Raw genomic sequence first — 109,281 nt, 5'->3', positions numbered from 1 at the left:
GATCTTGATTAGTCTACTGTCAAATTTGTATGAAACAATAAAAGACCACAAACGGTTAAGTCGACAATGAAAAGGAAGAGTTATGAGAGGGACTTTGCCCGTTCCAAAACTGAAACTTCCTACAAAGCATTGTGAAAAACAAAACAAACAGAAACCCCAGGGGTAGTAGTAGTGCTAGAACCGACAGACCAATGGAACAGAATACAAACTCAGAGATAGACATATATATGTCAGAATTTGATATATAGTAAATGTGGCTCACTAAAAAGAAAAACAAATTGGATCCCTAACATCCAAAACAGTATAAACTCTAGATGGATCAAAAGGTCCTAAATGTGAAAAAGTAAAACTAAAAAGCTGCTCAAAAGAAAATATAGGAGAATATCTGTGTGGTGCAGAGATGGAAAAGGACCTATAGAAAATTTCAAAATCACAAACCAGAAGGTAAAAAAATAGTCATGATGATGACACCAAAATTAAGGATCTCTATTTAATGAAGTTTACCAAGGAAAAATGAATAGGCAGATCATAGGATGGGAGAAGGTATTTGCAATGTTCAAATCTGATAAGGGACTGACATTATTTTTAAAAAATTCTTGCCAGTCAACAAGAAAAAGACAAGTCTGATAAAAAACAAGAAGGGAATTTACAAGAGGAGAGACAAAGAGCTAACAAGTGCTTGAAGGGCTGCTCCAAGTGAGAAGTAATCAGAGAAAATAGTAGTAAGATACCACTTTTCACCTATTACATTGACAAATATTAGAAAGTCAGACAATCTCTCATTTATTTGATTAAACTCATATAGTCCATTCTGGCTAAAACTGAAAAGACACCACCCGAATGTCAGGAGCGTGCAGCGGAATAGAAACTCTCATACCCAGCTGATGGGAACGTAAAATGCTCCGGAAAACATTTAGGCAGTTTCGTGAAATGTTACACATGCACCCACCATATATCCAGCCAGTATTTGGGCAACACTTCTAGGAGTTTCCCAAGAAAAATGAAAGCACATGTCCATACAAAGTCTCCAACGTGACTGTTCTTGGCAGCTGCATTTGTCATCAGAAACTTGGAAACTACCCAAATGTTTATCAACAGGTGAATGCATAAACAAACTGTGGCATAGTCATAAGATGGAATAATACTACTCAGCAATAAAAAGATATGAACTCCTGATAAATGCAACAACAGAAGAATCTCAAAATAATTATGCTCCCTGAAAGAAGCTAAACAAAAAGAAAAGAGTACATTCGGTATGATTCCATTTACATAAAGTTCTAGGAAATGCAAACTAGTTTATGATGACAGAAAGCAGATCCGTGGTTGCCTAGGGGAGGGGGGCAGGGTCGGAGGGAGGGATCACAAAGCGGGACCGGGAAACTTTGGGGGATGATGGATATGTTCATTATCTGGATTGTGGTAAGGGTTTCACGGATGGATACATACCTATATTAAAACTGATCAAACTTCAAATATGTGCAATTTATGGTATGATCATTATACCTCAATAAAATGGTTTCAAAAACAAAACAGAACTATGCAATGCAATCCATTTTAAGCCCTATATGAGTACTATATTATTTGCCCTCATGAAAACCCTAAGATGTAGATACTATTATTATCTCCCTTCTCATTTTACAGCTGGGGTAAAGCAGGCACAAAGAGCTTAGGTAACTTGCCCAAGGGTACAAAGCTAGTAAGTGACAGAGCCGGGGCTCCAACTCTGACAGTTGGGGCCCAGAGATCATGCTCTTAACTCTTCCTTCCCTGGGTGGAGGCTGACTGCTGGAGAGGAGGTTGTGGTGGTGGAACTAACAAGTGCTTGAAGGGCTGCTCTAAGTCAGAAGTAATCCGAGAAAACGGTAGTAAGATATCGCTTTTCACCTATTATACTGACAAATATTAGAAAGACAGCCATTCTAAAGAGCAATCTGTCTGTACTTAGTCAAATTACGTATACCCACACCCTGTGACTCAGCAATTGTGCACCCAGAGATATAAATATAGATATAGATATAGACATAGACACAGACGTAGACATAGAAAGAGCTCCAAAGAAGCTTTACATACATATAAAAATATTTTAAAATTTTTATATTATAAATAAATAAATATATATACACACACATATTCATGAAGTGGACTGATATTATGCAGCAATAGATTTGATAATCATACAACACGGGTAGATTTTAAAAGCATAGTGCTTGCTGAAAATAAGTGAGAGCTGAATGAGATCTATAACAAGAAGCTATTTACGTGAATTAAAAAAAAATTGCAAACAGATTGTGAAAACTCAGTGGTTCCCACTCCCTTTATACACTGTTTGGACAGATGCATAGAAAAATGAGGACAAAAAGTAAATGAATAATAGGGAGGGATTGGGGGTACGGGATGTTTGGGGGGTTCTTTTTTACTTTAATTCTTATTCTTTTTTGTGTGTGGTAATGAAAATGTTCAAAAACTGATTGTGGTGATGAAAGCACAACTTTATAATAGTACTGTGAACAACTGATTGTACACCATGGATGATTGTATGGTATGTGAATATATCTCAAGCAAAAAAAATTAACATCAAATCCATTGGAATGATGGCCTATTGAGAGAAGACAAACGAGAAATAGGTGTGGTGATAAAAGAGCATGATTTAAAAAATCAAATGAGAGAGGAGATTTTCACAGATCGATGAAGATAAGGCACCAAGAACTGTGTCATTAATTCAGTCCTCTGCACCTGATACCCAAATATATAAACAAAATACAGTGACGGGACAGAGGGAGTAGATAGTATTGCCCAAGCTCTCCCCACAAGCTGGAAGCAAAGAGGACGTGGGGAGCAGGAGCTGGAGACAGAAAGCAGAAATATCCTGGCTTTCTCCTGTGCTCCAATATCTTACCTGCCATGAGCTAAACCAAGTCAGGAGACAGGGGACACAGGCACTTGAAAAACAAAAGCCTGCAGGGATCAGCTCCCCATGATAAAGGGCAGAATTGAGGAAGGGCTACAATTGGTTCTGAGATCAAAAGGGCCAAGCACATCTATCGAAGATTAACACACGCAAGTATACACAATAGCTCCAGTGCAGAGCTCCCACTTCTGCCAATCTTCTGTCAATCAACCTCCTAGCCCACCTTCCTGCCATTTTTTCTTTCTTCCTCCCGTCTTTCTCTTTATTCTACTTCCTCATCATTTTCTCCACATTTTTTTAAACTACCTTCTCCCCTATATGAAGGGGGTTCTCCTTCATTCCACTTTCCCTGGGGTTCAAACCCCTAGAAGAGTCCCTAAGCAGCATCGGAAAAAGCATTTGAATGAGAGCAGTGATGGGCCGTGCTCCCACGTGGCAGGACAGACCCCAGCCCTGCATTCCACCCAGGACACTGGCTTTCCTCTGCCCCAACCCGGGTTTCCCTCCTACGCCATGTTTTTCTCTGGGTACCTTCCTCTGCTCTTTCCCCTCTTCCTTCCCCTTATGATATGAAAATACCAGACTTTGGGGTCTCGTTGTCTTTGAAGCCATAGATCAGTCCCTTCATCTGGAAGCCACCTAACCGCCTTGGCTTCCAGGGCCTCAGCATTCCTGCTTCCCCTTACCTCTCTGATTCCATCCTTTGTGGCTCCTCTCTTCTGTTCCTAAATGATCGGTTGGTTCTCCCTAAACTTCACACCTTCATCCTTTATCGGCATTCCTTTAGACAGGTCAGTAGAGCCATCAGCTGAGTGACTCCCTCCCCTTGCGCCCCAGTCTGTACCCTCAGCCATAAGTAGCAAACCCTGATTTCATTCATCACTCAACAAACATTTACTGAGTTCCCATCCCTAGACCAGGTGCTGGGGATACAGAGGTCAACAAGATGACCTTCTGCTCTTGAGGTCTTCTCCAGAGAGAAGAAGAAATGGTGACCCAAGGAAAGCTCCACAGAGGGGGTGAGCTGTTTTTTTTCTTGAAGGATGAAAAGGAATTCTCTAGCATTCCAGACCGTGGTGTTAGTAAAGCCCAGGCAGCCAGGGGCGAAACAGCACAGAGTTCTGGATATAAGAAGGACTTAGATATTCGAACACAAGGGGAAAGGAGAGAAGGGAAGGCAGCAGAGCTGGGTGTGGCAGGGGTAGGGAGGAAAGGCAAGTTTTGTTCATTCTGACAAGGTTTCAACTTGACAGTGAGGGCAATAGAGAGTCCAGTCAGTGCAGTTTTCAACAGGAGAGTGACGGGTCAGACTTAAAATCTCTCTCTCTCTCTCTCTCTCTCTCTCTATATATATATATATATATATATGATACATGGTACCCTAGCTTCCCTGTAAGGGAAAAAAAGTAGCAGGCAGTCCAATCAGGAAGAGGCAAGCCAGGACTGACACCGCAGCACTACAAGTGCAGAAAATCAGATGAATGCAAGAATTTCGGAAGTCAAAATGCCAGTGTTGGCAACTAAGTGGATAAAAGGGGGTGCAGGAGAGGAAGAATCAAAGCTGACTTCCAGGATTCTGATAGGGGTGACTGGGCAGCTAATGGAACCATTCATTGGGAGGAGAAAGTTAGAAGGAGCAGGTTTGGACCTGTTGATCATGCGAGGGCCCCATCCGGGAGGTAGCTGAACACCCAGATCTGGAGCTCCAGGGAGAGGCCTGGGTTGGTGTAACTGAAGCCTTAGGCGAGGGCGAAGAGGGAGGCACGGGGGTGGGGGTGGGGCGGCCAGGGACCACCTCTGCCCGCTCCGCTGCGGATCCTCGCTCTACCTCCAGGGGGCACTAGCGCCCCGTGCTTCCGTGGCCCGTTTTCCGAGCGCGAGATCTCTGCACCCTGGGTGACCTGCTTCTCTCCTCTTCTACTTGGGCAGGATGTAGGTGCGGATCCAAGACAGGAGCGACCTCCAGGGAGCGTGTCCAAGTCATCCACGCGGTCAGCACATGAGTGGTGGCTCAGGGACCTCAGGGCAGGTGGCTGATCCGTGCGGTCACCTGTCTCTCGCGGACCGCCCCCAGGGGCCTTCGGGGGTGGGGGACATGGGTTGTAGGGAGGGGCCGGACAGGCAGTGCCCGGAGCAAGGATGCATGGGAAGACTGGACCCCCGAACCCGACCCCGGCCAGGGGACCCGCTAAGAAAGGAATTTTCTGGCCCCCGGGGTCAGCCCCGCGTGGGAAGCGTGTCACGGGCCCTTTAAGTCTCCATCTCCCTGCCCTCCCCCCGCCCGGGACAGGCCAGGACACCCGGGACCTGACATTTGGCGGCTCCCAACGTGGGTTCTAAAAATAGCCGCTCCGGGTTACTCGAGGACATTGCTCTGCACCCACCCCGCGAGCCGCCCCCGCGTGCTCTGTCTCGTGCAGTCTGGATTCCCTCCCGGGCCCGTCCCCTCCTCCCGGGCGCCGCGGTCCGGACTCGCCGCGACGGACTCCAAGTGACTTTTCTTTAGTGCCTGACACCGACTGGTGGGCGGAGCCTTTACACTAGAGGAGGCGGGGCCTCGGAAGCCAGCCAATTGTCGGTGACAAGGGCGGGGCCTCCCTGCCCTGGGCGGGGCCAGACCCCCGGGGGCGTGTCTCGCGGCCACGCTGCCTGGGATTCCGCCCAGAGACCTCGGCCCAGACACGCAGCCCAAGGCTCGGCGCGGGGCGTGGTCTGTTGGGGGAGTGCGGGCTCCTGGCCAATGGGTGCTGTGAAGGGCGTGACCCGCGGTGGGGGGGACCCGGGGGAGTCTGCTGGGGCTCCTCGGTCTGTTCCTCCAGCCTGCCTCCGCCAGATCCCCGGGAGCCACGCTGCTCTCTGGCTCCCTGGCTTGTGGCTGTGGGTCCTGCCAGGCCCGCCCTCCGCACATCTCTCCGGGACCCCCGTGGCCCCCGCTTTCTGCCCGCCAAGCCGGGGCCACAGACCCGCCCCCCAGTCGCCTCGCACTCGTCTATTGCAGCCCCTGGGCCACCAAATCCTAGGACAAGATGCCGTCGGGCTTCCAACAGATCGGCTCCGAGGTTGGTAGGGTTCAGCACACGGGGACAGAGCGGAGGCGCGGGACCCGCTTTTCCCGGCCCGGCGTCGCGGTCGGGGTCAGCTTGGGGGCTGCCTACTTCCACCTGGGCTGGACGACCCGTGATTGTCCGATTCCAGTCCTGCCACAAGGCGGAGTGGGTCTGGGGGATCGTTCCGGGGAGCGGGCCTCAAGGAGATTCTAGGATCCCAGAGTTCGCCCCTTTCCCTGGTACGCGCGTTGCGCCAGAACCGGTGACGCTCTGCCCTCGATCCAGCGTGGGAAAGCAGAGCCAGGCGGGTCTTGACCTCAAGGAGCTGTCCATCTGTCCCTACTCCGCGGGCAGTTGTTCGAGGACCGGAGGCTCTCCGTGGGCCCCCACCCCTACTCCTGGCCGCCCTCCCGGACACTGAACTTTCCCTTGGCCCCACGGCTGGTGGATGGGCAGAGGGGAGTGTCAGTCCCCCCTCCCCCAGCTCAGGTTTCCGCTTGGAGACAGTCTGTGCCGCCAGCGAGCGGCCACCACCGCCACCGCCCCGCATGCAACTTTCCCGCCCCCCCTGCCCTGGGCATGGCTCTTTCTTCTGCAAAACTCTGGCATGTTCCCGCCCCCCCCCCCACACACACACACACACTTCGTAGGCGCTGGCGGGGAGGTGAGGGAAACGGGTGGAGACAGAGAGGGCCAACCCCAAGGGCCATAGGCGGGGAGGGAACACCGCCGTGTCCTTTTTGGAGTTGCCCTTGGGGGGCGGGCTGAGGGCCTCCTGGAGCAGGCGGAGATTGCCCCATGGCTGGATGGGGGGCCGGCGGTGTGGCCAGGAGCCCACGCTGATAATTCCCTTGTCAGTTTAGAGAGCCAGCACGATCAGGGATACTGTTTCCTCTTGACTCTGACTTTCACTACATTTTCTCTGACCCATGGGCGAGGCAGGCAACACCATCCCCAGCTCATAGAAGAGGAAACACGGGTTCAGAGTGGGGCAGTGACTTACCCAAGGTCACACCAATCTGAAGTCGGGACTCCTAAGGTCAAGCCTGTCTCAAGGTCACAGAGGAATTTTGAAACCATAGGGTGTCCTCGAACATTTCCCTGCCTCCTGGACTCAAACCCCCTGCTTCTCCCCCAAGCCCCGTCACTCCCGGCGTCTGTCTGCTCCTGTTTATATTGAGCCCTTTGTGTGATTCCTAATATGGCCCAGTTTCCCGCACCCTGCGTGTTGGACGGAACCCAGCAGCTTAGGGCTGCGGCTGGGCCCGGGCCTCTGGAGGCAAGGCCAGAGACCAGGAGCCTGGGAGACAAGCCACCTCTCTGCTTCTGCCTGCCCAGGATGGAGAACCCCCCCAGCAGCGAGTGACTGGAACCCTGGTCCTCGCCGTCTTCTCTGCAGTGCTTGGCTCCCTGCAGTTTGGCTACAACATCGGGGTCATCAATGCCCCACAGAAGGTGAGGGGCCTGCAGCTGGCGGGGTAGGGTTGCTGGAGCGGGGAGGGCAGGCTCTGCAGGGAATCACTCCTATGCTGTCCCCCCAGGTGATCGAACAGAGCTACAACGAGACATGGCTGGGGAGGCAGGGGCCCGAGGGACCCGGCTCCATCCCGCCAGGCACCCTCACCACCCTCTGGGCTCTCTCTGTGGCCATCTTTTCCGTGGGTGGCATGATCTCCTCCTTCCTCATTGGCAGCATCTCTCAGTGGCTGGGAAGGTACGGGGTCAGGGGGCAGGGGTGGGGGACCGGGAGGGAGGCCCGGCATGGGCATCCTAACCCTCTCGGCCCCTCTCTGTCCACCTGCCAGGAAGAAGGCCATGCTGGTCAACAACGCCCTGGCGGTGCTGGGGGGCACCCTCATGGGCCTGGCCAAGTTTGCCGCCTCCTACGAGATGCTCATTCTCGGGCGGTTCCTCATTGGCGCCTACTCAGGTACCCACCGGCCCCACCGCCCTGCCCCGTGCCCTGCCCTCCTTTGCCTCCCCTGGGCTGCCCCCAGCCCTCTCGTCTTCCCTTTGCCCAGGGCTGACATCGGGGCTGGTGCCCATGTATGTGGGGGAGATTGCCCCCACTCACCTGCGCGGTGCCTTGGGGACGCTCAACCAACTGGCCATCGTCATCGGCATTCTGATCGCCCAGGTGACCGGGCCCGATCTCCCCTGTGGAGGCTCCTGGGAGGAGAGTGGGGGGCCTCTGGGATAAGGCTGGGGGGCTGAGTGGCCTGCCCTCCTTCTCCCACTCAGGTGTTAGGCTTGGAGTCCATGCTGGGCACTGCTGCCCTGTGGCCGCTGCTCTTGGGCGTCACCGTGCTGCCCGCCTTCCTGCAGCTGGCCCTGCTGCCCTTCTGCCCGGAAAGCCCGCGCTACCTCTACATCATCCGGAACCGGGAGGCGCATGCCAGGAAGAGTGAGCATGCCCCCTGCAGTCCAGCCCAGGGCCATGCCTGCACCCCACGCCCCCAGCACCTGCCCTCCTCCCACCCCACCCAGGCCTGACCCTCCCCACCCTGCCACCCACCCCAGGTCTGAAGCGCCTGACGGGCTGGGCCGATGTGTCCGGAGCCCTGGCTGAGCTGAAGGAGGAGAAGCGGATGCTGGAGCGGGAGCGGCCACTGTCCCTCCTCCAGCTCCTGGGCAGCCATGCCCACCGGCAGCCCCTGGTTATTGCAGTTGTGCTGCAGCTGAGCCAGCAGCTGTCGGGCATCAATGCTGTACGTGTGGCGGCTCCCAGCAAGGGCCGGGGCCCGGGAGGGGAGAGAGAGGGCATGAGCAGGGGGACTCGGGCTCAGTCCGGCTTGGCGTGGCTGGAGGAGAGGAGGGGACATCCCTGCCTCCCTCCCTTTCCTTCTTCCCCAGGTTTTCTATTATTCGACCAGCATATTTGAGGCGGCAGGGGTGGGGCAGCCCGTCTATGCCACCATAGGAGCTGGCGCGGTCAACACTGTGTTCACCTTGGTCTCGGTAACTGCTCGCCTCGGGAAAGCGTCCCCCGCCACCACTGGCTTCACATCCTTCGGGGGGGTCCCAACGGCCCTCCTCTTGGTTGCCCCCTACTCACCCAATCCCAGCCACTTCCTCTGCTCTTCAGGACCCCCTGCCAAGCCCTGACTCTCCCCACAGGTGTTCTTGGTGGAGCGGGCCGGGCGCCGGACCCTCCACCTCCTGGGCCTGGCGGGAATGTGTGGCTGCGCCATCTTGATGACTGTGGCTCTGCTTCTGCTGGTGAGGCCTGGGGGTGGGGAGGGGGCCTGCGGCTCAGCCCTTGGGCGCTGCCCCAGGAGGCCGTGTGGCAGCCGAGAGCAGCCCGTGTGCCAGGAAGCTGCAGCACAACTCAGGCAAACCAGAGGGAGAGCCCCCATCCCACCACAGGAGCAATAAATCTTCAGGACCCAGCTTTAGGGCCAAGGGAGAATCAACCACCCTAAGAGCTGAGAGAGCACAGTGTACCCCCTGCCCAGAATCTGCTCAGGGTAGCCAGGAAAAGGGACAAGTTCAAGGAACTGTGCTAACCAAGGGCGGCAGTCACCACCCCCCAAGCTGCTGGAAGAGTGAGGTTTCCCCTCTCCCCTGGGCTGGGGGCAAAGGGAGATCCAGGAGCGCCTGAACTGAATCCTGCGCCCACCCTGCCTGGCCCCCAGGAGCGGGTTCCGGCCATGAGCTACGTCTCCATTGTGGCCATCTTTGGCTTCGTGGCTTTCTTCGAGATTGGCCCTGGCCCCATCCCCTGGTTCATCGTGGCCGAGCTCTTCGGCCAAGGGCCCCGCCCAGCTGCCATGGCTGTGGCCAGTTTCTCCAACTGGACGTGCAACTTCATCATTGGCATGGGCTTCCAGTACGTTGCGGTAGGTTCCCTGTCCCTGGGCCGGAGAGGGGCAACTTGCTGCTGGCTCATTGGTTTTCTCATCAGGGACACCCCACACCCCACACACAGACTATTGGCCTGTGGCCCCCTTTGGTGGACCACCTGGGCCCTGAAGGCCACCTGGTCTGGCAACATCCATGGGGGAGGTTGGAGCTGTACTAGATCAGATCGCAGAGTGGTGTCTCCAAAGCAAACTAGTGGCATCACTTATTTAGACCAGGAATGGTATTATAAACCTGGTAATTAATACAATGAATGGCTGGGAATCTACTCTGAGCCCTGTGACCCCGGGTGGGAAAGAGGGCAAACAACTGAGGGAGAGTGGGTTTCAAGGAACCCTCCTTTCTTCTCTGTAAGTTCTCATTCCTCATCCTCCCCATTATGCCCCACCCAGGAGCCACCTGCTTTCTGCAGTAACCCCTGAGCTCCCTAGGAGGATTTTTATCCTTAATTTGCCTGAGGCCAACCCCACCCCACCCCCCTCTGTCAACACTTCTTTCTCCACCTGTCCCAGGAGGCTATGGGTCCCTACGTCTTCCTCCTGTTTGCGATTCTCCTGCTTGGCTTCTTCATCTTCACCTTCTTAAAAGTGCCCGAGACCCGAGGCCGGACGTTTGACCAGATCTCGGCTGCCTTCCGCCGGATACCCTCTCTTTTAGATCAGGAGGTGAAGCCCAGCACGGAACTTGAGTACTTAGGGCCCGATGAGAACGACTGAGGGCCCAGGCCAGGCGGAGAGCCACCCTCTCCAGCCCCACGGAGACCCCCTCCTTTCCTCTGCAGCACTTTAACCCTCTTCTTCCCCGTTACTTCCGGGGTGGAGAAAACCCCTCCAGCGTGGTAGGATTGGGAAGCTGGAGGGAAGGATGGTCTGAGCACCCCGTCATTCCCCTTGTGTGACTCCCTTGGATTATTTAGCTGTTGTGGTTCAGCTGTGGCCAACAGGGCAGGCCACTGTCCCCTCTCCTCCCCCCACCCTCCGTGGCCCGTCCCCTTTCTGCCACCCCCACCCAGCCTCGGCTCCAGAGTGCTTTCATCCCCTGCCAGAGAAGGGGCATTGGAAGGCGGGGAGGGTCCAGGACGGACCCTCTCAGTGAAGCAGAGGGCATGAAAGGAGACAGGAAATCAAATTTCCTGCCACCTTGGACTCCTCCCAGCTTCCGGCACTTTCTCTGAAGGGGGGGTCTCCGTCTCGACCCCTCCAGGGCAGAGGACGCGCCCTCCCGGGTCCAACTTCCTCTGGCTTGCTGGGGGCCCTCCAGGGTGAGAGGGAACACACGAGGGTGTCAGGTGCGGAGAGGAAGGGACGGCAGGCTCCTGCCCCTGCCTCGGGACTCTGGGCCCCACGTGGGCTGCCGAGCCGGGGCGCCAGCTCTCGCCTCCCCTCCCACCCCGGAAGGAGGCTGGAGCCACAGGCCTTTGACCAACCAAGGGGCAGAGGGGATGTTGAAAAGCTGCCTAACAAACACTAAGCTGGGAGGAGCCTTAGGATATTTTTGTATATGTTTGAGAAAAGGAGTAGAGAGAAGAAACCAAAGATCTGTTATATTATTACATGTGTATGTGTGTGTGTGTGTGTATGTGTATATATATATGTATATATATAAAGTCACTATGTGAAGATGCGCGTCCTGTCCTGGAGGCACCCGATGGGCCGAGACACAGACCCTAACGTCCCCCGGGCCCTGCCTGGGATGAGTGCCTGGGCTGCTGTCACTCATGCCTCCACTGACAGCTCTAGTTGACGCTTTTATTAATAATCGTAATAGCAGCTTCCAGTGCCAGGCACTGCCCTTGGCATGTTACAAATGCTCCCTCTGCCCAGTAGGTGTTACAGACGGGGAAAGTCTGCACAGCTAGAAAGCTTCACGCAAGGCCTCCAGGCCAGCCTGCCCGCTGCCCCACACGTCCCTCTTCCCACCCGCAGTGCATTACCCGCAGTTCTCGGAACAGAAGCGAGGCAGAGACTGAGACAAGAAGAAAGCCTGTTTTTGTTTTTACTGGAGGCTCAGGTGGCACATGACAGTTCATAAAATGGCTTCAGATGTGGGGGGTAGAGGGAAAATAAAAAATAAACTGGGGTGGGAAAGCAAAACAACCAGGAGGAGGTAAGTGCGGGCTGGTTCCTTCTCAGCCTGATTTAGGGGAGGGAGTTGGCGCCTCTGAACAATAAGGATGGATTTCTTCCTTCAACTCTTGGTAGGGGAGAGAAAAAAAAGAAGAAAAGCAAAAAGCTGTTGCTTTGGCCCAACTGAGCCTCAAGGAAAAGGGGGGAAAGCCGGTGTTCTGATGTCATGAATTCTGGGAAAGGGGGAGGGGGTGATGGGTAGGGTACAGGTTAGGTGGAAAAACTGGCAGAAACCTGAGAGAGAAAAAAAGAAATGGACAAATTATGAAAAGAGCAATTTATCCCGCCCAGGCCCCTGTCTTCTCGGCCACCTGCCTTGGCCTGCCCAGGGCTGCCACTCACCAGATGACAGCTCTGGGTGTCCTTTGAGTTGGAATCACTCCAGGATGGTGGTGGTGGGGTCCCCACTGTTGATGGGGGCTGAGGTCTGAGGAACAGCGGTGGCCAACTGAGACCCTCGTTCCTCAGGGCCCCCACCTCTAACCTTCTCCCTCCTTTTCTCTTCCCATTCCCACAGTCCCTTCCCACTCCTCCCCAACCCTCCCCTGTTCACATCCACAAGCTGGTGCTGTGGCTGCAAGTTGAGCTGAGGGGCAGGAGTCAAGGGGTGACATGAGGGGGAGTCTGTGGGGGGGTGATGGGGTGTCCCAGTGGGTGGAGGTGCCTGCCAGGAGTGGCCTGACTACACTGGCTCTGTGGTGTCAGTCTGCACGGAAGAAAGTGGGGGCACTGGGGTGGGGGCAGGGCCTGGAAACGGAAGGAGCAAAGGGACGGAGGAAGAAGGGAAGGGATAAAAAGCAAAGGATGGAAAGAAGAAAGGGGGCACATTTGGCCCCAGCCTTTTCTTTCATCCCACCCCCACAGAGTTAGCCTGAGTCCCCACCTCAGGGGCTGTGGGTTGCCGGGGTACAGGGGGCTGCTGCCGTCGCCGCTGGAAGTAGGGGCGGTTTCGTGGGCGCTGGGGCTCAGGCCGGGAACCATCAGTGGGGCCTTGACTGGGCTTGGTCTCGCCGTCCCCACCTTCTGTGGTAGGCTGCTGGGGTGGCCGGGGGCGGAAAGGCCTAGGGAGAGAAGCAAGGCCCCTGAGGGAGCCAGGGGGACCCGGCCAGGCTGTCTCCCTCCCTCCACGTCCTCCCCCAGCAGAGATGCACAGGTCTGGCTTCCCCAACCCTCCCTCCGGGAATGAGGGTGCTTCCCTCTGGGTGCCCCAGCAGGGATCCCTCAACCACCCAGCCCTCCTCACCACCAGCTTCAGGCTTCTTCTAGAACCTACCTCCTTCCTGCCCCTCCCATCCCCTTCCTCCTGGGACCAATACTGGATGATGGAGGGGGAGCGAGCCACAAAAAGACAGTGTTACCTTCGGTACCTGGGCCGGAATCTAGGTGGGGGGACCCGCTCATCTCCCTGCAGCTGGTCCCCCTCCAGCGGGGCTGTCTCTTTGGGTTCCACCCCATCCGTGCCCTGGGAACATACACAGCCCGGGTGAGCTGCGGAAGCAGCAGTCCCCCAGGACGCAGGCACCCACAGCCCTTCCCGACCTTTGGATCTGCTTCCTTTGGGAAGACCCCATGGGTTCCCCACTGGCCAACTCCCACTCCTTTTCCAGGGCTTGGGTCGCTCATGCCCACATTCCTGCTTTCCCTCACCTCTACGGGCTGCTGCTGATTGGGGGGCCGAGGGCCTCGCACAAATCGCCGTCGGTAGAAGAAGGGCGGTGGGCGCCGTCGTCTGGGCCGCTGCCCGGATTCCTCGGCCCGCTCGCCTTCGCTGCCTGGTTCCGCCCCACCCAAGGGAGCCTCTGCCACCATGGGTGGCGGGGCAGCCGGGCGAGGCCGGGGGATGAATCGGCGGAACCGACGGCGATTGGGGGCATAGCGGCTGCCCTTCACCGGCACGCCCCCGGGCCCAGTCACATTAGCAGCTTCTGCACCCTGGCGAGGAGGAGGTGGAGAGGGAGTGGTCAGAACTTGCTCCGACCCCAAAGGCACATTTGCAAACCTGCTTGAATCATTAAAGTCTTCCACTTCCTCCTGCTAAACTCTCTCCAGCTTTCCTTTAGCTCCTGTAACTTTTACTTCTTTCTCCCCTCCCCCAGGGGGGCAATGGAGTATGTTTGCACCCCTCTGGGAAGAGGCAACATCTGCAGCTTGTCCTTTGGAAAAAAGCTGCTGCCAGGTTAAGGCTGGGGGTGGGGGCAGGGGTGGAGAGAGGGCTGGCAGTATGACATGCGTCCCTCTGTCCATCTCTCACCACAGAGGGCTGGCTGCGAGGTGAGTGTCTGGGGACAGGGCCCTGTATCGAGAACAGAGATGGAAGTGCTTGGTGAACAACAGAAGAAAAACCCAGATATTAATGTTGACAGACACACTCTTTAGGAGTCCCCTTGGAGCAGCCCTAGTGTTCGGGAAGATGACGTGGGTCAGAACGCAGGCCCGTTCCCACGGCCCGGGGCTAAAAGGCTAGAAGCCAGAGGAAAAGCTGGCCCCAGAAGGGCCAGGGCCTGGCTGACCTCCAGGCCACCCGCCCGCAACACCCCACAGAAGCTCCCAAACCTTCTCTCCTTCCACGACATCAAACTCCACAGTCTCCCCATCTCCAACGCTGCGCAGAAACTTCCTGGGGTTGTTTCTTTTAATAGCTGTCTGGTTGGGGGAAAGGCCATGAGAAAAGTGAGGGCAGCAAGACTGGAGTTTCCCCCCTGTTGGATCCACCACCCCATTTCATTCTTTTCAACCCTTTAGTTGGGGTGGGGGCTGGGGCTGGAGGGAGGAGGTGGCGGCCAAAGTTTAGTCAGGGAAAAGCCGTGAACTGGGGGCTTTGGGAACGACAGTGCATTGTGCCACTGTCCTTAGAACACACTCCCTCCCCGCTCTATCCTTCAGGGATTTTGAATAGGGAGGCAAGACCTATGAACTCAAAAGCAGAGCAAAAAGCAGAGACAGCCGTTAAGTTGCAAAGTGGGTAAAATGTCTTTCTTACCTCAATCCCACTGAGAGCTCTTTGCACCAAAGCAGTGGTTCTCAAACTCTGTGGCGCATCAGAATCACCTGGAGAGCTCGTTAAAACCGACTGCTGGGCCCCATCCCCAAGGCTGACTCAGTAGGTCTGGGCTGGGGCCTGAGAACTCAGATGTCAGGTGATGCTGATGCAGGGCCCACAGTTGGAGAATCCCTGCACTCAAGGATCTCTCGCCTGGGTCCTTTCCCTCGGAAAATTACCCATGATTCATTCCCGTTGGGTTACCAGGTCCCAGCGTGTAGTGAGCAGGCCAGGCCCACAGGGTGACACATGCACTTCTTAAAGACTCTCAGTCACCCACTATAAATGGGGCTAGTGGTGGCTAATACAGGCCCCCTATGCAGTCGGGGAGGGGACCTATTTCCCGGTGGGCCTGCTGTTGTGATGTAAAAGCTGGAGAAACAGGGTGAAGCTGCTAAGGATTGTGGCAAGCAAAGGCCTTGGGAGAGGGGGCCATTCCTCTCCTCAGAAAAGTAGCCTGGCTCTTACCTGGTGAACAAAGACATCCTCCTTGGTGTCGTTCCTGTGGGACAGGATGGGTCATTAAGGGGGTGACCTTGGTAAGGTGCCCACCCCCACTGAAGCCTCCCTGGCTGCCCATTCCTAAGACCAGTGGACCCTCCCTCTCCAGTATTCCACGGCTACTTGGGGGTTGGCAGGGCCAGGGAGTGAGTGGCGAGGCCTGGCAAGGCCTCCAGGAGCTGGTCTACAGAGAAGTACATCTAAAACCTCAGGGGAAAACCTGGACTTCATGAAGAAAGGGTGGAGGAAGAAGGCAAAGGCACCTTGGAGGAGCTGGGGCAGCCCTCTCCCTGCTGAGTGCTCCACCCTCTACCCCAGGGGCACCTTAGAACCCGGTGGTTCTGGGTGTATCTGTCCTTGGCCCTCACCTCCTCCTCCTGACACCCCTTGTGGTTGGAAAATTCCACTCTGTCTCCTTCCTTCTACACTCAAGGAGGGAGAAAAGAGGGGCAGGGGCTAGAGGTGCAGAACAAGTCTGAGAAGGGGGCAGGAGCCAGGAAGTTGTTCCAAAGAGCCACAAAACCTTGATCTCACCCTCACTCTGGAAGAGAGCCCCTGATCAGGCCCTCTCTCAACCACCAAGGGACCAAGGGTGAGGAGGAAGAACATAGTTGTCCGTCCTCTATCACCACCTTGCCTGTTGCCTGGGTTCACCCTAGAACCTCAATGTGTGTGGGGGGATAGGGGGTGCGGGGGGTGGGGGGATGAGAGGTAGAGAGGGTTTCCTTCAGCACCTTCCAGGAGGCCTCAGTTTCCAGAATTAGAGAGGGACCCTTCCCCAGAACAAGTGTTCTGGCTTTAAAGCACTTGGATCTGCACAAAGGTCAGCCTGCTAAGAGGGCACAGTTACGGCCTCCCTGGAGGGCTGGGCTGGGCAGGGTGCCTGGGCTGGGGAAGGGCCCACTGGGGGAGACCTGGCTCAGCTCAGACTCCACTGCTATCAACTCTACCCAAGCTAGGAGGCAGTAGGGCTCCCCAACTGCAGGAAAGTAGCAGCCTTTCCTTCCCAGCCTGGGTCCCACCAGGTGGGGGACTTAAATGAGTCAACAGCTCTTTAAGGGAGAGGAGTTGTGAGAGCACTACCCGTGTGCCCTTAACAACAGGAAATCAGTGCATATCCATGCCGGGAGCCCTGAGGCTGCAAAGAGCACCCTACATTCTGCCCCCAATGCCTGGCAAACTAAAACTAATGAGGCAATTCCAGAAGGTGACAGAGAAGCTGGGAGGGTCAGAGCTAGGTTTGTCAAGTTCCTGGATCCTTAACCCTCTGCTGCCCTTGAAGAGGTAGACGAGGCCTCATCTTGCCACTGAGCACACATCTGTGCTGCGGTTAAAGGCTTTCAATCAGCGTCAGCTGGACACTGCTGGGGGCAACCATGTGCCTCCCAGGGGTAGAAAGGAGGTTGGGAAGTTGTCCAGTCCCAGAGGCCAGCTTGAAAGACACACATTCCACCCTCTCCCTGGACTCCTCGGATACCTGTTGATGAATCCGTAACCATTCCGGACGTTGAACCATTTGACAGTGCCCAGGACTTGGATTGCTGCCAGGCAGAGATGCAGTGGGGACAGTAAGACGGGGGAAGAGATGGAGTTGGCCTCAGTTTTCACTCAGACATTTAACCTACCTCCCTGTTACCTAGTCAGCTGAACTTCAAGCCAACCAGGTTTCACCCAGCAGCTACAAGGCATTCCTACCCCCTACTTCCACCAAAGGGAAGTGCCCACACCAGGGGGCTCAGGCTTTCAAAACCCTTCCAACTCTAAGGCATGTTGCCCACATCCTACAAACCCAGGCCCTTCACTAGAACTTGGTACTCACCTGGTCCCCGAAGTCCCACCCTCCGGTCATGACCCAGCCCTCCCAGTCTAAATGTTCCTGGTGCACCTGCTTCCCGGGCTCAGCGATGGACCCAGGACTAACCCAGGGGCGTGGCCAGGCCCTGAGACTTCATCCTCTCCCCAGGCCCCGCCCCCCTCCCAACGAAGGCACTGCCGGATTTCCCGCGGGGGAACCACTCTGCTGGGTCTGCGGCCCCGGGTCCAGCTGGTCCTTTTGGGCCTCCGACCCCCGCTGGATCCCCTCGGCCCTCCCCCAGCCCACCCGACCCCTCAGAGCCGCCCTGGCGCGCGCCTTCCCCTCACCCAGCACCGGCTTGTCCGCCTGACTCCGGGCCGGGGGCGCGGGGGTCCCCGAGGCCGCCGTTGCCGGATTGCCAGGGTTGCGGGGGCCCGGCGCCGAGGGGGTCCCAGTAGCGGGGCCCGAGGCGGCTCCGCCCCCGCCGCCGCCCGCCCCGCCGCCTGCTTTCTGCGGCTCCCCTGCAGGCACCGGTACCACCACTGCTACCACCCCTGCCGCCGTCGCGGGCACGGTCGCCGCGGGGGCCGCTGTCGCCACCGCTGCCGCCTCCACCTCGCTCATCCCGCCGGGCCCAGTACCGGCCCCCGCCGCCACCTCCTCCTCCTCCTCCGCCGCCGCCGCCGCCACCGCCACCGCCCCGGCCCCTCCCCCCCGGCTCGCGAACCCGCCGCCCGGCTCGGTCCTCGCGCCCCGAGCCTCGCCCGCACGCCGGCAGCTGGCCCTGAGCCCAGGCCAATCGCAGCCCGCCGCCGCGGCGCGCGCAGGCCCCGCCTCCCGGCCACAGGCCAATCCTAGCCGAGCAGCCCCCCAGCCCGCACGCCGACCCCGCCTCCCGGACTTCGCACCCCGTCGGAGGCCCCCGTCCGCTTCTCCGTAAGTACACCTGGGCTCCGCCCCGAGACCGCCACGTGACCTCTGCTCGCCCAACCCATTGGCCGACGGCCCCTTTCCCCTCCCCCGTCCGCCCCTTTTCACCGGCCGCGGGAAATCAAACGGGCTGGTCGCGCCCCAACCGCCACCTGGCCTCTGCGCGAAGGGCGGGGCCGGGGGGGGGGGGCTCCACGGTTGCCCATGGCGACCCAGGTGGGCGGGGGGAGCCAGCAGTCTCAGTTCCGGTATTGAGCGGTACCGCGGGTGTGGATACGACTTCCGCCCTCCAGGCCCACCTTGCTCGCACGCTGCCTGGTGTGGACACCGTCTCAGCCCGCGAGCACCTTGGGTGTCCTCTTCCGAGAGGACGTCCCCTCACAGCCCGGGGCTGCGGTATCCTCCCGCTGGGTCGGCTGCACATTGCGGCCAAACGAGTTTCACAGCTCATATTACCCTCACAAGCCAGAGTCCCTCACTTTTGTTTTGTTTTTGAGGCAAAATTTACATAAAGTGAAATGAGCAGATCTCCAGAGTTCGACTCGCGGAGTTCTGATAAGTTTGCCCATCCAGGTAACCAACGCACTAATGGAGGGATTTTTTCGTCGCCCCAGGACGTTCCCTAGAGCCCCTTCCAGGCAGCCCCAGCCTCCGCCTCCCCAGACCACCGCTGTTCTGATTTCTCCCTCCATAGATGAATTTCTGGGTCTCCAGCTAGGCGGCCTCCCTCTCCCCGCACCCCGCCTTCGCCCCCTGCCACCTCCCTCCGCCTTCTTTCTCCAACAGGCCAGGTCCACCTGGAGGCCTTTGCACGCCGCCGCATCTCTTAGGGGGGCTCTTTCTCCTTCAAGTACCAGCTTACGGATCACTCCACCATCACATCATCCTTTTACTTTTCTCATGGCATTTTTGAGCACCTGAAGTTATTCTGCTCATTTGCTTACTATTCCCCCCACTCCCTAGACTGTAAACTCCAAAACCGTAAGAACCTGGTAATTATGCCTGACGCCTGAAATAACGCAGACGCTCAATATTTATTGAATAAGTGAACGGTCCCCATGCCACAGACAGGAAGACCAGTGAGACTCTTGCCCAGGTCTCTAGGGAGCCGGAGAGGGCCGGCCTGAAAGCCACAAACTCCCTCCCAGAATAACACAGCTCCAGCTGACGCTCCTTCCCCAGGCCGCCTCCCCGGTCCCGGGATGGACGCAGCCCGGGGCTGCGCGTATTTTTAGCTGGGACGGAGCGGCCCGGGCAGCACACCTGCCACCACGCGCCGCTCGGCCTACGTGCGCTGCTCCCGTCCTGCTGTCCTCCTCGGGCCGCACGTCCCAGCCCCCGCCGGGCCCCGCCGCCGCGGTCGCCCCCTCTCCCGGTCCCGGCGCGCCCTCTGCCGGCCGCCCCCGGGACCGGCCTCCCCGCGCTCCCTCCTCCAGCTCCCCGGCCCTTGGCAAGTTGAGAATTCTGTTTCCCAGGGCTTTGGGCACCCAAAGTGGCCAAAAAGGCGCAGAGATGAGGAAACATCTAAATGTCAGCTGAGGCCGTGAAGGATGCAGAGATGAGCTCAAGGAGAGCGAGCTGCTTGAGACCCGGGCTCTGCCCTCCAGAGGCTCACCTGGGGGGAAGGCAAGAAATGTACCCCACAGGGAGACCCCCGGCGACGAAAGAGTGGCGGAAGGTACAGAGCGAGCTCAGGAGGGGGCTGACCAACTCTGAGGTCAGAGGGTGAGATGAGAGGAGGCACACAGGAGGGGAGGCTGAGCCCTTTTTGCAGCAAGATTAAGACCATGTCAGGAGACCATGGTGAGGGCTGCAGGGGGGAGGTTCCAGGCAGGTGTCAGGGAGGCAGGAAACAGCACCGGGTCAGGCAGGGTCACCCTCTCTAGCCCCATGGATAAGAATGAGCAGATGCCACAGAGAGATTGCAATTCACTGCCTTGTTCAGTTGAAGATCTTGCATGTGTAATTTTCTGGTTATTTAAATATTTCTTTTAGATACTATAGATAACAAGGGCCCCGGTATTCTAATGCAAAGGCTTTCTGCATTCACTGCCACTCCCTTTCCATTTGTTCCTGCCCAGCTGAAGTCCCCTCTCACCTGTCTGTCTTATTCATTATTTAAAAAAAGAGAAAACAATTCCTGCTTCCTTAACTATTACCCTATGCATCTCTATTCAACATCAGACTTTCTGAAAGCCGTCTTTACTGCCTCCACTTCCTCATCTTTCCTGCACACCCTAGCAGACCAAATCTGGTCTCTGTCCCCAAAGCTGAGAAGGCCTCAGCAGTGGCTCCCCAGCCTTTCCTAAGGGAAGCAATCAGCAGATAGTTCTTGGTCCTCTTTCTCCTCCGCTGAGTGAAATGTCCCTGCCGCAGCCTCCATCACCCAACACCGTCCCTGTCCCCTCCTGCCTTTTCCTCCGCCTGTGTCTCCAGCCCTGAGGCCCTCCCACACTCCGCCGGACTGGGACTCGGACTTGGAGCCAGGTGCTTTCCAGCCACTGGCTCCCCAGGCTTCTCAATCATCAAGTCCAACTGAGCTGCTCCTTCTCCTCCTTTCCCACTCCCCCTCCTCGCTGAGTTTTGTCCTCACCACTTTTCCACAGGCACCCTTTGGAACCCTAGCTCTAGCAGTGCCCACTCCTTACTGGTGGAACCGTCTCCTCTGGATGCCCAGGCTTAGCAGAGCAAAGGTGAAGACTTGCAGTTTCGAAATGAGATAAGATTTGGAAGATTTAAAAGATGGTGTCACCCCTGCCACCTAGTACCAGTTACTCCCAGCAGCTTTCCCCTCCAGCTCTCCTTGCCTCCAGCTGTCTTGTTGCAGCCCAAAAAGAGCTGCTCCTAATACCTGCTCTCTTGTTTCTTGCAATTCCTCTCAACTGCTGCAGAGAATGTTCCCTACCCACGGCCTCCATCCTCTCCTCTCCTGTTCCCTCCTTCACTGACGGCACTTACCTCTGTCCTCGCCTCTTTGCAGGCTCTGCAAGCACTCTGCCAAATCCCTCTACCTCCTCATCCTCTTTGCTGCGCCTGATATCGTAACTCACCACCTTGTTCCCTTGAAACCTCTCCCTCACCTCAGTTTTTCCGTAGTAGTAATGGCAGTAACAGTTGGCGTTTATTGAACACTCACTATGCACCATGCACTCTGCACTTTAGATATATTAGGTTATTTAGCTCCAACAACAACCCTAGCAGATGGATGCTATTTACTTATCTCCATTTTACAGATAAGGAAACTGAGGTGTAGAAGAGTTAATGTTCCATTTTGCTAATATTAACAGTTTGCAAGACACCAAAAATGAATTGGCTTTTATAAGGGGGTTTATTTGGTTAAAATTTACCATCTTAAGGCCAGAAAGTGTCCAAGGCAAGGCATCAACAATAGGGTACCTTCATGTAGAAAGGCCACTGGCGCCCGGAAAACCTCTGTTAGCTGGGAAGGCAAGTGGCTGGCGTCTGCTTCCTCCTAGGATGTGTTTCAAAATGGTGTTCTCCAAAATGTGAGCTTCAGCTTTCCAAGGCTGTCTTCAAAATGTCTGTCTCGGCTGCAGCAGAAAGCTCCTTCTGTCTGACCTCTTACATAGGGCTCTAGTGAACTAATCAAGGGTCACACTGAATGGGCAGGGCCACACTGCCACGGAAATTATCTAATCAGAGTCATCACCTACAGTTGGGTGGGTCACATCTCCATGGAGACAACCTAATCCAAAAGTTCCAACCTAATCAACACTAATACATCTGCCCCCACAAGATTGCATTAAAGAACATGGCATTTTGGGGGGACATAATACATCCAAACCAGCACATTCCACCCCCTGGACTCCTAAATGACATGATCTTTCTATATACAATATACATTCATCCCATCACAATACCACAGAAACTTAAATCTTTTCAGTAACAATAGTTAAGTACAAGATCCCATCAAAATCAGTTACAGGCATGGTCTATCCTAAGGCAAAAATCGCCTCTGGCTGTGGACCTGTGAAACTTAGAACAAATTATCTGTTTCCAATTTACAGTCATAGGATAAACACTCCCATTGCCATAAGGAGAAACTGAAAGGAAAACATGATTTAAGGGACCAAAACAGTTCCTAAAACCCGCAGGACAAATTCCATTAGATTTCAAAGTCTAAGAGTCATTCACAGAATGATGTTGTATCCTCAGGGCTTGAGAGAGCCAGAGTCCTGCACTTTCCAAAGGCTTACGCTGCAGCCCTTTTCTCTCCAAACACTGGGGTGAGTGCTCCAACATATCCACACACTGGGGAGACCACCTTCTCAGCCCCACCCTCCTCAGACATAGGGGCGTCACCCAGACTCTGCCTCCCCAGAGCAAAGGCTTTCTCCTCTCCAAACAGTGGGGTGGTGGCCAGGCTCTCTCCAGTCCCCAGGGAATGTGCTCCACCCTCTCTGGGGCCTGGGGTGGCAACACTCTTCCTGAGCATTGAGGCGGAAGGCCCACCCTTAGCCTCTGGGGCAAACACCCTCTCCGCATGCGTGGGCCACTCCCCTCTCCCAGCCTGAGACTTCTTGACTCTAGACCTCAATCTCCATTGCTCTGTCTTTGAAGAAAATTTTTCTTCAATTTGTTCCCTTTCCATTCCCTCCAGTCCAGACCAGCAGTGGTTCCGTACATATAGATCTTGCAAAAAATTCGTTGGCTTGGCATGAAGCATACATGGGTCAAAACTGTCAGACAATAGGACTTTCCACAGATCCTTTCTGGATAACTCCATCTCCAATCTTGGCTTGTACTGAAATGGCAGTTGGGTTCCATGTTTGGTCAAATCTCAACGTGAGGCTCTAACTTCTGGGTTCTCACTTTCTGGAAGCCCAGAATTTCCCAGATGATCAATTTCTGGTTTCTTTGTATCCAAGAGTTCATTTCTCAGCTTATCTCTGTCCTGTCGCATTTTTCTATATGTTGCAAGCAGAAGCCAGGCTATATCCTCCACATGTAGTCTGCAGATCTCCTCAGCTAAGTATCCCAGCTCGTCACTTTCAAATTCTGCCTTCCATCTGGCACAAGGACACAATTTTGCCAAATTCTCTGCCACTTTAAAACAAGGATTCGCTTCCTTCCAGTTGGCAATGACAAATGCATCATTTCTGCTCAAGGCCTCATCAGAAGTATCTTTAGAGTCCATATTTCCACAAACAATCTCTTGAAAGAAATCTAGGCCTTTTCTATCAAGCTCCTCACAATTCTTCCAGAATCATCCCCTTATCCATTTACAAAGCCACTCCAACGTGTTTAGTATTTGCAAGCTCAGCCGTACCCCACTTTTCTGGTTCCAAAATCTGTTCCAGTTTGCTAGCGCTGCTCTTTTGCAGAACACCAGAAATGGATTGGCTTTTATAAAGGGAGTTTATTTGGTTACATAGTTGCAGTCTTAAGGCCATAAAGTGTCCAAGGTAAGGCATCAACAAAGGGTACCTTCACTGGAGAAAGGCCATTTGCATCTGGAAAACCTCTGTTAGCTAGGAAGGAATGTGGCTAGTGTCTGCTGATCCTGGGTTGTGTTCAGCTCCTCTCTCAGCTCCTGTGCATTCTTCCAAATATTGCTCTTGGGACATTTTGTTCTCTTTTAGCTTCTCTGGAGCAAACTCTGGGCTATCATAAGTCTGCTTTCAATGGCCGTCTCCAAAATGTCTCTCTCAGATGCTCTCCAAAATGTCACTCACAGCTGCTCTGAGGTCCCTCTGTTTGCCAGCTCTTTTTATAGGTCTCCAGTGATTTAATTCAGACCCACCCTGAATGGGTGGGGTAACACCTCAGTGGAAATTATCCAATCAAAGGTCTTGCCCACAGTTGATTGAGTCACATCTCCATGGAAATAATCAATAGGTTCCAACTTAGTCAACACTAATAGGTCTGCCCCCACAAGATTGCATCAAAGAACATGGTATTTTGGGAAACATAACACATCCAAACTGGCTCAGTTAAGTAAATGGCCTAAAGTCACAAGCCAAGTGGGAACAAGCCAAGCTGGGATTCAAAGGCAGATCAGCTTGACTCTGGAGCCCATGTTCTAACTCACCAGCCTCCTTCCACCATGCTGGAACTATAGTTTTCCATCCTCCACAGCAATCCGTTGACCCCATATCCCCTCTAGATCTTTCTATATGTCTGGCTTTTCCTTCTGAACTACATTTCTTTTTTTTTTTTTTTTTAATTCAGTTTTATTGAAATACATTCACACATCATACAATCATCCATGATATGCAATCCACTGTCCACAGTATGATAACATAGTTATGCGTTCATCACCACAATCTATCTCTGAACATTTTCCTTACATCAGAAAGAACCAGAACAAGAATAAAAAATAAAAGTGAAAAAAAAAAACACCCAAATCATCCCCCCATCCCACCCCATTTGTCCTTTAGTTTTATCCCCATTCCTCCACTCATCCATACACTAGATAAAGGGGGTGTGATCCACAAGGTCCTCAAAATCACACTGTCACCCCTTGTAATCTACATTATTATATAATTGTCTTCAGGAATCCAGGCTGCTGGGTTGGAGTTTGGTAGTGTCAGGTATTTACTTCTAGCTATTCCAATACATTAAAGCCTAAGAGGTGTTATCTATATAGTGCATAAGAATGTCCACCAGAGTGACCTCTCGACTCCATTTGGAATCTCTCAGCCACTGAAACCATTTTGTCTCATTTTGCATCCCCCTTTTGGTCAAGAAGATACTCTCAGTCCCACGATGCCGGGTCTACATTCATCCCCGGGAGTCATACTCTGCGTTGCCAGGGAGATTTACACCCCTGGGAGTCGGGTCCCACGTAGGGGGGAGGGCAGCGAGTTCACCTGTCGAGATGGCTCAGTTAGAGAGAGAGAGGGCCACATCTGAGCAACAAAGAGGTACTCAGGGGGAGACTCTTAGGCACCATTACATACAACTTTAGACTCTCCTTTGTGGTAATGAGCTTCATAAGGGCAAGGTCCCATGCTCAAGGGCTCAGCACATCAAACCACCACGCTAGGGGATCAGCATCTCAAAGTTTAGAGATAGGCCTTACAATTCAGGGATAGAGTTAACTGCTGCAAGAGCTTACAATCTAGGTACTATTACAATTATTGTGTCCACGTTAGGCTATGTTCTAAGATTCAATTCTGAGTTTACACATTGTAGTTAGTCCATATTGGTGAGGCATCATTGCTCTCACCATGTTTTCTCCAACACTTTTACTCCTATATATATATTTTCCTACAATTTTATAGACTTATATTCACATACCATACATTTATCCACAGTGTACAATCAGTTGTTCATGGTATCATCATAAAGTTGTACATTTATCACTACAATCAGCATTTGAACATACTGATTACTACAAGAAAAAAAATTTTTTTTTTTAGCAATAAGAAAAAATGTTAAAAAGAAAAATAACGTATCATACAATACAATATACTACTAAGGACAGCAAATAACACCACTACCAAGAATCCCATATTACTCCCCTATATCCCTTTCTCATATAAATTTAGCAATGGCATATTGCCTTTGTTACATTTAATGGAGGTATATTACAATGTTACTGTTGACCATAGACTCCAGTTTGCTTTGATTATGTTTTTTCCTGAATACCATCCCTTTTTCAAATTTCTACATGGTTGACATTCATTTGCTTTCCCACATGCAAAAACATTTTTATATTTGTATATTTAGTGAACTACATTTCTTAAAAGACTGTCTGCCATTACCCAAGCTTGGCTTCTTCCCTGGGCCCCGGCTTTCAGAAGAGAGGCTGACCCCTGCTGTACTACCTACTTCAGTGGACATGTTTGTGCCTCTGTTCCTTGGCCTCTACGTGGCAGATGTAACCGGAGACTATTTCCTTCTCAGCCTTCTTCCTGGGCTTCTTGACCTTTTGCTTGTCTCCTCCCAAAAGTTAGTATCTGCAGGATCTGTCCTCAGCCCTCTCATCTTCTGACTCTATAACCTCTCCCTTGGGGAGCCCATCCACTCCCCCTGTTTCAGATGCAGCCCAGACACAGATGACTTCCAAATCTACACCCCGAGCCCAGACCACCCCCTAAGCTCCAGAACCGTGGTGGCCAACTGCCAACTGAATGTCCTTGGTAAAGTGCCTGCTGCCTTGGTAAAGGGCACTGTCATCTCTGGATGCAGAGACCTTGAATCTCCCTTGACACCTGTCCCTCCTCCCTCACCTCCCCTTGGTCCTGTCTGTTTTAGGTCCTGCCCTCCATTTATTTCTTCCTGCCCCGCTGCCCCTACCTGGGTCACACCCTCAGCGTCTCTCCCCTGCAATACTGCAATAGCCTCCTGCCTGCCTCGTCTCCCCACCTCCAGGATTGCCCCCCCACCCCAGGACATTTTCCATGAGGCACTCCAAAGCAAAGAGACTTCCCGCTCATACAGTACTAGCGCCCTGCTTTGTGTTCACTAGAGTTTTTATCTGTACTCAATGTTACCTTGTTCATTTCTTTAAGAGCTCATATTCGTAAGCCTGGAGTCTCGTCTGTCTTGTTCACTGCTGTACTCCCACTATCCAAAACTGTGCCAGGCACCTGGAAGGTGATCAGTAAATATGTCTGAATCAATGAAGGCCACGAGAAAGATCTTTCCAAAATTCATTTTTTTCTTGCGATACTCGGGTGCCTTAAATATATGCATTTCCTATGACCCAGTAATTCCCTATGACCCAAAGCGATTCTTTTACAGGTCCATAAGGAGACGTGCATGAGGAAGAGAAGGTGGGAAGTTGGAAACAGCTATCCTTTGTCTATCCTTTGCTGGAGCATGGTGGATAAAATGTGGCGGGTGAACACCGTGGAGCATTGCGCAGCAAAGAGATGCAACAGGTTAGATGACTTGTGGCGGCACGGATGGATCTTAAAAACATAGTGCCTAGAGAAAAAGCATAAGAAACACAATGATATATTTACAACAATATCATTTACATTAAAAAGACCCATTCTCACAAGCAACAGTTCATATCTCATCAGAATATACGAAATAAAAAATATATATAATATCATAATCGACTATGGAGGGGAAGGAGTAGAAATGGGATAAGGGGTTAAAAAACGGAAAAAATTCATTAGTTAAGGAAATTTATGAATGAATGGATGGATGAATGAATGAAATGCTCTCGGGCTGAAAACCCTTCAGTGCCTCCTTCTCGCTGAAGATTCATAGGTAAAATCCAAGCCTCTTAGCTTTAAAAGCCCAAGATGGAGACTTCTCTCTTCCCTTGCCACCCTACCGGCCCAGACCCCAAGCACTCCCTCCTGCCGGTTCTCCCTGATGCTGGCCTGCACTCTCCACCAGCTACTTACGGCTATTTACACTTAATTAAAATGCAACAAAATTAAAAACTCAGTTCTTCAGTCACACTAACCACATTTCAAGGGCTCAACAGCCACATGTGGCTAGTGGACACGTATTAGCACAAAGAACATTTCTGCCAGGACAGAAAGTTCTAGCACCGCTATACAACCATCTCTTTAAATCTCAATCATACTAAATCCGGTTCTCAAAGTTCCAGTAAGTGCCTCTTTCAGCGACATTCACTGAGTCCTTTTCTGTGACTCTCTGGTGAGGGAGGCCAGGGAACCAGGAACTAAAATGGTCTGTCAAATGTGTAATTCTGTGAGTCTTCTTCTGAAAATATTTCTGGTAATTTACAGTGACATATGAATATTCATATATTTATTCAGTGAACATTTACTGGGGATATAGGAGTGGATAAGACACCCATATAAGATCCCTGCCCTCACAAAGCTGACATTTAGCAAAGAAGACAGTGAAATAAGTAAACAGGTACACAAGCCATGGAGGAAATGCACAGGTTCATGCAGTAGAGAGTAGAGAGGGATGGGGGGTGATTTAGAAGTAGGCTGTCAGGAAGACACTCCTGAGAAGTGGTCTATTTATATTGCGACTGGAAGGACTAGAAGAAGGCAGTCAAATAAAGTGATGAGGGAAGTGCGATGAAATGGCTACAGCCAAAGTCCTGAGTTAGAAAAGGTTTTCTCCTACTGGAGGGAAAAAGTTCAGTGTGGTTGGTTTCTAGAGAGGAGTGTGGAGGGAGGTGAGATTACTGAGTTAGGCAGGGCCAGGTCAACCAAAACCCGGGAGTCTGGATTTTATTCCAAGAGTGACGGGAAGTCTTTGAAGGGTTTCAAAAGGGGAGTAAGTGATATGGCCTGATTTCTGTTTTTAAAATAATCACTCAACTGCCAAGTGGAGAGGAAGGTGGAGAGAAGCAAAGGTGTGGTGGCAGTGAGCCTGGAGAGAAGCAGACTGATTTGAAGTAGGTTTTGGAAATCGAGTGGTGGACAGGATGTGGGGGTGACAGAGAAGAAATCAAGGAACCTACGTTTTTAGCTCAAGCAGACTTGGTGGATAATGATGCTGTTTATTTCAATGACAAACCTTAGAGGAAGAACAAAATCAGGAACTTGGTTTTGGGCTTCTTCTTTGGAATATCCAAGTGGAGAACTCAAGAGGGCAGTTGGACGTGAGTCTGCAACTCAGGAAAAAAGTCAGGGCTGGAGTTTGGACGTGTGGAGCTGTGAGCACGGGTGGTATGTATGCGTGTGTTATATATGTATGTATGTATAATTTTCATTGTGGTGACATATATGCAACACGGCATTTCCCATTTTAACTACTTTCAGGTATACTATTTACACAGATGGTATTTAAAGCGCTAGGATTAGGTGAGCTCTCTATGAAGTAAGTGTTGGTCTTTTTTCTCATAGATGGGGAAACTGAGTCCCAGCAAAGCCAAGTGCTCCTAAGGTTAAATAACAGAGAGGGACCCAGAAATGGGGAAGGCGTGAATGTGTATGGGAGGACAGGAGGCCCGCCAGGGATCTATGGAGGGAAACGGCTGGCATAGACAGGTTGGAGCTAGGCCTAGAATCCAGGCTAAAATTTGTCCTAAATTGGGTGGCTCCAGAATGACTGTCTAAAGCCCTTTGCTGGGTTCTTCTTGGATGAACTGAATCATTCCAGGGGACTGATTTGGGCAGGCTCTGGCAGGCCGTGAGGTGGGGGGAAGTCTCTCTGGGCAGGCAGGTCTTTGGGGCCTCTCAGATCAACCCCAACATTGCCAGCTCAATCGGAGGAGCCCAGGTACCCTCTAAGATGGACCGCTCTGTGACCTGCATGCTTGACTTGACGGGCTTCTCCCTTTGGGTTGGCCAGGAGGCAGATTCCATTGTCTCTGAATAGCCAGGAGGTTTGGGCCCCATGCAGGGGAAGTGCTCTTTCTTGTCCAAGTTCACCTCCAAGCTGGTTTCCCCTTCGTGGAGACTAGGATTTAGTGAGTTCCACTTATCTTTGGGCTGTGCAGCCCCCTTTTACTTCAAAAGGCAAACTGAAAACACCAGTGCCAAGGAGAATCATGTTGTCTAGGCTACACGGACCCTGCTGAGGAGGAGAAGGGGTAGCCCAGGAGGAAGGATGTGAGATCTTGGGCCTTTGATCTGATCTGCAGGACAATGTGGCCCCTGAAACATGCCTGAGCGTATTCTTTAACTGCTAACTCACATTTCACTGTTCACAACACTCTTCCTTCTTGCTTCCCTCCAAGCATCTGGCAGTTTCTCCTGCTAGGATTGCTCTCCCATCATTTGTTCTGTAAACATCCAGGGCCATGTGTTAGGTTCTGTGGTGGGTGCTGAGGATACAAAGACCCGGCACTCATGGAGCTCCTGGCCTGGGAGGGGAGACAGACAAGTGTGTCTGCAGGGCAATGCCGAGTGGAGGTGATCACAGGGGCTGTGAGACAGAGAGGATGCCATCCAAGCCACTCTGGGAGTGTCAAGGAGGGGGTCCAGGGGAAGGTGAAGCCACATCCCAGTTCTGAAAGGCACACAGGAGTCAGCCAAGTGCAGAGGGGGCAGACAGGAATGGGATGAGGAGTGACCAAGTGATTGTGGGCAGGTGCCAGGGCTCGGGGCTTCGGCTAGGGTTGGAGAAGAGTACAGTCAGATCCTCAATCTGGCCCAGTTGTGGAGACCTCAACCAGCCCTTTGGACCATTCCTCTCTGGATGCAGATTTCATCTGCCCCTCACCTCCCTTTTATACCTAAGATATTCTTTTCATGGGTTTAGACAAGCTGAGAAGGATAGAAACCCAACTAATGTTTCTTTATCCTTCCTCCACAGAATGCCAGACACTCCCTCACCCTGCTGAAGGCCAATCCTCCTTCAGGTTCCTCAGCTCTGGGGTCACCCCCACCCCCACCCCCCTGCCAGAAGACCTTCCTTCCAGGCTTTCAGCCTGGGTCTCCCCATGTTGGTGCCTCCCTCAGCCCCCACAGTCCCTGCAGTGGACCTTGTCCCTCTGTCCTGCAGTTGCCTGGCTACCTCTTAGTGTCCTCTGCTAGCCCCAGAGCTTGGCACCCAGCAAGCCTCAGATACCACCTGGAGGATGAATGAATGAACAAATGAATGAACACAGTGCACACTCCACAGCCACTTGTTGACTGGCTCATTGAGGCTCCTTCCCCTAGAAATTGGGTCCAACATTATGTTTTTGTTTTTTTGTTTTTTTGTTTTTTAAATTATCTGCTTCTGTGGGCAGGGATCACGGTGCTAAGCTCTCCACTCTTGTATCCTAAGTCGCTGGTACTTTTAATAGACTCTCAGTAAATACTCACTGAATGAATGAATGAATCAGTGGCCGCAGACAAGGTTTGTTTCTGCTATGATCTTAGCAGCCAGATGCTCAGAGCAGGTCTAGGCCCGCCATCCCCCCTCCCCCCAAAAACGGGTTCCCTGTTTGCCCATTCTCAAGGTTTGCCAGCCCTAGAGGGTGGAAGGAATAATAGTTTCTGTCCAGACCCCCTGATAGAGACAAATTATCCCTGTGAAATATTTGTACCACAGAGAACTCCCCACACCACTCCACTCCACCTAGAAATTCCTTCTAGCAGCTGACTAATTTATCCTCCCATACAACGCAAAATATGTTCAGGATATTTTATTAAAAAGGCATAGAAAAACATTAATAGCAGTTGCCTCTGGGTGTTATGTTTATGCTAATGTTTTATTAGTTTCTGTATTTTCCAAAATATTCAAGGCTTTGGATTCCAAACTCAGATCTTTAGTCGCTTATCGTGTTCCACAGTTCTGTTGTCCACCTTGCTTACGGGGATAAGCAAGGCAGCCGTGAATGTAGTATTGGAAACTTAGAAGCTGGAGGTTCTGGAATACTACAAAGTTTAAGGAAAAGAAGTTTCTTCCATAGGACGAGGGCCAGGGAAATAAACTCCAGGAGATAGCTTCTTTCCAGCTTCCTGGTCATCTTCTCTGATTTAGAATGCCAGTGGATTCTAACATACTGCACTAAGGGTGCTTGCAGACAATTCTTTTGAAGACTGCAGAGCGCAGCTGGGAACGTAAAGAAATGCTCTATAAGCCTTTTTATTTAGGATTCAGGAGCGGAACAGGTTCTACCTAACCGAGAGGCTTAAACAAGATGGTGGCTGGGACAGGGCCGCTCTGTCTTTCCGGGTGAAACTCGATGGCAGAGCAGAGGCGTACAGCTCAGAGAAGTGAAGCTGAGACGCGCGGGAACCCGGCCACTAGCGCGCTAGCGAGAGTGGACCGGAGAGAAGGCTCTTGCGCATGTGTGGAACTCGAGGCTATTGGTTTCCAGACAAGGGGCCCAACCCATAGCACAAGTTTTCGGAAACGTGTGATTCGCTTAAGTCGCGTTAAAGCTGAAGTGGGACGTCCCCTAAGACACATGCGTAGAACAGACCAGCAATATTGTGGCGTGGTCTTTTCAACGTCTGGCGTACAGACGACGTCTGAGGTGGAAGGGGCGTTTAGGATTCCCAAAACGCATGCGCTCTGAAACCCAGGCGTTTCCTCCGGAGGGTGTGTAGCGCAGGGCTTCTTCTTGCGCAGGCGCAAGGCATCCCCGGTAGGGATAGTGGTCTGTCAGGAAGAGCGAAGAGGAGGATGAAGGGATTAAAAAAAACCGGGTACGCATGCGCGTTGCTGACCGGTTGGAAGGGCTCAGGATTTGGGAGGGGCGGGGTCACGTCTGCGCGTCATTGGATGGGTAGGTGGGAGGGAGGGTGGAGCTCGGACAGGGTTCTGCGCGTGCGCAGTGCGGGGGTGGAGGGCGGAGGAGAAAGATAGCACGCTTGCGCGGCTGTCATAGGGCTGCTTGGTTGGTCAGTGGGGAGTCGGCGCCTGCGTAGTAAGACCCGTGTGCAGCAGCGGCGGCGGCGGTAGAGGCGGCGGCGGCAGGCTCCGAGGCAGCGGTTGGGCTCGTCGCGAGCGGACGGGGTCGAGCCAGTGCGTTCGCGCGAGGTGAGAGCGGGCAGGACGCGCGTGCGCGGAATCTTGGTTTGGGCCTGGGAGGAGAGATGGAACTGCGCGGGGTCGGGGAGGGGGCAGAGGGGAGCGGCGGCCACTGCCGCATGGGGTTCGGTCGGGGAGCAGCGCGAGGTGCGGGGAGGCGCGCGCGCGCGCTTCCCGGTTGGCGCTCGGAGTGGCGGTTGGGGCCTGCCGGGTGACGTTGGAGCGACGCAGGGCGGGGGACGGCCAGCCGCGAGGCCGCCACGCGGGAGAGGCCGCCGGGCGGCCACGCCGGGGCAAGGGCCGGGGCCGGATCGGCCCGTCGGGGCAGGGGTACCTGGGCGCTTGAGAACTGGGCGCCGCGCGGCCACGTGAGGTGGGGGAGGGGGCGACTTGGTGATAGGGTTTGTGGGGGGGGGTGGCGGCCGGTGGGGGGAGGGGAAGCGGCTTGGCTCCGGCCCCGGCGCGGCCTTTGAGGATGGGGCGGCCGCGGCACCGGAAGTGACCCCCGGGGAGGCTGCCCTCCGGGTCGTAGGCCGCATGGCCGAACTTGGACCGGGGCCGCATGGCAGCTCGGGGACCCCTTCCCCTCCCCCCAGGTCCCGGCCACCGGAAGCCCAGGGAGGCCACATGGTGGGCGGGAGCCGGCAACCCCCAGCGCAACGAGGGCTGGGCCTCGCGGGCACCTAAAGGAGCCTGGAATTTTGGGGAGTGAGAGTCCGAGGCTCAGGTCCTCACCACCCCAGAGTCCGCTGCGGGCATATGTTAGCGCTCCCCGACTTCATGGAGCCCTGGAGGCTTTCCTCCTAAATCTCATGGGAAGTGAGACTGCCGGCCAGGTGTAAAGTGGACTCATGCGAGCTGGGAGGCTGAAGAAATGGGGAGACTGAGGGGGATTGGATGGGAGCCCAACAATTCTCGGCCCGTGTCCACAGCGCCTGAAAGTCCGGGGCAGATGAGTTAGCCACCTTCATAGACGCTCTTCAGTTTGTCACTGTCTTCCCCGTTACGCTTGGTTTGGGAGTTTCTAGGTTTTAGAGTCCTTAACTCTACCAGCCTAGTATAATTTCTGCTACTCACTACTACCAACCGTTTGCTTTCATTTTATTGTCATTCACCCCCCACTCCTCCACTTTCTCCTGACTGTACAGGCCGAGCCTGAAAAGCCGACAGAACCGATGCATCCTGGGAAAAGTGGGAGGGTTCTTGAGAGGTTGGGTGCCTGGGTTCCTTTCGGGAACCGAGATCGAGGTGTTTGGCAGGAGAATCAGTTAGGAAACACTTTCCTTTCTCCCCCTCCTCTGCATCTGCAAGTGCATGTTGGGGAGGCGGGAATCCCCCAAAGAAGCATTGTGGTTTCCTGTACCAATGACTGGCTTGTGTGTGGATTGTGGGGGGGGCAACAGACGGGTGGGGCCTTGTCCTTCGGTCTCCACCCTACCCCGCCCCCCCCACATTAGCCCCGCCCTTTTGCTGGCTCATAGCTGTTCACCTAATTATAGCCCTGGGTATTTTGTGTGTGGGGGGAGAGGGGTGGGTGGTTTCAGTGGCAAGAAAGACCCGAGTCCTTCCTCTCCCAGGAATTAGACCTTTGTCCATCCCTGAGCCTTCCTATCCCAAGCCACTACCTTAGCTTTCAATGGGGGCGGGGGGCAGAATCCAGCTACAGCCTTCTTGCACATACATAATTCCTAGGTATTTGTGATCCTAGTGGGTGTTTATTCCAGGAACTTCGACCTTATCGTAGGTGGGTAAGGCACTAAAGGGAAGGGGAAAATGAAGCAGTGTTTTCAGAAAGGAGTGGGATAGAGTGGATGTCCTGTTCCCCTCCAGCCTCACTGACCTCAGTTTTCTTCTTGACTCCAGTTGGAATTGAAGCCTCTTAAGATGGCAGATGATTTGGACTTCGAGACAGGAGATGCAGGGGCCTCAGCCACCTTCCCAATGCAGTGCTCAGCATTACGTAAGAATGGCTTTGTGGTGCTCAAAGGCCGGCCATGTAAGATCGTCGAGATGTCAACTTCCAAGACTGGCAAGCATGGCCACGCCAAGGTTAGAATTTCATTTTTCCACATCCTGCCTTCCCCAAACCCCGGTTAATCCATGGGGCTCCCAGGAGCATGTCACCGTCAGCGCTGGCCCTCTGTCTTCCTTTGGCGCTTTTCCACCTGCCCAGTTCCTGTTGTTGAGCACTCAGCCCTTGAACATAATCAGGCCACTGCACCTGCCCCCCAGGTCTTCAGCTTCTTCCATGCATTACCCCTCTGTGCTCCTGTTGTTTGGTAATCCCTCCCCTTTGCCATCTTTATACTAGTCTCCAACTTCTCTTGGCTCTTTTTGCCTCTTTCCTTTTCAGTCTGTGTAGGTGCCTTTTGTTTCCATTACTTTCCCAGGGTTTCTTCGGTCCTAACAGAATGCGGCCTTTCCCTGTTCCTGTGTACCTCTGAGCCTCCAGGTCCAGCTTTCCCTTTGGGTCTCTGATGGGGTATTACACTGCCTCTACCTGTCCTCTCTCCTTGAGTTCCTTGAGCTTTTTCCTTGCTTTCTTGGTTCCATAGTATTCTTGCTAGAGCTTCCCTTATCACCTCAGGCTTTTCCTCTTTTCCTCAAAAGTTCAACCTGGTTCCTCCTTATTGGGTATCTTTGTGGATTTGTTCCCTTTGCACTGTTTTTTCATTTTCTGCTGACTTAGTGTTCATCCTGGGGTGCCCCTGATGTCTAGGTCCTTCTCTGCTCTTTCTGGTTTCATCTCTTCCTGAAGGCATAGTTTTTATTCCTGGTCTTCCCTAGTCCTTTTTTCCTTTTCAGCTTTCTTCCTTCCTGTTTTTCAGCTCCTTGCTTTTTATCTTCCTCATTTCCCAAGTTCTCAACCCTTCCTTACACACCTGTCCAGAAAATTCTTTGCTTTTACCTAGACTCCTCTCACTTCCCTTGAGTCTTGGCATTTTGCCTGTCAGTGTCTTGTTAATTGAAGGTAACTGACTTCTTCCAAGCCTGCCCAGAATTTCCTTTGTCGAACATCCCAATCTCTGGTGGTTTCATTGCCTCAGGGTTTTTTTGGTGGGGTTTTTGTTTTGTTTTGTTTTGTTTTGTTTGGTGTTTTTAGTCCTTCCCTGAGCTGATTGATTCAATTCCAGCTCCCCTAACCTTTGCCCTAACAATCTAGTCTGAGCTTCCTCACCAGCCACAGACATCTTGTTGAGCCCTTGCCTTCCCCATCCTAGAGTTTGGTTGGGTTTCTTTTTTGATGTAATCCACACATACAGGTGCATCTGGTTGGTATCGACATCTTTACTGGGAAGAAATATGAAGATATTTGCCCATCAACTCATAATATGGATGTCCCCAACATCAAAAGGAATGATTTCCAGGTATGTAGATGGTCTGGGGGAGGCTGGTTTGTGGGGGGATATGACTGACCAGAGGAATTTGTGCTGGGAGAAAGGAGGGAAGTGGTTGGAGGAGACAGCATTTGTATTAGCAGTTTGCTCTTGACCCTCAACCTACTTGGGCCAACCTTTCGCTTCCTACTCTATCTGCCCTCAGCTGATTGGCATCCAGGATGGGTATCTATCACTGCTCCAGGATAGCGGGGAGGTGCGGGAGGACCTTCGTCTGCCTGAGGGAGACCTCGGCAAGGAGATTGAACAGAAGTACGACTGCGGAGAAGAGATCCTGGTACGGTGCCCCCCCTTCCCCCTCTCCTTTGTGCCTAGTTTTGCTGTTTGTGCTTTTCTCCGAACTTGGGCAGCTCCTGAGTAGCCTTCTTGCTCCCACAGATCACGGTGCTGTCAGCTATGACAGAGGAGGCAGCTGTTGCAATCAAGGCCATGGCAAAATAACTGGCTCCCAGGTGAGTGTGACAGTTTCCTGGCCACCCCACCAGCACCGCCCCCCATTTTGTTGCCCCCATTAAAGAGTTGTGCTCACGGTAATTGTTTCAGGCTTACTCTGCCCCCAGCCTGGTCCTCTTGTCCCCGTCCTGTGTTGAAGGTGCTGTCCTGTCTTACCTGGTTTCTCTCGTCCCCAGGGTGGCGGTGGTGGCAGCAGTGATCCTGGAGCCTGCAGAGGCCCCCTCCCCCAGCCTGGCCCAGCTCTGGCCCGGCCCTTGGCTGGATTTCCTCCTACACGATTTATTTGACGTTTTATTTTGGTTTTTCTCTCTCCCCATCCCTGCCCCCCCAATCTGTCGGGGATGCCCTGCCCTTCACCCTGCTCCCTTGGCCAGGAGTGAGCCATGGTGAAGCTGCCCCCCTCTTCACCCCCCCGCACTACAGCCCTGGTGGGGGAGAGGGGGCGGGTACTGCTTGTGGTTTAGGTTTGGTTTTGTTTTTTTCTTTTTCTTTTTGTTTTTTTTTTTAAATTCAATTTGGAATCAGAAAGCTGTGGATTCTAGCAAATGGTCCTTGTACCCTTCTACTTATCCCTGGTCTGGTCCCCTGTCTCCAAAGCCCTTTACCCCAAGCACCACCCCCACAGACTGGGGACCAGCCCCCTCCCCTGCCTATGTCTCTCCCCAAACCCCTTTAGATAGGGAAGAGGAGGAGAGGGGAGGGGACTGCCCCCTCCTCAGGCATCTGGGAGGGCCCTGCCTCCATGGGCTTCACCCTTTCCTGCGGGCTCTCTCCCCGACACATTTGTTAAAATCAAACCTGAATAAAAACTACAAGTTTAATATGAAGCTCCCAACTCAGCTGTTTCTTCAGGGGTTTGAAGCCAATGGGTGTTTGCTGAGTGGAATGTATATTCAGAAGCCAGAAAAAATTTACTCTGCCCTGAGTTAATTACAACCTGCTGTCCCACTGATGTGCCCTGGGCTGGATCTGCCAGACCCCAACCCCCAAAGCAGCCCTGATCTATTCCAGACAGTTGAGTTGGAGGCAACACAAACAGCAACAGCCAGGGGCAGTGGCAGGTAGATTTTATTGGCCTGGGATACATGGGGGGGCTGAGGATGAAGACAGTCTGATGGTCACTTGTGGTAGAACCGTGGGTTCTGGCTGTGCTGGATGAAGGGGAGCCGGGGGCCAGGCTGGCTGGTTGCTGCAAAGCCCGACTGGTGGTGGTGATTAAATGAGAATTTTTGTCAGTGTATATTCTCTCCCTTCCACTTTTAAACCTTTCCTGATACACATCCACTCCCCCGAGGAGAAAGGGAAAGCCAGGGGGTGTGGGTCTCCCATCTGACCACATTCTGTTCTCCTGGTTGGGTAGGGATTCTGACAGTTAGGTCTGACCACCGTCCTCACCTTTCCGGCTGGCTGCATCTGCACAGGGAGCTGGGGGGAGGCAAGGAGTCCAGGGGCTGGGTGGAGAGCCTGGGGGTGCATGGGGCGCAGGGAGGACTGCAAGAGAACAGAGTCCGGACCTGAGCAGCCTGAGGTCCCCTTGGCATAGCCGTTTCCCTGACCTTCTACAGTTCCACACTTACTGAGTCAGAGAAGCCAGTCTGCTGATTAGCATGTTCCATCTGTTTTTGCAAGGATAGGGCCCCACCAGGCTGGAGGAACCCTAGATGGGGAAGGAGAGTGAGGACAGGACAGAGAAGAAGGGAGGACCCCCGGAGCAAAGGCCTCCTGCATGAGGTGTTCTCACCTGTCTGGGTGGGCTGAAAGTGGCCGTGCACGGCATAGGGCTGTGGCTGTGGCTGAGACAGGTACTGCACTGCAGGAAACGCTGAAGGTGCTGAGAAGGGCAAGAGGCATGGGCGGTAGAACCTCCCTTAATCCTGTTTGTGACACTCCTCCCGCTCCCTCTCCACCACTCACCTCTGAGCTGCTGACTGGGACTGTAGGCCGGCTGTGTGGGCCCATAGTGAGGTGGGGGCTGAGCAGTCCCATAGGCACCCCCTGGGCTGCCTTGGAATTGCCCATGCTCTGGGGTCCCTGCAAAAGCAGCTGCTGAGCCCACGTAGTGCCGAGTCTAAGGAGAGGATGAGAACTCAGTGCCTGTAATAAACTTGACAGCAAAACCTCAATGACTTGTGCCTAACTCCAGATACACCACTGTATGGTAACTGCTTGGTACACTAGTGACTTAACACCAGGAACAAGAATGCTGAGGCCTGGATAGAAAATGCAGTAGTGAAAAGCAACGGGCTAGACACCCAATCCTACTCTCACCGTAAGCACTTGGGGTCCAAACATCTGTTTTGCTCTGTCAGCTGCCATGAGAGTGCCTGGGCGGTTGTGTCCTCCAGGGCTCCCTAGAAAGGGAGAGGCTTCATGAGACTGAAATGGCAGGCAACAGCTCTAGGAGGGCCCATCCTGCTACACGGTTTCCTCTGTCCTCACCCTGCATGCTGAGGAGGTGAGTTCCCGTGTGAACCGTCAGGCTCTGCTGGTACGCAGCTGATGTCAGAGTGGTGAGGTCGCTGGAGTGAAAGGAAGGCAGGTCAGAGTCAAGGACAGTTGCTGATCCTTTGTTACCTGACACCATTTCCACTTGTTCCCCAGTTTTACTTTTAGCTCTCCAATCCCACCTCTGCTCTTTTCGTCTCCGTTTTTCTTCCTCATGTAAAACTTTCTTGAGTTGCAGAAAAAGCTGGTGCTTCTCTTCCTGTAGGGCCAAAAGCTTTTCCTGCAACTTCAGAATCTGGAAGGGAAGGGTAGAAGTGAAGGCAAGACAGATGGGAAGAAATCAAAGCTGGCCTAGATCAAGAGACAGCTTACTTGTTCCTTGGTCTCCTCTAGTGACATTCTCTCTTCCATCTCCTTTTTCTTCCTCCTCTCTTGCTCTTCTTTCATCTTCTGTTCCATCATCTTGTCCACCTCTTCTTCCTCTAGAAAAAGAGACAGAATAGAGAAGCGGTAAAGTGGTTAAGATAGTAGAAACACATTGAAAGGCAGCAAAAACCAGTTATCCTGATGCTCCTGTAGGTCTTTGCTAATGGCTCTTTCCTTCCCGAGGGGACCGGCTTCCCCATCACTGCAACAGGGGAGAAGGAAAGGGAAGGCGTCACAGGTGCTCTCCAAGGTCCTTCCCAGCTCAAGGGTTCTGGACCTTAGGCCAGGCCTCCCGCCACGACAATGCGGCTGTCCCACCCCTTCGCTAGCCTTGGCTGCCGGCGCATCGGTCTGCCCGTGGGTGGCGGTCAGCCCCGGGCCGTATGTCCGCCGGCTTTGGTTCCAGCTCACCCTGCCGCTTGCGCTCCCGCTCCATCATGATGTGCCGGTGCAGAGCCCTGGCCATGGCGTTGGAAAGCTTGGGACGCTCCAGAAGTGCGGGCATGGTGCCGCCGAGGTCGCTCGGGCCGTGGGCGCCCGCCTCTGTCACTGAATGCCAGACCTCGGCCTGGGCCTGCGGGGAGGCGGGCGTTCAGGAAGGCCCGCACCCGGCCGAGGCGGAAGACTGCGCGCCGCCCCGGTCACGTGTCCCCGCCGCCCGCCACCCGGCCGGCTGCCACCACCCCCCGCACGCGCGCCAGCGGGACGTCCCGCCTCGGGGATCTCCGTCTCTCCTCGCCAGACCCGGGCGCCGGCCCCTCCCTACCCGCCTTCCCCACGCTGTCTCCGCGACCTTCTGCGCTCCTCGGCCCTGCCGTCACATCCGGCGACGAGGCCTAGTTCTTCCGGGGTCAAGCAAGCGCCGTCCCCGCTGGTTGGGCGGAAAGGGAAAGGCGGAAACGCGGCGTGACAGGTGCTGGTAGCGTCCAAACGCCGCGCGCGGAACCGGCGATCACGGGCTACCGGGCCCCAGGGTCGGGCCTGGGCCTGCCGGACGGAGCCCTTGACTTTCCAGGGCCGCGTGCCGGGGCTGGCGCACGGGGGCAGCCCCAGGGGAGAGGCTCCCCGGAGGGACACGAGCGAGTGAGGCCGAGGCCGAGGCTCTGAGACGGTGTTTATTGGCTCCTTAGAAATCAGTCAGTAACAGCTGTACAGAGGGCCCCCGTCGTCCCTCGCGCCCGCCCTTCCCCCTCCCCCCGATGGCCCCCGGAAAAGCAGCTTCATGTGGGGCACAGGGAGAGACTCCTCTGGGATTCACAGTAACCAGAAAAAAACAAAACAAAAACAAAAACGGAAATAAATTAAGGGGGGGGGGTAAGAGGGAATCGTGTTCCCCAAGTCAGTGCATGAAGAGGGGTCCCCAGGGCCTGGGGTTGGCTCCCCACAAGCTCCCTCACAGCAGAGGGAGCGTCCTGGGCCCCTGCACATGGAGGTATCCTCCACTTCTAAATCCAAGAGCTTGCACACATGCTCTTGCACATCTGCCATGACAGCCCCTGGGCGCGCCACGGGTCACTGGAATGAGGTGGAGGCAGTGGTCACCCGGAATCCATGGGCCCAGGGCCCAACTGTGCTTGTCGTGGTGGGGTCTCGCCCCTCACTCCACCCGTACCAGCAGGGCATAGAGGAGTGTGGCCCCCTTCTCCTTGGTTACCCACTCGAGTTCAGCTGGACTGAAGTGAGGATCGGGAGGCTCTCTGAGGGCAGCAGTCGGGGGACCAGGGGTGTAGGAGCCAGGGCGCACACACACCTGGAACGCAACTTGGGCCTGGTGCGTCCGCTGGGATTTGGGGTCCCGGAATCTGTCAGGCAAGAAGCAGAGCCAGAGGAGTGAGGCCTCTGGCCCCGTCACCTCCTCGCCCTTGCTTATTCTGCTCTGCTATGCTGGCCTTGCCGTTCTGGGTAACACTCCCCCACCTCAGGGCCTGCGCTGGGTAACACTCCCCCACCTCAGGGCCTGCGCCAGAGCTTCTCTTCCCACTTGAAATGCTCCTCCCGATACTTTCTCAGCTAAGTGCTCCACTTTTTCCTTCAAGCCAGTGCTCAAATCCCTCCTTCTCAATGAGGCTTACCCTGACTTACCCTATTTAATACTTCCTCCAACCCTACTGCCTACTGACCTCACCCACTCCACTCTACTTTTTCTTTTTTTTTCCACAGTACTGATGTTCTTTAAAAATATTAAGTACTTATTGTGCATAAACACATTCGAGAGAGAGAGCACACAGTTCCACAAGAGAAGGGTTCCTTTTTTGTTCAGAGGAAGCACCATAAGTGCTATTTGTTCAATGAATGAATGGAGAAAAGGCTGAGGTGGAGACTGAGGACTAGCAAGCTGAGGTAAGGGCAAATCATGGAAACCCGAGTGGCCCTGGGGCGTCTTGGTCTGACCCCGTGGCAATCCCTCCCCTGCCCTCTCGTGTACTCACTGCACTTTGGATGCCAAGGTCTCAGCCCCAGCATATTGAAGGGAGGGGGAAAGCAGCACTGGAGGGGGCTGCTCCTCCCGAGGAGGCGCGCAGTTCTCTCCAGGCTCCGGGAACCCTACCCCGGGCTCCCCCTTCAAGGGCCGGCAGCTCAGGATGGAGGCAGTGCCTGTGAGGACAGCTAGGTCAGGGCTGCCCTCTTCATTCCTCCCACGTCCCCGAGGCCCAGCCTGCCCTGCCTCCCCTGCTCTACAGTACCTGCTCCCAGCTCCCCTCGGTCCAGCACCCTGCGTACGGCTGCCACGTTGCTCCCGTGGTACGCCATGTGCCACTTCTTGGTTAGCGTCCCAGCCTCCAGGCGGGGATTTGCCCTAGGACGTGGACAGATGGGACAGGGCTCCCCTGGGTCATTCCCTAGACAGGAAGTTGTCTCAGTCCTTCCATGCACCCTCTGGGGACCCCACCTGCATGTACCTGAGGTTGAACCTGCACCACCCGAAGGGCAGGGCATACTCCCGGGGGGGCTCTCCTCGGCGCCTATGGGCCTCATCCCCTCGCAGCTTCCGGCAAGATTCACAGTAGCACAGGCTATGCTTGGGCGGAGGCATGAAATAATCCTCTGTGGGAGAGCGAGTGGCAGGCTCGGTGCCGCAGCTCCTGGGCACACTGCCTCTTTCCGACTGGTCTCCAGGGCTCTGGGATTGGCCCTGGACTGGCCCTGGGGTGAGGCAGGTTCCAGGAAGGATTGGGTACTCACCCGGAAGCAGCAGCAGCTCTTGGAAACGGGAGCAAAGGGCATGGTACTCGCAGCTCTTCAGGGGGCTGGCAGCTGGCGGCGGACCCCAGCACACACTCTCTTTGATACCTACGGGAGCAGAGATGGAGGTCACGGGAGCTGGGGCTGGAAGTACGGGGAGAGGGTAGGAGCCTGGTCCCTGCAGGCTGCCTCACCATCCACCATGTCAGCTTTCTCCATGTCCCCTTGGGTTCCAGCACCCTTGCCACTGGCAGCTCCTGGTTCAGGACTCACGATCGTCACCTGCAGGGGAGCGGGTGGTTACCCAGAGCCTGGTCAGCCCCCAGGGCCTGCTGATTCCTTTCTCAGACCACAAACACTCCCCTTTACTTCGCCATCCCCAGCTCTCAATCGCTCACCCGCTCACACTGCCCATAGAGGTCCACGAGCGCATGGCAGGGCTGGGGGATGTCCGGCAGAGCCACTCCCTGGTCGACCCCGTTGACGTGGAGATGCAGGCCCCCCGAGCTGTCAAGCCGCAGTCCCAGGATGGTGCCTTCAGGACATGTGTCCAGATTTGGTCCAAGCTTTTCACAGATCTGGGAGGAGAAACTGCTGTCTTCCCCGAGACCAGCCTCCACCAGCGGCAGCCGCCCCCGCCCATCACTCAGCTGCCAGCTGCCGGGCCCTGGGCTTTGCCGCTGCACCTGCCCACTGCCTAAGCCCCAGCCCTCGCTCCAATGACAGACCTAGACTCCACCGCTCATTTCCTCCCAACTGGGACCTTCTCAATGGCAGGGACACAGTAGGAAGCCATAAGCCAGGGACTGCCCAGCTAAGGATACCGAGGCCCTTGCCCACCCACTCAGGGCCAGGCTGGGAACGCAGCCCCCTTTACTCCTGCATCACCAGGGCTAGGGGTCCGACTTCTCCCTTTGGCCCAGCCCCTCCTGACTCAGAGCACCAGCCCCTTCCCTTCCCTCCAGCCCCCCACTCACCTTGAGCCCGTTGTGGAAGACGCCACGGCCCCGCAGCAGCCAGGCTGCTCGCTTGAGGGCACAGGCAGAGGCAGGGAAGTTGAGCCTTTCGGGTGGGCAGGCAATGACTCCCAGGACAAGGGACGACGTCCACTGCCGGTTCAGGACGTCTATCCGTACCTGGGGGAGAACGCGACTCCTCTCCAGCTGTGACCTCCTGGGAAGGGGTCACCTAACCGGAAGAACCAGGCTCCTCACCCAACCAGGGAAGGAGCAGTGCATGTCCTAGAGCGTGGCCTGGGACGCTGCCCCTTCTGGGGCTGGAGGGCCCAGAAGCTGCAAGTTCAGCTGTTTCCTTCCTCTTTGAGCCTTGGCCTTGCTATTGCCTCTGCAGGGACCCTTGTCCCTAAGGGCTTCCTTGACCTGGTTAACTTTTAACATGTTTGCAGCTGAATGGCCCCCCACTCTGGAAGGTTCTGTCTGCTTCCACACTTAGGGTCAGGCAGCTCCTCTGGACTCTTCCAGCCCCTCACCACTGCTTTCCTATCACAGCCCTTACCACTCCAGGTGCTAACTTTGCCAGGAGGCCAACCTTCTGCTTTGTCCTCAACCTGGAAAGGCCTCTGGGAGGACTGCCCCAGGGTGACCCTGGAGCCAGAGGAGCTGCGGTTAAGGAGGCCAGGCCCACCTGGACTAGCAGCTGGGGCACCAAGGGCTGGTTGACGACGACGATGCCCTGATTGTAGCTAGCCACCCGCGTGGCTGTACGATTCCCATTGGACAACAGAATATTCTTCCCGTGGTTCTCCAGGAACTCGAGGGCTGTGGGCATAACGGCCACTTGATCCTGGTCCTGGTGTGGAGGAGAAACTGAGCTGCTGGGGTTGCCGCCGCTGTGCCTGACCCACCCAACCCGAGTTATGCAGAGCTCGAGTAGAAGCCTCTGCCCCTCCAGGCCCGGCCTGGAGACTGTCCAAAAGACCCGGCATCCAGTGGCCCTCCATCTGCGCACCCGGGAACTCGGCAGGCCCCGCTGTAGCCTCTTACTCCCAGACTCTGCTCCTCGCCCTCGTCCTCTTCCTCGCCTTCACTGCCAGTGTCCAAGCTGGGGGAGGGAGGCTGGGTGCCTTCGGACTCCTCCAGCCTCGAGGAGCTGACAATGGACACACTGCGCACTGGCCCATACAGATCCAACACGGCCCACACGTTCTGGAGGCACACGGGACCCAGGACGTCAGAGGTCAGCACGAGACCCCAGCCCCACTCTCGAAACCCAAGGAAGGTCTACCTTGGCGATGCCGGTGGCTGCGGGCCCCATATCCTCTCCATCTACCAGGAGGTGCATCGTGTCATCTGCCCCCCGACGAATGCCCACACGGCTCCCCACCTAAGATCGAGGGGGGCGATGAGGGCAGACACTCAGCCCACCTCTTTCTGGCACCCTACTCCGCCCCCGTCCCTGGAGCCAGCTGCCTCACCCCCAGCCTCTCCAGGTTCCGGCCATAGTTCATCCTCTGGAGCTGCCCATCCCGCTTCACTTCACAGCTGGACACCATCCAGGTGGTCTTCACCCGGAGCTCTGGCAGAGTGGGCGGCAGTCCCGGGCTGCCCCCCGCTCCAGGGCCCATCTCCCCTGGCGGTAGAGTGGTCAGCCCCAGCCGGAGGGAGCCTGCCCACTTCTCGTCCAACTCTTCCACTTTCACCTGGGAGAGGGGAACCGTTAGCTGGCGTGAGCTGGGGACAGAACGGGAGGAAACAGTCTGGCTCTGCTGCGATCCTCCGAGTAGCCTCTTTGTCACATCTCCACAACCCACCTCAAAGACTTCCTCAGGCTTGAGCTCCTTGGTGCTGAAGACGAGACCATGAGCATAGCCAACCGCACGCACTGCCCTCGTGCCGTCCTCCTCCAGAGTGACGTTCTTGCCACAAGTACTGTGGAATCGGTGAGCCACGCCAACCACTGTGGAAAGATGACACTGGAGTAAGGGACAGGCCTGGGGTGGCAAGCTTCAGGCAGGAATTTGGCACAGGACACAGAGCAAAGCTCTCCGATGGAACAGGAAGTGGATGTAAAGTACTCCTCCAGGACCTCCTTATACCTCTTTTCGCCAGAGCAAAACTCATTCCCAAACCAGGGATGCCCAGCTTATGGTGTCTTTGGTGGCAGGGAAGCTTCCCTGGGTTTTGGGCACCAGCTCTCCCACTCCCCTGCTCCCCACCCTGGGTTGTTCCTTCCCTTTAGCCTGCAGTTAGCCAGCTAGCCTGTACCCCCAGGCCCCAGACAGGCTAAGGCAGCCCCCCTCCCTCACTGCCAGTGGGACCTGGGGAGTGCAGGGGGAATGACTTCTCAGTGGCGGTGTTGCTGGTGGCCAGGCTGTTGTCCATGGGGCCGGTGGCATTGGTGATGGACACTTGGACACACTGGCCGTACAGATCCACTACCGCGTACACCTCTGGAAGGGAAAGGGAGGCTCAGAGGGCCGACAGCCTGGGGTGGGACGGGCTGGCGAGGGGCGGGTGGAAAACCACAGAGCAGTCACCTTTACCCGGAGGCAAGCCCGAGCAGGCGGCACCCTGGTCCTGGCCGTTGACGAAGTAGTGCAGGTCGCCCTTGGCCGTGCGCATCATGCCAATGCGTGCGCCAGTGCCCAGGGCGTCCAGGTCACACCCGTAGTTGTTGCGCATGGTGTTCCCGTCTTGCATGATGGCCGTGCCACTGAGGGGTGGGAGGGTCGCGGGGGGCGGGGTCAGCCTCCCAGCTCCGGCACACACACGCCCCTGCCCAGGCTCTGCCTGTCCGAATCTGCCAGTGCCTGGGAACGGGGCCTTGACCCGGGTCTGAGGCCCAATCCCGTCTCCTTCCTGCCTGGGATCCCCTGGGGGAGAAGCAGGAACTAACCTAAGGGGAAGGAGGGGATTTGCCCCTGCAGGGCCAGGAGTCTTCCCAGAATTGGAGGGAGGGGGCAGCCACATCCCTAGATCTGCCACCGCCCATGATCACTGCAGGCCCCAAACCCTGCTTCCCTGGCCCAGCCAACCTCAGCATCCACGTGTCATAGTCGATGTCCGTCATGGTGCTGGGGAATTCAAGGTCTTCCGGCCGAATGGCGGTCACTCCTGGGAGGAGGGAGGGGTGGCTCAGGGCAGACCTCCCCGGGCCGGGCCATGGGCATCCAGTGCCCCCCAACACAACACACAACACATCCAGTGCCCCTCACCGGCCTCGATGGAGCCTGACCAGCGGTCCACCATCTTCTGAATGACAATTTCAAAGAGCTCTCCGTCCCGGAGGGCCCTGCCAGGGAGAGTGGTGATCAGGGAGACCCTCCTTGGGTGGCTGAGACCGGGCGGCAGGGAGGTGGGGACAGGAAGGTCCGGATACCGACCGGTTGGAGATGACGATGGCATCGTTGAACTCGCTGCGGCAGTTGTGGCGCAGCGCGGTGCGGCCCCCATTGGTGATGACTGCGTTACTGCCGTGCAGCTGGTGGAAGCGCAGGTCGGAGCCCCCGGCTCCTGATGACGGGGAGCTCGGGGACACCTGGTTATTTCCCTCAGGGAGTGGCTCTGGGACTGCAGGCACCTCTGCAAGAGTGGACATCACCCGTTAGGCCTATAGGTGTCTCGGAGGCCTCCCCGAGGCCACCCCAACGCCCTGACCCGGCCCAGCCTGGCCCTCACCCACGTCGTCCACTATGGTGGCCTGGGCCGCCTGGCCGTAGAGATCCACGACGGCGTAGACGCCCGGGGGCACGTTCCAGGCCGCGGGGCCCTGAGTCATCCCATTGACAAAGAAGTGGAGAGTCCCGTCCTCCCGCCGAACCACGCCCACCGTGTCCCCTGCCTTGGAAGAAGGGGGGCTGGAATGAGGAGTCAGGCAGAGTCCCTGCCTGGGTGGTCCCGCACCAGCCCTGCCGCACCTCCCGCCCCCAGCGCCACCGCCTGGCACTGCACCCACTCTCCCACCTTGAGACGGTCCAGGTTGTGCCCATATTCATCCAGGATGGTTGTCCCATTGTGCATCACCCCATTCCCAGTCATCATCCAGGTCCCTAGGAGAAGCAAGGAGTGGCACACAGGACAGGAGGGGAAGGCAGGGCTCCTCCGTCTCACGTGGCAGGCCCCCCATACTTCCCACAAGCCCAGTGATCCCAGCCTGCCTTCTCTTTGGCAGTCAGTTTTCCTCCTTGAGCAGGACAAGGAAACACTGCAGTTCCCAAGCCAGCCACAGGCCCTGCCCATGTGGCACACCCCGGCCACTGACCAAATCATCCCAAGTGTGATAAGTAAAAAGGGGTCTAGAGAATAAAAATGGCTTCCTCCCCTGGGCCCTACCCTGGCCCTGTCCCTGGGAGCTCACCAGAGCGCAGGTTGGTCATGGTGGAGGGCAACTGGAGGTAGGCAGGGTTGTGGGTGGTGACGCCAATCTCAATGGAGCCGGCCCACTTGTCCACCATCTTGTCAATGCACACCTGGAACACCTCTCCATCCCGCAGGGCTCTGTTGCTCAGCACCACGCCATGATTGAAGTCGTCGGTGGCACTGAGGGCACAGCAAGCGGGGATTCAGACCCCCAAATCTCACTCTGAACACACCAAAGCTTAGCCCGGCAATGTCTGCCCAACCCCTCTGTCCAAGTCAACCAGTTAAACCTCACAGTCCAGGCGGCTCCCCCCTTTTCTGTCCAGCACTCCCCAGACCAGGCCCTCCCCCTCTGCCTCCCACTTCTCCACGCCTCCCCGGAATCCCAGTAGAGCCCTTCTGCAGGCTTCTCCCCACCCCACGGGCCATACTGGGGCCTCAGGGCAGTGCGTCCCTCGTGGGTGATGGCCGCCTTCTGCCCACAGTTGGGGTGGAAGAGCAGGCGCTCGGGTTCTGCCTGGGCAGCAGGCGCAGCACGGCGGAGAGCACCCTCAGGGGACAGTGCCCGCAGGATGGCATTGTTCCGGCGCAGACGGTCGCTGTGGTTGTTATTGTGGACGATGGTCACCTTCACGGCCATCCCGTACAAGTCCACCACCCCATATACCACTGGGGGGCGTCAGTGGGGTAGCCACGCCTGTGGGTGGGAAGGCCCAGGGGACAGGGTAGTCAGGGCAGAAGGGTCAAGCAGAGTGGGGGGGATGGCACTGACCCCAGTCCTGTTCCACCCCAAGGCAAGCCCTGCCCGGCGGCTGCCCCAAGCTCCCCCTTACCCTGATCGATGCCGTTGATGAAGAAGTGCAGGGCAGAGTTGGACTTCCTCGTGAGACCGATGTGGTCGCCCTCCTGTTCAAAGCAAGAGAAATAACTCAGCCTGGAATCCAGCCACGATCAGGCCTTGCCGTGGGGACCATGAGAACAGAGCTTCCTGGAACCTTTCCATGACTCCATTCCACAGGGGTGCACCTGAGTTTCAGACCACCCTGGAGGACGGAGGGGGAAGGTCCCTGGGTCCCCGTTTTCCAGACATGACAATGACCACATTTACTGAACGCCCAATGCAAGTCGGGTATTTTGTTAAGCCATCTTAAAAGCATCAATTTGTTTAAACCTCACAATAATCTGGAAAATAAACACACCAAATAGCCTTGTTTTGGAGATTAGGAGGTGGAAGAAAACACCAAAGTTTCTTGCCTCAAGTCACCACCACAAACAGCCAGACAGTACGAACCCAAAGGCAAGGATATGACTTCAAAATTGGAGACCCTAACTCCAAAATCTGGGCAACCTTGCCTTCTCAGAAGGCACCTTCAGGCAAACGATAAAGGGCTTTTTTGGGTCAGCCGGGATGGAGTGCCCGTGGCCCCCCTCAGAGACTCACCTGCAGCTCATCCAGACTGAATTCACAGTACTCCCGGCGGGTGCCCTTGCCGTTGGTCAGGATCCCACACCCACTCATCATGATGGTGCCTGGGTGAGGGTGAACACCCTGGTTGACCTCCGCCTTCCTTCCCCCAAGCACCCCAGGCCCGGGCCCCACCCTGTCTGGGGCTGGTACCCGACTGGAGGTTGGTCATGGTGGCTGGGTACTCCAAGCTGTTGGGGTTGTGGGTGGTGACACCGATCTCGATGGAGCCCGACCACTTATCTACGAGCTTGTCGATGCGGATCTGGGGTGGCCACAGCGGAAGGAAGGACAGGGAGAGTCAGGGCACAGGAGCCCCTGGCAAGTCTCCCAGTCCCACCGGCCCAGCACTGAGGGCAGGGAGCCCTGGGTTAGTTCCCAGAGTGGGGGGGCACCAGCCAGGCCTCAGGGTCTCGCACACCTCAAACATCTCGTTGTCTCGAAGAGGGCGGTTGGTCATGACAACCCCGTTGTTGAATTCATCCAAAGGCCGGCGGCGCTCGGCTGTCTTATTGTTGTTGCTGAGTTTGATGAGGGTCCCACACTTCTCGTGAAAGAGCAGGGAGTCGTTGGAAGTGAGGACGGGTGAGGTGGCAGCCCCGCTACCCCCCGACCCTTCCCCTGCAGGCGGAGAACTCAAGTTGACGTTCAGGAGCCCCCCGTTGTAGGCAGACAGGATTGCGTTGCTCACCACCTCCGAGAGCTCCATGCTGGAAAAGTCTGTGGCAGTGGGAGAGAGGCAGGAAGCTGAAATGAGGCTTTACACCTTCCGATTTGGGGTTCCCTCTCCCTGCCTCTCTCCTGAGGCCCCTCCCCAGCTCTCCCAGAGATCTCACCCTTGACCACCTCACTTCCCACTCCCCCTCCCAGGGCCTCCCCACAGCCCTCACCATTATGCGACTCAAGGCTGTTAGGAAACGTCTCCGGACGGGCCTGCGCTGGGGACACCATGAAGGCTGGGGACCAGGTGGGATGGAGGGGAATAAGAGTTCAGCCCCTGCTGCAGGGCCCAGAGCCAGAAGACCCCCTCCTCTAGCCCCTTCTGTCCCCATCAATCGACTCAGCGGGTCTGAGCGGCCCTGCTCACACTCAGCCTCACTCGTCACTGCCTTTCCCCCACTCCTTCAGCCATTCCCTCTGCCCTCACCCCTCCACCTCCACCCTAGCTGTGTTCTCACCTTCATCTCCAGAGTTCCCCTGTTCAGCCGAGGCAGAATCTTCAGGGGCAGCAGAGGGCTCAAGGGGAGGCGTGGGGATGGGAGTAGGGGGGCTGAAGCCCGGCTCGGGGGGTAGCACAGTGATCTGGGTGCACTTGCCATAAAGGTCCACAACGGCCCAGACTCGAGTGGGCAGGCCCGTGGCGGCCACACCACAATCCCGCCCATTCACCCAGAGGCGCAGCTCTCCGGCAGCCGTGCGCTCCACGCCCACATGGTCCCCTTCGCTAAGCTGGTCCAGGTCCTGACCATACTCCTCCAGCACAGAGCGTCCATCCCTCAACACCGAGCAGCCTGACACCACCCATGAGCCCCCCTTCAGCCCCGTGGCACTGCTTGGGAAGTCCAGTACACTAGGATCCAGCGCTGTCACTCCAATCTCAATGGAGCCACTCCAGGAGTTGACCTGCGGTAGGAGTGGTGGGCAGAGGCTCAGGATGGACCACCAGTGGGTCTCCGACCTCCAGGAAGCCACATTCCACAGGCCACAGCATCCCCTGGCTGAAACCGCTAACTGGCGCACGCACTCTCTCTCGGAGATACTAATCCAGAGACTACAGACCTGCAGGTAATTTTCTAGACTCTATCTCAGTGATCATTTGGATCAGCTGTCCCCTAGCAACCCTGCATTGTCCTTGGGTCCTTGGTGTCTACTGCACTGCTACTTTTCCCACCTTGCTGGCTACATTCCCTGGCCCCAACCACCCCCCACCCCCTGGCCTCCTCTAACTCCCCTGGTCTCTGTGGCCCCTCAGCCAGCCAAAGTATTCACAGACTGCTTGATATCACATAGCACTCTCGAGCCCCTAGGCCTAGATCCTAGATTCACTCTTCTCCTAAACTCTCTTAAGAACCCAGCCTATTCACTAAGTGACACAAGCACACACATCTCCTTATCCATGAGCATCTCCCCTCACCCAGCTTTCTGGCCCTGCCTCTGGGTTTGCCCTTCATTGATCTGTTTTTTGTTTTTTTTTCCTTTATATCTCTCTTCTCCTGCCCTCACATCTCTGGCGTCCGCCACCATCCATCTCCAAGAAATTATTCCAGGGAGTCTGCTCCCCAGCTATTCTAACGTCCCTTCCCTGCTTCTGGATCTCTTTCTCCTTTAGACTGTAATCTTCTGCTTCATGCTCCTTCCTGTCCATCACCTGGTACCCGATGGTCGGTTCCCTCTCTGTACCCAGGAATGTGGACTCTCCGGAGCTGTCCCACCCTGTCTCTCTCTGGGTCCCTCCCACTCCCCTCCGCATCTCGGTTCCGCGGCCCAGGCTCCGCACCTTGCGGTCGATGCGGACGGTGAAGACGCGTCCGTCGCGCAAGGGTTCCCGGCTCAACACCAGCCCGTGGTTAAACTCCTGGCCCGGCTGCTGCCGCCGCGCTGTACGCCCACAGGCCGAAAGGCTCACCAAGCGCCCGGTGCGCGGGTGCAGCTCCCCGCCGCTGCTGAGACCCCCGCCGGACCCGGGTCCTGGGGCGCTCTCGCTGGGGCCCCCACCCCCGGGACCCCCACCCCCGCCCGGCCCCGACCCGGGGCCTCCCCCAGAGCCCCCACTCCCACCCGACCCCGCCGCCATCGCCGCTGACACCCCGGACCGCGCGACAGCCGCGCTTGGCGGCACCGTGGCAACCGCGGCGGACGGACACCCTGAGGGAATCGGCCCGGGGGCGGGGACCAGAAATGCTTTACGGCACTCCCGGGCACTAAAGCATCCCGGGCCAAGGACCTGACTACCACGGTGGGAACAGAAGGACGACGGGGTCGGGAGGTTTGCTTTACGGCACGGCGAGGGAACGGAGGGGCTCCGAGAGTGGCCAAGACTTGGGCAGGGAGCTTTTGCGACAGTGGAAGGAGGAAACGACTGCCACAGGCATCTTTACGACGGAGAGGTGCTGGCGCCCTAACGTGCCCAGCTTTGCGGCAGAGGTCCCGCCCTCTATTGAGGGAGGCGATACTTAGAAGTATTCGCTTTACGGCCAGAGGAGGTGGGTTCTTTGCTTCGCGCTTCGAAGCAGTGGGAACTGGGGCTGGAGGGCCCAGCCGTGAGAGGCGGCAATTTTGTAAATGAAAATCCGCCCTCCACACCACCGAGACCGGAAATGCCTTGCGACACAACGCTCCTCTCCACTTTTGTCTCACACTTTTCGTGAGAGACAGAGCGAGCCGACAATTATTTTGGGGGGGAAAAAAAAAGCTCGAGGATGTTTCCATTCAAGTCCAGTTTGAGCCCCAATTCAACCACTCTTAGATTTTAAAGCCACGAATAAAGAGTCCAAAGAAACCACGGCAGTTTCAAGCAACGGCGCGGACAGTCCCAATAGATCCCCCCCACACCTGTTGAGCCCCCAACTAAGGTTGGGGGACTGTGACGTCACAGTTAAGGCTTCTCGCCCCCTGGCCAGGACGCCTGGTTTTGATTGGCTGATCCGGAGGAGGGCCGTGGTGGGAGGGAAGGGCGGGAACAAATCCCGGAGACAAAGAAAGGAGATCTTTGGGTGGGACTGAAAGGGAGGGGCGAGCGGAGGGGCTCACAGCCTGAGGTCTTCACGCCGGGGCGTGATTCTGCCCGCCGCAACTGCCGGGAGCAGACCGGGAGAAGACCCCTGCCGGAGCCCAGACGGCCCCCGCCCCCCGCGGTGGGGGCGGGGCCATGCTGAGCGGGGGGCGGGGCTGGCTGGCTGAGGGTGGCCCCCAGGCGGGGCCATGCAGAGGAAGGAGCCTCTGGGGGCTGCTGGCGGCCTCAAAGGGGAATCTCCCGAAGGAGCAACCAGGGAGGTGCCCGGAGAGATCCGAAGGGCCGAGGCGGGCGCCGGGCTGCCCCCGGGAACAGTCCTGTTTCACGGCTCTGGGCCCTCACAGTATTCCGGGAGACTCGGAACTCGCAGTACTGCTTTGAGCCGGCCCTCCGGGGGCTTCGCGGTCCTCGGCTCGGGACCCAGCCAGCCCCCTGGAGGGGTTTCAGGCCACGGCCTTGGGTCCGGCACATACCCTGCCATAATCAACACCCCCTGCCCTGGAACCAGCTTATCCGGGGCGTCCAACCCCGGGTCCGGCGGGTCTGAAGCGTCTACATCGCGGGTCTACATCGAGGGGTGTAGTCCGCACACCGGGTCAATTTGTTCGCACTCCCACAGCACCCATGAAGACCGGCCCCGGAGCATCCTCAAAAACAACAACAGCTGCATCTTGATGCAGAAACGTTCCAATGTGGAGAAGTAAGGGGCTCAGCTCTGCGGGCCAACGGCCGGAGAGCTCGCAGGGGAGGAGTTCGGGACACCGGAGGGGGCGGAGCCTGGGGGAAGGGGCGGAGTCCCGAGAGTAAGGGGAGAGCAATTGGGTGGGAAATCTGAGGTTCGGGGCATTTGAGGAAACCAACAGAGGCCCAGTTAGCCCTGGCTACACAGTACCCTGATTGTCACTAGGTCTGACTCCACCTCCAACCCCCTACACTGTCCATACCGTGCCTGGAACTACAAGGGGGTGCAACGAAAGTTTTTTGAAAGAGGAAAGACTCTGAGAAGGGGATCACTAGAACGTTTCCTCCCTGCTCCCAGGAAAAAGGCCCAGCGCTGGGATGAGATGAATATCATGGCCACCTACCACCCTGCTGGCAAGGACTACGGGCTTATGAAGGTGGATGAGCCCAGCACTCCCTACCACAGGTGCTGAGCCCTCAGCCCCTAGCCCTTGGGCCCAGACTCTCCTCACTATCCCGGGGGGTGGGGAACTGAGGAGGAGGCAGGGAGATCTCAGAGACTGGGTGCTCCCAGATCTCCCCCTCCCTGAGTGGCTCCCTCCTCCTCCGCAGGCTGCAGGACTGTGATGACGACATGCATGCAGGCTCCTCCCACACGGTGACTCCCCAGGCACTGGCAGACAGGTGAGAGTCTTGCCAGGCCCCTTCCTCCCTCCACCCCCTAACTCTGGGGTCTGAGCCAGCTGTGCTGTTTGGACCCCAACATGGGTGTGGCTACAGTTCCCATCAGGCATGACAAGACCTACCTGGGATGAGGGTCAGCCAGCTCACTCCCCTCCCCACCTGCCCCCTTGTGGTTCACCTCCCTTCAGGACTCCCAACTCATTTCCCTTCTCTTCAGGCTGGCAACAATGGACAACTTCCACCCCAAGGTTCTCCAGAACAGTGATACCAGATTCTCAGAGTCTCTAGACATCTTTTCCAAGACATGTGAGATGAGGGGTGGGGATTAAATGAGAAAGGGAGGTGTAGTCAACCTACATGAGAACCTGGCCTGGAAAGTCAAGCTCTCCCACTGGCCCACAGACTCCAGTGATTTTGAACAGCACCGCAGGACACACTATGATGAAGGGAAGTTCCTCAGGACTCCAAAAACCCTGCCCTTGGACGATGAGGGACACTGCTACGGAGGTAGTGCTGGTGTCAGCAGTGGAGGCCAAGGTGTGATGCTGGACCCAGAGTCCAGGCCTGTGGAAAGAGGCAGTAAACGAGGATCAGCCAGAGGAGTCAAAGATGAGACTGGCTTGGTGACCAGGAGTCACGTTCCAGAAGCCAAAGGTTCGCTTTGGGGGGCCCCAGGAACTCAAGGGAGTTGTCCTTCAGAGCCAGTGCTTCTCTTCCCTACCAGAATCCCTCTTCCCCAGAGGGCATCAGCTTGGGGCCCTGCTGCCCAAGGTGGAGGTGACCCAAGAGGACAGCTGGGGCGGGCTCGCCACTCAGGAGAGCCCTCAGGGAAGGCTGGCTGGTGGGGAGGAACACAGAGCTCCCGGAAACCATTGGGGGTGGGGGTGGGGTCCCTGAAGATTTTCTAAAATGGGAGGAGGTAGGAGAGGTGAGATGAGAATCTGTGAGGGGGTCCACATGGAGACCTGGGGGGCATGGAGGGGCCACATGGCCAGGCACCAGATTTGACTTGGTGACTCCTCAGCTGCCCACGCCAATGGAAATCATCCTCCAGCCCCGACCCCCACTAAGTTGGAGAAGGAGTTTGATCGGCAGCGCAAGGAATATCACAGCATGGGAAGATACCTTCGGTCCTGCTCCTACCCGGAGACTGAGGAGGACACAGATAATGAGCAACAGGAGAGTAAGGGTCAGGCCAGGGCAGTAGGGGTGGGGGGGTGGGGGTGTGAGGGCCAACGTCCGAAGGGTGCTCCAAACCTGATCCCATGATGCTTCCAGGCTTCTCCACAAGCTTGCCCTTGGTGGTTGAGAATCCCATGAGGACTGAGGTCCGCCTGCTGGACCACACAGGAAGCCCCTTCCTGGAGCACAAGGCTGAGAGCTCCCTGACGCTGACAGCGACACCATCACAGCCTGGTGAGGGCACCAGGACACCATCTCTTTGGGCCTGGCTCCTGGCAAGCTCCCATCCTCAACCCTACATTCCTTCCCCCCCACTCCCCAGGGCTCTCCTTTCAGGCCAGTAGATCAAGGCAACAGATGCTAAGCCTCCCCGGGCCTTCCAGGGCCCAAGGCCCTTGCTGTTCAGGAGAGGAACCAGTGAGGCTCAGAGGGCTGGGGACCTCCTCCAGCTTGGCGCCATCCCCTGGACCCACACCTCCTCCTTGACTCCTCTCTACCACCCCACCCTACTCCAGGTACCCCCCTGCCCGGCAGTCTCCAAGTGATGTCTGGTTGGTGTCAGTGGCTGGTGACCAAGAGGCCAGGCTGTCAAAACCCGGCAGGCTCAGAGAGGGAATCTGTAAACAACCAAAGCCCCTCACGCCAGAGCGAGCGCAGACGTGAGCCTCAGCAGGGGCAGGGGTGCTTGCACTGGCCAGGAAGGTAAAGAGGCAGAAGGGGGAGGTTTAGGGGAGTTGGGGTGGGGGTGGGGGGTGGCTCCCATGGGCAAGCTCTCAGGCCTACAGCAAGGAAGCCAGTGACCCAACCCCTTCTCCCTCCAGATGAAACCCTGCAGCTTCGATGGAGCTCGGAGGAGGAAACCAGACAGTGGAAAACATAGCCAGCTGGGGGTGGGGTGGGGTCACCTTCCCCTGCCCTCCCACCCTAGGGGTGGACAATAAAGAGAGACGAGCAGGAGCCTGGGTGCTGTGCATTGAGTGCCAGCTTGGGCCTGGTATGTCATCGAGGAGAGGGCAGGAGGGAAGGAAATTCATACACAGGAAACCACAAGTAGGCAGAGCAGAGAGAAGAGAGCTTGGCGCAGCCCAGGGCCCTGGACTCAACCAGTATCTAGGAGCCCGAGCAGGCCCGCACCTGCAGCAGGATGGCAGTGAGTGGCACCAGTCCTTGCAGTCGTGACTATCCCGGCATCACCTTCTTTAATTCCTACAATGACCCTGCAGGTCCCTGCCATGTGGCCCCATCCATAGGCAGTTGACATCATAGCAGCTTCTTTCTCCAAGGCCGGGAGGAGAGCTTGTCCAGGTCACACTTCCTCTAAGTGACAGAGCTGGGATTGGAACCCAGGTCTGCCAGGCTCTGAAAACTCAACCGCGAAAGGAACTAGAAGCAGAGATGAGAGTCTGCGTAATAAGGGGACAGCAAATAGACTCTGAGGGCGGTGCTGTGGCTTCTCTGATCTCAGGTCCCCCTCCTCCGCCCAGGCCCCGCCCCTGCCCCTCCCAACCTGGGCCTGGAAGTGTGGGTGAGAGCTCCTCTAGGACACCCCTTCCCTTTGGGGAAAGAATTGCGCCCCCCAAGCCCTGCCCAGGAGACGCCCCTCTCCTCCTCCATCATCAGCTCCCCTCCTGGGGCAGGAAGTGCCTCTACCCGCATCCCCACCTGCCTGGCCGCCAGGGTCTGCTGGCCCCCCAGCAGCCAGAGATGACAGTCAAGCTGGATTTTGAGGAGTGTCTCAAGGACTCGCCCCGGTTCCGGTAAGTGTGTGCAGGTCTAGGGGAAGGGGGAGGCATGGTCTGAGCTCCCACCGCCCCCCCAATGCAAAACCTTCCCCAGGCCAGGTCTCCTTCCAAGGAGAAGGCCTCAAAGGGACACAAGCGAGCTTGCGGGCCAGCGTGGCACCCTGTTGTCAAGCCCGGGTACCCCGATGCCCTCCGCCCCCTGTGTGCATCTACTGGTCTTTCCAGCCTCCTTCTCCCTCCCGGACCCGGCATTGCCTCCTCACTGGGCACTGGGACCCCTGCCCCTCCCCCAGCACCTGCTCTGGGGCGGTTAGCAACTTCCTGCCCTGGCCACATCCACCCTTCTTCTACCCTTCCTGCTCTGGCCTGGCCTATAGTAGCTCCGACTGTGTGTGGAGGGAGCCAGCAAGAGGCTGTGGGTGGGGGGACCTCCTCAAGCCAGAGGCTTTTTCTGTCAGCACCCACCACCCCCCAAACCCAGCTCCCACCCAGAGGAGACTGGCAGAGCACATGGACCCAAGCTCGGCTCCTGTGACTCCATCCCCCCTTTCCCAGAGCCTCCATCGAGCTAGTGGAAGCCGAAGTGTCGGAATTGGAGACCCGTCTGGAAAAGGTGATCCTGAAGTGGAGGGGTCACCTAGGAGAGGGAGAAAGGGGCCGGATTAGGATGAGAGGGCGGGGCCAGGGGAGAAGGAAAGCAGGAGGGGACTGGGGAGTTCCAGGGGTGATTGAATGCTAACAGTGTGGCGTAGATATTTTGGGGGCTGCAGAGAAGACAAAAAGGTGTTTCTGTTGACCTCGAGGAGCTCAGGAACTTGGAAAACAAAGACTCACTCATTCAGCTCTTGGCATCTGCATTGTGCCAGGCCCTGGACATTTGTGGAAAACAAAACCGTTTCTACCCCCAGGGAGCCCACAGCCTGACCACTGCAGATAGAGAAACCAGTAAAACATTTAAACAGAATCCAGTAGAGCCTTCCCCAACCTCTAGATAAAACACCTCCCCCCCCCACACACGTACATGCACGCACCCCCATCTCCCCTACTCAGCTTTGTTTTTTTTTTTGCACTTAAATCTACCTGGCATATTATATATTTACTTGCTGTATTAGTTTTCTATTGCCGCATTAACAAATGATCACAAATTTAGCAGCTTTAAACAATTCACATTCATCATCCCAGTTTCTGAGGGTCAGGAGTCCGGACACACGTGGGCTGAGTCCTCTGCTCAGAGGCTCGGGGGCTGCAGTCAAGGTCTTGGCCAGGGCTGCTGACATCCGAGGCTCAGGGTTTCTCCCAGGGCCCACCCGTGGGTCCCTGCCATGTGGCCCCCTCCACAGGCGGTTGACATCATAGCAGCTTCTTTCTCCAAGGCCGGGAGGAGAGTCTCTGCAGTGTGTGATGGCAGGATGGAGTCAACACATATCCTAATGTAATCCTGGGTGTGACACCCCACCACGCAGCAGCTCACAGGTCCAGCTCCTGCTCAAGGGGTGGGACTCACGCAAGGCTGTGAATCACTGGGGGTTCACCCCACTTGCCTGTTCGTTTCTTGTCTATTCTCTTTCCACTAGAATGTAAATGTCATGAAGACGGGGGCTTTTAGGTTTTGTTTCTTGCTCAATCCCCAGTGCCTATCCCAGGGCCTGACAGCTAGTAGGTGACCAATTCGTATTTATTGAGGGGACAAGAGACACATTCTGGGTTCAATGAGCACAGAATGGGACAACTACAGAAGGTAAATACTGTGGAATCTAATACCAACCACATAGAGAATTGATCCCATGAGCCAACCTGTGCAGGAAGTGGAGTTTCTGGGGAGCTCTGGATCCAAATAGGTGAGATGTGTGGGAGTGGACAGGGGAAGACATTTTGGGGGTGAAGCTGACACTGGCCTTAGTGACAGGCTGGAAGGAATGGGTGGGCAGTTTGTCTCAGGCACGGAGTGATGGGAGCAGAAGAAGAGACTAGAACACACCAGCCGCGCGTGTGGGAAACTGGGGCGAAATGGGTGGGGCCGGAGAGAAGTGGAGGTGAGGTTGGAAAGGAGGCAGACAGGCGTGGGGGGGCGGTCACCAGGTGGGGTGGCAGGCGGCACCACTCCCCTGTTGTCCTTGCTGTCCCCCAGCTCCTCAAGCTGGGTACCGGCCTCCTGGAAAGCGGGCGCCATTATCTTGCCGCCGGCCGTGCCTTCATGGTTGGCATCTGTGACCTGGCCCACCTGGGACCGCCGGAGCCCATGATGGCGGTATGTGGGGGGGGGCGGCCAACCAGGTGGGATGGCACCTGGGATGCGAGGAGGTCCTGTGGAAGGCAAGGGTTGGCCATGGTGGGCTGGGACCAGAGTTGGGAGGACCCTAGCACCCCATGCCCGATACTGTCTCCCTGCCTCCTGTCACCTAGGAGTGTCTGGACAAATTCACCAAGAGCCTCAGCCACAAGCTGGACAGCCATGCGGTGAGTTAGGGGGAGGCCGGGCTGGGGAGAAGGGGCAAGGTTGTCTGTGATGTTGACCCCACCCGCCAATTTCTACCACCCCTCAGGAGCTTCTAGACGCCACCCAGCACACACTGCAGCAGCAAATCCAGACCCTGGTCAAGGAGTGAGTTGGGAGGGAAGGGGCCTTCTTGCCCAGAAACCAGCCTTCCAGCCCTCTTCCGTTACCAGTGGGCCTCCCAGAACGAAGGAGTTGAGCCTCTCAGCATCGTAACCCGTCATCACCTGTGCCCCAGATGTCTCTAGGATGTGAGATTGGGGGTTTCTGGTGGCCTGACTTGTGTCCCCCCACCCCAAGGGTGCCCTGGGATTTCCGACTGCATATAGGCTAACAGAAAGGATCACAGGTGGGCCTTCTCTGGAGACTTCTCCGCTGGCGGCCGATGGCTGTATCTGTGACTCGGTGTCATCCCCTCCACCCGCAGAGGTCTCAGGGGTTTCCGAGAGGCTCGCCGGGATTTCTGGCGGGGGGCTGAGAGCCTGGAGGCTGCGCTTATCCACAACGCAGAGGTGCCCAGGCGCCGGGCCCAGGAGGCAGAAGAAGCAGGCACGGCCTTGAGGACTGCACGAGCTGGGTACCAGGGCCGGGCGCTGGATTACGCCCTCCAGGTGCCTGCCCTCAACCTGTCTTCCCGGAGTGGGTGCCAGATCAGGGGCTGGGGGAGTCCCCAATGTGCAGTGGGAAGGGGGCGTGGTGTTTTCAAGACTGACCTGGGGTCTTTTGGGGCCCTCAGATCAATGTGATTGAGGACAAGAGGAAGTTTGACATCATGGAGTTTGTGAGTTATGGTGGTGGCGGGGGGAGGCGGGAGGGGCCTGCAGGGCCGGGGAAGGAGAGAAGGATCCTTTCTCACCTCTGCCCTCTTCCCTCCTCACCCCCCAGGTGCTGCGCTTGGTGGAGGCCCAGGCTACTCATTTCCAGCAGGGCCATGAGGAGCTGAGCCGGCTGGGCCAGTATCGCAAGGAGCTGGGTGCCCAGGTAGGGCCCAGGGAGCAGGCAGGTGGTGGAGAGAGGCTCGAGGGCTCTGAGCTGACTCTCCTGGCCTCATTGTGAGAGGCCTCTGAGACGCCCCTTCCATGCCCAGTTGCACCAGCTGGTCTTGAATTCAGCCCGAGAAAAGAGGGACATGGAGCAAAGACATGTGCTGCTGAAACAGAAGGTGAGGGGCCGGCCAGCAGGCAGGGGGCAGACAGGCCTGAGGCCTGGTTTTCTGCCCACCCCAGTTGCCCTTTGACCCTCTCGTGCTCCCAGGAGTTGGGCGGGGAGGAGCCAGAGCCAAGCCTAAAGGAAGGGCCCAGCGGCCTGGTCATGGAAGGACATCTCTTCAAACGGGCCAGCAACGCGTTTAAGACCTGGAGCAGGTGAGGAGAAGACACCCCATCTAACCCCCACTAAATTAAATGTTTGAGTGGTTGCAATGTGCCCTCAGGAAAGACAGACCATAAATGTAACAAAGTGAATTCTGTGTTCTGTTAGAAGGTAATAATAAAGCAATGCAAGGTGGGATGTGTAGACCTTGTGAAGACGGTGATTTCTGAGTGATATTGGGGGGAGGGAGAGAATGCTCTAGGCAGAAGAAATAGCCAGCACCAAGGCCCCGGGGATGCCTGGGGTGTTTGAGGCACAGAGAAGAGGCCATGGATGTGGGCAGAGTGAGGGAGGAGTAAATAGCAAGAGATGGAGTCGCAGTTAATGGGGGTAGGAGCCATTGTAGGGCCTCACAGACTTTGTAGGGCTTTGGGCTCCACTTGGAGGGAAATGGGGAGCCACTGCAGGGTCTAGAGCACACAGGGGGCTATAGGCTCGGACTTGACTCCTTCACCCTCTCCAGGGCGACTGCCACCCACATGAGGTTTTGTGCAGATTAAAAAATGGAACTCTTTCCCAAGATACTGCCATCTGTCAAAGTTTGTAGCAATAGCCTTATTTTGTCATAAAAAGCATTTTACTGCCATCAGCTGGGAAACTGTCTTCATAAACGTACCATGTCTGAGATAAGATGTGAATAGCTCTGCCTCAGGTGTCCCCTGGTCTACACAATTGTCGACCCTTCTCTGGAATGTCTCATGGGGTGTTCAGTCCAGATGTCTCTCCTCTCTCCCCGTCCCCAGCCTCACCCTGAAGGTGCCTCTGTCTGTAACTCTCTGTCCACCCCCTCCAGGCGCTGGTTCACCATTCAGAGCAACCAACTGGTTTATCAGAAGAAGCACAAGGTGGGTACGCCTGGACACCTGGCCCCAGGGTGACGTGGCCTTGGCCGGCGGCTGCCCCTCATCACCTTCCCCTGCCAGGCCCCCGTGACCGTGGTGGTGGACGACCTGCGGCTCTGCACAGTGAAGCTCTGCCCTGACTTGGAAAGGCGGTTCTGCTTTGAGGTGGTGTCCCCCAGCAAGTGAGCGCACCTCCTGGGGGGGGGGGGGCACGCCAAATATTTGCCAACCTGAAAAGCAGGGCCAATCCCCAGGGTGTCCCCGGAGCAGGGACCTGGAGGCCCCCTGTGCAGCGCCAGATATTCCAGCTTTGGTGCCCGGATGTGGGGGTGGTCTGGGGGTAGGGTGCAGGGCGATGGAGAATATGTGGGAGGACATCACCGGCTGGGACAGAAGCACTTCAGTCCAACTGGTTGAACCCAACTGGCTGCACACCAGCTGCATGGCGGCCTGCCCACGCTGCCCCACGGCTGCCCCGGCCTCAGACCTCCTGTCCCCTGTCCCTCCCTCCCTCCCGCCAGGTCCTGCCTCCTCCAGGCCGACTCGGAGCGGCTCCAGCAGCTGTGGGTCAGTGCCGTGCAGAGCAGCATTGCCACGGCCTTCAGCCAGGCTCGCCTCGATGACAACCTCCGGGCTCCAGGCCAGGTGCCTTAGCACGACCCTGGGAGAGGGGGGTGCCCCTTCTCCTAGGCCCCCTGACTCCCCTTTCTTTCCCTGTCTCCACCAGGGCTCGGGACACCTGGCCGCGGGCTCAGCTGCCACCCTGGGTGGTGGTGGGCCAGCCAGGGGAAGGGAGTCCGGGGGAGCCGGGCAGGTGGTGGCTCAGGTGCAGAGTGTAGACGGCAATGCCCAGTGCTGTGACTGCCGGGAGCCGGCCCCGGAGTGGGCCAGCATCAACCTTGGGGTCACCCTCTGCATTCAGTGCTCCGGCATCCACAGGTCACGCCCCCCCAGGCCCTTCCCTTCCCACCCTGCCCTGGATTCTTCTCTTGGTCTGGGGCAGGGTTGGGGTCACCCAGAGGATTCTGCTGGTTCCGTTGGAGGAGGTGTGAGGTCAGGGCGAGGTTGTGAGCCCATAGCGTGTCTCTAAGGCCCTCACCCGTCTAGTGGAATGGCGTGGGAGGGGTTGCCCAGACCAAAGTGCCAGGACAGCAGGGAGGTGGCTGGACAGGATGGAGACCTTGAAACGAAGCGTTGGGCGGAAGGGAGAGAGGGGATGGTGCACAGGCAGGGCCAGATACCAGGTCAAGGCTGCTGCCTCCTGGTCAACCCCAGGACCTTGCTTTCGAGCCTGTCCAGGCGTTGCAGCCTCCTCCCTCCCCTGCTCCCCACCGCGGGCCTGACTCCCACTCTGGCCCCCCAGGAGCCTTGGTGTCCATTTCTCCAAAGTCCGGTCTCTGACCCTCGACTCATGGGAGCCAGAACTAGTGAAGGTGACTTGGTGGATAGTGACAATCAGAGAAGCGGGGATGGGGGTGAGGGGGGACAAAGGCTGAAAAGTCCTGAGGACTCAGACACTCACCCCCCACCCTGCCTGTCTGTGTCTGTCCCTGAAGCTGATGTGCGAGCTGGGAAACATAGTCATCAACCAGATCTACGAGGCCCGTGTGGACGCCATGGCGGTGAAGAAGCCGGGACCCAGTTGCTCCCGGTGAGGCTGGGGGCAGAGGTGTCCGGGGTGGCCCTCCCTGGGACAGGGGCAGTAGGGCCTGGGATGGGAGGGAAAACTATCCCCTCACCCCCTCCCCCAGGCAGGAGAAGGAGGCCTGGATCCACGCCAAATACGTGGAGAAGAAATTCCTGACCAAGCTTCCTGAAGTTCGTGAGGTTCGAGGGCGAAGAGGTGGCCGGGGGCCCCCTCGGGGGCAGCCTCCTGTGCCCCCAAAGCCTTCTGTCAAGCCCCGCCCAGGGAGTTTCCATCCCAAGCCAGGTAAGCGCATTGGGTGGGCATTCATTGAGTGCCTGCTGTGTGCTCAGCCCTGTGCCAGGCCCTGGGGGGAGGCTCAGAGTGTGAGGCCCTGGCCTCCCCTTGAGCATGTCGGAGGGACCAAGCCACACGGCCACCCGGGTCGAGGAGCTGGGAGTAGGCAGGGAGGGCTGTGGAAGGGGTGTCAACAGCACGGGAACAGTCAGGGACTGAGAATGCACTCGGGATCTCCAGAGGCCTACGTGAGTCTGGCTGGAGCAGAGGCTGTCGCGAGCTGAGGTTGAGTGTCAGCAAGTCAGCTCACCCATGACATCCCAGCCACCAGGGTGGTTGACAGGATGGGGTAAATGATGCTGCCCACCCCCACCCCCAGGGGCCCCACACACATACATACACCCACGGAACATCACCTCCCACCACAGTGCCCGGGGACACGCTGGCCTCCCTGCAGTTTGGAAGCGACCTCTCCTGTTTCAGTCCCAGGGGGCTGCGCTGAAGGCTTTCTTCCCACACTCACAGCTGACCTTCCCCGCACAGAGCCCCCGCCCGATGACCTGGGCAGCCTGCACCCCGGGGCCCTGCTGTTCCGAGCTGCTGGCCATCCTCCCTCCCTCCCCACCATGGCCGACGCCCTCGCCCATGGAGCCGATGTCAACTGGGTCAATGGGGGCCAGGAGAACGCCACGCCACTGATCCAGGCCACAGCTGCTGTGAGAGCCTTGCCGACCTCCCCAGCCCACCTCCTCAGCTCCCACTATATGCTCCCAGGGACCCTCACCCTGTAGGGAGTGACAAGCAGTATAGCCTGGTTGCTAAGAGTGCATGCATGATTTGGAGGCAGACCACTGGGTTTGAATCCAGGTTCACACCACTTACAAGAGACTTTGGAACAAGTTATTAACTTCTCTGTGCCTCAGTTTCCTCATCTGCAAAATAGGGACAACATAGACTTAATGTATTAATACATATAAAGAGCTGGAGCAGAGCCTGACACTTGGCTATCTCCCCACATTCCTGATTCCCGCCCCCACCCTCTGAACTGACACCCATCCCAAAGCATCTTTCAATCCAGCTGGAAGATGCCACCCTGTCTCCCCCTTCTCCACTCCTCCATGCAGAATTCTCTTCTGGCCTGTGAGTTTCTCCTCCAGAACGGGGCGAATGTGAACCAAGCGGACAGTGCAGGCCGGGGCCCGCTCCACCATGCAACCATCCTTGGCCACACAGGGTAGGGGGGGGTCAAAGACCATGGAGGTCGTGGGGGGAGGCTCCCGAGGGGGTGAGCGCGCGGCTGAACCTGGTTATCCTCTCCAGACTCGCCTGCCTGTTCCTGAAACGGGGGGCCGATCTGGGGGCTCGGGACTCTGAAGGCCGGGACCCTCTGACCATCGCCATGGAAACAGCCAACGCTGACATCGTCACCCTGTGAGAACGCCTCAAGGGGCGGGGCTAGCGCTTGGGGCGGGGCTAGCGCCGAGACCAGGGCTAGAAGGTTCCTGGTGCCACCAGGAAAGGAAAAGTCTGCCCTGAGTGTTGATGGCGGCCTGCAGGGCCGAGGATGGTGAGTTCATCCTGGGTGAGAGATGTCACTCATTCTCAACGCTGTTGTCGGGCAGCCTGTCAGCACTAGACCCTGGGGAAAAAGATGACTAACACACAGCCCAGGTCAAAGGATGGGAAACTGCTGGGGTAGGAGGTAGGAAGGGTGTCATTCATTCCTAATCCCCTTCCCTTCAGGCTACGATTGGCGAAGATGAGGGAAGCCGAGGCCGCCCAGGGCCAGGCAGGTAAAGTACCCCCTCCCCACCCTCCAGGCCCGGCACAGGAACTCTGGGCCTCCTGGCCCCTGGTGGCCCTCCCCCTTGTGCCCAGCTGCATCGATTAATACCATTATTCATTAGACAAATAAGTATTGGGTGGACGCGCAGTGCCAGGTCCTCAGAACAGGGCCGAGAATAATAGGCAAGGGCACTGCGTCCATAGCGCACACACTCTGCGCGCCAGGACCCAGCCCTCGGGCCCCCCCAACCTAATTCCCTCCCCGCCTCAGGAGATGAGACGTATCTCGACATCTTCCGCGACTTCTCCCTGATGGCATCCGACGACCCGGAAAAGCTGAGCCGGCGTAGTCACGACCTCCACACGCTTTGATCTCAGCCATCGAGGCCCCACACCCCCGGCACCCCACCACCACCACCGCCGGCCCCTTCGCCATTAAAGCCTAAGTGCTTTGCTTATTCCCGATTAATTCATTTATCCGACGCCACCTTCGGGCCCGGCAAGGTCCTGGGCACTGCGGCCCTGGGGTGCGGATTGCGGATGGGAGTTTGCGGGCTCCAGCCATGCAAGAGGGGACTCCGGGGAGGCGGGGAGTGGAATCCGGCCCTGGCTGTAGCGCCTGGCGGCTGCGGGGCGGGACTCTCGGGTTCAGGCGACCTGGCCAGACTCTCGTCGGGCCGCAAAGCTGCCGCCCGCGTGGGATGGGGGCCGACCTGCCCCTACGGGGACCTGGCGCCGGGCCGGGATTGGGGGTTGGTGGGGGGGCTGGGGAGTTCGCTCCGGCCGCCCAGGCCCAGAGACATCCACGGAATGCGGCGGCTCAGCATGCACCCACCCGGAATTCCCCACGGGAGCGACTGGGCGGGCACTGGTTCCCCGGGACGGCCTCGGGCTTCTCAGAGTGGCGGGACTCGAGACTCCCGCCCTTGCCGAGTTGTAGACGTGAGGACCCGCACACCGAGAGCCGGCGAGGCCGCCGCGGCTACATCCGGGGCGACGCGCCTGAATCACCCGGCGCGCCCCCACCCCCGCCCCGTCCCTCCCACCCGCACCCGAGCCGCGCTGGCCCCGCGGGGGCGGGGGGCGGGGCGCCAAGGGGCGGGGCTTCTCTTAAAGGTCCCGCGGCCGCTGCCCGGAGGCCACTTCCTGGGGCGGAGAGGACCTCGGCGGTTGCGGAGGCACTCGGGGAAGGCGGCGGCGCTCTGGTCCCCAGACTCCCGGGCGCTTCCATCAGACCCTCGGACACTCCCAGCTCGGGCCGAGCGTGCATCGTCGGCCCCCAGCCGGTCCCGGGCGGCTCCACCATCAGCTCCTGCCCGCTCCGCCTCCATCCCCTGGGACCCGCGCCCGGAGCCCAGGCCCGGCCCCTGACTGGCCCCCGGAGCCCTGCGTGGACTCGCCGACAGCGAGCTGCCCGGGCACTCGGAAGCTGGGCCTTTCGAAGAATCGGCCCCGTGCTCGTCACCGTCACCTGCTGGTTGGATTCCGGAAACCCGCTCGTCTGAAGACCACGGAGAGGAATCGCTGACCAGCCAGAATTGGATCCGTCTAGACCGAAAGCTCCGGCTTTCCTCTCTCTGCTCCTTTCATCTGTTCCCTCGACCTGAAGGGGGTACCTGTGTCTTGAAACCGCCTTCCATCGCCGGGTAGCTGGAGTGAGCCCCAAACCTTGCTGCTTTGTACTCGGAGAGCCTCTGTCTCCAACACAGCGAGTCTGAACGTTAAAACCCAATTCTTCACACACCCACGAAGTTCTGCCTTTTCTTCTCTTTCAGTGTCTCCTGTACCCCCCAAAATTTCCCCTCCTCCTGTGTCCTCTTCGCCCCCCTCTTTTGGGGGGCCCGTGACCCTGAATGTGGGGGGCACACTATATTCCACCACCTTAGAGACCCTGACCCGCTTCCCGGACTCCATGCTGGGAGCTATGTTCAGGGCCGGCACCCCTATAGCCCCCACCTCCACTCCCCAGGGAGGGGGCCACTACTTCATCGACAGGGATGGCAAGGCCTTCCGGCACATCCTCAATTTCCTGCGGCTGGGGCGCCTGGACCTGCCCCGCGGGTATGGGGAGACAGCGCTCCTCAGGGCCGAGGCTGATTTCTACCAGATCCAGCCCCTCCTGGACGCCCTGCGGGACCTGGAGGCATCTCGGAGGGCTTCCGCTCCCACTGCTGCCCTGCTCCATGCAGATGTGGATGCCAGCCCCCGCCTGGTGCACTTCTCTGCTCGCCGGGGTCCACACCACTATGAGCTCAGCTCCGCCCAGGTGGACACCTTCCGAGCCAACCTCTTCTGTACCGACCCCGAGTGTCTGGGGGCCCTGCAGGCCCGATTTGGTGTGGCCAACGGGGACAGGGCCGAGGGCGGCCCGCACTTTCGTCTGGAGTGGGCCCCCCGCCCAGCGGAACTCCCCGAGGTGGAGTATGGGAGACTGGGGCTGCAGCCGCTGTGGGCTGGGGGGCCAGGAGAGCGCCGGGAGGTGGTGGGCACGCCGGGCTTCCTGGAGGAGGTGCTGCGGGTGGCCCTGGAGTACGGCTTCCGCCTAGACTCTGTCTTCCCTGACCCTGAAGACCTGCTTAACTCCCGATCGCTGCGCTTTGTCCGGCACTGAGGATGCTGCCCTCAGTTTGACTGTGGGAGGGAGCGGGGATGGGGCAGCCACGGCGGTAAAGGCTCCTCTGAAGCCTTTTCCCAGCTTGGCCTGGGGAGCTGTGAGAGTCAGGGGTCCCGCCGCACCTGACTGGAGCCCAGATGTGGGCAGGTAGCCCCAGACCTGAGCCCACCTGAGAGCTCACGTGGTTCAGAGGATCTGGGCTGGTCTTGAGCCTGGGAAGGACAGGGAAAGTTCCCCTGGCTTGTTCTCACCTGAAGCTGGGGACCCTCAGCCTCTCCTTAGTTGAAGTTCAGTGTTCAGGGGTCTAGAAAGGTGGGGAGCACCCCCCTGCCCAGACTAGACCTTGCAGAACCCTGGAGGGACACTGAAATCTGTAGGAAGGGGGTACTTTGGCTTCTCCTCCTGGATCTAGGCAACCTGGTCCTGCCTGGCCTGACCAATGACAGGCCGGAACATTCTGGAATGCAGGAAGGGGGAGTCTTTGCTGTGTCCCAAGCCACCTACAGTGGGAGACCAAAAGGCCACACTCCACCCTGAAAATCTGAGTGTTTTAAAGGATCCCACACTGGGGATAAGACTGGGGAGGAGGGTGGCACCCTCTTGGGTCTGGGCCTTACTCCCCCCTTGGGGATCAGGTGTTTGTGTACGTGCGTACCATTCCGTGTGTCTGACAGGTGTGTGAGTCCCCGACACCCTGGCTCCCATCCCTGCTGCTGCCTACGGCATCTGTGTGCCGGTCCTCCAGTGGTCTCTGCGTGTCGAGGCCTGTTTTGGTTGCCTGGCAACTCTTTTGGCACAGGGTGTGTCTGTGGCATGAGTGTGAGTAGACTGAGAATTAGTAGTTTAATTACAGGGTGTGTATGTGTGTGTGCGTGTGTGTGTTGTGTGCACCCATCCCTATGTGGGCAGCCACTCAGGCCTTCCCGGTGACAGATGAGAAAGGAGTCCCTGGGCTGAGTCTCTGAGGCGGGGCTGGAACTCTTGGTTGCTAAGGCAACCCTCAGTTGCTAGGAGACAGCTGGGGGAAGGCCCAAGGCCCCCCAGGCCCAGGCCAGACAGAGGAGATGGGAGATGAAGGGACGCCTTTGGGAGTGGGGAGGATAGGGGAAGGGATGGGATTCCTGGGTCCCTGAGGGGATGGGGGCACGCTCACAGCTACTTCACTTGGGGAGTCGCTTGTTATTTATCACTGGTCATGATTTACAAGATGAAAAATAAAATTGCTTTTGGAACCACAAACTTGTAAAGGTTGCTGAACGGCCAGATTGGGGGTGTTGTCCCCCTCCCAAAGGAAAACCTGCTTTCTTTGTCTAACTCCCACAAGAGATGTCTTGGGGTCCCAGCTTTGTTTCCAGCCAGGGTGGTGCAGCAGCACTGTTCTGGAACACTCTAGAACACTCTAGAACCTCCAGCAAAGGGCTGGAATGGAGGTCACAGGGCATTCTGAGGCTTGCTTTTGCAGCCCAGGTGGGGCCAGTGGCCATAGCTGGCCTCATGTGGATGCTGGCACTAGGTGGGGTTTTCCTGGCAGCCGCCCAGGCCTGTGTCTTCTGCCGCCTCCCAGCCCACAACTTGTTGAGCCGCCTGACTCAGCTCTGCAGCCAGATGGAGGCCGAGTGGGAGGCCTGTGGAGCCTCCTGGAACTTCTCGGCCTTTGCCTTGGGTAAGCCCAGGCGTCCAGGGACCAGCCTGGCAAGGGTGGCCCCGCACCCTGAGGGAGGCAGCAGGTAGCTCCCAGCTGTGCCCCTCGGCCATCGCCCCAGGCCACAGAAGCTCTCCGGACACACTGGCCTCTCCCTTTGGGGTTGGGTGTGTCCTTCTGGGCTGCTGAGGGAGGCTCTTGTCCTTGCCCCTCTCCACAGATGATGTGTCCCTGAACAGAGTCACCGAGAAGACTCACCGAGTCCTGAGGGTCCTGGGTGAGGTCAAGGGGGGAAGGCAGGACCTAGGGACTTGGGAGGGCACACAGGAGGGAGCTGGGAGGCAGGGGCAGCGGAGGTGAACTGGCGCTGTGAGGGGCGTCTGGCAAGACGGCTGCTCTCTGCCTCTCCAGAGATCAAAGGGTCTCCCTCCTCGCTCCCTTTATATTGGCAATGGCTTCAAAAGATCAAGTTCCCAGAGTACACCAGGAAAGGTACTACATGGGGACAAGGGGTGCCTAAGGTCTTAGCAAAGGGGAATCGTGTGGCTGGACGGTTCACTGTCACCCCCCGACCCTCCTTCCTTATCTTTCCTTCCAGCTCTCTGTGCTCCTGCCTGTCGTGAGTAGAAAAGGGAAGGGGTGGCGGGGACCCTGAGCACCCGGGAACCCTGGGGCTGCCTGGCCGTTCTGAGCGAGGAAGGTGGGCATTCGGGAAGGGTGGAGGCCTGGCGCTCCCCTCCCCGCGCTCCCCTCCCGGCGCTCCCCTCCCAGCGCGGGTCCGGCTGTCTCCTGCAGGGGGCAGCACCGCGCTGTACAACTGCTCCACCTGCCGGTCGGCGAAGGTGCATTGTTGGCCCCGAAAGCGCTGCCTTCCAGGTCCTTACTCCCCACCCCGCCTCGTCCTGGCCCCTAAGAAATCAACCCCCCACCCCCCCACCCCCGACGACGTGGGCAGGTGTGGTCCCCAGGGTCGTTCACTGCCCCCCGGATTCCCTGCAGGAAGTCACGATCTTCGGGGAGCCAGGATTCTGCTGCTCTCTGTCTTCGGAACTCTCCTGCTTCTGGGTGTTCTGAGCCTCGTGGTGGAGTGAGCTGGGGGGTAATGAGGGCAGGAAGCAGCCCCAGCGCCTCCCACCCCTTCCGTCCTACTTCGTCCCTCCCAGCTCCCCTTCCCTTATTCTCTCGGGCCTGCCATCCTCTGTCTTCCCACAGGTCCCGTTATCTCCACACAAAAAGTGACTCGTGAAGATGCTGACACCCTCCCGGCCTCCAGCTCTCAGGGCCGTGGGTCCACAGCGTCCACTTCCCTTAGTCTGAGCCCCAAGGGCTCAAACTTCCACTTGTTTCCAGCACCAAAGACCCCGACGTTCCTATACTACCAGTGTCAGGCGACCGCTGGGGACGCAGGGACCTTCCAGCCCTCACCCAATCAGACGGGGACAATGAACAATGCCAGGAACATGTCTCCAGAAGGAAAGAATCCCTTCCACATGCACCACCACTCCCACAGCCCCTTCGCCTGTTCCCAGAAGGCTGGAACTGTCTGCCCCAGAAGCTGCTGGGGGCCTTCCCATAACTGGTTGGGAATGCTGGGAAGAGTGTTCTGGAAAACTCCCTCCTGGAGTGAGCCCACATCAGGCAGCTGGCTGGCATGCTGTGCCTCTATTGTGTGGACGTCAAGCCCTGGCTTCCCTCCTCCCACGCCCAACTAAACCTCCTGTCAATGGCCTCCACCCTTGCCTGGCCTCTGTCTGCAACTGGGGAGGGCTGAGGGGGGACAGGGGACTTGGCATAGCACAGGGCTCTCAACGGGGAGAGTTTTTGCACCCCAGGAGACTTTTGACAATTTTGATTGTTTTGGTTGGGGGGTGGGGCGTGTGTACTACTGGCTCTAGATGCTGCTGGAACATTCTACGGTGCCCAGGACAGCCCCACCACCAAAGAATTATCTTGCTCAAAATGTCAATGGTGCTATGGTTAAGACACCCCGGTGTTAGGTCCCCTGCATATCGGGGGTATTTGATTTTGGGGGGCTGGGAGATAGAACATGTAAAGAGGTCTCAGGATCCCAGCACACCACCCCCACACCACCCAAACTGGGTGGTTCTCAAACTGGGTAGCCAGAGGCTCTAGGGTTCAACCAAGTGCACAGCGCAATCACTTGGGCAGCTCTAAAAACTCCCCAGCTCTGAGCCCTGCCTCCAGAGGGTGTGGATGCAGTAGTCTGATACAGGGCCTGGATGAGAATTCACCACTCTAAGGAGAGGAAGGGGGACCCCACCCCCCCCCACTTCAAGGAGAGTCCCCGCCTTTTTGTTTTATGCGCTCTAGTCCAGTCCTTTCATTTTACACATGACAAAATGAGACCCAGAAAGCAGTAATTTACCCCAGATCATCCATTCATGTATCCAGTGAGTACCGAGTGCCCAGCAGGTGCCAGGCCAGGGGTATATTTTTTATGCAATTTTATTGAAATATATTCACATAACATGTAATCCTCCAAAGTGTACAGTTATCCACAGTATCATCATATAGTTGTACATTCATCACTACAATCTCGGAACATTTTCATTACTCCAAAAAATAAAATTAAAATTGAAAAAGAACATCCAAGACATCCCATTCCCCTTCTCCCCCTCATTGTTCATTTACTTTTTTTTAAGATAGTTTTATTGAGATGTATTCTCACACCCTGCAGTCATCCACATTGTACAATCAGTTATTCACAGCACCATCATACAATCATGCATTCATCACCAGAATCAAGCTTTGAACCTTTTCCTTACTCCAAAATAAAAATAAAAGCAAAAAAGAACACCCTAAACTTTCCATCTCCTCTGTCCCACCCTATTCTTCATCTAATTTTTGTCCCCATTTTCCACACATCTGTCCATACGCTGGATAAAGGGAGTGTGAGCCACAAGGTTTTCACAATCACGCAGTCACACTGTGCAAGCTACATAGTTATACAATCGTTTTCAAGAATCAAGGTCACTGGGTTGCAGTTCGACAGCCTCAGGATTTCCATCTAGCCATTCCAACACACCAAAGACTAAAAAGTGATACCTGTATAGCGCAGAAGAATACCCTCCAGAGTGACCTCTCAACTCCAATTGAAATCTCTCAGCCACTGAAACCTTATTTTGTTTCATCTCTCTTCCCCCTTTTGGTCAAGAAGATCCTCTCAATCCCACAGTGCTGGATCCAGGCTCATCTCAGGAGTCATTTCCCTCGTTGCCAGCGGGATTTACACCCCTGGGTATCGCTTCCCACGCAGGAGGGAGGGTAGTGAGTTCACCGGCCAAGTGGGCTTGGGAGGGGGCCACATCTGAGCAACAAAGAGGCTCTCTGCGGGGGACTCCTAGGCACAATTATAAGTGGGCTTATCCTCTTCTTTGCAGCAACTAGCTTCACAAGAGAAAACCCCCAGATCGAGGACTTGGCCCACCAAATTGTCAGTCCTCAGTGTTTGTGAGAAAATCAGCAATAGCTCAGGTGGGGAAGTCCAAAATTTCCACATTTTTTCCCCAGTTCCTCAAGGAGCCCCGCAGATACACTTTTACTCTCTGTCAATATCACTCTGGGATATATCGGGATTTCACCCCGGGATGTACAAACTCACCAAATCCTACTTCCCATTCAAAGCTCCATGCACCTGTGTTGTTCAAACTGGTCGTACAAGTTAAATGATGTAGTGTGCTACAGAAAACATAGATCCAGCACCAAATAAATATCTCCTCCCTTGGTCTCACACAAAAGTTGTAGTTTTAAAACCCAGTCGGTATCGTCTTCTACCCTTTTCATGCCAGGGTTATTGCCCAAGCTGGGGCGAAAGCCCACACCTGCCTGCCTGCGCCCCGGCTCCCCTCTGGGCTGCAGCAGCCGCCTCGAACCCTCCCACGTTCTACCTTCTTTCCAGGTTCAGCACTTGGGAGCTGTGTTCCTGTTCTCACATGCAACATTCAGTGGGTCAGCTGAGCCCCTCTCTGTCCCTCCCTCCTGCCCCAGGGCCCCTGGCCCACTCCAGAGCCTTCTCCCAGTGGACCCCAGGCTGCCAGCTGCGCCACCAGATGCTGCCTGCCCCCCGGAATCCATTCCCCCTTCAGCAGCCACGTTAGTCTTTCTAAAGCTCCGCACTATTCACAACCTCCTGTCCAGCATAAACGATGGTTAAAATTTGGGCTTTGGAGTCGGGCTGCCTGATTTCAAACCTGGCTCTGCCTCTTCCTGGAGCTTATCTCTGTGCCTCGGTTTCCTCATAAAGACAGAGGAAAATTGTGATTCCACAATTTTTTTTTTAACATTCTAACATTTCTGAAGTCAGAATGCGTCTTACATTTGAAGGCATGCCGTGGCTTAATTGATTTTAGCAATATATAATATAATGATATTACAATTGTTAAGTTAAATAAGATGAAACACAGTGAGAGTTACCTTACAGGATTGTTATGAGGTTCAAATAAGTTAATATAAGAGGCTCAAGACAATGCCCAACATGTAACAGATTCTCATTAAATATTCACGATTATAATCTCTTAAAAACCTCCCGTAGCTGCTCCTCGCCTACAGAATAGAGACCTTGCCCCTTACCTTGACCTTCAAAGTTCTTCCTCAGCAGCTCCCACCTGTCTTAGCCGATCCTCAGGCCGGAGCTCCCCAAACACAGATCTACCTGGCATCTCCGCTTGAAGGCCCCCCCAGCTCCCACCCTGGCATCTCAGACTCCACAGGTGCCAAGCCCACCTTCCTTCCCGACCCCACGTCCTCCTTGTGATCTCTCCTGGGTGTGAAGGCAGGACCAGCTGGATGGCTCTCCAGGCCTGTGCCATGGACATTGTCCTCTCCTCCTCCTCTCATGCCCATCTCCACCTGTGCAGTACTTCCTGGAATCTGGCTCCCACCTGTTCCTGGAGCTCTGCACACACGCACCCCCACCTTCCCATGGTCATTCTGAATCACTTGGACTTGCCTAAACACTTTCTGCTTTTTTCTGCCTCCTTCCCTTTGCCCAGGCTTGTCCCTTCTTCTTGACTCTGACATACCTTCTCCGAGAAGCCCCTCTGAGCCCCCAAGGCAGAGTAGACTGTCCCTTCTCCAGGTACCTCTCAGCTGTGACACCTGTTAGGTTGACTGTTCTGGTTTGCTAATGCTGCCGTCATGCAAAATACCAGAAACGGATTGGCTTTTATAAAGGGGGTTTAATTGGTTACAAAGTTACAGTCTGAAGACCAGAAAGTGTCCAAGGTAAAGCATCAACAATCGGGTACCTTCACTGGAGGATGGCCATTGGTGTCTGGAAAACCTCCGTTAGCTGGGAAGGCACGTGGCTGGCGTCTGCTTGCTCCCAGGTTGCGTTTCAAAATGGCATTCTCCAAAATGTCTGCATCAGCTGCCAACAGCCATCTTCAAAATTTCTGTCTCAGCTACAGCTCTGAGGTCCTATATGACTCCAATGAACTAATCAAGGCCCATGCTGAATGGGTGGGGCCACACCTCCATGGAAACATTCAATCACAAGTCACACCCTAACCAAAGGCGTCACTCAGTTGGGTGGGTCACATCTCCATGGAAACAACCCAATCCCAGTAGCCCAGGAGACTGGATCAAAAGATCATGGCTTTTTCTCGGGGGACATAATGTTTCCAAACTGGCACCGTCGACATAGTGGTTCTTTTTTTTTTTTTTCCTTTTTTGGAGCAGTTGCAGGTTTACAGAAAACTCATGCAGAAAGTATAGAGTTCCCATATAACCCCCTTCACACACACAGCTTTCCCTATTAACATTTTGCACTTGTGGTATATTTGTTAGAATTGATGAGCCAATATTATAGGATTAACTAGGATCCATAGTTTACATCAGGGTTCACTCTTTGTTATGTACAGTTCTAGGGTTTTTTTAAATTTTATTGTAACATATAAACAACATAAAATTTCCCATTTCCACCACTTTCAAGTATAAAATCATGGTGTTATTTACATTCACAATGTTGTGCCACCATCACCACCATCCAGCACCAAAACTTTTCCATCCGTGGTAGTGGTTTGTTACACATCTTCCCTCGAGCCCTGGACTGCCCTATAAACTGTGGCTTTGTGTCTTGTTTTCTGTGCCTGGCACACGCCGGGCACCAGGGAGCATCCCTGACAGCCTCAGCCCCTTCTCTGAGCCCTTGTGATGTGCCCTCCCTGCATAAGCTCTTCCTAAGCGTATGTGGCACAGGAGCCTAGTGGAGTTGGTGGTTATTTTCTGTGCCTATAAGGTCAACCCACCAGCGTGTGGCCCACCAGGGCAAGGTGGTTTTTCTGAGCCCCTCACCAAACAAGGGAGGCTGCTGTGGGGGTGGCAGTTTTAAAAAGGTCCCCAAAATTCTTTGAAAACACCTCCCATCGAGACGTAGGCCGCGTCCCCTTGCCTTGAATCTGGGATGTGATGGGTTGGCCAATGGAATATGGCAGAAGTGACACCACACCTCCTTCTGGGTCTTGGCCTTAAGAAACTGGCAGCTTTCACTTCCTACCTCTTGGGATGATGCTCGCTCTTAGAACCAGTCGCCATGCTGCGAGGATGCCCAGGCTCCATGGAGAGTCCACACGGAGGGGTCCCAGCTGAAACCCAGCAACTACTGCCAGATACGTGAGTGATAGCTCCAGCCCCTGCTCTCAAGTCTTCACGCTCTTAATTTCTTCACCTAAGTTCCCAGACATCGTGAAAGAAAGATGGACCATCCCCACAGTGCCCTATCTGAATTCCTGACCAGAGTGTCCACCACCATCATAGTGATTATTTTATGACACTAGTTTTCGTTACTCAACAATTGATAGCCGGAACAGGGGTGCAAGGAAAGAAGCCAACAATTTAGCACTAAAGACCCCAGGATTCATGACATGGCTGGCCCTGCCACTTCCTGGCTATGTGAACTAAGAACAGCAATCACTTCACAAGCCTGAGCCTCAGTCTTCCTACCTGTGAAGTGGAGCCAATGGTAGCTAACGTGGGTGGAGGCTGTGTCAGACACCATTCCAAACATTTTACATGTTGTGTTAGTTACCTACAGCTGTGCAACAAATTATTCTGACACTTAGCGGCTTAAAATCAAAAACATTTATTACTTCACAGCTTCTGTGGATTAGAAATTTGGGGTTCTAGCTTCAGGTCTATTAGGAGGTTGTAGTTGAGATGATGGTCAGGGCTACAGAGATCTAAGGCCTGGCTGGGGCTGGGTGACCCTCTTCTCAGATGGCCCCTTACATGCCTGGCAGGTTGGTGTTGGCTGTTGGCGGGAAGCTTCAGGTCTCGCCATGTGAACCTCTTCCTAGAGGTCCTTAAATGCCCTCACAACACAGCAGCTGGCTTCCCCCAGAGAAGGTAATCCAAGAGAGCAATGATGAAGTCATGCTGTCTCTCATAACCCTGATCAGAAGTGTGTGAGACAACTGCCAAGAGATGCAAGCAACCCAAGTGTCCATCAACTGATGAATGGATAAACAAAATGTGGTATATACATACAAAGGAATGTTATGCAACTGTAAAAGGAATAAAGTCCTGATACATGTGACAACACGGATGAACCTTGAGGACATTATGCTGAGTGAAATAAGCCAGGCACAAAAGGACAAATATTGTGTGATCTCACTGATATGAACTAATTATAATTAGCAAACTCATTGACTTAGAATCTCGAATATAGGTTCCCAGGATTACACTGAGGGTAGACAATGGGGAGCTAGAATTTCTATCACATTTGATATGTGATGGACATAAAGTGTTATACATTGTATGATTCCATTTATATAAAATATAAATGAATCTATAAAGGCATAAATAGATCAGTGGTTATGGAAGAATGAGGAAGGATAAAGAGATTGAGCAGTGACTGCTGAGGGGTATGGGAGTTTTCTATTTGAAGTAATGAGAATGTTCTAAAATTGACCTTGGTGATGAATGCACAACTCTGTGAATATACTAAAAGCCACTGATTGTACACTTTGCATGGATTGTATGGTATGTGAATATATCTCAATAAAACTGCTTTAAAAAAAGTGTGTGAGAGGAAACTTTCAAAGGGTGTGAATACCAGGAGGAGAGGGTCATTGGCAGCCATTTTGGAATCTAAGCACTGCACACGTAGGCACATTTCATTCTCCAATAACCCCATCAGGCAGACATTCCTAGTCGACTCATCTTGAAGGTAGGAAACACAGGCATGGAAACATGACATAGGCTCCAGAGCTGAGGTCTGAGCTTTCATGCTAAGGCCCCTCTGTTTCACACGAGACTCAAGGAAGATGGCGGAGATGATGCTTCCATTTGCAAAAGTAAAACACCAGACAAACTCAAGGAGGCAGATTGAAGATGTTAAAAACTAGTGAGGTCAATGCAAATTGGGACAGGATGGGTCCGGAGAGATGGATATGGGGAGATTTTATCCAAGGGTCAGAGAAGAGCCAACCAAGGGGACCAAGGGGTTCCAAAATGGGATGGGGAAGGGTTCATCACAAGGAAGATGATTATGTGGAAACTCACATCCCCATCACCACTGCAAAGAAGTGCCTGATTTCAAAAATATCCTTTGCATCAGTCTACCCAGATGACTCTGTCTCATCCATTTGTACAACAAAGATGACTGAGCAATTATCACATGAGCCAGGCCCAGGTGAGGTGAAGTCCTTGCCTTCTTGGAGCTTAGAGTCCAGCAGAGGAGACAGACATGTTGCTGGAAAATTCTATCAGAGCGATGAGTGCAATGATGGGGAAGAATGGGAGCCTTGGGGAGGAGAAGAAAAGACCTGACCGGTTAGAGAAGGTTCTGGCACTTAGCAAGGTCAGACAGGAGTAAGGCAGATTGGGACAGGGGTGGGCATAGAGGGAAAGACTCTTCCAAACAGAGCAAACCACCTTGCACAGGCTCAGAGGGCAGAGAGCCAGGCCATGGAGGTGCTTTTCCCTATTGAGAAGTTGGGGTGGGTGCGGTGGAACCAGGAGAGCCCAGAGATCTCTGGGATTGGACCAGAAAAGGAGAAGCTAAGGAGGCACTAAATTCGTTTGGGATAGGAGCAGAAACTCTTCTGCATGGGATGGGTCTCCACCCGTGCCCCTCCTCACCATCCACCCAAGGCCAATGGCAGATGTATGTGTGTGTGTGCACGCGCGTGTGTGCGTGAAACTTGGTGCCCTCTCTGCTTTTCCTCTTGGTTCTCTGCCCTGCAGGGGAAGACTTGGCCCTGATGCCAGGAGCGTTCCCATCCTTCTTAGACACAGAGCCTGCAGAGCAGGGCAGAGGTCAGGGAAAGGCTGATGGAGGGGGACGATGCCAGCCCTGGGCCTCCAGACTTAAGTGTTATCCGGGATGCCCCATCCTAGCCTGGAGGAGGTGCTCCCTGAGGGTGGTGAAGATTCTCAGGCTGTGACCCACCCTCCTTTATGGGCAAAGGCGGCGAGAGAAGCTTAACCCCAAGAGTAAAAAATATATGGGGGGGGGGGGTTAAAGAGGCCTCTAATTCCCAGGGTTTTATGCAAGCCAAAGATAAAAGTGGGGTTGAGCCTCTGCCCCTGGTGTCCTGCTGGAGCACAGTGGAGTGTACAGGTCAGGAGTCCAATCTACCATGCCCTCCATCTGCAGCCTCCTCTCCATCCCTTAGCCAAGGCCTAGGCAGGGCCAGCCTCTACCTCCCTCCATGGTCCCTGCTTCCCTCTCAACTGTCCCCAGCCTCTCACTGCATTGGGCTGATTTTGTCCCCAGTGGCTTCATGTAAAGCTCAAGCTCCTTCCTGGGCTCTGCAGAGCCCTGTAGAATGAAGGTCCACCAGGGTAGGGTTGGGTCTGCTGGTCCACCTGGGTCTCCGGAACCTGACATGGAGAGGACGCTCAGTGAAAGTCTGCAGGAACGAAGAACTGATGCCTAGTCTGGCCTCTGACAACCCCTCTGGCTGCCTCTGACGCCATATCTCCCCATGTGCCCCCATGCATTCATTTGTCCATTTATGCATTTTTTGTTCATTCAACTCCCATACATGAGGACTTCTAGTGCACCCAGATCTGTGGGGACACTGGGCATTCAGAAGAAAATAAGATTTTATATGCTCCTGGAGAAGCTCCTGGGGCTATTCTGTGTCCCATCAGGAACATGGACATCAGTTGTTCCATCCCTTCAGCCTGGAAAGCCCTACAGCATCTGACTTGCCCTTCCAGGCTCAGCTGACATCCTACCTCTTTCATGAAGTCTTGCTCTCTCTCTCTTTTTTTAGTTTTTATCTTGGTAATAGAAATACAACATAAATTTCTCATTTTAAGCACTTTCAAGCATACAATTGGATAGCATTAACTAAATTCACAATATTATGCTACCATCACTGACATCCCTTTCCAAATCTTTTCCGTCACCCCAAACAGAAAGTCCATACCCATTAAGCATTAACTCCCCATTCTCCTTCCCACCACCCCTGATAACCTGGAATCTACTCTCTGTCTCTATGGATGTGTATATTCTAGTTATTTCATATAATCATATAAATAAAATAACACAATATCTATTCTTTTGTATTTGGCTTTTTTCACTCAACATATCTTCAAGGTTTTTCATGAAGTCATCATAGCTTTGTCCAGTCCAGTAAGAACATTTGCTTATTCCCAAATCCCTTTCAATTGATTCTTCCTCATATGAGGGCTAATGCAGTCATTCATTCATTCATTCACTGACTCATTCATGCAATAGATCATGCACTGAGAACCTCTGCTTCTGACAGTGCACACATTGGGGACTAATTTGTGAGAAAACTGCAGGGTAAGGAAGCTGAATTCAAGACTCTTGCATTAACCTACAACTCATAAAAGAATCGAAAGCTGTCTCAGATTAGCTGCAGCCCCTGGATCCTGGCAGAAGCAAATGAGATTTTTCGGAGTAAAACATCTCAAATTTAGGCCTTTCAATTCCTATCAATTAAGTTCAATAAAATATGATTTCATGATCAAAGGTTATTAGACACACAAGGAAACAATCCACCAAGAGAAGATTTAGACCTGTAAGGATATAAAAAAATTGGAATAATCAGGCCCAGAATAATAATAATAAAAAAACACTGAATAAAACATTTAAAGAGAATATGGAATGAAAAAATGAGAAGGCAACAAAGGACTAAAAAAAAAAAAAAAAGATGACCAGGAAGATTTGAGAAAAGAACCAAAAAAATATTTTATAAATGAAAAATGTAATAGTTGAAGTTAAAAACTCTTAAATATGACATAGAAAGCATGAATTATAAAAGAAAAACTAAGTTAAGACTCCATGAAAATGAAAAGCTTTTGCTTTTGTGTTCTCGTTTGCTAATGCTGCCAGAATGCCAAACGCCAGAAATGGGTTGACTTTTATAAAGGGTGTTTATCTGGTTACACAGTTACAGTCTTAAGGTCATAAAGTGTCCATCAACAAAGGGTATCTTCATTGGAGAAAGGCCATTGGCATCCGGAAAACCTCTGACAGCTGGGAAGGCACGTGGCTGGCGTCTGCTTGCTCCTAGGTTGCATTTCAAAATGGCGTTCTCCAAAATGTCAGCATCACCTTTCAATGGCCATCTTCAAAATGTCTGTCTCAGCTCCAGCTTGCTCTGCACTCCTTCTGTAGGAGCTTATACAGTGCTCAGTAACAAGTAACAAGTAACAAGGCCCACGCTGACTGGGCAGGGCCATGCCTCCATGGAAATTATCCAGAGTTATCACCTACAGTTGGGTGGATCACATCTCCATGGACACTGAACCAGTAGGTTCCAACCTAATCAACACTAATACATCTGCCTCCACAAGAATGCAATAAAGAATATGGCTTTTTCTGGGGGACATAATATATACAAACCAGCACACACTGTTAAGTAAATGAAAGGCAGAGCTACAGACTGGAAGAAAATATTTACAAAATATATACCCAAGAAAGGACTTGTAACTAGAATATAGAAAGAGTGCCTACAACTCAAGAAGGAAAACAGCCCAGTGGGGAGAAGTGGGTACAAGATTTGAAAAGATACTTCTCCAAAAAAGATATCTGGATGATAAATAAGCACATGAAAAGGTGCCCTCATTATTAATCACTAGGTGAATTCTAATTAAAACCACAAGATACCACTACTCAACCTACTAGAAGGGATAAAATAAAAAAGACTGATATGCCAAGTGTAGGTGAAGATGGAGCGTAATTGGAACTCTCATATGTCCCGACCCGCGGGACGTTCAACGGAAGGCTCCGAGTCCTGTGAGGGAGGAATGGTATGGGACAAGAGACACGAGGAATGACAGCAAGACAAGTTTCTGATCAAGCTGCAAATCTTTATTGAAGAGGCAGAGCATATATACTCTAGGAGAGAGGGGGAGTGGCTAGCAAGGGCAGGTGGCGGTCTAGGATTGGTGGCTGCTGTTGCTAGGGCGGATGGCAGATGTAAGGCTAGCACAGGATTGGTAGCTACTGTTGCTGGGGTAGAAGGCAGATTGTAAAGCTAGCACTCTAGGCGCCAATCTTAGGCGCGAACGGCTATCACTTCCGTAAAGAAGGCTGAGGGCAACTTAAGCTGTTATTGCATCAGCCCCAGCGGCCATGTTGCATATCTCCGGCATCGCTGAGGGTGGATTTTATACATGCTACCTTAATCGTCCCCAACACTCTTACACTGCTTTTAAGGCTATAAAATGGTACAACTACTTTGGAAAATGGTTTGGTAGTTTCTGAACAATTTAAACATATGACCATCTGACATATGACTCAGCCATTCCACTTGTAGGTATTTACTTAAGATAAATGAAAACATGAGTCCACACAAAGACTATGCAAGGGCCATCATAGATAGCAGCTTTGTTCGTAATGGCCCAAACCTGGAAACAACCCAAATATTTATCAACAAATGAATGGATAAAAAATGGTGGTACATCCATTCAATGGAATACTACTCAGCCCTAAAAAGGAATGAACTACTGATACACACATCATGGATAAATCTCAAAACAATTATACTGAGTGAAAGAAGCTAGACAATAAAGAGTACATACAGTATGATTCCATTTAGTTAAAATGCTAAGAAATGCAAATTAGTCTATAGTGACAGGAGGCAGATCAGTGGTTGCCAAGGGAAGGAGGGATGGGAGGAATTAGAAAGGGGCACCAGGAAACTTTTGGGGATGATGATTATGTGCATTATCTTGATTATGGTGATGGTTTCATGGGTGTATACATTTGTCAAAACTTATCAGATTGCATACTTTAAATACCAGTAGTTTATTGAATGTCAATTATACCTCAATAAAGCTATAAAAACCTGCCAATGGATAAAAATAACCCAAATGTCTAGCAACAAGAAATTGGAATACTATTCTGCAATAAAAATAAACTACTAATATGACACCATGATGAATTTCAAAAGCATTAGTTGAAGGAAAGAAGCCAGACACAAAAGATAGACATGATTCCATTTTATAAAATGTCAAGGACAAGCAAAAGTGATCCACAGATTCTAGAAATCAGAAGACTAGTTAATTCTGGGGGATAGGATTGACTGAAAATGGGTACAAGGGAACTTTGTTGTATGACAGAAATATTCTGGATCTTTATCTGTGTAACCTGGGTACATAAATTGGCTGAAATTCATTGAACTGTACAGTTAAATCTGTGCTTATTACTAATGTCATATCTCAACAAAGCACTACTAGAATAAAACTTATAATACCATTTATATGAATATAACACAACAGCAATTACAAAAACCCTCAGTGAGTAGATTAAACAGCACATCAGACATAATTGAAGAGAGGATCAATGAACCGGAGGACAGATCTGAAGAGATTCTATGGATTGCTCAGCCAAGACACAGGAATGGAAAAGAGACACGAAGGACCGAATGAAAAGGTATAAAGTCCTTCTAATCAGACTCCCCAAAGTATCCAGACTCGGGGAGCTGGTCTGGCATGGAGAGGATAGAGAGAATGGAAGAAAAGGAATATTCAAAGAGACACTGACTGGGAATTTTCCAAAACTGATGAAATATGTGAATTCACAGACAGAGGAAATACAACTCACTGAGTGGAATAAACAGGAATCCATGCCTTGGCACATTGCAGTAAAACTACAAAACACCAAAAGACAATGATCTCTTAAAAGCAGGGAGAAAAGACAAAGCATCTCAAGGGAGGGACGATTAGACTGAGAAGATTCCTTCATGGCCAACATGCACTGAACCTATTACGTGCCTCTACTTCTAGGTTCCCAGAGTGCTTTGCTGAGCAAGCCAGCCCCAGCCCCAGCCCCAGCCCCAGCCCCAGCCCCAGCCTGTCTGGGGTGGCGGATGTGAGGGAAGTGATTACAATGGGATGAGCTGGCCTGCTTGGCGGGCAAGAGAATTGTCTAGAAAACAATACACGTAGCACTGCATTATGAAGATTTTCCTACTGACCCTGGAATATCCCATGTGTTTGCCAAGATGGGGAAGGCTTTTCTCTGCGAGAGACCAGGGTCAGCAGCGGCTGTGTTGGCACATGCTTCCTCAAATAGCTGCCTCTCCCGAGACTGGTGGCTTCCTCCCAGGGATCCCTGAGGACAAGGGACAGGGCCTGCTCCTCCTCAGAGCCTCCTGCAGGGTCCTGGACTGTGTCCCTGTGGCTAAAAGTCAGGTGGTAACATGCAGGGCCCTGCGGGGGGCAAAGGATGCCTTGGGGTGGGGGTGGGGCCAAGGACTCACCCTGGCAGGAGGCCAGGAAGTGTCAGCCATGGGGGGTGCTGACCTAAGCTGGGTGGGGCTCAGAAATTCTCAGAAATTCTGCCCCCTCCCTGGCCCTGTTTCCACCCCACAGGCCTCCACCACATTCCACCCCAGGGGACAGCACAAAAGGTGTTCTCCTGGGCAGCGCATGGGACAGAAGTCCAGCTGCAAAAGGACAACTGCTTCTCTCTTAGACCCCGGCTAGGCTGGGGGCTGACTTTCTGCAAAAAAACCACCTTTCTGCCCTGGCACCTTCCAAAGCACCCTGTGCTGCCAGGCCTTCCTCGGTAAAGAATTCTGGGAAGTTCTCTCCCCTACTAGAGGCCAGGGGCTCTGTCCGCTTTGGCCTTGTATTCCCAGCGCCGGGACTGCAGGTACACATCTCAGGTGCTTATTTAAGAGGGGTGAGGGTCGGGGCTGGGGCTGAGAGACACGAGGGATTTATAAATGGGGAGAGAGTCGGGGGGCAGGACTCGGAGACGCGAGGTTCCGGCTGGGGTGTGAATGTTTCTTTGCAGAAGGCAGGCGAGCCATGGGCGCCCGGGGAGAGGAGGTTTCTCAAGGTGTGTGGGCCCCTCGGGCCTGGAAGAGAGGGGCCCGCTGGCCGCCCTCCCGGCCCCCATTCTGTGCCCCCAGGGAGTTGCGGACGCGGCCCGAGCCAGCCCCGGGCCGGCCGCCAGGTCCCCGCCCTCCGCGGCCTCCCGCCCCGCCCAGCCGCCCGCCCTTCTGGAGGTTTCGTTCCGGCATCCGGAGCAGCTCCGCAACCGCTGCTTCCGCCTCCGCCAGGTGAGGGTCCTGCGCCGGGGGCGGGGTCTCCGCCAGGTGAGGATCCTGCGCCAAGTGAGGATCCTGCGCCAGGTGAGGGGCCTCCGCCAGGTGAGGGTCCTGCGCCAGGGGCGGGGTCTCCGCCAGGTGAGGATCCTGCGCCAGGTGAGGATCCTGCGCCAGGTGAGGATCCTGCGCCAGGTGAGGGACCTCCACCAGGTGAGGATCCTGCGCCAGGTGTGGCGCCTCCGCCAGGTGAGGGTCCAGGTGGAAGGTGTGCGCCCGGGGCGGGGGCTGCCGGCCCTGCCCGACGCCCCTCCCCGGGTCCTTCCCCTCCCCGTCCCGCGCTCTCCCCGTCTTGCTTCGCAGCCCCAGGGACAACCCAGACCCCGGCTGTCCTCTCTCGCGGCTTTACTTCCGTGCGTCCGATTCCTCGCCCGCCTTGCTGCTGCCGTCCCCGCCCGGCCTCGGGTCCTCTGCTTTCTCCTCGCTTAAGTAAAGTGGGGGGAGGGAGGGTTCAGGTGCGTGGCAGGGAAGGGCGTCTGTGTGGGAGGCCAATACCCTGGGCCTAGAGCTTTATTTATCAAAGCTTGGAGGAGCAGCCTTGCAGCCAGTTACACCGAGTGACTCAGGGGTGCGGGCAGGGCTCAGGTAGGTGTGGAGGGGACTGTGCACCTGGCAGCTGAGGGTGGCTCTGTAGGCAGCACTGAGCCTAGCGCAGGCCTTAGCTCAGCAGCCCATCACAAACGGCCATTCGATTCTAAATGTCTGGTGTGGAAGAGGCAATGTACCTGGGCACCTGGGGCGGCAGGGCAGCGTGCCTGCATACCTCAGGTAGGTGTGGACACTCTACCTTGATGCGTGTGTCATATGGTGGACCTCATAGACCTTGGTGTCTCAGATGTGTGGGGCAGTGTATCTAGATATGTTCAGCATGTGGAAACAGTGAACTGCCGTGACAGAAGACTTGGTGTTTCATGGTGACATACTGAAATGTCTCGGATTTCAGGGGCCAGTGTATCTGCGTGTCTCCAGCATGCCTGGTAATATATCTATCTGTATGCCTCGGTGTGTGTGCAGCAGTGTGAGGTGTGGTGTGATTCGCATATCTGGGTATGCCTGGTAGACCAAATTGTCTCCTATGAGGAGGGGAGGGGTCTCAGGTGTGTATGAGTGAGTTGTGCACTGGCATCCGGGTAGCTCAGTTGTAAAATGGCAGTGTATCTGGATGTCCTTGGTGTCCAGGGGTAGAGGGCCACAGTATCCCAGCAGTGAGGTAAGCAACACACCTAGAGTCTGGAGTAGGAGCGGGCAGTGGACTAAAATCTCAGGTGTGAGAAGGACAGGTTTCTCAGGTGGTGAGGGCAGGTAGAGTACCTCAAGGTTTCAGGTGTGGGGAGCCTTCTCCCTGGGGTGTGTGTGAGAGAGGCAGGTTCCTGGCTATCTCCGCGTCCCTCCCTCTGTACCCAAGTGGTTGGGACAGCTGGGGATAGAGCTGGACTACAGCTCTGGGGTCTGGGAGCTTTAGGCGCCCCCTGCGCTGAGTGTCTGAAGGAAGTGCCCTCAGCTTCACGGGTTCCCTCTCCAGACATGCTCCCCGAGGTGGGCTCCCCGTGGCTGCTGCGGCTGCTGCGGGACATCCAGCTGGCCCAGTTCTACCGACCCATCCTGGAGGAGCTTAATGTCACTCGGCCAGAGCACTTTGACTTTGTAAGGCCTGAGGACCTGGATGGCATTGGCATGGGCCGGCCCGGTAAGGGACCCCTGCCCCAAGGCTCCGGTGTCCCTCTCCCAGCCCATCAGCCCCCCCAGCCCCAGCCCCCAGCCCTCTGATTCTGGCCTCCCCCAGCCCAGCGCAGACTGATGGAAGCTCTGAAAAGGCACCGTTCAGGCTTCAAGTCTAAGAACTGGGTCTACAAGGTATGCATTCGGGGGATTCGGAGGCTCTGAGGGATGGCCGAGGCCAGGGGATGGGGTGGGCTGAGTGGCAGAGAGGCCCATGAAGACCATGCACCCTGATCCCCCCACCCACCCCTTTTTCAGATCCTTGGGGGTTTTGCCCCTGAACAGAAGGAGGCCACGCCACCCCCAGACAGCCTTCCGTACCCCCCTGAGCCGGAGGGGGGACTCAAGTGTCTGATCCCAGAGGGTGCTGTGCGCAGAGGAGAGCTGCTGGGCTCCGGATGCTTTGGGGTGGTGCACCGCGGGCTGTGGACACTGCCCAACGGGCAGAGTGTGAGTGTCCCGGGACCCCCACTTTATCCCAGGTATCTGGGCCAGCTGACCCCTGTTCTGTTTGCCCTCTCTGCTCTGGCACAGCTGTTCCTGAGGGTGCCTGGGCATCTGCAGCTTCCTCACACCCCCAGGTCCCAGTGGCCGTCAAGTCCCTCCGAGTGGGTCCCGAAGGCCCCGTGGGCACAGAGCTGGGGGACTTCCTGCGAGAGGTGTCGGTCATGATGAGCTTGGAGCACCCACACGTGCTGCGTCTGCACGGCCTCGTCCTGGGCCAGCCGCTGCAGATGGTGAGCAGAAGGGGACCCCGGCTCCCTGGACGGCCCCGGGGGCGGGGACGGGAAGCCGGTTCACGCGGCGCTGTGTCCCGCAGGTGACGGAGCTGGCGCCGCTGGGCTCCCTGCACGCGCGCCTCACGGCGCCCGCCCCTGCGCCGCCGCTGCCCGTGGCCCTGCTCTGCCTCTTCCTGCGGCAGCTGGCGGGCGCCATGGCGTACCTGGGGGCCCGCGGGCTGGTGCACCGGGACCTCGCCACGCGCAACCTGCTGCTAGTGGCGCCGCGCACCATCAAGGTGGCGGACTTCGGGCTGGTGCGGCCGCTGCGCGGCGCCCGGGGGCGCTACGTCATGGGCGGGCCCCGACCCATTCCCTACGCCTGGTGAGGGGCACGCCCCGCAGTGGGGGGCGGGTCGGGAGGGCCGTGGCTAGGGGCGGGGTTGGATGGGAGGTACTGGGACCGAGGGGCGCGCCAGGGAGGGATTGGGGAAGAGGGCTTCTGGGACCATGAGAGCGCTGAGGGGGGTGGGGGGCTTATGGAGGGTGGGAGCTCCGAGGGGCTCCTCTTGGGCCCCCTTCAGCCCCACTTCCGCAGGTGTGCCCCAGAGAGCCTGCGTCACGGAGCCTTCTCTTCCGCCTCGGACGTGTGGATGTTTGGGGTGACGCTGTGGGAGATGTTCTCCGGGGGCGAGGAGCCCTGGGCCGGCGTCCCCCCGTACCTCATTCTGCAGCGGCTGGAGAAGGACCGAGCCCGGCTGCCTAGACCCGCGCTCTGCTCTAGGGCCCTCTACGCCCTCGCTTTGCGCTGCTGGGCCCCCCACCCTGCTGACCGGCCTGGCTTTCCTTACCTGGAGGGGCTGCTCCGAGAGGTGGGGATCCCCCACCTCCCCAAATACGCCACAGACTCTTCTGAACTCTGTTCTCTTCCCAGATTTTCAAACACGAGTCTAAGTGAGCTCTGGGAAGCTGTTCTGAACAAAAGAGATTCAGAGCCTGCCTACAGGGAGCTCAGGGCCCTGGGGGGACAGCAGTTTGCGGCTACACGGATGCAGGCTGAAGGGCTGGGTCTGTCTGGGCCAGAGAAATGGGGGGTGGAGGAGAGAACAGGTTGAGGTGGGCCTTGCAGCGTGGGAGGGGGAAATCCAAGTAATGAGGCAGCAGAGATGTGGGCAGAAGCTGTTCATGGAGGGATGTGTAAGGCATGTTAATAACAATAGCTCGCACATGTCACACTTGATCAGTGGAAGATGTGGCTGTAAGGGCCTCACGTGTATCTGCATGTGTGGTCACTCATTTAGACCCGATGAGGTAATGATTAGCATCTCCACTTTAGCGATGGGGCAGTTGAGGCACTGGCAGTTTAAGTGACTCTCCTCTGGTCACACAGAGTTAGGAGTTGGGATTTGAAACAAACTGACTACGGGGTCATTTCCTAAGTCACTATACTCCACTCTTAAAGGGGTTTTTAGACTTTATTCTGAGGGTACCTGGAAGCCGTAGAAGGCTTTTGAGCAGAGGAGTTACTAGCCAACTTTGTGGGTTATATCACTCTGGCTTGGTGCAAGAATGGACCAGAATGATATGGAAGATGGCTGTGAATTCAAAGTGGGGTGAGGAGGTCTGCAACAGGGCCAAGGCAGTGGGGCTGGAGAGAAGTGGAAAGGGCCCGGAGGTGCTTGGGGGGACTTGGGCGAGGAGTAAGGCAGTGTCCAGGATGATTCTCTCTTTGGTCCCCCTAGGAAGGGACAGGGAGTCCCTTTGTTGCTCTGTGACTCCTGGGCTGGGTCCAGCTCAGCATGGGATCCAAGCCTACCCCCTCACTGGATTAAACTGGGGACAGAGATAGTCCCACCGCAGGCCTGGCACTGAGGACACACTTGGCGTGGGTTTGGTTGGTTTGTGCACAGAGAGGAGTGTCCTCTCCTCCCCGCTCCCCTGCCGATACTCTTCTGGTCCAGGCCACAAGCCCAGTCAGCCTTCCTTCCTGTCTCCGTAGGCCTGGCCTCCTGAGGGACGCTGTGTGAGGGATGTCACAGAGCCAGGAGCCCTGAGGATGGAGCCCGGGGACCCCATCACCATCATTGATGGGAGGTGACAGCCCCATGCCTTCTGAACACTACCCTCACACTTGGATATACCAGCTCCCCTCCCCACCTCCCTCACTCCGGGTCCCCTCTCTGCTTCTCCGAGGCTGCTTGAGCCCTGATCCTCTGTCTATTCTCCTCGCCTTGCCTCTGGGCCCCGTGAGCCCCAACACGGCCCTGGCCTCCCTCCTGGAGCCACCGCTGGCCCACAGAGCCCTTTTGTGTGAGTGAGGCAGACACAGCCCCGTGGCACACTGCCCCCCTCGTTCCCATCCCCTTCACGAGCTCCTCCTCCCACAGCCCTGACTCCACAACCTGGAAGGGCCAGAACGGCCGCACGTTCAAAGTGGGCAGCTTCCCAGCCTTGGCAGTGACGCTGGTAGACTCGGGGGGCTCAGCGGCCACCCACCCAGTCCACAGAGACTTCCCTGCCCGGGAGGAGCAACACCAGGGAAGCCCAGATGGGTGAGGACCTGAAAGGGAGGGGGCAGCCCCGGGCCAGGGAAATCAAGTCCAGAAAGTTCTCTGGAAGGGAAGCTTGGGGAGGGGACCAGATCGAAGCTGGAAGTGGGGCTGGACTTGCCACCCAGCTAGAGTTTCTGCCCTGAGTCTCAAAACTCAAAACTCTGGAGCCCCAGAGTTTCTTTGGGAGAGGAGGCTGCTGACATGTGGGGTGGAGAATGAACCGGATCACACTCCTACAGGGACAGAGCAAAGACAAAGCTTCAGGGTCATTCTCCAGCACAGGGCCAGAGAAGGACTGAGCCCCTACAGAGGATGAAAGGTGGGCACGCTGGTGAGCCGAAGAGATCAAGAGCATCCCTCCAGTTCTGCCCCCTGCCCAGAATCTGTGCCTTTGCATATGTGATTTCCTTCCCCCAAATTCTGCCTGTTGACCTCTCAGCTACCTTTAAGGTCTTAAGAGGTATGAAGTTCCCCTGCTTCCCTACCAAAGAGAGTCTCCCTGCTCTGCCCCCCCCCCCCCCCAAGCTCTCAGTTCTTTGGGCCCTCCTCTGTGTTTGCAGAGCCATCCAGCTCAGCACAGAGAGGGAGCGTGGGAGGAAGGCCGGGCCTCGCCTCGGGGCTCCGTCTCAAGCTGCTCCTTTCTTGACTTTGCAGGCATTTCCAAGAGCTTGGAATCTGTTCTGTCCCTGGGCCCCCGGCTCACAGGGGGTGGTTCAAGCCCCCCTGAAGTTCGACATGCCAAAGCTGTGTCCCAGGGACCCCCAACCTTGCCACCCCGCCCACCCTTTGCCTCCAGCTCTTCCTCTCAGCCCGGCCAGCTCCCCAGGGAGCAGCCACCTTGGCTCAAAAGAGAAGCCACACACAGTCACCCCATGGGAGCGCCTGGAGTCAGCAAAGCCACTGTCTCCCCAGGAGACCTCCTACCCGACCCGGATTGGCAGAGGAAGATTCTAAAGGTGAGGGCTTCTTGAAATGGCCTGGTGTCCAGAAGGGGCTACAGGCTGGGGCAGGGGCCTGATGAGGCTTTGTGTCCCGCAGGTGGAGCTAAGTGTGCACGGAGTCACCTACCAGGAGTGCCAGGCAGCACTAAGAGCCACTGGGGGAGAGGTGGTTTCTGCCGTCCGGAACCTCAAGGTAGAGCCAGTCCCTTCTCTCGGGCTCCTCCCCCTCCTGCCCCTGCCCTTGGGCGGCCAGTTCAGCCTGCCCTCCCTCCTGTCGCCACAGGTAGATCAGCTCTTCCACCTGAGCAGCCGCTCCCGAGCTGACTGCCGGCGCATCCTGGAGCATTACCAGTGGGACCTCTCAGCTGCCAGCCGCTACGTCCTGGCCCGGCCCTGAGCTCAGCACCCTTGGACGTGGGCACCAGTGTGGAAAGCCTGGACCCCTCATGGCCTGGCATGTGGGGCCAAGCAGAAGCAGAACAAGAACCTGGCAGGGGCAGTCTTTCCCACCTTGCTGCTGACAGCGACGGGGAGCCCAGGGTTGGGCCCTGAGCAGTGTCTCCTCTGCACCCTGCCCCTTGGCCACTGAGGGCTCAGGTTCCCTTGGCTGGGCCATAGCAGGGTCTAGTCCACTCTGCCCTCCACGTGCCCAAACGAGGAGGACGAGGAGGGAGGGGAGCAGGATACCCAGAGGAAGCTTCTACTTGCCACAGAGTGGTGGCCATACCAGACCACGGGAACAGCCATCTTGCACTGCCATCGGCCACCACCCTGGACTCTATGGGAGCAGCCGTCTTGGGTGATGAAAGTAGCCATATTGACTTGGGCCATGGCTTGTCCAGGGCCATCGTGGGTGACGAAAGCTGCTCTCTTGGACTTAAGGACAATTGATCCTGGTAACATGGATGGTGGGAAGGGCCAGCCCCAGCCCAGCTGCCATATTTCCCTGTGTTTCTTCCCATTCCGACTCTTTCTTCTACCCTTCCCCCGCCCCATTACATACACCCTCCAATGTCCAAAAAGTTACAAAGTTTATCTGAATATAACATACAAAGGTGCAGCCTCCTTCCTAGGGCAGGGGAAGAAAGGGGTGGTTAAATAAGGCACAGGAAGCTGCAGCAAGCACCAGCTGTGGGCAGGGCCCAAGGGGGAGAGGAAGTTGGCACTGGGGCTCAATCCCTACAGCTGTTGGCGGAGAGATGGGGATCCCTTCAAAGTGCCACAGAGTGAGGTTAAACTAATTGGCCGAGTCGCTGTGGGGAAGGAGTGGCCATGTCTGCCGTTCTTTGGAGCTGTGAACCCTTTGCCACTCTGGCCCTGACATAAAACCCCAAAGTCCTGGGTTCCAAAGGCCAGTCTGGAGCAGAGATCTGGCAGGGGGATGGGAGGGGGTGGGCAGGGACAGTTTGAAAGCCATATGCCTGGGTGCCGGGAGAGTGGAGGGAGGGAGCGGAGGGGAGGGTTCTCATACACTCGCTTCTGTGGGGGCCACAGGTGAAGGAGGCCAGGCAGGTAATGTAGGAATGGGGCACCGCGACCGCCAGCCTCTCGGGCACCCTGTCTGTCCCCTGCTGAGTACCCGGAGGAGAGGGGCAGCCTTTGAGGAGGGGCCAGGCCGGGGCAGGCAACCATCTTGAATTCTGGCTGAGGTGACGGTCTCTTCCCCCTGAGGTGGCTTCTAACTCGTGACGGCAGAGGACCCAGCGTCTCCTGGCTTCTCGAAGAACATGTAGTCCTGAGGGGAGGGCACTGTCAGCGGGAGGTCCAGCTGGGAATCCTAAAGCAGCCGTCCCCTCTGCCAGCAGGAGGCCAGGAGGAGCTCAAAGCTGCAGGTGAGCGCCAAGGAGTAGTAGGAGAAGGGGGCAGGGGCGGCCAACTCACGATGAGGAAGGTGGCTCCCAGCAGCACGGCCTTCATCCTCACGTCCAGGTCCAGCGGGAACTGCAGGCCAAAGTCGTCGGCATCCGTGAGGGCCTCTCGGAGCAGGCCCCCCCACTGCTTGCTGATGCGGCCCACGCTGCGGGACTCGTCCCGCGTCTTCACCTGTGGAGGAGGGAAGGGCCACCGGCTGTGAGGACATCACCCGCGTCCCCTGCCCCCCATCTTCCTCCCACAACCACTGGATATGAACTGTGCAAGGACGCCCTTTTAAGGGGACACCGGTCACACTGCGCTCCTCAGAGACTTGTGTATTTGTTAGGACAACTCTCTGGAACGTGGCAGGGAATCTCTTAAAAAAGGGGCACTTTTTTTTAGCGCATCAAAAAGCACTATTTAGGTTAGTGGCAGCCCTAATAGAAAAGTGCAGACAAATTCACAGGCCCCCCAACACACTCCCCGTTCCCTTAGCCACCCGTCAGGGCTCGGGAGCCTTGAACTTATCCAAACCTCCCTGCACTAGGGCAGTTGCCATGGAGTGAAGGAAAGCTGCCGATGCTGGGAATCAAGAGACCTAGCTTTGGCTACACCACAGCCTCAGTCTCCTCGGAAAAATGGGGGTTGAAGAATATATGCCTCACGAGATTGCTGCAAGGTAAAGGATGTTTGAACCCCCAAAGCACTCAACAAACATCAGGCAGGGACATCTGTCAGACCCTACCAGGGACTAAAAAACTGGACAGGGGAGGCCTGTCTCAATTATCAGTCCTCGGGGGTATCCAAGGATGGGCAGAAGGCCCCCCATGCCGGGATGGCAACCAGAACTGCCCCCCCCAACCAGGGGTGCATGAACCTCAACTTTAGACCTGAGGCAGAGTGGCCAGGGGAAAATATATTTATGCGAAGCCCCTCTCAGGCACTAGACATACGTTATCTCAGTGAACCCTCCCAACAGTCCTGGGTTTCCATGTGACCACTGGGGAAACCAAGGCACCCCAGGTCACACTGCGAGTATGCGGCAAAAATCGGGCTTCAGACTCGAGTGGTTTGTCCTCCATAGGCCGCACATGACGTGACTGCACGTCAGTGGTGGGAGAAGGGAAAGTGTGATACAGTCTAATCCCATTTGTGTATGGCTGATGGCTAGGTTTGCTTTGGTTACCAAGGTCCCTGCTACCCGTGGTTGGTGGACAAATCAGCCTGGTTGAGAGGGTGAGGTGGCTGCTGAAGTCTTGGCTGCACTCCACCAGCCAACCAGGCACTGGAGGGCTGTATCTGCCCAAAGGGGTGCCTTTTCCCTCATCTGCAAAGTAGGGGAGGCTCCTGTTAGCACTGCATGCAAGCCTCATCTCAAGGAGATGGGATCTGAGCCCATCTAAAGGGGGAGAGGGGAGGGCAGCCATATGTGGTGTCTGAGGACCATGGCATCCAACAGTCTCTCTGAGCCCAGCAGCAACAGGCCCTGCCAAGGTGGTCGTAATTCACGACTCGCTGGTCCTTATCTTAGGCTCATCCTCCAGGGACCAGAACTAGAGTCCTTCTAGGTCCTTCCTATCTCACCCCACTGTCCTACAATTCTGGGGCACTCCAGAGCTGAAAGAAGTCACTTACAGGGTACCTGCATGGTCACCACGGCATCTCGGCCCTCTCAGGGACTCACTCGAGATGTGGCCCCAGGGAGGCGGAAAGGGAGCCAGGGAAGCATGAAGCCAAAGAAGGGGTGGGAAGTGTGTGCCACTGCATCAGCGAGACCCGAAGTCCCCTTGGGAGGAGGAGCATGGGGTCTGGCAGAGCCTATCCCAGCCAGCCCCACAGTCCCAAGGGTGCAGCCCGAAATATGGGCCATTCATAATTACATCAAAGGGAGGCAGGTCCTATGGGAACCCCACAGTCTATACATTCCCATCCAGGGATCACCCAGTTATCTCTTTCCCAACCAGTTTCCAACACAGAACTTCCTCCGGCTACCAAGGTGACTCAGTTTTTAAAAGTAACGTTAGGCAGCACAGCTCATCAGAAGCTTTGGAGTGGCTGCTGGATTATACCTGTTGTTTCTTTCTTATCTGCAGAGGTAATTACTCCTTAAAGAACTCAAGGGTCAGTGAGTGCCTTTTCCTTCTAGAAACCAAGGTGCTTCCAGGGCCTCACCCTCACCACTTGGGGTCTTCAGGCTCCAAGTTGGTGAAAGCAACGCATGGTGAGAAGGGTGACACCTGGGTTCCAGGTAGGAAGGACCAGTTGGCCTTGTAGGTTGGCAGGGCAAGCCACAGGATGTTCACAAGTCTAGTTAGGGCTCATTCCAGGGCCTGAGCTCACCAAGCCACACACAGCAGCCACCTGGCCCAGCCCATGGCAATGTCATCACCCTTCACCCCAAATCCAGACTGGCCTTAGATTTTTCCTCAACGTAGAGCTGGTTCCTCAACAACCGGCACTGATCCTTAAGACAGAACCCTCCTTGCCATGCCTTTCTAAAACAAGGAAGCCATGCTACATCAGGATGGAGAAAAACTGGAAATGCAGAAGGAGTCACAATGGATTTGGATGGATAGGTTCAGGGTCTCGACCTCAGTGTTGGCCATCCAGCCTCATGAGGTTCCCAGGTATCTCCCCTTATTCCTGATACCTCAAAGCTGATGTCTGTGCCACAGCCACAGGTCCAGTAGGGTCCCACCACCCGCAGGACCGTCTGGCGATTAGCGTCCTGGATGGAGAACTTGGGGAGGAAGGGATGCCAGGTCTGTAGCACGTGGCCAATGGTGCTGCCAGGTGGAGCCTGTACTTCCATCTGTGGTGGGAGGCAGACAGGGTCACTGCCCAGCGAGGGCACCCGGGCCCAAGTTCTCACTGGCTCCCACTCTAGCTCCTGTCCACGTGGCCCTCCTGTCCACTAGAGCCTCCCATCCTTGCTTGTCACGCCTCATCCCTGGTCCTGCCCGTGCCCACCGGAGCCACGCCTTCTCCCTGGTTCTGCCCCATCACGCGCCCCCCATCCCCGCCCACCTCTTGCAGGCCCCAGGGGCAGCAGCTGCAGCCACAGTGCAGCGGGCGGAGCAGGTGCAGCACCTCGCGGTTCCAGGGGTCCACCAGGCGGATGCGCAGCGGCCGGCGGGTGCCGCAGCACAGGCGGGCGCAGACGTTGCTCTCCTCGGCCGCCTGGCCCAGGGGCTGCCCGGCCCCCGAGCGCAGTTCATACCGGTTACAGGACTCCCAGCGGAGGAACGCTGCCGGGGTGGGGGTGACATCCTGAGGCTCAGGCGCCGGGAGCCTACCAACCCTGTCCCCGTCACGACCCAACCGACTCCTCCCGCCACTCACCTTCCACTAGCTCAACCTTCTGGTGAATCAAGATCTGGTCAATCTAGGAAGAGTAAGGGCGGCGCCGACGTCAGCTGGCCGGCCTGGAACGCGCGGGTCCCCGCGCCGTCATCCCTCCCTCCCTCCACTCACCTGCACCAGGAAATCGAGGCCAGAAGGTACCCCCGGCAGTGGCAAGAAGGGGGCAGCAGACCCCGCGGCCCCGGGGCCGGGCGAGGGGTAGACGGCGAAGCCGGGCGCGGGGGCGGGCACCTGGGCGGGCACCGGCGCCTGCCTGGGTCCGGGATGCAGCGCCGGCTCCAGGTACCCGGAGGCCACCGGGTAGGGAGGTGGGGGCGAAGGGACGTAACCTTGAGGGGGCAAGTAGCCTGTGGGGCAGGGGTCGATATTAAAAAGGGACCTGCAGTCTCACCCCCGCGCCACGAGACCGGGAGGAAAATGGGGTGGGAAGAGGCCGCGAAAGATGGGGCGTGGGAGCAGGGCGGCGGCTCCCCGGGAGGAAGGGAGGGGCCCCGTGCAGCCAGTCGGAGCACATTCCCGGAGGATGTGTTCGCCACCCGGCTCCCAAGTCCGTGGTGGGATAACGGAGACCCCCTCCCCCCGGCCTTGAACCCACTCACCTGCCATGGGAAAGGGGCGGGGGTCCGCGGGTTGCCGTCCCGGCAGCTTAGTTCTGGAGCTCGGGGACAGTCAGACAGACACACGGACAGACACAAAGACGGGGAGGCAAAGGCGGAGAAGCAGCTGCGCCCGGCGCCAGCCCGGGGGCTCGTGGGCGGAGCGCCTCTGACTCCGGGAGAAACCGAAAGTGTCAGTGGGCAGGGACAGGCACCTGAGACTCTGGATTCCCCCAGGGGCCCCAGAACCGCCCCCTCCCTTTGTCCTCCCATTCTCCGCGGGGGCGGCCGGCGGCGGGCGACAGGACGGACGGACCCGCGACCAGACCCACGGCCGGACCTCGAGCGAGGGCTCCCTGCCCCCTCCGTGCTCCCACGCTCACCTGAAGCCCCCAGACTCGCCGGGGTGCAACGCACACTGTGTGGCTCCCAGGAGCTCTTGGGGGCGGGCCCAGGGTTTGACTCCGCCCTCGGCCCGTCTAGGTCCCGCCCCTCCCGGCCTGGCCGGCGCGCCTGCGCAGAGAGGATGCCGGCTCTCCTCTCGCGGGGCCGCGGACCCGGGACCCCGAGCGCCTCAGCGTGGCTGTCGTCTCCGCCCCTTCCGCTCCGGCTGCGGAGGCCCAGAGAGGAAGGGCGCCTGGGGAGGGGACCCCCGGGGGGACCCCGCCCAGCGATGGCCGCCACGGCCGCGGGCCCCGAGCGCTCGGCGCCCCCTGGAGGGCAGCGCGGGCCGCCTGGCCGCGCCGGACCGCGGGCTCCTCCTCCCGAGGGCCCTCCGGCTCTCGCTGACGCAGCGGAACACGCGTCCCACTCCTTCTTTGGCTCCGCGTTCCCCTGGCTCCCTTTCCGCCTCCCTGGGGCCATACCTCGAGTGCGTCCGTGCGGAGGCCGGGATGCCGCCGTGACCCACGCAGATAGCCTGCTGATGACTTCTTCAGGCGCCCCCAGCCACGCGGGGGTCAGGCCGCCGAACAGTGTCACAGTCCTGAGCGTGCGCGTGACACAGTGAGGCTCAGGGGGCAGAGGAGGGAGCGCGGTCAGGGAAGGCTCCCCCGGGGGGACTCGCTTCGGCGGGGCCCTGAGTCGCCCGCAGGTGTGAGGACGTCCTGGCCCTAGGAGCCTCCCGCGCGAGTGGCAGGAGATGAGTTTAGAGACGGAGGCCGGCCTGCGCGCAGAGGGGGCCTGGCGGGACTCGGACTCGATCCCAGGGCAGCAGGCTTTTAAGACCGAGGAAGAAGGTCAAGTTTGTGTTTTAGGAGGACCATTCAAACTGCAACGTGGAGAGCAGAGCGCCCAGGCTGGGATGTTGGCATTAGTTCTGGGGCGGAGGCAATCGTTGTGGCAGTGGACACAGAAGCGGCAGATTTTGGAGATATTCTTGGTTGGTGGGTAAGAAGTGGAGGTGCGGAGGGGTCCAGGATGACCCCGGGTGCCTGCCACGAGGATGAGCATGTCCCTGTGTCCATGTTCCTCTGGGCTGGCCCTGGCCCCTCACCCATCACACAGCTGCAGTCATGTTGGCTCCAAGCCCAAATGTCTGCCCTTTCCCCTGGTGTTCCTTAGTGCCTCCGACTCCCTGTGCCAGCCTCCACCAAAGCACATAAACATGCAGAAATTCAGTTACTCAACCAAGTTTATTGAGCACCTCCTATATGCCAGATAGCATTTGAGGTTATATGAAAGTAAAGCAGTAAACAAAATGGATAAAAATTCCTCGTCTCCTAGGGCTTACATTCTAGAAGAGAATGCAATAAATAAATATAATAAATAAATATAATTCATTGGGAGTCAGATAGTGAGTAGTGCTATGAAGAAAAACAGAGCAGACTAAGAAGGACAGGAAGTGGTGGGCAGGGGGTTAAAAAGGATGGACTAGGAAGGCATCACTGAGAAGAGGACAGAAGCACAGAAACTTTCTGGAGGGGAAGGATTGAGGCAAGCAGACTTCTGCGAGAACAGTCTTTCAGGCAGACAGTCTAGCAAGGGCACAGGCCGGAGGGAGAAGTGTGTCTTACCCGTCCCATGAACAGAGGAGGCCACTGGGGCTGGAATGGAGCCAACGAGGGGACAGTCAGAGAGGTTGGAGGAGGCCAGATCACCAACGGCCTTGATAATGAATAGTTTATACTCCCGTTAAGATGGGAAGTGTTGGCAGATTTGGGCAGAGAAGTGACATGATCTGACTTCATACTGGAACAATGTTTCTCAACCCTGACTTAAAAAAATACGTCCTAAGTATTTAACCTAAGCCCCACACCATACCAATTAAATTACACTATTTTCAGTAACTCCCCAGCAGATTTTAATGTGCAGCCAAGGTTGAGGACTAGTTAGTAGGATCTCTCTCTCAGGCTGCTTTAGGCAAGAGTAGCCTCTAGGTAGGTGAGGGCAGAAGGAAACTCTTGCCAAAATCTAGGAAAGATGTGATGGTCGCTTGGAGCAGTGTGGCAGACACAAAGGTGGTAAAAAAAAAAAACAAAAGGTCAAATTCCAGATATGTGTTTGAGCCACCAGGATTTGATGATGGCTTGCAGGTGGGATGTGAGAGAGGAAAGAAGTCTGAGTTGACTCTGGCTTTTGGCCTGAGCAGCTGGAAGTTTGGAGCTGCCTCTTGCTGAGATGCGGAAGGTTGCAGGGGGCGGGGGTAGATCAGGGTTGGGTTTGGGCAGGTCCAACACAGCTCCGCTCCTTCTGCCTCTTCCAGTTGGGTTACACCAACTGCTTGGGGTCACCCTCGTCCCCTTCCTCCCATTCATCCTGTATATCTCCATCTGTTCCCTCTCTGAGCTGCCTCTTGAATCCACACTATTCTTACCCACATGGCCCCTGTTCAAATCCAGGCTCTCATGTTTTAAAACAGCCAGCCTCCCTGAATTATTTTTGTGGTACTCCAAGCAGATCCTGTAACACTCCCTGGTGTAAAAACCCCTGGTGGGTTCTCCTCCTTGAAGGAAACTAGAGAGGGGCTGGAGGATGCCCGGGACCGCGGTTTTGGGGTGTGAGCAGCCATAGAGGGACTTCTGTAGTACCTGGTGGGGACGTGGATAGAAAGATGGACAGATGGCACCTCGAGGGACACCGTATGCAAGGAGTGGGGCAGGTTTGAGCTGGAGGGTACCCTTGAGCGGATTCCCTGCCAAACTGCACAGGGCCCATATTGCACCCCCAGGGCAGGTAGTCTCCAGTGCACCCAGAGAACTGATGCACTGATTGGATCCCCACCCGATTTGGACCCCACCCAGTGCACAGGAGTAGTTCTGGGAAGGCTGGCTTGAGAGTAAGAGGCGGCTCAAGAGTGCCACCTGCTGGTAGGGGAGGGAAAGTGCATTCTGGTAAGCTGTAGCTCTGCCAAATTATATATAAATGCTCAATAATCCAGCATTTCCCAAAATAAACTTACCAAGATAAGCAAGTGCCCCGAGACCAACAGAAAATCATAAATACCTGAAGAAACAAGAAGATACGGACAAGCCAACAGAGAGGCAGGGCAAGAAGGTGGTATAGAGAGGTGTGGAATTTAGTTGGTCCTCTAGAGCAACTAGTAAATAGCCAGGAATAACTAGTAAATAGTCTGGAACAACTGCTGGGGGACATCCATGACCACTCACACATCGTACACCAGCCTGGAATGGGTGGAATGGCTGATTGCAGCCTAGAATTGTAAGTAGAGCTCCCCAAACTGCAGAGCTGCCCACACCCCCCCCCCCCCCACGCTGACCAGCAGGGCAGGTTGAGTTGCAAAATGTTGCTGTGGGAGAAAGCAGCAGTCCCTGCCAGGAGCAAGGGAATGTAGCTCAACCGAACTCCAATTGCAGTTTTACTTAACAAATTTGGACTACTGAATACAACCTACAAGCACAGATAAACCCAAAGCAAATAGGAAAGGAAAGTGAGGAGTCAGGGCTGATGGAAAAAATAAAACATGAATAACAGAGAGGAGGCAGGGCTGATGGAAAAATAAATAAATAAATAAATAAAAACAGAGGCTTTTGGAGACAGCTGAGCTCAGAATACTGGAAAACGGCTGTGTTCCAAGAAAAGGGGCACAGAGAACCGGCTAACAACATGGTCACCTGGTGAAACTGGGGGGCTGGCGACTGGATCTGAGGAGAGACTTTTGCTCTTTTTCCTTTTTCTTTCTCTCATTCTAAGCAGCTCATTAGAGAAAGCCTCAGGCGTTTTCAATTGTCAGTGCCGACCCAGGCAAGGGGGGAGTTAATAGAGTCAGAGAGTCAAAGGAGGAATTCCAAGTGTAGAAGATTAACTCCCTAAAGGGTGTAACCTCCCTAAGAAAAGGGGGGTGGGGCCCAGGTCAAGTGGTGGGACTCCATCAGAGAATTCAGATCCCAGGGTCTGGGGGAAGAAAAAAAAAACAACAACAACTTAAGCTTGGCTTCTGACACCCTGGGCCCCTGGCCAGGACAAGGTACACTGAGAGTTAATGAGACTGCGCCTCTTTACACAGTATGGGAAAAGCACCAAGTCTAGTGGCCTCACAGGAAAATCTGACAACCTGCTCCTAGGGGAAACTTGATACTGATTACACCTTTTCCCTGAGACCTGGGCCAGTCTGGTCTGGGAAAATCTGTTTGGGATATTCAAGGAAACCAAATGCCTAGAAAACAAAAAATTATGAGTCATGTTAGGAAAAATGAAGATATGGCCCAAAGGAACAAACTTACACTTCAACTGAGATACAGGAATTGAAACAGCTAATTATTACTCAAACAAATCTCCTCAATCAATCCAAAAATCAAATAAATGAGTTGTGGGAAGATATGGCAAAAGAAATGAAGGATATAAAGAAGACATTGGGCGAACATAAGGAAGAAATGGAAAGTTTGAAAAAACAATTGGCAGAACTTATGGGAATGAAAGGCACAATAAAAGAGAAGAAAAACAAACTGGAGATGTACAACAGCAGATTTGAAGAGGCAGTAGAAAAGATTCATGAGCTGGAGGGCAGGACAACTGAAATCCCACACACAAAAGAGCAGATAAAGAAAAGAATGGAAAAATATGAGCAGTGTCTTGGAACTGAATGACAACATCAAGTGCATGAATGTATGTGTCATGGGTGTCCTAGAAGAAGAGAAGGGAAAAGGGGCAGAAACAATAAAGGAGGTAATAATCACCAAAAATTTCCCATCTCTTATGAAAGATGTAAAATTACAGATCCAAGAACTGCAGCATACTCCAAACAGAATGGATCCAAATAGACCTCTGCCAAGACACTTAATAATCAGATTATCAAATGTCGAAGACAAAGAGACAATTCTGAAAGCAGCAAGAAAAAATTGATCCATCACATACAATGGAAGCTCAATAAGACTATGTGTGGATTTCTCAGTAAAAACCATGGAGGCAAGAAGGTAGTGGTATGATTTATTTAAGATACTGAAGGAGAAAAGCTGCCAACCAAGAATTCTATATCTGGCAAAACTGTCCTTCAGAAATGAGGGAGAATGAAGAATAGGGTGTAATGGAGAGGATAGAAATATTTAGGTGTTTTTTTTCTTTGTTTGTTTTTTTTTCCTTTTACTTTTATTTTTATTTTGGAGTAAGGAAAAGGTTCAAAAATTGATTCTGGTGATGAACACACAGCTGTATGATGGTGCTATGAATAACTGATCATACACTGTGGATGGCTGTGGAATGTGTAAATATATCCCAGTTAAACTGTATTTTAGAAAAGTAAATGAACAATGGGGGGATGAGGGGTGTTCTAGTTTGCTAATGCTGCAGAATGCAAAACACCAGAGATGGATAGGCTTTTATAAAACGGGGGTTTATTTCGCTACACAGTTACAGTCTTAAAGCCACAAAGCATCCAAGGTAACACCTCAGCAATCAGGTACTTTCACCGGAGGATGGCCAATAGCGTCCGGAAAACCTCTGCTAGCTAGGAAGGCAGCTGGCGTCTGCTCCAAAGTTCTGGCCTCAAAACGGCTTTCTCCTGGGACGCTCCTCTCTAGCAAGCTTGCTCCTCTTCAAAACATCACTCCCAGCTGCACTCAGTTTCCTCTCTTTGAGTCAGCTCATTCATATAGCTCCACTGATCAAGGCCCACCCTGAATGGGCGGGGCCACACCTCCATGGGAACATCTCATCAAAACCATCACCGACAGCTGGGTGGGGCACACTCCAAGCAAATCCAACCAGCACCGAAACTTCTGCCCCACACAAGACCACAAAGATAATGGCATTTGGGGGACACAATACACTCAAACTGGCACAAGGGGAATGGAATGTTTTGGATGTTCTTTTTCACTTTAATTTTAATTTTATTTTTGGAGTAATGAAAATATTCAAAGTTTGTGGTGATGAAAGCACAATTATATAATGATACTGTGAACAACTGTGCACTTTGAATGATTGTATGTTATGTGATTATATCTCAACAAAATTGCATTAAAATGAGGGAGAGTTTTAAAAATTCCCAGACGGACACTGAGTGAACAAGATACCTGTTCTACAGGAAATACTAAAGGGAGCACTACAGGCAGATAGGAAAAGACAGGAGAGAGAGGTTTGAAGCACAATATTGGGAAGTGGTAGCACAATAATGTAAATATTGAACAAAGATGGCTGTGAGTATGGTTGAAAGAGGAAGGTTAGGGGCATATAGGACACCAGAAGGAAAGATAGAAGATAAAGACTGGGACTGTATAATTTAGTGAAACCTAGAGTGGTCACTGATTGTGATTAAATGTACAAATGTGTGTTTACATGAGGGAGAACACATGAATGTCAACTTTGCAAGGTGTTAACAATGGGGTGTATTGGGGGAAAATACAATCAATTACAACTAGAGTCTATAGTTGACAGTAACATAATATGCATCTATTAATTGTAACAGAGGCAATATACCAAAGCTAAATGTCTATAAGAGAGGGATATAAGGGAGGGATATGAGATTCTTGGCATTGGTGGTGGTGTCTGACTTTTATATTGGATTTTATTTTAATTTTATTTTTTCTTTTGTTGATGTACACTTGTCATTTTTTTCTTTCTTTTTTCTTTTTATTTTTTTCACCTATTCCTCTTTCTTTGTGGAAGAAATGGAAATGTCCTTATATAGATAGTGGTGATGAATGCATAGTTATGTGGTTATATGGGGAACCATTGTTGTTTACTTAGGATGGAATGTATGGTGTGTGAATAAAACCATCTAAAAAAATAAACAGAGGAATACAAATGCTGGAGAAAATGTGGAGAAAGGGATGTAACTAATCATCATTTCTTGGGAAATAGAATGGTGCAGCCCCTCTGGAGGGCAGTGTAGTGGTTCCACAAAAAGCTATGCATGGGGTTGCCTTACAGTCCTGCAACTTGGTTATTGGGTATATACTTGGAAGAACTGAAAAGAGGGACATGAATTGATATATGCACAGTGGGGTTTATGGTGTCAGTACTCACAATTTGCAGTGGATGGAGGTGGCCTAAGAGTATACCGATTGATGAGCGGAATGGTGAACTGTGGTGTATACATACAATGGAACATTGAGCTGCTACAAGAAGGAGTGAAGTTATGAGGTGAATGGACATTGCAGACAGTATGTTGAGTGAAATAAACCAGAAATGAACAGAAAAAAAATTATATCGCCTCATTAATATGGACTAACTATAATGTGCAAGCTCTGAGAATTGAATCGGAGAGCATAGGTTATCAGGGGAAGGCTTATTTTAAAGGTTCCTAGATTGTAAGCTTTTACAGCAGTTAACATCTATTTCTGAGTTGTAATGGTTATTTCTAAATTCTGAGATGCTGAGCTCTTTGTGTATAATCTGGTCAGTCCCTGGAACTTTGGGTACCTGTGTGACACCTGAGATTCAGAGCCAGAATCCAGCAGCTATGAATGTGAGCATTACCCCATACAGCAAGTGTTAAGGAGCCTTTAACTCCTGTGAGACAATAAAATTCTATTGTTTTAAGAAAAAAAAAGAAGATGAAGATGAAGATGAAAATGAAGAAGAAGAAGGAAATATGGACCAGCCAAATGAGCAAATTAAAAAGCCAGAAGAGACACAAAATTTGGAGCAATTCATTAAAGAAGTATGAACAAATCTCCAAAACAACTTCAATGAGATGGCTAAAGACATAAAGGACATCAAGAAGATTCTAGAACGGCATAAAGAATTCGAAAGAATAAATTTTAAAAATAGCAGATCTAGTGGAAATAAAAGGTACTGTTGATCAAATAAAAAATATACTAGGGACACAAAACAGCAGGTTTGAAGAGGCAGAAGAAAGGATAAGTGAACTAAAGGACATACAACAGAATGCAAACACACAAAAGAAAAAAGTGGTGAAAAAATAAAAAATTTTGAAATGGATCTCAGGGAAATGATGGACAATATGAAGTGCACAAATATAAGAATCATTGGTGTCCCAGAAGAAGAGAAAAGGGCTAGGAAGGGTGTTTCAAGACATAGTGGGGGAAAACTTACCACCCCGCCCAGTTTGGATGTATTATGTCCCCCAAAATGCCATGATCTTTGATGCAATCTTGTGGGGGAAGATGTATTAGTCTTGATTAGGTTGGAACCTATTGGTCCAGTGTTTCCATGGAGATGTGACTCAATCAACTGTAGGTGAGACATTTCATTGGATTATTTCCATGGAGGTGTTGCCCCACCCACTCAGGGTGTACTTTAAAAAGTACTTTATTTTATTTTATTTTTTAATTTTTTTTCCTTTTTATTAGAGCAGTTGTAGGTTTACATAAAATTTATGAAGAACAACATTGCAAATGTAATTAACATGACTGAATTGTATAATTGAAAGTGGTTAAAATGGGAAATTTTAGGTTGCATATATGTCATCAAATAAAAATTTTTAAAAACCATACAACTGTACAATACAAGGAGTAAATGGACTACAGTTTAATAGTATAATTAGAAAAATATAGTATTTTTTCATCAACTGTAACAAAGGTACCACACTAATAATGCAAATTGTTAATAACAGGAAAAACTGTGGCCGAGGGATGATAAAAGAACTCTGGGCTTTCTGCTGGGTTGATATTTTCAGCTACTGCTAATTTCACCCAACAAGTTGGGCCAGATTTGGGGGGAAGTGATGATTTATCACTAAAGCATTTAAAGTAATCCTGTCACCCAGTACAGCTTCTGTACCAAATGTAGGACATGAATCTTCACACCAAGAGCTGAAAATCAAGTAATGCAACCCCCAAAAAGAACAGGTTTTGGTGGCACAAACTTAAAAACATAACCTCTATTTCTTCAATAGGGGTCTTTCCTTAAAATTGAACAGATGAAAAATCAATTTTAAAAAATGGGAATGTACAACACAAACCATGACCCCTAATGTAAACTGTGGCCTAGGCTAATGGTACAATTATAATAATATTTTTTCATCAATTGTAGCAAAGTTACCACATTTGGTTGGGGGGGTGGCATATGGGAACTGTATTTCATGCACAATTTTTGTGTAAATCTACATCTCTATAAAAATTATTTAAAAATTGGACAGATAAATAAACAATGCACAAATGAATCAATTAATAAATAGGGCTCTGGAAGAAATGAATACCATAGAGAAAGCCCAATGTCATCTTTCTTTGCTATTACCAATCAAGTCAACACCCCCTACTCTGGGTCCTTTGGGGTATCTGGTTCCCTTATACATGCGCCCACAAAAGCAATGACATTTGTTGATTACACCCATTTGGTTTTTAGAGGCCAAAGTGGATTGTATTCACCTTTCCTATTAGCTTAGAGCCACACAGGCCCAGATGCAGAGCAACACTTTGGAGAACGCCATTTTGAAATGCAACCTGGGAGCAAGCAGATGCCAGCCATGTGCCTTTCCAGCTAGCAGAGGATTTCTGGATGCCAATGGCTATTCTCCAGTGAAGGTACCCTTTGCTGATGCCTTTACCTTGGACACTCGATGGCCTTAAGGCTGTAATTTTGTAACCAAATAAACCCCCTTTATAAAAGCCAAGCCATTGCTGGTGTTTTGCAAAACAGCAGCATTAGCAAACTGGAACAACCAGTAATGAACAGTCTGAAGAAGAAATCAAGAAAAAAATTCCATTTACATTAGCAACTAAAAGAATCAAATATCTAGAAATAAATCCAACCAAGTTTGTAAAGGACTTGTACACAGAAAACTACAAACCATTGCTAAAAGAAATCAAAGAAGATCTATGTAAGTAGATGGACATTCTGTGTTCATGCATTGAAAGACTAAATAGTAAGATATCAATTCTATCCAAAGTGATTTACAGATTCGGTGAAATTCCAATTAAAATCCCAACCACCTCCTTTGCAAAAATGGAAAAGGCAGTCATCAAATTAATACGGAAGGGTAAGGGGCCCTGAATAGCCAACCCATCTTGAAAAAGAATGAAATTGGAGAACTCACACTTCCCCAATCTTAAAAGTTATTACAAAACCACAGTAATAAAAACAGCATGGTACTTGCACAAGGACAGACTATAGACCAATAGAATTGAATTGCAAGTTCAGAAATCAACCCTCACATTTATGGCCAGCTAATTTTTAACAAGGGTGCCAAGTCCTCTCAATGGGGAAAGACTAGTCTCTTCAACAAATGGTGGTGGGAAAACTGGATATCCATGTGCAAAAGAATGAAGGTGGACCCCTATCTTATACCAATTAACTCAAATTGGATCAAACACCTAAATATAGGAACCAGAACTATAGAACTCCTAAAAGAAACATATGGAGGTATCTTCAGGACCTTGTTAGGTAATGGTTTCTTAGACTTTACACCCAAAGTGCAAGTAACAAAAGAAAAAAAATAGAGAAATGGGACATCATCAAAATTTTAAAAAATTTGTGTGTCAAAGGACTTTACTGTGAAAGTAAAACAACAATCTGCTCAATGGGAGAAAATATTTGGGAACCACATATGCAATGAGTTTAATGTCCAACAAATATAAAGAAATCTCACAACAACAAAAAGACAAACAACCCAATTTTAAAATGGGCAAAAGACTTGAGTAGACAATGCTCCAAGGAAGATATGCAAATGGCCAAAAAGCACATGTAAAGATGTTCAACATCATTAGCCATTAGAGAAATGCAAAACCACATTGAGATGCCATTTCACACCCACTGATAGAATGGCTACTGTTAAAAACATTGAAAATTACAGGTGTTGGAGAGGATATGGAGAAACAGGAACACTAATTCATTGTTGGTGGGAATACAAAATGGTGCAGCCACTGTGGAAGACACATTGGCACTTCCTCAGAAAGTTAAGTGTAGAATTAACCATATGACTCAGCAATCCTACTTCTAGGTATATGTACACTCAAAAGAATTTAAAGCAGGGACTCTACCAGATGTTTGCACACCAATGTTCATAGTGGCATTATTCACAATTGCCAAAAGATGGAATCAACCCAAGTGTCCATCAACAGATGAATGGATAAACAAAATGTATGTACACACAATGGAGTATTATTTGGCCATAAAAAGGAATGAAATTCTGATACGCAATGCAACATGGATGAACCTTGAAGATGTTGAGTGAAATAAGCCTGACACTAAAGGACAAATACTGTATGATCTCACTATATGAAATAATTAGAATAAGCAAATTGACAGAGATAGAAATGAGAATATAGGTTAACAGAGGCCAGGGAGGGGTAGGGAATAGGGAGTTAATGCTTAAATTGTACAGAGTATCAATTTGGAATGAATGAAAAGTTTTGGTAATGGATGGTGGTGATGGTAGCCCAACATTGTGAACGCAATTAGCAGCACTGAAATATGTATTTGAATGTGGTTAAGGGGAGATGTTTTAGATTGTATATAACTTACTAGGATAAAAATTTTTTTTTTAATCTATAGGATTGTACAACACAAACAATGAACCCTAGAGTGAACTTGAACTAAAGTTAATAGAACAATTATTAAAATCTTCTTTTGTCAATTGCAATAAATGTACCACACTAATGCAAGGTGTTAAAAGCAGGGTGGTTGTTCTAGTTTGCTAATGCTGCGGAATGCAAAACACCAGAGATGGATTGGCTTTTATAAAAAGGGGGTTTATTTGGCCAGACAGTTAC

The 109,281-nt window shown here is 54.5% G+C and overlaps 12 protein-coding genes across 30 annotated transcripts; 8 read left to right on the top strand and 4 right to left on the bottom strand.

Annotated features, from left to right (window-relative positions):
• The first annotated feature begins 5,693 nt into the window (after positions 1–5,693).
• SLC2A4 (solute carrier family 2 member 4) lies at positions 5,694–11,435 on the top strand. Its single transcript, XM_037809675.1, has 11 exons — positions 5,694–5,967; positions 7,294–7,410; positions 7,497–7,669; positions 7,761–7,885; positions 7,977–8,092; positions 8,197–8,359; positions 8,476–8,663; positions 8,809–8,913; positions 9,073–9,174; positions 9,591–9,794; positions 10,329–11,435. Exons 1-11 carry the CDS (start codon positions 5,935–5,937, stop codon positions 10,530–10,532), a joined length of 1,530 nt encoding a protein of 509 aa, XP_037665603.1. The 5' UTR covers positions 5,694–5,934; the 3' UTR covers positions 10,533–11,435.
• A 369-nt stretch (positions 11,436–11,804) lies between these two features.
• YBX2 (Y-box binding protein 2) lies at positions 11,805–17,902 on the bottom strand. 4 transcript variants are annotated; one of them, XM_037809671.1, is made up of 9 exons: positions 17,626–17,902; positions 16,961–17,024; positions 15,451–15,484; positions 14,496–14,585; positions 13,590–13,874; positions 13,301–13,404; positions 12,826–13,024; positions 12,285–12,369; positions 11,805–12,176 (listed from the first exon to the last, which is right to left on the bottom strand). In XM_037809671.1, exons 1-8 carry the CDS (start codon positions 17,900–17,902, stop codon positions 12,319–12,321), a joined length of 1,104 nt encoding a protein of 367 aa, XP_037665599.1. In that variant the 3' UTR covers positions 11,805–12,176; positions 12,285–12,318. The 4 variants fall into 4 exon arrangements, with proteins under 4 accessions (XP_037665599.1, XP_037665601.1, XP_037665600.1 ...); XM_037809673.1 differs by having other exon boundaries at positions 12,826–13,003; XM_037809672.1 differs by having other exon boundaries at positions 13,310–13,404.
• A 14,482-nt stretch (positions 17,903–32,384) lies between these two features.
• Positions 32,385–37,208, top strand: EIF5A (eukaryotic translation initiation factor 5A). Its single transcript, XM_037807959.1, has 6 exons — positions 32,385–32,539; positions 34,394–34,579; positions 35,794–35,898; positions 36,074–36,205; positions 36,307–36,380; positions 36,558–37,208. The coding sequence occupies exons 2-5, from the start codon at positions 34,415–34,417 to the stop codon at positions 36,367–36,369; spliced, it is 465 nt and encodes a 154-aa protein (XP_037663887.1). The 5' UTR covers positions 32,385–32,539; positions 34,394–34,414; the 3' UTR covers positions 36,370–36,380; positions 36,558–37,208.
• Positions 37,209–37,431: 223 nt separating this feature from the next.
• GPS2 (G protein pathway suppressor 2) lies at positions 37,432–40,076 on the bottom strand. 2 transcript variants are annotated; one of them, XM_037807957.1, is made up of 11 exons: positions 40,019–40,076; positions 39,664–39,826; positions 39,199–39,308; positions 39,009–39,121; positions 38,821–38,900; positions 38,650–38,732; positions 38,296–38,449; positions 38,123–38,212; positions 37,959–38,038; positions 37,777–37,872; positions 37,432–37,583 (listed from the first exon to the last, which is right to left on the bottom strand). In XM_037807957.1, exons 2-11 carry the CDS (start codon positions 39,755–39,757, stop codon positions 37,500–37,502), a joined length of 984 nt encoding a protein of 327 aa, XP_037663885.1. In that variant the 5' UTR covers positions 39,758–39,826; positions 40,019–40,076; the 3' UTR covers positions 37,432–37,499. The 2 variants fall into 2 exon arrangements, with proteins under 2 accessions (XP_037663885.1, XP_037663884.1); XM_037807956.1 differs by lacking the exon at positions 40,019–40,076 and having other exon boundaries at positions 39,664–39,957.
• Positions 40,077–40,417: 341 nt separating this feature from the next.
• On the bottom strand, positions 40,418–52,012 carry NEURL4 (neuralized E3 ubiquitin protein ligase 4). The gene is given in 30 exon segments (XM_037807947.1): positions 40,418–41,054; positions 41,682–41,847; positions 41,937–42,049; positions 42,153–42,297; positions 42,436–42,543; positions 42,630–42,717; positions 42,834–43,013; positions 43,413–43,571; positions 44,080–44,244; positions 44,439–44,600; positions 44,680–44,778; positions 44,870–45,094; positions 45,206–45,351; positions 45,713–45,844; positions 45,932–46,107; positions 46,430–46,508; positions 46,610–46,686; positions 46,778–46,976; positions 47,073–47,235; positions 47,358–47,443; positions 47,752–47,933; positions 48,185–48,429; positions 48,431–48,450; positions 48,587–48,659; positions 49,195–49,283; positions 49,372–49,483; positions 49,640–49,938; positions 50,109–50,174; positions 50,397–50,841; positions 51,716–52,012. Coding segments are annotated over 30 exon segments (4,701 nt in total). The 3' UTR covers positions 40,418–40,849.
• Positions 52,013–52,147: 135 nt separating this feature from the next.
• On the top strand, positions 52,148–56,452 carry LOC119513085. Of its 5 annotated transcripts, none has more exons than XM_037807954.1 (10): positions 52,148–52,421; positions 53,571–53,651; positions 53,859–54,098; positions 54,245–54,316; positions 54,534–54,622; positions 54,719–54,970; positions 55,341–55,505; positions 55,595–55,732; positions 56,014–56,200; positions 56,320–56,452. In XM_037807954.1, exons 2-10 carry the CDS (start codon positions 53,626–53,628, stop codon positions 56,321–56,323), a joined length of 1,173 nt encoding a protein of 390 aa, XP_037663882.1. In that variant the 5' UTR covers positions 52,148–52,421; positions 53,571–53,625; the 3' UTR covers positions 56,324–56,452. The 5 variants fall into 5 exon arrangements, with proteins under 5 accessions (XP_037663882.1, XP_037663883.1, XP_037663879.1 ...); XM_037807955.1 differs by lacking the exon at positions 52,148–52,421 and adding an exon at positions 52,968–53,072; XM_037807951.1 differs by lacking the exon at positions 52,148–52,421 and having other exon boundaries at positions 53,085–53,651.
• A 139-nt stretch (positions 56,453–56,591) lies between these two features.
• Positions 56,592–66,111, top strand: ACAP1 (ArfGAP with coiled-coil, ankyrin repeat and PH domains 1). 3 transcript variants are annotated; one of them, XM_037807949.1, is made up of 23 exons: positions 56,592–56,905; positions 57,119–57,255; positions 57,796–57,853; positions 59,369–59,488; positions 59,644–59,697; positions 59,784–59,842; positions 60,162–60,345; positions 60,471–60,515; positions 60,620–60,715; positions 60,822–60,896; positions 60,989–61,098; positions 61,899–61,950; positions 62,029–62,129; positions 62,469–62,592; positions 62,675–62,886; positions 63,311–63,380; positions 63,504–63,598; positions 63,699–63,877; positions 64,412–64,584; positions 64,993–65,102; positions 65,189–65,299; positions 65,612–65,661; positions 65,925–66,111. In XM_037807949.1, the coding sequence occupies exons 1-23, from the start codon at positions 56,894–56,896 to the stop codon at positions 66,023–66,025; spliced, it is 2,328 nt and encodes a 775-aa protein (XP_037663877.1). In that variant the 5' UTR covers positions 56,592–56,893; the 3' UTR covers positions 66,026–66,111. The 3 variants fall into 3 exon arrangements, with proteins under 3 accessions (XP_037663877.1, XP_037663876.1, XP_037663878.1); XM_037807948.1 differs by having other exon boundaries at positions 64,394–64,584; XM_037807950.1 differs by lacking the exon at positions 56,592–56,905 and adding an exon at positions 58,581–59,078 and having other exon boundaries at positions 56,939–57,255; positions 64,394–64,584.
• A 1,186-nt stretch (positions 66,112–67,297) lies between these two features.
• Positions 67,298–69,454, top strand: KCTD11 (potassium channel tetramerization domain containing 11). The gene has a single exon (XM_037809158.1). It carries the CDS (start codon positions 67,566–67,568, stop codon positions 68,262–68,264), a length of 699 nt encoding a protein of 232 aa, XP_037665086.1. The 5' UTR covers positions 67,298–67,565; the 3' UTR covers positions 68,265–69,454.
• A 307-nt stretch (positions 69,455–69,761) lies between these two features.
• On the top strand, positions 69,762–71,148 carry TMEM95 (transmembrane protein 95). The gene is made up of 7 exons (XM_037810782.1): positions 69,762–69,930; positions 70,130–70,186; positions 70,321–70,401; positions 70,508–70,528; positions 70,705–70,808; positions 70,913–70,996; positions 71,122–71,148. Exons 1-7 carry the CDS (start codon positions 69,762–69,764, stop codon positions 71,146–71,148), a joined length of 543 nt encoding a protein of 180 aa, XP_037666710.1.
• Positions 71,149–76,462: 5,314 nt separating this feature from the next.
• Positions 76,463–85,992, top strand: LOC119514610 (basic proline-rich protein-like). Its single transcript, XM_037810439.1, has 4 exons — positions 76,463–76,542; positions 84,142–84,226; positions 84,833–85,012; positions 85,157–85,992. The coding sequence occupies exons 1-4, from the start codon at positions 76,463–76,465 to the stop codon at positions 85,973–85,975; spliced, it is 1,164 nt and encodes a 387-aa protein (XP_037666367.1). The 3' UTR covers positions 85,976–85,992.
• Positions 85,398–92,446, top strand: TNK1 (tyrosine kinase non receptor 1). Of its 6 annotated transcripts, none has more exons than XM_037809482.1 (13): positions 85,398–85,496; positions 86,992–87,156; positions 87,253–87,323; positions 87,447–87,638; positions 87,770–87,925; positions 88,009–88,292; positions 88,506–88,779; positions 89,907–90,001; positions 90,295–90,459; positions 90,699–90,790; positions 91,114–91,415; positions 91,498–91,593; positions 91,684–92,446. In XM_037809482.1, the coding sequence occupies exons 2-13, from the start codon at positions 86,994–86,996 to the stop codon at positions 91,795–91,797; spliced, it is 2,004 nt and encodes a 667-aa protein (XP_037665410.1). In that variant the 5' UTR covers positions 85,398–85,496; positions 86,992–86,993; the 3' UTR covers positions 91,798–92,446. The 6 variants fall into 6 exon arrangements, with proteins under 6 accessions (XP_037665410.1, XP_037665409.1, XP_037665408.1 ...); XM_037809481.1 differs by lacking the exon at positions 85,398–85,496 and adding an exon at positions 85,499–85,622; XM_037809480.1 differs by lacking the exon at positions 85,398–85,496 and adding an exon at positions 85,530–85,658 and having other exon boundaries at positions 90,699–90,778.
• Positions 92,415–98,658, bottom strand: PLSCR3 (phospholipid scramblase 3). 4 transcript variants are annotated; one of them, XM_037809486.1, is made up of 8 exons: positions 97,597–97,717; positions 97,217–97,382; positions 96,729–96,964; positions 96,597–96,639; positions 96,282–96,502; positions 95,905–96,066; positions 93,282–93,443; positions 92,415–93,135 (listed from the first exon to the last, which is right to left on the bottom strand). In XM_037809486.1, exons 2-8 carry the CDS (start codon positions 97,221–97,223, stop codon positions 93,079–93,081), a joined length of 888 nt encoding a protein of 295 aa, XP_037665414.1. In that variant the 5' UTR covers positions 97,224–97,382; positions 97,597–97,717; the 3' UTR covers positions 92,415–93,078. The 4 variants fall into 4 exon arrangements, with proteins under 4 accessions (XP_037665414.1, XP_037665416.1, XP_037665415.1 ...); XM_037809488.1 differs by having other exon boundaries at positions 96,345–96,502; XM_037809487.1 differs by lacking the exon at positions 97,597–97,717 and having other exon boundaries at positions 97,217–97,574.
• Positions 98,659–109,281: the final 10,623 nt, after the last annotated feature.

The sequence above is a fragment of the Choloepus didactylus genome, chromosome 18, assembly GCF_015220235.1.
Source record: "Choloepus didactylus isolate mChoDid1 chromosome 18, mChoDid1.pri, whole genome shotgun sequence".
NCBI lineage: Eukaryota > Metazoa > Chordata > Mammalia > Pilosa > Megalonychidae > Choloepus > Choloepus didactylus.
The sequence above is the reverse complement of the archived record's forward strand: the minus strand, read 5'-3'. Positions and strand labels throughout refer to the sequence as shown.

Coding starts and splice junctions, on each gene's coding strand:
- SLC2A4 (XM_037809675.1), top strand. CDS start 5,935: ATGCCGTCGGGCTTCCAACAGATCGGCTCCGAG. Junction 7,411..7,496: donor TCATCAATGCCCCACAGAAG/GTGAGGGGCCTG, acceptor CTGTCCCCCCAG/GTGATCGAACAGAGCTACAA. Junction 8,914..9,072: donor CTGTGTTCACCTTGGTCTCG/GTAACTGCTCGC, acceptor CTCTCCCCACAG/GTGTTCTTGGTGGAGCGGGC.
- YBX2 (XM_037809671.1), bottom strand. CDS start 17,902: ATGAGCGAGGTGGAGGCGGCAGCGGTGGCGACAGCGGCCCCCGCGGCG. Junction 14,586..15,450: donor AGGATGTCTTTGTTCACCAG/GTAAGAGCCAGG, acceptor TCCCCCAACCAG/ACAGCTATTAAAAGAAACAA. Junction 13,875..14,495: donor ATGTCGTGGAAGGAGAGAAG/GTTTGGGAGCTT, acceptor CCTCCTCGCCAG/GGTGCAGAAGCTGCTAATGT.
- EIF5A (XM_037807959.1), top strand. CDS start 34,415: ATGGCAGATGATTTGGACTTCGAGACAGGAGATGCAGGGGCCTCAGCC. Junction 35,899..36,073: donor TCAAAAGGAATGATTTCCAG/GTATGTAGATGG, acceptor ATCTGCCCTCAG/CTGATTGGCATCCAGGATGG. Junction 36,206..36,306: donor ACTGCGGAGAAGAGATCCTG/GTACGGTGCCCC, acceptor TTGCTCCCACAG/ATCACGGTGCTGTCAGCTAT.
- GPS2 (XM_037807957.1), bottom strand. CDS start 39,757: ATGCCCGCACTTCTGGAGCGTCCCAAGCTTTCCAACGCCATGGCCAGG. Junction 38,901..39,008: donor CGGAGACGAAAAGAGCAGAG/GTGGGATTGGAG, acceptor CTTTCACTCCAG/CGACCTCACCACTCTGACAT. Junction 38,733..38,820: donor TCACCTCCTCAGCATGCAGG/GTGAGGACAGAG, acceptor CTCCCTTTCTAG/GGAGCCCTGGAGGACACAAC.
- LOC119513085 (XM_037807951.1), top strand. CDS start 53,140: ATGCAGAGGAAGGAGCCTCTGGGGGCTGCTGGCGGCCTCAAAGGGGAA. Junction 54,623..54,718: donor AGACATCTTTTCCAAGACAT/GTGAGATGAGGG, acceptor ACTGGCCCACAG/ACTCCAGTGATTTTGAACAG. Junction 55,506..55,594: donor TGAGCAACAGGAGAGTAAGG/GTCAGGCCAGGG, acceptor TGATGCTTCCAG/GCTTCTCCACAAGCTTGCCC.
- ACAP1 (XM_037807948.1), top strand. Junction 59,843..60,161: donor ATCCAGACCCTGGTCAAGGA/GTGAGTTGGGAG, acceptor CTCCACCCGCAG/AGGTCTCAGGGGTTTCCGAG. Junction 60,716..60,821: donor GCAAGGAGCTGGGTGCCCAG/GTAGGGCCCAGG, acceptor TTCCATGCCCAG/TTGCACCAGCTGGTCTTGAA.
- KCTD11 (XM_037809158.1), top strand. CDS start 67,566: ATGCTGGGAGCTATGTTCAGGGCCGGCACCCCTATAGCCCCCACCTCC.
- TMEM95 (XM_037810782.1), top strand. CDS start 69,762: ATGTGGATGCTGGCACTAGGTGGGGTTTTCCTGGCAGCCGCCCAGGCC. Junction 69,931..70,129: donor CTTCTCGGCCTTTGCCTTGG/GTAAGCCCAGGC, acceptor CCCTCTCCACAG/ATGATGTGTCCCTGAACAGA. Junction 70,402..70,507: donor CCCAGAGTACACCAGGAAAG/GTACTACATGGG, acceptor CTTTCCTTCCAG/CTCTCTGTGCTCCTGCCTGT.
- LOC119514610 (XM_037810439.1), top strand. CDS start 76,463: ATGCTGCGAGGATGCCCAGGCTCCATGGAGAGTCCACACGGAGGGGTC. Junction 76,543..84,141: donor CAGCAACTACTGCCAGATAC/GTGAGTGATAGC, acceptor CTCTACTTCTAG/GTTCCCAGAGTGCTTTGCTG. Junction 84,227..84,832: donor GCCTGTCTGGGGTGGCGGAT/GTGAGGGAAGTG, acceptor CTTCTCTCTTAG/ACCCCGGCTAGGCTGGGGGC.
- TNK1 (XM_037809479.1), top strand. CDS start 86,168: ATGTCTGGTGTGGAAGAGGCAATGTACCTGGGCACCTGGGGCGGCAGG. Junction 88,293..88,505: donor CGACCCATTCCCTACGCCTG/GTGAGGGGCACG, acceptor CCACTTCCGCAG/GTGTGCCCCAGAGAGCCTGC. Junction 90,791..91,113: donor GATGAAAGGTGGGCACGCTG/GTGAGCCGAAGA, acceptor TTGACTTTGCAG/GCATTTCCAAGAGCTTGGAA.
- PLSCR3 (XM_037809485.1), bottom strand. CDS start 98,077: ATGGCCCCAGGGAGGCGGAAAGGGAGCCAGGGGAACGCGGAGCCAAAG. Junction 97,387..97,596: donor GGCGAGTCTGGGGGCTTCAG/GTGAGCGTGGGA, acceptor TTTCTCCCGGAG/TCAGAGGCGCTCCGCCCACG. Junction 96,965..97,216: donor CCGCCCCTTTCCCATGGCAG/GTGAGTGGGTTC, acceptor CCTGCCCCACAG/GCTACTTGCCCCCTCAAGGT.